Source organism: Plecotus auritus, assembly GCF_963455305.1.
Source record: "Plecotus auritus genome assembly, chromosome: 1".
Taxonomy (NCBI): domain Eukaryota; kingdom Metazoa; phylum Chordata; class Mammalia; order Chiroptera; family Vespertilionidae; genus Plecotus; species Plecotus auritus.
In genome coordinates, this window is record NC_137770.1 from 126,539,385 (window position 1) to 126,683,563 (window position 144,179).

The window sequence follows — 144,179 nt, forward strand, 5'->3', positions numbered from 1 at the left end:
ATATGCATTTATATTGTAGTTAAACTCATGTTCTTGGGGTATCATTTGTATTAAAATATTTCACAAAGAGGCCTTGAGGTACTAAAAATGTGTTAGCTTCAGATTCTGCATTATCAATGTTGGCTGCTAATTTTTGTGACTTATTTTTACACATTATCTTTGAACCTATTTTGAATATGAGTGGAGAGAATAGGAAAAAGGAAGACAAGTTCAGGATAACCCTAAAGGTTAATAAAATCATATGTTATCTGTTCTTTCGAGGGAAACAGGAATATCAAATGATAAAGGGCTTGTTTTGGGAGTGTTCTTTATTGTTCAGTAATCTGATTTTGATTGTTACTGAACTTTAGTTTGCTCCTTTGACCTCCACTTACTTTTCTTGCTATTAATTTTTACATATGCAATATTTTTGACTTTAGCTATCTGTGTTTCTAGTTATGTCCCTTCAGGAAATAAAATTCTAAAGGTCAGAAGAAAGGTATGTTTTGCTCATTCTAACTTCTTAGATCCACTCCATAGAAGATACTTAATACACATTTAATAAATCATTTTTAAAATTTCCTACTTAAACCAGGCTCTTTCTGTAAAAGGCAAGATATGAGCCTCTTCAAGAGAACTTTGTTTTCCAAAAACTTAGATATTAATGCTAATTAAATTTATTAATAGGCTGGATACCTTTTCATATACTAGTAATAACCTTCCACTTGAAGAGCAAGAAATTTCATTATGAAGTTGCCCGTTGTCCAACAGAGTATTTAGAAGGATACATACTGCAGAAAATATTTTTTATCATCTTTACCATCTCAGAACTCTTCTCACTTACTTTCATAGAGGAAAGTTCTCTCTATTAGATTTTGGTAATATAGTGGGAAATTTATTATCCTTACATCTGGCACCAGTATTCCTCTTGAGGAGAGACTTGTTTTCGTTTGAAAGCATGGTTCCTAAAGAAGCTTGGGGCAGAAAGTCACACTTTGAAGTCATGAGTGTCAGCAGGAGGCCATGGCAATGTGCCAGGTGATGAGGGAATAATCAATTGCTGGTTCCAAAGAGCAGAATCAAACAGTATGATATTGGCATAAAAAGACACATAAATTAATGCAATAGAATAGAGAGCCCAGAAATAACCCCCACATATATGGACATTTAATTGTGGAGAAAGGCACTGAGAGAACATAATGGAGAAACAATAGTCTCCTCAATAAATGGTGTTGGGAAAACTGGATAGGCATGTGAAAAAATAAAATAAAATGGGCCCCTATCTTGCACCATATACAAAAGTCAACTCAAAATGGATTAATGACTTGAAAGTAAGATCTGACACTGTGAAACTCCTAATAGAAAAATAGAGATAAGCTCCTTGACATTGATCTTGGTAATTATTTTTTTTAAGTTTTGACATCAAAAGAAAAAATAAATAAGTGGTACTATATCAAACTAAAAATCTTCTGCATAACAAATAAAATCAACAACAAAATGAAAAAGTAACCTATGGAATGGGAGACATATTTGAAAATTATTTATTTTATAAAGAATTATTATCCAAAATATATAAGAAATGCTTATAACTCAATAGCAAAAAAAGGCAAATAACTCAATTTGAAAATGGGTTAACCACGTCCAGCATAGTCAGTGGTGAACCTGAGGGGGGCAGTGAAGGATTAAAGAAAACAGACAAGAGAATATAGCTGGGGACAGGTGGGACACTGTTCTCAGATGGAGAGACAGTGACACAGCCTATAAGTCAAGTCTTTATTTTATAATCAGATCCCACGAGGGAAAGCAAGGGCATGGTCAAGATGTTTACAATGTTCTCTCGAGTTTTGAATCTACTTGATTACATGGACCTGAGAACTCTATCAAGTTTTGTTTTGGCAGCACATGCTGCACCTCCTGCAGCCCACATCACTCAGCCACCTGGGACCATAGGTTCAGACCATAAGGTCAAGTTCACAACCATAGCCTTTGGCTATAATTGTGCTGGGAGGTCTTTGCCATCCAAGCTGGGACATGCATGTGGCTTGCCATGAGATGACCGTGCCCTCCTATTAGTCTGAGGCTTGAACCTGTCCAAATGCTGTAGCCACTCTCCAAATACCGCCCCCCCCTTTTTTGGTTTTCAATCACTTCTATTTACATTTTTCATCACAATCACTTGGATTTATAAGGATTATTTCAAAGTTAGGAATTGTTCAAAACTTTAAGCTACTACAATAAACATAAAAGTAAAAACTGGTTCCTGTTTACTTGGCATCAAAAGCTTTAGGCAAATTATGCAGCATAACCAAAACATCAAGAACAAAACTCTGGTTATTAACAAAACAACAACAAAATAATGTTAATGCAACACAGCAACAAGAGAGAAACCAAACTACAGATATGTTAACACCATTTTCACAAAATGAAAGTTTCCTTTGCTTCTGATGTATATCTACTCGGAGTCCTCAGATTTGGCTGTGCAAGACTTTACAAAATACTGGTGGCTCACCAATGCTAGCATAGCCAGAAACATGGCTGAAGAAGTAGCTTCCAACTCCTTGCTTTTCTACCATCTGTTGGGCCTCAGTTGTTAACTTCTTCAGCTGACCCCATGTTGGCACCTTAGCCCCTTGCATAGCCTTTGTTATCTTTCTTCTTCTGCATCACTATCATCAGGGCAACTCAGTCTTTTGAACGGAGGGACAAGGAGCTTCTCTGGGTAAAGATACAAACATAACTTCTGTCCCACATCATTACTGGATCTGGTCTAAACCACTGTCCAAAAAAAAAAAAAATTTCTTTTAGGGAGAGTATAGATCTTTGTGTCATCTCAGGGTCCTTGAGATGTCACAAAGCTCTCTCTCAGTTAAATTCTTAAAATATTACATTTGGAAAAGCTGTCAAATATATCCAATTTAAAGTTTTTTCCTTCCCGTCCCACTTTGCATCATGTGGGGAAGATAATGGTTGTTAATTATAGGCAGGCTTGGCTGGCCTTTGTTTAAACTTCCCAGGGTTGCAAATTTTATAAATTTTACATTTAACTGAGCCTGCAAAGCCCCATGAGGTCCAGTGCCCATGAACTCATAAATTATTAAAAATTTAATTTCCTCCTTGTTTTTGTTCCTGTACTATCTTCTACTTCTACTTTTCTACTTTATCTGTATCTTATTTTCTATCTTCTACTTTCTACTTAATCTGTATCTTATTTTCTATTTTCTACTTTTCTACTTAATCTGTATCTTATTTTGTATCTACTACTTTTTTAATCTGTATCTTATTTTCTATCTTCTAGTTTTCTACTAAACTTGTTATCTTCTCATTTTCTATCTTCTAGTTTCTAATTTTTCTCCAAAATTTTATCCTACAACTTCTAAATTAACAATTGCCCATCTTGAGCTAATAATGCCATTAAGAGTAATTTGGCTTCAAATGATGCAATTTTTCCTGTGCCATGTATTTGAAGGCCTCCTCTAAATCACCTTCAATTTTCTCTTTTAAATATGGTATTTAATATATAGTTTAACTATCTCTAATTTTCTTTAAATGACAATTATGTTCTACTTATGTCACCTACGGTTTCCTTTTTATAAAGGTTAAAATTTTAATGCTCAGCAATATCTCAGTACCTTTGCTATTTACATTTCAGTCTTTTTGACTTCCATTTTTTGCTTTACAGTCCTTAGCAAAACTTAAGAAATTAAGAATTTGACTACACTTCTTTGAGCATTGTTTTAGAGATCCCTTTCCTGAGAGCCTAAATTTCCCATGTTTTATACCCAGCTGCTACCAAACCTCGCTCCCTACCTTACTTTTGCTTTCTGCACATGCTTCATTGGAGCATCCTTTCACCTTACAATGATAATTCCTTTGTACTCAGGCCCCACATTGGGTGCCATATGAACTGTGTCCAGCACTGCCAGTGGTTAACTTGAGGGGGGCAGTAAAGGATTAAAGAAAACACACAATAGAATATAGCTGGGGCCAGATCAGACACTGTTCTCAGATGGAGAGACAGTGACACAGCCTATAAGGCAAGTCTTTATTTTATAATCAGATCCCAAGATGCAAAGCAAGGGCATGGTCAAGATATTCACAATGTTCTCACGAGTTTCGAATCTACTTGATTACATGGACCTGAGAACTCTATCAAGCTTTGTTTTGGCAGCACTTGCTGCACTTCCCGCAGCCCACATCACTCAGCAACCTGGGACCACAGGTTCAGACCATAAGGTCAAGCTTACACTATAGCCTTTGGCTATAATTGTGCTGGGAGGGCTGTGCCCTCCAAGCTGGGACCTGCACATGGCTTTGCCATGAGAAGACCATGCCCTCTCATTAGTCTGAGGCTTGAACCTGTCCAAATGCTGTAGCCACTCTCCATAGCTTCATACCTGAATAGACATTTTTTTCCAAAGATATATGAATAGCTAACAGATACATGAAAAGGTACCCAATATCACTAATATCAAGGAAATGCAAATCAAAGACACAATGAGATATCAACTCTTACATGTCTGTATGTCTATTATCACAATGACAAAAGATAACAAATGCTGGTGAAGATGTAGAGAAATTGGAACCCTTGTACACTGTTGGGGGGAATATAAATTGGTATGACCATTATGGATAACAGTATGTGGCTCCTCAGAAATTAAAAATAGAACTACAATGGGTTCCAGCAATCCTACCTCAGAATATATATCCAAAGGAAATGAACATAGGATATTGAAGAGATATCTTACTCCCTTATTTATTGCAACATTATTCTTAAGAACCAAGATATAAAAACAACTGAAGTGTTCATCAGTGAATAAATACATATCAGAAGATATTGTGTATGTACTATTAAGTATTATCCAGCCTTGAGAAAGAAGGAAATGATGCCATTTGAGACATGGATGAACCTTGATGGTATTATGCTAAGTGAAATAAGCCAGCCAAAGAGACAAATACTCCATGGAATAAAAAAAAAAAAAAAAAAAAAAAAAAAAGAACTCATAGAAACAGAGCAGAATGATAGTTGCCAGAGGCCAGGGCATGGGAGAAATGAGGAGATATTGGTAAAAGGATACAACATTTTTATTATATAACTAGAGGCCTGGTGCACGAATTTGTGCATGGGTGGGGTCCAGCTGGCCCACCCCGATGGGGGCCAATTGGGGCTGGGCTGGCGGTGGGGAGGGGATGCAGAAGGGAGGGGTAGAGGTCTGGAGATCTGGCTGGCCGGCCCCACCCCTGATCGAGGTGGTGGCACTGATTGGGGCCGGGTCGGTTGAGGAAGGGTGCCGCGGGAGGTCGACCAGCTCTGCTCCTGATGGGGGGGTCATTGGGGGTGGGGCCAGCAGGGGGGGGCATGGGAGGTTGAGGGGGGGCTGATCAGGGCCCCCATCAGGCTGGTTGGCTGCCGCCGTGTGCATCATAGCAACCGGTCGTTCCACCATTCAGGTTGCTTGGCTTTTATATATATAGATGAATAAGGTATGAGGATCTAATGTGTAGCATGGTAAGTATAGTTGATAATACCATATTGCATCATTGAAATTTGCTGAGAGAGTAGGTCCCAAGTATTCTCACTCCCCTCCCCAAAAAGGTTCACTATGTGAGGTGATAAATATGATAATTAATTAGATGGTTAAAAAAAAACTTTCACATTGTATACTTTAAATATATTACAATTTTATTTGTCAATTATATGTTAATAAAGCAGGTGGAAACTTTAAAAAAAAAATTAGAACTGTTGCAGAGTTAGCTGCCCTGTTCTCTGATTGGTCTAGGCCAGGGGTCCTCAAACTTTTTAAACAGGGGGCCAATTCACTGTCCCTCAGACCGTTGGAGGGCTGGACTATAGTTAAAAAAAAAAACTATGAAGAAATTCCTATGTGCACTGCGGGCCCAGGACGAGTCGGCTGCTAAGCAGGACAGGCAGTGGCACCTGGCGGGCCAGATAAATGTCCTCGGAGGGCCGCATGTGGCCCGCGGGCTGTAGTTTGAGGACCCCTGGCAGGCTCTTTGTTCTGTGTTGAGGGCAGTTGGTGGGGAAAGAAAAAAATATTTATACCTTTTAGGTAATTCCTGATGAAGCAAATTTAGATTATATAATGCGTTGAAACCCAAATAGTCAAATCCAACTTCATAAAGCCCCAAATTATTGTAATTTTCTCCCAGATCATGATATGACAGTGTAAATTTCTGTTTCTGACATTGCAGTACTTATTTTAATCTTTTTTGATAAAATTCTGTAGTATTTGGAGAGAAAATGGGAATGACTGATATGGAGATTGGGAATTCCAAACTTGATCCCAAAATTGCATTAGTCTATTTAAATAAAACAGAGAAAAGGGAAAATATCATTCAAAAGGTATCTACCCAAATATAAATAGTGTGGCCTTATGGCTGAGTGATTAAGATTTTTTCTTCCCTATTTATTATGTTTTATTTCCTGGAAATTGAGATGTTAGCATGGGTCTTCTGTTATAATCTAGGTAAGATTGCTTAGAGCCTCCCATTACATACAATGTGTTTTTCCAGAGATCTCTTGAGGGTTTTATATTCTGTGCTCATGTCTGACTGTATACTCCTAGTTCCTCAGAATTCACTTAATTGGGGATTAAATTCCTCCCCCCGCCCCCGCACCTTTGCTTGCTGCCTTTATGCTACTATGTGGAATCCCATATATGAACGTTGAGCCCTTACCCAAATTCCATTAAAAACTATTCTTACAGGACAGATATAATGACTATGCTGGCAACCTGGGGGAGGGATGTGAACAGCTTAATAATGCTGCAATGCAATTTCAAATTATCTTCGAATGTTTTTGTTTGTTTGTTTCTTAATCCTCTATAACCTGAGATATTTCATCAGTGGCCTCCCCTCTCAGATTCCAGCCATATACCATCTTGACTTCTCTTTTTCGCCTTTCCATCTCTTCTTTTAACCACCTTTTGTCCCTAAAACAGGTAACTCCAAACTCTTCTTATTCTTTTTTTGTAAAACAATGTACTGTTTCTCTGTTCCTAGATCTACTGAGTTCTTGTTATTTAATCACAAAACCTATTTGGATGTTCAGAACCAAAGAATACCTTTGGAAAAAACTCCCAGAAATTGTGGTCCAAAACTGTACTTTTCTACATTATACTTCCTTAATAACAACAAAGAGTAATGACAAAGATAGTTTTATTCTTTTTTACTAGGTTTTTATTTTCAATTTTTTAAAGCAATCTGAGGACAATAATTTTTAGAAATGTAGGGCATATGGGAACAGTTTGCATGAGGGCATATGGGTCAGAAAGCTTTGGTGGCCACACTTGGAAGGGCAACATTCATTTTTGGTTGAAAATGTAGAAAATTCATGGGCAAAAGAAAATTTTTGCTTTTCCTTTTGTTCTGCTAGTTGAGATTTTAGGCATTTTTATAAGGTTGAATTTCCTTTAGAATTAATGAAGGAAATCTTGGATTTCTGCCAGGTCTGGACAACACACACATCAGAACTTTGCAAGTGCAAACACATTTTAACCTGTTCTTTCTATTTAATCATCTCTGGAAGTACCACCTGGAATAAGCTCAGAGATGGATTATGTGAGTAAGAGCACAAGTACTCCATATTGTAATTTATTTTAAAATTTGTTTGGTTATAGGTGAGATTTTTTACTACAAGTTGACCTTGATTTGAGATAGTGGCTGTGATTTTTCCCCAAAAAAACTATTTTAATGTAATTTGCTGTCCACAGTGTGACCTACTAATGTGGTGGCAGAATTTATATGACTGATAATTATGTGCTTTTGCTCACTACTATTAGGTATTGGCCGTGGGGAGCACTCTGAGCTCCTGACCTAAGCATTTGGGATTTTATGTTCTTTCTGGACTATCACTGTTATATTTTCCAACATGCATTTCCCTATATATTGCTCAGAAGTAAGTAGGGAAGTACTCTGTAACCCATTATTTTTCTCTTTTCATAGTATAATATTTCCCACACTTTGATGGTAGGATGTTATTAAAAATTCACTTTTCTGTGCCCCTTTCTAGACCTACTGAGTCTGACTCAATAGGGAGAAAGCCCTGTCACTATGTAAGTGATATTTAATTTTCATATCTATCCACAGTTCCCAAAAACCAAGAGTCCTAATGATCAAAAATTGCTCAGATATGGCCATTTCTTCACCAGAACCCTCCTTACTCATCTACCTTTCTCTGCCCAACATGATGTGAGGTGGAGCTAGGGAGAGAGGACAAGTAAGGATAGTGGAGCTCTTGCTTGGTACAATTTCGATCTGGTTTTGAAATTCTGTTGGTGGCAAGTATTCAAATTCTGGATCTATTTTTGAGGAGCACAAGGCAGAGGTCTGCATTTTGCTCAGTGCTTCATCTGAGTTTTTGGCAAAGGTTCTGGGGGAAAGAGAAGCTCATATTTCTGCAGCTCAGAAAATAACCAGCTTGGGGTGGACAGTTAATCACTTCTGATAATACCCATACTTTCTGAAGTCCTCCCATACTTATTTGGATTGAGTTTGGAGGGTACAAAGGGCATACCATTCTTTATTTTCAGATGTAGACTTTAGCAACAGCTATGAAACTGCAGCAAAGTTCTACCTAAGAGCTAGCAAAGTAGCTCTTTTCTCCCTGGTTTCAAAGAGTTACTTTTATATATAGACTAGAGGCCCTGTGTATGAAAATTCATGCACTGGAGGGGGGGTCCCTCAGCCTGGCCTGCCCCCTCTCACAGTCTGGGAGCCCTCAGGGGCAGGAGGCAACCTGGTGATCAGGGGAAGGTGATGCCCCCATCATACCTCTGCTGCTGCCACTGCCGGCAGCAGAAGCCTCGGCTGGCCCTGGTTACCTGAGCTTCAGGTGGCCCTGGGCGGTTGGGCAGCTGCCATCTGAGGCTTGCCTGCACCTCGGGCATCAGCTGGGCAGCCACCATCCAAGGCTTGCCTGCGCCTCGGGTTGGCCCTGGGGGGCTGGGGGGTTGAGGGCAGGTTCGGCCGCGCCGTGTGCCTGCTGCCCCCCCCCCCCCCCCCTCAGCTGGGCTGAAAGGACTGTGGGACTCTGGTGGGGCTGAGGGGACTGGGCGCTGCCATCTTTGTGATGGTGTGATGGTCAATTTGCATATCTCCTCTTTATTAGATAGTATTTCGTACCAAACTTTTCAAATAATTTTTCAGAACCTATTGAAATGATCACTGTTTTTTAATTTGAACAATTATTCACTGTAGGTCAGTTTCTAATAATTTCTAAATTAAGCCACATTTGTGATCTCTTCTCTTCTGTTTCATAATATTATAAGGTACTGATTTTCCTGGTTTGTGTGTTATTTTTTTAACATGTTAAGATAAGTTTGCAAACATTTTAATAGTATATTTCATCTATATCCAATAAAGGAGATGGGCCTAGTGTTCTTTATTTTTTCTTAAACCATGTTTTGATGTTTTATATCATGGTTATGCTAGTTTCATAAACAACATTTATTGGATTTATATGTTCTATCCTCTTGAAAAGTTCACAATATCCTGGAATTTTCTGTCCCAATTCTATTTATGATTGTAGTGTATCACAGCAGGATTTTGAGACCCAGGGAAATAGGAAGATGAGTCTAGTTGAGGTTGGGTCCGAAAGTGAACTTGGTATCCATGGTACCCTGAATATTCCACTCTTTTTAGTCTTTACCTGATGTGCCTTCATTCTTGCAACTACAAGTCATTAGAAGAGAGTCATAAAGAAGTAGGTACTCCTTTTGGATGAACATTTTCTATTCCAGGAAGAAGGATGAAAGAGCTCAAACTTTCTTTTGACACATGGTGTTGAAAAAGTTTAAAAGATCATTTTATCCTTGCCATGTCACTATGGTAACCTGGCCTTCTGTAGATAATTGTGTGCTTGCTTTTTTCTTTCTTTCCAAGTAGAATGAGTTGTGCCCATGCTCACCATTTATAACAACAAAGTAAGATAGTCAAAAATAAAGACTGATCATCCTGTATTTATGGAAATTTGCATTTAAGAATAATTATTAACTATATGTGGGGAAGAGGAACTGTGAATTTGAGAGTCCTCAAAGTAAAATGGAACATATTCTTTTTATCTGTATTGATGTTTTTTGCTCTGCTGTGGCAATTAGCTTTTGGTTTAAAAGATGAGGGCAGCATTATACTAGTAAGTTTTGTTCCTTTTTGAAGGCATTCAGCCAAGAAGTGAAGCCATGGGAGTATATACTTGCAAGAAATTGTGGAGTAAGCAGTGAGAAATCTGTACTATTCAATGGCAATTGAGCATTCCTGTGGTAAGGCATGAGTGTAAATTAAGATGGGGCTATATTTTAAAATAATGAGTAATTCATGCCCTACTTTCAATGGCTCTGTCATAAATAAGCCCTCTTTTGTTCTCATATAATTTTGTTTTTAAAAACCCTTGTAGCATAAAAGTGATGGATATAAATATTTTATTTTCTTATGAGAATGAAACCTTTTTCTAACTTTGATAAAAACAGGAAGAGAAAAGAAACAAAGAAAAATACTATCTACAAGTAGGTCTGCACATGCTTTCAGAAGGGCATTATGAAACTATTCCATCAGTAAGTTGTCATTAGTCACCATGGAATCACATTAGCAAAGATCTATAGCATCAAGCACTCAGCTACTAGGACCTACCATAGCTAACATTGAATACACCTCAAATTCAAATTAGAATGGTTTATATCAGTTCTCTGAACATAGATGGCCTTATTTTATTTACTTTAAAACCAGAGTAATGAACAAGTCTTGGGTAATAATATAAATGTGAAATTCAGAGAAGCAAGTGATAATGACATAATCATCCTTATAGGTAGATTAGCTAGAGATTCATGACTATTCACAGGCAAGAGGTAGTTACATTGTTTCATATTACAAACTGGATAAATCAACTATAGTGACTTATCCAGTCTGTTAACCTCTAAAGTGTGTGGGTGCCTTTCAGGACTGATGAAGTATAATTGATTCTGGAAAGAATGTTTATAAAAAAAGAGCTTGATGCTCATTTTATTATTTTAAGTCTTGAACTTTAAGAGAAATACAACTAAGGACAGTGGAAGCCACAAGGGGGAATAGTTCCAGGCCTCTCTGTGATCTTTTCCACCCTCTCGCTGGTTCTTCCCTAAGATGAGAAATAGTGATCTGTGTTGTCAACATAGTTCAGTTCACTGATTTAGTTCAATTTCTAGCAGAGGGGCTTTCAAAGAGGTTAGAAGTGTGGCATATGTGGGCATGGTTTACACATTTCCTCTTCTCTTCTTTCTAAGCCCTTAAGTAGAAGATGGCCTAAGTGTTTCACAGCTAATTAATAAAGTAGGACTTTATCTACATTTATTTATTACTAGAGGTCCCATGCACGAAATGCGTTCACTGGGGTGGGGGCTGTCCCTCAGCCTGGCCTGTGCCCTCTCGCAATCCGGAACCCCTTGGGGGATGTCCGAGCCCACAGGGATTGGGCCTAAACCGGCAGTCCAACATCTCCCGAGGGATGTAGCAGTGCACCAAGCAGCAGGTGGCCAGGGAGGAGCAGAACCGGGGCTGGGTGCCACGCCGCTTGAGCTCATCCTGGCCCACTATGCCTGCTGCTGCTGCTAGGTAGTGCTGCCGTGAGGTCAGGAGAGGCTCCTGCCACTGCAGCTGAGCTCACCAGCCATGAGCCCAGCTTTTGGCTGAGTGGCACTCCCCCTGTGGGAGCACACTGACCACCAGGGGGCAGCTTCTCCTGCATTTAGCATCTGCCCTCTGGTGGTCACTGTGCATCAGAGCAACTGGTCGACTGGTCATTCCAGTCATTCTGGTCATTCCACCATAATGGTCACTTAGGAATTTAACTAAGTTAAACTAGGGGTAGATTGCTTAAGAGATTTTAATTTGCTCAACTTCAGTTAATGAAACACTAGTCCAAAATAAGGAGTCAAACCTGAATTAGCATGAGCCCTTATTGGCTCTATGATCTTGTATAATTTATTTAACTACCTCGTGACTCAGTTTCCTTATTTGTAAGATGCATAAACCAATCTTATCTATTTCATAGGATGGTTGGGAAGATTAGAAGAGTCAACTGAAAAAAAAAATGCTCAGAGCAGAACCTGGTACATAGTAAGCCTTACATACATGCTTGCTATTGTTAAGAACAAAATTTAGTGCTCACATCCTACTCCCCCTTAGCTTTTCCCCTCCCTCAGGGAAGTCTTCTGTGTTCTTCCTCAGACTCACCTACAGCAGAACAAGTCCCTTCTGGTAAACTCTGATTACTCCACTTCTAATTCATATATCTCAAAGCCAGTTAGTGATTGAAAAAACAGTCTTAAATCCAAAAGTAATTCCAATTTGTGAACTTTACTTGCTTTTCCTGAATTGCATGCTAGGAAACACATAACCACAGAATTACTTATTAAGTCTCCATTTTCTCCCCAGTTCACTTTCCTCACATTCCCCAGTCTGCTTCTCTGACACATTTTCCCCAGCCTGAGCCTGATTGATTCACTTTTTTTCTTTCCTCATTTTCTTTTTGTTCCATCAAAGCCCAAAGGCCTGTTCTGCCAAGACAGAGCCTTATCAGAGGAGGGAAAGGATAAGAACCCCAGTGGTAAAATTAAAAAGCACTTAATAAGTATTTGTTAAATATTCCAATGGGCTTCTACATTTCACTTATTATTAGGAATGTTGGCATTTATGTTAAAAGTGTTGAATAATTTTTGTTGGTTAGAGTAGGACCTATCAAAATAATATACTTCATTTAATTAACTTATTGAAGGGAAAATAAAAAATTTCAAGTAATATATAAACCCAAGTGAAGTATGTTAGTACCTTCAGGGTCAACTTGGAAGATTACTTTTTAGTTGAAGAGCACTAACACTTTTTCAGGTGTATTATGTGCCTGAATTGTTACATAAATTTAACGTATTTCCTGTGTCTGCAGTGAAAGTAAACATTGTTATTCCCATGATACCTTTGGGAACTGAGCCTCAGGAAGGCTTAGTTATTAGTTAAAGGTCATGAGATGCTAAGTGATAGAGCAGGGGTCAGAACCTAGGTTCAAGAATCTAAAGCTTAAGGATCTTTATATTCTACCACCTCTGGGGAAGTATGCATGTCCCAAGGAAACTTTGCTTCATCTTGGTAAGCTCTTAGTTTGAAAATATTCTTTGTATACTAGTCTACTATTACTGTGTAAATTGCTTATTGGGTTAATTGGAGGAAAGGTGAAGTCTTAAAGAACTGTGCAGGTTTGTGTTTTTTTTTTTTTTTTTTTTTTTTTTTCAGCACTGACTGTATTACATTTCTCATGTTTTCTAGGTAACATATAAAACTGTTTTAAAATTTCTATATTGTAAGACTCCCTGTTCATATAAAGTTATTCAAATTCAGCACATTTCTTTCTAAATAGTTTTTTTTTTATGTAGACATTGTAGAAAACTCATGTTTAGTGAAAAATCTAGTGAATATTGATAACATTCTTGGTTTTAAATATAGGTACGGAATATTATTATGTACATTTAATGGGAATTTTATTTTTTATGCTTACAAGAACACATTTATAAAGGTATTCCAGGTGTACACTCATGTTAAAGAAGAATATCCCGATGAATGGAAAAAAAGAACACTGTATCTTATTTTTTTGTTTGTATTGTTAAATATTATCAATGCCCAATGAATTTAAATAGGCTAGAGAATCTTTTCATTTAGGGACTAAAGTTTATAACATTTTATTGAAACAAGTTTTAACTGTAAGAAACAAATATAACCATCTAATTGAACCTAAAACTAAACTAAGGTAATTTGTTCCAGAGGCTGAGCACAATATAGACAATAATTGGAAATGTATTGTAGCACAATTAAGTACTGAGAGCTTTTTTCCTTTGATGGAGAGGAGGGCAGGAGAAGGAATTGCTGAGAAGTGAGTGAGGGCACTCTTAATTGGAAGTCTCAGAGTGTGGTTATAGTGACAGACTGAACTCAAATGGTATTCAGAGGAGGAGGGTGTAACAAAGCATAATTCTTAAAAATGGAATGAGGAAGAGAGTTACACTAGAGAATATCAATAACATTTATTACAGAATATAATTTTTAAAAAAATTAAGCAGTATGCACTAGAAACTTAAGCTTATATAAACTTATTACAGAAAACTATAGATTTTGAAAATTATGAACTGTAGATTTTGAAATTTTAGAATGAACAACTAAAAAATAATTTTATTGGCTTCTAGGAAACAATTTCAAAACATTAGATTTTATAGATTTTTCTATTTTTCTTTCCAAGCTCTTAGCAGTACATTTGAACTATGACACTAAAACTGATTGGAGAGTTTTATTGGTAAAATAACAGGAGAAGAATGCATTACAATGTTAAATTTCACTCTATTGAGCTATATATCTTTAGTTTCTTGAAAAGAGAAGAAATATTGAAGGTATTACCCAACTAAAAATTACAGGTATCTTTAATAACTTTTGATTCCTCCAAAACTTAAGTACTAATAACATAAACAGTAGATTTTTGATACATATTTTGTATATGTATAGTATATTGTACTTTTACAATAAAGTAAATTTTATTTAAAAATCATAAGGAAGAAAAAGTTAATTTATAGTACTGTATGTATTTATTGATAAGTGAACACACATAGTTCACACTCATGTTGTTTAAGAATCAACTGTATCTTAATTTGCACTATTACCTGAGATTTTAGATTCTCTTAGAGTTGCTTCCCTCTCTCTCTCTCTCTCTCTCTCTCTCTCTCTCTCTCTCTCTTTCTCAAGATTTATAGATGTGATACATTTATAATTCAATTCATTTTCTCCTTGCATAGCAACCATGATCAATAAGAGGGATATGGTAAAAAATTTTTTAAAAAAGAACAACAAAAACAACACAACACAACAAAACAAAATAGAATCTGATCTCCCTATTGTAGAAAATAATTTTAATATTCTAAATGGGATAAGTTGAGAGGTCATTAAATATTTCTACATACTCTATTTTCCTAGGTGAATTCTTAAAATTTAAGGAAAGTGTTAACATCTTAAATTCACAGGTTGTTGGATGTTGAGTAAACAAGTAGGTGTGTACACACTGAGCTTGTTATGGAAGACCAGTGTATCATTGAGTTATTATTTAAAAGTTAAAAGAAAAATTGATAACATTGTCTTATGTGGTGCTCAATGTATGTAGTGGTAATACTTAGGACAATTGTATGAAAGGGGAGAGAACAAATGGATTTATATGGTGGTTAAGTACCTGCATTCCACTTGAAAAGGTAAATGTTGGTACTAGTGGACTGTGATAAACTGCATATGTATAGTGCAATCCCTAGAGTAACCACTGAAAATACTGTACAAAGAGATACACTAAAAAAATGGAGATAAATAAAAATGGAATACAAAGAATGTCCAAGACACCTACTTGAAGACAGATTAGAGAAAACGGGAAAAATGGAAAACAATACAAACAGACCTACATCATAACATAAAACAAACAAACAGACAAATAAATAATAAATAAATAAATAAATAAAGTAAAATAAATTTTAAATGCAGTATACCTTTGAGAACTTTTGATATAGACAGCCCAGAGAAATTCAGTTGTGGATTTAAATGACTGTGCCATGCAATGTGGATTTGTTTTCAGTAGGCCTTATTTCCCATAAACCTTAAAGAATCCACACTAGTGGAATGTCAAGTCATTTCAAAGAGTCAGTATGGCTTGTGTGATGGACAAAAATTGGTAAATCAGAAATATTTAGAAAGAGAAATCAAGGTAATAAGAAATTTATTAGAGTTGAAAGCAAGGAAGGTGTCAAGAATTATTCTAATTTCAAATTTACATAGTTGGATGATTGTTGATAACATTTGCAGTTTTAAAGAGCACTACAATGATAAGGGGATAAGGACTGGATATGAGAAAAAGCACAAATTTAGTTTTGGACATGCTACATTTTTAGTGCTGGTTAGTGGTTAGTCATTGGAATAGATCTGTTAAATATTCCCTAATCCTACATGTACTGTGATGGTCACTGGAAATAAAATATAAAGAAGCTCATATGATATATATTTTTAAAATATTAGCAGTGTTTTTACCAATGTATAAACTATAATTTATGTGTTATATGCCTCTAAACCTGATAGAGTATAGTATTTTTAAAAAACCCTCAGTTATTTTCAACTTATTTTGCTTTCTTTTATTCATCAATTGGCCTGAAACTTTGGTCAGTGTGAAAACAACAGCTGAAGGGTTATCTTTATTTGTGAAGCTTCCCATTGAGAAAAGTGAGATTTTGCTTTTTGGAGCATGAGTTATTTGAGGATGATGAACAGCTATTTCATATGACAGATATAGGTAAGATTCAACGATGTTGTTATCAATTGCTGTTGGCTAGGAGTTATGTAAATAGAAGACAGGATCATTTTGATCCATGTTTTTTTAAGAATTTATATACTTTCCTATTATTACTAAATATAATGAATATTATTCATACTTCCTAAGAATTTGATATTCATATCTATATAATGAATAATGTTTATACTACCTTGTTAGAATTAGAAAATTGTTAGGATGCAATATTTTAAACATATTTTTTAGGAAATATTGCTACTTTAAGGTGATTTAAAAACATGAATTGGAGGAAATACAAAATCATTTACTTTGGAATGTAAATAAAATAATATTAGGTAAAAAATACATTTGTATAAAGTTTTTTGTATATATATATATATATATATATACACACAAAATATATGTATATATAAGTGTGTGTTTTAGAAGCAACATTTTATTTAAATCTTCTCTATGACAACTAGGTAAGAAAAGTAGTTCATATTTTGTTAAGTTCCTTTTTTAGATTAAGACACTGTGGCTCAAAGTTACTTCCTATAACTATAATGGTGGAGTCAGGATGAATGAGTCATCTCTAAACACTCAGTTCAGTTTTGTTCCACTATTCCAACTGCAAAAACTGTAGGGTAGGGGGAATTGTTTGATGAAGAAATGTAATAATGGATTTGACAAGTTTAATGGAACAGTAATACATTAGGTTAGTTAGATCTTCTACTTGGAATTTATAAACCCCAAAACTTATAAGTGAAATTGCTGTAATTGTGAAGGAACAATAAAATTAGATGAAATAAATCATTTAATAGTTGTAGTATGCCCTCAAGCTTGGAAACAAACATATGTGCTAAAGTTCTTGACTCTGAAATATTATAATAAAGTATATTATGAAAATTATTAGGGAGAGTGACATCAATAAGATGATGGAGTAAGGAGCCCTAGACTCTCGTTCCCTCAACAAACACACGGATTCAGCAACAATTCATGGACAAATTATCTTTTTGAGAAATCCAGAAAGTAATTGAAAGACAGCTACACTCCAGACAAATGCAAGATTAAACCCAAGTCAGTATGAAGTTTTGGGATACACTCTCATTAGAATTCCTGTGCCTGACACATCACCACACAATCAACTCCCCAGTTTCTCCCACGGGAGGAAAGAGTTACTTCACATGTTCAGCACCCCAGTTTTTCTTAGGGACCTCCAAAAGAACTGGTTTCAATTTTCCCTGTCTTGGCATACAACCCAAACAGTGCTTATTTATGGCATTGAATGCATACATAAGACAAGAAAGATATAAACTCAATAATCTTAGTCTTCAGTTTTCACCTTAGAAAACCAGAATAAAATGAGCAAATGAAATCCTGAAATCCAAAGAGGCAGAAGAGAAGAAGGAAAAATTAGAATAGAAGTCAATAAAATTAAAAACAGAAAATCAATAATGAAAAGGTGGTTCTTTGATAAGATCAATAAAATTGATAAATCTTTAGCTGGCTAACTGAGAAAAAGAGAGAAGACACAAGTTACTAATATCAGAAATTAAAGAGGGGTGCAACACTACAGACCCTATGGACATTACATTGATAATAAAGTGCCGGAAGCCACCGCATACCAGCACTATCATGAATGTGCACCAAAGAACTCAGAAGGCTGATGGACCTTGAGCATTAGCAGGGCTTATGCCAGGCACCGATGGTTTGTGTTGAGATTGCAGTGGCTCAAAGCACTTTTCTGACCTGATAGCCTCCAAGTAAATGTTTACTGGATCTTACTGATCTTTACTGACCTTTGAGACTGTCTGTCTGCTACATACCTGCCATGCTTTACTGAGGGCAAGATATGTATCTAAATTTGAATAAAAGCAGACAAGGCCAGGACTCAGTGTGCCTCTTCAAGGAAGAGACTCCACCTGGCCCCCACCCCTTAACAATTCATATTTTTTCTAGCATTTTCATTTGTTCATTGGCCCCTCCTGCAGATCCTGAACCCCACCGTGCAGGTCATGGCAATAAAGGAATATTATGGACAACTCTATGCCCATATATTTGGTAACCTGCATGAAATGGGCCAATTTACTGAAAGACACAATTTGCCAAAATTCACACAAGAAGAAATAGACAATCTGAATATGACTATATCTATTACAAAATTGAATAAATAATTAATAACCTTTCAAAATAAAGGCTCAGATACATTCACTGGTAAATTATACTAAACATTAAGGAAGAAATTATACCAATTGTCTAAAATCTCTTGCATAGCATTGAAGCAGACAGAATACTTCCAAACTCATTCAATGAGAATGGAATTACCAAAGCCAGACAAGACATTACAATAAGATAAAACTACAATCAATATCCCTCATGAACATAGATGCAAAACACTCAACAAAATTTTAGTAAATTGAGTCCAAAAATATATAAAAAGAATTATACATCATAATCAAATGGGATTTGCTCAGGAGCAAAGCTAGTTCATTGAAAATTAATTAATGTAATCCATCACATCTACAAGCTAAAAAAAATCACATTATTATATCTATAGATGCAGGAAAAGCATTTGGTAAAATCTAACATGCATTCATTATAAAAACTCAAAGTATGAATAGAGAGGAAATTCCTCAACTTGATAAAAAATAGCTAGAGAAAACCTACAGCTAACATCATGCTTACTGGTGAGAAACTTGAAGCAAACCCCTCCAACCTCTCCACCCCCCACCCCCCACCATGATCAGGTACAAAGCAAGGATATTTCCTTATCACTTCTTTTGACATCATACTGTAAGTTCTGATAAATGCAATAAGATAAGAAAAGGAAATAAAATGTATATAGATTGTAGAGTTAGCCATAAAACTGCCTTTTTTATTTTTATTTTTCCAGAGATGGCATGTAGAAAATCTGAAAGAATTAGAAAAAATTTTCCTGGAAATAATAAACAATTATAGCAATTTTGCAGGATACAAAATTAATGTAGAAAATTCAAATTCAATTGCTTTCCTCTCTATCAACAATGAACAAGTAAAATTTGAAATAAAGATATGATAGTATGTATATTATCAACCCCAAAATAAAATAAGTAAGTATAAATCATAAATCTAATAAAATATGTAATATATATATATATATATATATATATATATATATGAAGAAAGCTATAAAACTCTATTAAAAATAAAAAGGACCTCCCTGACCGGTTTGGCTCAGCGGATAGAGCGTCGGCCTGCGGACTGAAAGGTCCCAGGTTCGATTCTGGTCAAGGGCATGTACCTTGGTTGCAGGCCCATCCCCAGTAGGGGTGTGCAGGAGGCAGCTGATCGATGTTTCTCTCTCATCGATGTTTCTAACTCTCTATCCCTCTCCCTTCCTCTCTGTAAAACATCAATAAAATATATTTTAAAAAAAATAAAATAAATAAAAAGGACTTAATAAATGGAGAGATATTCCATGTTCTTGGATAAGAAGACAATATTGTAAAGATGTCAGGTCTTCCAAACTTGATCTATAGATTCAATGCATTGCTAATCAAAATCCCAGTACATTATTTTATATATATAAATAAAATGTTTTTAAAGTTTATATCAAGAAACACTGGCAACAAATGCTGGCAAAGATGGGTAGCAATGGAACTCTCATTCATTATTGGTGGAAATACAAAATGATACAGCAACTTTGGAAGACAAGTTTTGTGTAAAACTAAACATAATCTTATCATACAATCCAGCAATAGCACTCTTTGGTATCTAAGCCACACAAAAACTTGCACATGGATATCATGGCAGCTTTATTCATAACTACCTATGATTGGAAGCAGCTAAGATGTCCTTTAGTAGACAAATGGAGAAATACAGGTTAGGGAAAAGTAAGTTTACAGTTGTTCATATGGAAAAATACATGCAGATTACAATATTTCAATAGCTTTATTAACTCTGTGCTTTCCATACTCAAAACTGTAAACCACTTTGCCCACCCCTATGAACTGTGTAATACAGACATTGGAATATTATTCATCCCTAAAAAGAAATGAGCTATCAAGCCATTAAAATACAGGAAGGCAACTTAAATACGTATCTATATACACTGAGTGGCCAGATTATTATGGTCTCTGAATGCATAATAATCTGGCCACTCAGTGTATATAAAAACCTAAGCGACCATGACAACCGGATGACCGGCCAGTAACTATGATATGCACTGACCACCAGGGGGAAGATGCTCGATGCAGGAGCTGCCCCCTGGTGGTCAGTATGCTTTCAAAGCCAACCTACCACAGCCGGCCAACCTTCCATGGTCCCTCCCCCCGGCAGGCCCCTATCGGCCTTAATTGCTGGCCAGGCCAAGGGACCCCACCTATGTACAAATTCGTGCACCAGTCCTCTAGTCCTATATAACAAAAGAGTAATATGCAAATTAACCATCACTCCGCTACACCCACCAGCCATGCCCACCAGCCAATCAGGAGCGAATATGCAAATAAACCCAACCAAGATGGCTACAGCCACAGAGAGCAGGAGGGAGGCTTGGGTTTCCCTGGCAATGGAGGAAGCCAAGCTTTCTGCCTGCCCTTGCCCACCTAGGCTTCCACTCAAGGCTACAAAGTTTCAATGATAGAAGATACATAAATCCCCCCAAAAATGGCTGCTGCCACGGAGCAAGCAGAAGGCTTGGCTCTGCTCCAGGCTACAAAGTTTCAATTGTAAAAGATAAATAAACCCCAGATACCAGGGTCTCCGCATGGGTCACTGGGGGGCGTGGCCAGCCTGCAAACCACCACAGGCCCCTCACCCAGGCCACCCCACACCCCAAGGGAACCCCCACCCTGATCCGAGACACCCTTCAGGGCAAACCAGCTGGCACCCACCCGTGCACCAGGCCTCTATCCTATCTAATAAAAGAGTAATATGCAGAATTGACCATCACTCCAACACACAAGATGGCTGCCCCCATGTGGTCAAAGATCCTGCCCCCATGTGGACACATGATGGCCACCACAAGATGGCCAGCAGGGGAGGGCAGTTAGGGGTGACCAAGCCGGCAGAGGAGGGAAGTTGGGGGCGACCAGGCCTGCAGGGAAAGGCAGTTGGGAGGGACCCAGGCCTGCAGGGGAGGGCAGTTAGGGGTGACCAGGCCTGCAGGGGAGGGCAGTTATGCGTGACCAGGCTGGCAGGGGATCAGTTAGGCATCAATCAGGCTGTCAGGAGAGTGGTTAGGACTCGAGGGCCACAATGGGTTCTTAAACTGGACCGGAGGGCCAGAACAAAAGCATGGATGGAGTGTTTGTGTGAACTAATATAAATTCAAAGTAAAGGAGCAGAGGGGAGACCAAGAGAACCAGATAGAACAGCCGGATCCGGCCCGCGGGCCGTAGTTTGCCCACGGCTGGGTTAGGGGGTGATCAGGCTGGCAGGCAGAAGTGGTTAGGGGCAATCAGGAAGGTATGCAGGCGAGCAGTTGGGAGCCAGCAGTCCTGGATTGTGAGAGGGATGTCCGACTGCCCGTTTAGGCCCAATGCTACTGGGATCAGGCCTAAACGGGCAGTCGGACATCCCTCGAAGGGTCCCAGATTGGAGAGGGTGCAGGCCGGGCTGAGGGACCCTGCCCCCCGGTACATGAATTTTGTATACTGAGCCTCTATTTACTAAATTAAAAAAGCTAATCTGATAAGGCTACATATTGTATAAATCCAATTGTATGACATTCTGGAAAAGGCAAAACTATGGAGACAGTTAAAAGATCAGTGATTTCTAGGGATGTGAGGCTAAAGATGAATAGGTTGCACACAGAAAATTTTTAGGGTAGGGAAAACACTGTATAATACCTTAATAATGAATATATGTCATTATTCATTTGTCTAAATCTGTAGACTGTTCAACACCAATAATGAATCATAATGTAAAATTTGGACTTTGCGTGATCAAAAGTGTCAATGTAGGTTCATTAATCGTAGGAAATGTATCACTCTGGTGGGGGATGTGGATAATGGGAGCGGCTATGTGTATGTGCAGGCAGGAGGTATATGGGAAATCTTTGTACCTTCCTCTCAATTTTGTTGTGAATCTGAAAGAGCTCTAAAAAAAATAAAGATTTACTAAAAACAAAACTAACCCAGAATGTAGGAAATGTCAGATTTTGGGGTGCCTAGTAAAACTGTTTTAAGTAATACACTTATATTTTTATGTTGTCATTATATATATTAAAATTTTAAATAGGTGAAAACAGTTACTTTTCCATTAAGGATTTATATGTGGCAGATAGGGAATCAAATCAACTAACCTATTTTTATTTTTTGATAAAATGGTCTAATTTTGAATATTACAAAATGCTTGGGGTATGTGCTTACAAGAATAACGATGCAGAATACAGCTGTCATACAAAATACTACTTAATCATTTTAGTTTGATAGATAAGAGAATTATGTCTCTGAACTGTGAATTACAAAATCTCTTGGGAATAAACAATTTGACATAAATGTGACATTTGAGAATGAAATTGCATCAGTAATGTGGTGAGTCCTCCAGGTTTCATTGGAATCGTCAATAATGATTTGGAAAAGAGCTGGGACAGGCTGTGCACCCGCTTCAGTAGCTGTGCTGCTCCTTATCAGGCACAGTGTCAGATAAACTCCATGAAGATTTAAAGCCTTAGGGATAAGTGAGCAATTGAAAATGAATTCTCCTTATGCATTTAAGCAATGTGATCCTACCTGTTCTCTAAACGGAATTTTAAACAGCTGTAACTATTGGAAACTAATTTTCTGGGTTAATGCTAATTTTCCTGGATTATTCTTAGTACACTTCATTGTAGTATTACATTTTAAAATATAAATTTGGAATTATTTTAGGTGATTTTATAGTTGTGGATTTTTAGTAAGAAACTACAAAGTGATCTCTATGCCACAAGCTTATTAAAACCAGCCTATGTTGCTTTTTTTTTTCTTACCCACAAGAATCATTGCCTAGCAACACTTACAAGTATGAAAACACATGATTCTAATTGGCATGCCTATGAATGATGGCTTAGGAGCAGAGAGGAGAGGATTCATAAACAATCATCTGCTATGTGTGCTGGAATGATTTAACACATATTTCAAAATACATTGTTTACCTTAAAAACAACAACAACAACAACACAGAGATAATCTGCATCATGTCTCATTGACCCAAAACTCTTTTTATAATGATGTTAAAGGAATAATTTGGTTGAGCAGTCTGTTCAGCAGACTGGTGAGTCCTAGCTTGTCACTTATTAACTATTCGGTTTGGGCAAGTTCCTTAATCTCCCCAGATCCTAGTTTATTCATCTGTAATCGGCTATATATATATATATATATATATATATATATATATATATAATCTCAATCACAGACTTGTTCTGTGATTATTTAAAAAATGACAGCATACATGTGAAACTGCTTTTACAAACTATGAAGTCTTATACAGGAGTTGGCTTATGACCGTTTTTGTTTTTGGGTGTTTTTTTTTTTTTTTTTTGGGGGGGGGGTGCGGGTGGCAACGGAGTATGTGGATCTTTCTTGCACCTCCTCCCTGAACCAAACTAGAAATAAAACGAAATTGGGGAACATTCACCCTGAATTATCAACCGAAGACTGTGAAGAGGAGACTTTTAACAGGAAGGACATAAACCAAGTAGAGAGTGGTAGGAAGGGCAGGATTGTGACAGGGGATGGCCCAGCCTCCATGGGCAGAGGCCTAAGGTGAGGAGGGATATCTCAGCTGCAGAGTGTGTGTGCACGCTGGAGAGGTTTCCCTAAGAGGAGCTAGCACCAGACTCCACGCTGGGCTGTAGCATCAGAACCAAGAACAGTGGCCCACATAACATCCAACCATGAAAGGCGACAGGGCTTCTAACCTCCAGAGAGAGATTGAACTTGTTGGAGATAAAGCCACTCTTTCTTTAAAAAATAAAAACAAAAACCCACATAAATACTAGAGCACACGATTTTCGTTTGCAGCCACTCACCTGAGGTTTTGGTGGAGAGAGGGTGGTGTGGACTGAGAAGGGCTGGGGTGGGAGGCATTGGGAAAAGATGGGTAAAACCTGAGCTCAGTTGCCACTTCCCCCTCCCTGCTCCATACCCCCCATACCACAGCAGCCATGCAGGCCATTTTTTCCTGAGAGGCGCAAGCTCTGCCTAGCAACAACAGCCTGGGGAAAGACAAATACCCCACCCTTGGGGATACAGTTTGCCCCACCCTACATGTTGATCCCTGCTGAGGAGGTAGCAGCAGAGACCAAGGCTATGAGTCTGGACAGTGTCAGGGGACATCAGTGACTGGCTTTGGGATGAGTTCATTCCTTCTACTGTCCCAGGATCCTGGCTGGTACTTCCCCCAAGGGGAGAGCAGATAGAAATGCCCCAGCTTCCAGCAGACCCCTCCAGGCTGCACAGGAGGGCCTCTGCCCTGCCGAGGTCAGAGAAATATTCTGGGACAGATTCAGACATGTGGCTCTGGGATGGGGAACACACCTACACACCTACCGTCTTCCCTGAAATCTTAATGGTACCTTCCCCTCACAGGAGGAGACCCAAGAGTCTCAGACTCCTGATTCCACCAAAAACCCTTTCAAAGAGCCTTTTCAGTGACTAAGCTAGGCAGCTGTCTGGCAGGTGGAGGGAGGCAGATCCTGAGGTATCCTGGAATGTTTGCTAACCTCACCCTGGGCCCCATGCTGCTAAAAAGCTGGCCCTAGAGCACAGTTGGCCCCTCCCATGCACAGCCAAGCGCTGTGGAGGTAGCCACAAACTGTGAATCTGTTGAAGTTCTGAACAGGTTGCCAAGAGCCAAATGTGGACATCTTCTGATAGTGGCTAGCAGTAGAGTATACCAAGGATTCCCAGAAATGGCATGCAGAACAGTCAGCCTATGTCAACATAAGAGCAGGATCCAAACGGAGTTCCCAGGAGGCACTAAATTCTGCTGGGAAAAACTCAGGAGACATTTTTTATTGTAGGAACTTGAGGGTGGAGATGGGGGGCAGGAAATGTGCTGGTGGAATCTAGTGGGTAGAGGCCTGAGATGCTGCTAAACATTTTACAATGTGCAGTATAGCCACTCATAAGAAAAATTTCCTGGACTCAAATATCAGTAACACTGCTGTTGGGAAACCCCAGGTTAAAATTTAAAGACCTCAAACATTTATGTAGCTCTAAGAAGCTTATTATCCTAGTTTTTAAACTATATTTTACTGGCTATAAATGTGATGCTATTATTTAATTTATAATTTAATTCAAAATATGTTTTAAAAATATTAGTACTCCCTACCACATTACACTGACTATCCTTAAATTTTGATAATATCACATGTATTCACTTTTTGCTAAGCTTCCTACAACAAAGTATAATTGTAATTTATGAATGTCCTCCTGAGTCAATTTCTAGGATTTCTAAATTCATAGATATTTTGGTCATTAAAAAAAAATTCCAAAAGTTTCTTATACTAGCTTTCAAAGGTCCATAATCCATTATTTGAAAATATCATACCAAATGTGTTTCAGAATGTTTTGGACTTCAGACAGGAAAGGTAGTGCCAATTTTATATAATATATGTATTATGTAATAAGAGCCCATCATGGTCTGGGGTAATGTGCTGTATTCAATATTTATTCAGTAAAATGTGTGAATATTCACACTAAGTGAGTTAAATGAGCTCATATCAGTTCTGATCACATTTTACCATTATAAGAATTCAGGTCAGGCTAGCTTTTGTTGCCAAATGAATTATAAAACAAGGCTTCCAGTTTTCAGAGCCTTGGTGAGTTTTGGAATTATAAATAAATTACTAAAGATCTATTTATATCCCTTTACTAGGCGTAATGCCCCATGTCTGTGAAGTCAAGTTACAGCACCAAAATAACAACAGAGTATATACATTTTATTATACCAAACAGATATGCACCCCTCAATCAATTCAGCAATTATCGGGAAGGGCACGCATATTTGAAACATACACTGCCTTAATTAATGTTACAAGTTATGCCAGACTATATAAATAAGTGTGCCAGTTAATAAGCAGTTACAACTAATTTTCACAGTTACAAGGAAAATGTATTCTGCAAAATGAAAACACTCATAGAGAGGATACAATTTACAACACAAGATATTTACAAAACTATAATTGGATATGTCCAATCTGAGAATGAAAGTATCATTAGTATATATTTTTAATTCACAGTGAGTATGTATGTTCCGAACTTGACACAGCTTCAGAATAATGTCATCACAACCATGTGTAATGATGCATCTAATTCTCACTGTATCTCCTTATGAATGCTTAAAATTAAGGGCTTGTTTAGAGAAAGGGATGATGGGGAAAATACTTGAAAAGCTTAGTATATGACATAATGAATTGGAGATACAAGAAAATGCTTCCTAAAGACAATGCCTTCTGCATAAGGACTACGGACTGGAATGTGTAGTATTCTTTTTTTTTTTTTTTTTTTTTTTTTTTTTTGAGCTCTTTCAACATCTTTTTTTTTTTTTAATTTAAATTCGGTATTATTTAAAATATTACATAAGTCTCCTTTTCCCCCCATTGACCTCTTCCCGGGCACCCCCACCCCCAGCTCATGCCCTCACACTCCACCCCCCATCTGTGTCCGTGGGTTTTGCTCATGTGCTTGCATACAAATCCTTTGGTTGATCTCTTAACCACCCACCCCCGCCTTCCCTCATAGGTTGGACAGTCTGTTCGATGCTTCTATGACTCGGGTTCTATTTTGGTTTCTCAGTTTATGTTGTTCATTATATTCCACAAGTGAGTGAGATCATGTGATATTTATCTTTCTCTGACTGGCTTATTTTGCTTAGCATAATGCTCTCCAGTTCCATCCATTCTGTTGCAAATGGTAAGAATTCCTTCCTTTTCATACAGCAGCGTAGAATTCCACTGTGTAAATGTACCACCGTTTTCTAATCCACTCATCTGCTGATGGGCATTTAGGCTGTTTCTAAATCTTAGCTATGGTAAATTGTGCTGCTATGAACATAGGGGTGCATATATCCCTTCTGACTGGTGTTCCTGCTTTCTTGGGGTATATTCCTAGAAGTGGTATTACTGAGTCAAATGGAAGTTCCATTTTTAATTTTTTGAGGAAACACCATACTATTTTCCACAGTGGCTGCACCAGTCTTCATTCCCACCAGCAGTGCACCAGGGTTCCTTTTTTCCAAATTCTCTCCAGCACTTGTCATTTGTTGATTTGTTGATGATAGTCATTCTTACAGGTGTGAGATGGTACCTCATTGTTGTTTTGATTTGCATCTCTTGGATGATTTAGTGACTTTGAACATGTTTTCATATGTCTCAGGCTTCTGTATGTCTTCTTTCAAAAAGTGTCTATTTAGGTCCTTTGCCCATTTTTTTATTGGATTGTTTATCTTCCTTTTGTTAAGTTGTATGAGTTCCCTATAAATTTTGGGAGATTAAACCCTTATCAGAGATAACATTGGCAAATATGTTCTTCCATGAAGTGAGCTTTTGTTGATGATTTCTTTCGCTGTGCTGAAGCTTTTAATTTTGATGTAGTCCCATTTATTTATTTTCTCCTTAGTTTCCATTGCCCCAGGAGTTGTATCAGTAAAGATATTGCTATGACAAATGTCTGCTATTTTGCTGCCTATCGGTTCTTCTAGGATTTTTATGGTTTCCTGTCTTACATTTAAGTCCTTTATACATTTTAGTTTATTTTTGTGTATGGTGTAAGTTGTTGGTCTAGTTTCATTTTTTTTTGCATGTATCTGTCCAATTTTCCCATCACCTTTTATTGATGAGACTATCTTGACTCCATTGAATGCTCTTGCCTCATTGTAAAATATTTATTGAGCATAATGGCTTGGGTTGAACTCTGGGTTCTCTATTCTGTTCCATTAGTCTATGTGTCTGTTTTTGTGCCAGTACCAGGCAGTTTTGAGAACAGTGGCTTTGTAATATAGCTTGAAATCTGGTATTGTGATCCCTCCAACTTTGTTCTTCCTTCTCAAGATTGCTGCAGCTATTCGGGGTCTTTTTTTATTCCAGATGAATTTTTGGAGAATTTTTTCTAGATCTTTGAAGTATGCTATTGGTATTTTAATGGGGATTGCATTGAATCTATAGATTGATTTGAGTAGTATGAAGATTTTGATGATGTTGATTCTACCAATCCATGAACATGGTATATTCTTTCACTTGTTTATGTCTTCCTGAATCTCTTTTTTCAGTGTCCTGTAATTTTCTGAGTACAGGTCCTATACCTCCTTGTTTAAATTTATTCCTAGGTATCTTAATTTTTTTTTTTTCTGTAATGGTAAAAGGGATTATTTTTTTAGTTTATTTTTCTGTGAGTTCATTATTTGTGTATAAAAAAGCCATAGATTTCTGGGTGTTAATTTTGTATCCTGCTAAATTGCCCAATTCATTTATTAGCTCTAGTAGTTTTTTTGATGGAGTCTTTAGGGTTTTCTATGTACAATATCATGTCATCTGAAAATAATGACCGTTTTACATCTTCTTTTCCAATTTGGATGCCTTTTATTTCTTCTTGTTTGATCGCTTTGGCTAGCAATTCCATTACTCTGTAGATCAGGGGTGGTGACAGTGGGCATCCCTAACTTGTTCTTATTCTTAAGGGAAATGGTTTTAGTTTTTGCCCATTGAGTATGATGTTGGCTGTAGGTTTGTAATATAAGGCTTTTATTATGTTGAGGTATGATCCCTCTATTCCCACTTTGCTTAGAGTTTTAATCAGGAAAGGGTATTGGATTTTGTCAAATGCCTTTTCTGCATCAATTGATATGATTATGTGATTTTTGTCTCTCAATTTGTTTATGTGCTGTATCAGGTTTATTGATTTGCAGATATTATACCAGCCTTGCATCCCTGAAGTAAATTTCACTTGGTCATGGTATATGATCTTTCTAATGTAATGCTGGATCCAATTTGCTAGAATTGTGTTGAGGATTTTAGAATTTATATTCATCAGGGATATTGGTCTGTAATTCTCTTTCTTTGTGTTTGCTTTATCTGGTTTTGGGATTAGGGTAATGCTGGCTTCATAGAAGTAGCTTGGAAGTGTGCCTTCCTTTTGAATTTTTTTGGAATAGTCAGAGAAGGATAGGTTTTAGGTCTTCTTTGAATGTTTGGTAAAACTCCCTTGTGAAGCTTCCTGGCCTGGGCTTTTGTTTGCTAGAAGCTATTTGATGACTGCTTCAATTTCCTCCTTAGTTATCAGCTATTGAGATTTTTTTGATTCTTCTTGATTGAGTTTTGGAAGGTCATATTTTTCTAGGAATATGTCCATTTCCTTTAGGTTTTTTAGTTTGTTTGAGCAGATTTGTTCATAGTATTTTTTAACAGTCTTTTATATTTCTGTGGGGTCTGTTGTTATTTTGCCTCTTTCATTTCTGATTTTGTTTATTTGGGTCCTCTCTCTTTGCTTCTTGGCGAGCCTGGCTAGAGGTTCATCAATCTTGTTTATCCTTTCAAAGAACCAGCTCTTGGTTCCATTGATCTTTTGTATGTTTTTTTTTTTTTTTTTTTGTCTCTATGTCATCTATTTCTGTTCTGATCTTTATTATCTCCTTCCTTCTGCTCACTCTGTGGTTTTCTTGTTGTTGCTCTCTTTCTAATTCTTTAAGTTGTAGAATTAGATGCTTTATTACCATTTTTTTCTTGTGTTTTGAGGTAGGCCTGTTATGCTATGAACTTACCTCTTAGTACTGATTTCACCAAGTCTCATATGTTTTGGATTGTTGTGTTTTCATTGTCATTCGTTTCCAGGATGTTTTTAATTTCTTCTTTGATCTCTTTGGTAAACCAATCATTGTTTAATAGCATGCTATTCAGCTTCCAATTGTTCGAATTATTTTATTGTAGTTGATTTCTAATATTATGCCATTGTGGTCTGAGAAGAAGCTTGATATGATTTAAATCCTCTTGAATTCGGAGAGACTTTGCCTGTGTCCCAATATGTGGTCTACCTTTGAAAATGTCCCATGTGCACTTGAGAAGAATTTATAGTCTGTAGCTTTGAGGAGAAATGTTCTGAAGATGTCAGTTAAGTCCATCTGATCTTGCTGTATTTGTGTGTGTGTGTGTGTGTGTGTGTGTGTGTGTGTGTGTGTTTTTTTTTTTTTTTTTTGTCTAGAGGATATATCCAGTGATGTCAGTGGGGTATTAAAGTCCTCTACTATAATCATATTACTGTCGATCTCTCCCTTGATATATTCCAGCAGTTTTTTTTAAATGTATTTGGGTGCTCCTGAATTGGGTGCACATATGTTTATCAGAGTTATATCCTCTTGTTATATCGATCCCTTTACTATTATGAAGTGGCGTTCCTTATCTCTTGTTAAGGCCTTCACTCTGAGGTCTATTTTGTCAGATATAAGTATTGCTACCCCAGCTTTTTCTTTCATTTCCATTTGCCTGAAAGATATTTTTCCATATCTTCACTTTCAGTCTGTGTGAATTTCCAGTTTTGAGGTGGGTCTTTTGTAGATAGCATATATATGGGTCATGTTTTCTTATCCATTCGGCCACTTGATGTCTTTTGATTGAAGCACTTAGGATATTGACCTTTAAAGTTATTATTGATAGGTAGTTGTTTGTAGCCATTTTTATTTTTTGTGCCTGTGTTTCTTTTTTTTTACAACAATCCCTTTATCATTTCTTGCATTGCTGGCTTAGTTGTTTTTGTTGTTGTTTTGTCTGTGAAGCTCCTTATTTCCCCTCCAATTTTGAATGATAGAATTGCTGGATAGAGTGTTCTTGGATTCAGTCCCTTGCTTTGCATTACTTTGTATACTTCCTTCCATTCCTTTGTGGCCTTATGTGTTTCTGTTGAGAAATCATTTGATAATCTAATTGGAGATCTCTTGTAGGTAAGTTTCTGTCTCTCTCTTGCAGCCTTTAAGATTCTCTCTTTGTCGTTAATGTTTGCCATTGTAATTAGGACATGTGTTGGTGTGGGTCTTTTGGGGTTCATCTTGTTTGGGACTCTGCTTGTGAGACTTTTTTCTTCCCCACATCAGGGAAGTTTTCTGACATTATTTCTTCAAATATGTTTTCTAACTCTTGCTCCTCTTCTTGTCGTTCTGGCACCCCTATTACTCATTTGTTGCTTCATTTCATGTTATCTCAAAGCTCCTGTAGACTCTCCTCCTGTCTTTTGTTTTTTTTTTTTCTCCAATTGCATTTCAGATTGGGTTTGTTTTGCTTCTCTGTCTTCTAATTCACTAATTCAGTCCTCTGCTTCTCCTAGTCTGCTGTTGAAAGCTTCCATATTGTTTTTTATTGTAGCTATGTCACTCTTTATTTCCTCCTGATTCTTACATAGGTTCTTGATTTTCTCATCTATGTGATTATTAACTGTATGACCCTTAGGCCGAATTATTTTCCTCATATATTGCATGCCTCCATTTCATTTAGTTACTTTTCTGTCGATTCCTCCTTTTCTTCCTTTGGGAGTTGTTCTTCTGTCTTCCCATTTTTGCTCTCACCAAAGGATCTAAGTGTTGAGTTGCATGGGGCCTGTGGGTGCAGTAGTGGGCTTGGTGGTGGGTCTCATAGTCATGGGCGGCAGCTACTTCTCAGGTGATCTTGGGCAGCCTCTTCTGGGGAGGTCATGAGTGGTGGCTGCTCCTCAGGTAGTCATGGTGTAGCCACTCCTCATGCAGTAGAGGGCTGGCGCCTTCCTTCAGGGTGGCCACTCCTCGCGTGGTCGCAGTGCGGCGGCTGCTCATGAAGAGACTGCTACTCACATGGTTGTGGGGCTCCTGCTCCTTATGTGGTCAGTCAGCTGCTATTCCTCATGTGGTCATGAGGCTGCTACTCCTCATCCAGTTGTGGGCAGTGGTTGCTCCTCAGGGGTTTGCGGGGCACCTGCTCCTCGTCTGGTCATGGGCAGCAGCTGCTCCTTGTGTTGTTGAGAGCAGTGGCTACTCCTCAGGGGGTCACGGGGTGGCTGCTCCTCTTGCGGTCACGAGTGGCGGCTGCACCTGAGTGCTTGGCGGGTGGCTGCTCCTCCTGCAGTCATGGGTGGCACTGCTTGCATGGCTGCTGGAGCAGTTGTGGAGCCCTGGGCTGCTGCGTAAGGCTCAGCTGTTTGTGTGCATGTAGTTGTAGAGCCCCAGGCTACTGGGTAAGTCTTGGCTGTTCATGCATGGGGTCGCGGTGCCTAGGGCTAAAGCCTCTGGCTGAGGGGAGGGGTACCTTCTCCAGAACTCACAGGAGCCCTCAGCTGTGGGGGCTGAAGTCCCAATGTACACGAGTCAGCAGCTGAGGCAGTAGCTCTCTGGCCAAGTCTGCTCCTCAGGTGGTTGTAGGTGGCGTCTGCTCCTTGGGCAGTTACCTCTCCTCACGTGGTTGTGGGTGGTGGCTGCTCCTTGGGGGGTTCCAGGGAGGCTGCTCCTCATGCGGTAGCAGGCGGTAGCTGCTCACGGGGTGGTCGCAGGTGGCAGTTGCACCTCGCACAGTCACGGAACTGCTGCTCCTCACGTATTCTTGGGGTGGCTGTTCCTCACGCGGTCACAGGTGGCAGCTTCAGCCTTGAAGGAGCCCCTCAGGGGGTGGTCATGTGTTGTCTGCTCCTCGTGTGGTCGTGGGCAGTGGCTGGTCCTCTGGTGGTCATGGGCAGTGGCTGGTTGCATGGCTACTGGAGCAGTCATGGTGCCCAGGGCTGCTGCTTAAGGCTTGCTGTTTGCTCACTTGGTTGCAGAGCCCAGGGCTGCTGTGTAAGGCTCCACTGTTCGCAAGTATGAGCATGGTCATAGTGCCCGGGGCTAAGGTGTCTGGCTAGGGGGTGGGGAGTGCCCTCTGAAACTCACAGGAGACCTCAGCTGGGGAGGCTGGAGTCCTGGTGTCCGTGGGTCAGCAGCCAAGGCATCAGGTTCCTGGCTGCAGTGGCTGTAGGATCCCAGGAGGTATCTGAGAGCACCCTGGGTGGAAATGAAGCTGGGATCCTAGTCACAGCCCCTCTCCTCTTCAAGATGTCACAGCCTCTGTGGGAGAGCCAATGCTCTGGGAGATATTACAGCAGTAGCAGAGGCTGCCCAACTATGCAAGCCTGGTCTGCCAGCCCCTGAAGGTCCTGTGAGATCTAGCTGTCCCTTCCTCAGACACACACACACACCACATGTCCACGTACTCCCCTTTTGCTCCCTCACTCACTCACACTCTCTTCCTCATTGCTGTCCTGTCAGCAGCTGTCTTGGAATCCCTATAGTATTCTTATGAGATTTGTAAACAAGTAGCTTTTTTCCAGGTCAGTTCTTCAAGGCTCCTTCAGGCTGAAGCACAAGATACTGAAGTGTTTCAAGGCTATGTCTCTGGACTCTCCTATATGCTATAGGAGCCTTGGCCCTGCCTCTTCCTCCTTGCTCAAGTCAAACACCTTTGATGTAAATATCCTTAAAATGTACTCTATGTTTAATGCCTTTCAAAAGGACTTTGGTTTCCAGGAATGTGGTAGTAGACAACATGAAAATACCTCCACCATACAATATTTATAAATGTATAAAATATAAATATATTTATTTAATTCCATAAATGGGAACCTGAAAATGTAAGAACACTTTCAGCTCCCTAAAGTAAAGAGGGATGCTAATTCAGGAAGCATAGATCTGAAACCAGAGTAAATGAGGATTCTAGAATTTTAGATTTATATGACAAGAGAAGGCAAGGCTTTGGATGTAGAGGGTGAGTTGGAACTGATTTCTAATAAAAAACCAATACCCTCAAAGAGCTCTACTTTCATAAAATGATGGAATAGGAATAAATGCTCATTGGATAAACAATATGACTGATAAGCTGGCCAAGATTTTTTGACATTGGGTAGAACATAAAAAACAAAATCTGTTTCAGAAAAATTTGTAGTTAGGACTCTCTTTGTATGGATTGGCTTTATAGTTATGCAATATGAATAGTTTTAGAACCTCATAAAAATTTTGGGGGGAGCATTAATTGGCAGAAGAGATGCCAAAATCTATGAAAATGGATACATAAAGCCCTGCTCAATGTAAACTAATGATTCAAAATTACCAAATTTACAAGGAAAAAAGTCAATCAAGAATGCACAGCTGATGTGGTTCAATTGGTTGAGCATCTTCCCATGCACCAAGAGGTCACTGATCAATTCCCAGTCAGGTCACATGCCTGGGTTGTGTGCTTCATCCCTAGTAGGGTGTGCTCCCTCACTAATGTTTCTATCTTTCTCCCTTCCTCTTTAAAATCAATAAAAACGTTTAAAAATAGAATGAATTACAAAACATAGAAAATATATTTTATGAGCCTAAAAATTTAGAAATATCAGTCAGAAACCATAAATATTTATAATTATCAAAGTAATAAGAGAAGATTAGATGTATAAAGACAAGATAAAAATTAACAGGAAAAATTTAATAAATGCCATAATTGGTTGCTAAAAATTAAGTATTTTTCAGTGGATGCACTTAAAGTTACACGTAGCTTAAGAGGAATTTCATAATTTAGAAGGCATATTTGGTGTAATTATCTAGATGCAGTGTGGACAAACAAAATATGGCTAAAATATGGATTGCTAATATTAAAATTGAAACTATACATCTAAATTAGTTCTAAAAGGTTAAAATTGAAAAAATATGGGGAGACATTATTGAAACAGAAAATAGAATTTCCTAGAATCTCTCAGATTTTCAGACATGACTTCTTATATTTAGGAATTACACTAAATCCCAGAACAAGATAAATTAAAATAAATTCACATTGGGAACATTATAAGGAAATAGAAGAACACTAAATACAGGGAAATTTTAAAATAAACAGAGAGTAAAGGCTTATTACATACAAAGAGATGATAGACTGTCAGTTAATTTATCAACAGCAATAATAGAAACCATAAAACAGTAGGATGATCTTTCAAGTTATTATTTTAGCATTTTATACCTAGGTAAACTATGATTTAAGAGTAAAGGCACAATAGCACATATTCAGACAAACCCTGAGAGAATTTATTACTAATGGACACTAATAAATCTACTAAAGAATATACTATAGGGGAAAAAATGTCTTATCCAGAAAGGAGGAATGAGCAATAAAATGGAATGGTAATGCCTACAAATTATTAAACATATAATAAACCAAAATACACATTATAGTTATATAAATAGTGGTTATAAAAAACAAAACTGCTCCTTTGGAGTTATAAAATCAGTATGGAAATAGAATACTAATGAATAAGGCCTACAGGAGCCCATTCATTCATTTAATAAGTATTCATGGAAAAGGAAAATACTTTAGGTACAAGAGATATAGCAAAACAGCAAGAACAGCAAAAGTCACTGCCCTCATGCAAATTTCATTATAGAGGGGAGAGACAGACAACTATCAAAGTAAAGTTATATACAATTTCAGGTGATGATACATGTTAAGGAAAATATAAAAAAAGAAAAAAATAGGGAATTTTAAGTTGAATGATTATAATTTCAAAAAGAGGGTCAGAGTGGGCTTTATTCAGAGGATGACATTTGAGCAATAGTCCGAAGGAAGTAAGGGCAAATATTCTAGACAGAGGAAAGAGTAGATGCAAAAGTCTCAAGGGAGGAATTTGCCAGGCATGTTTGAGGAAGAGTGAGTCAGAGTAAGCTAGGAGAATAGTGGGAAATGAACTGGGGGTTAGATGATGTAGGGATTTATAGAGTGCTGGGCTTTGATTAGAAGACTAGTGGCACAGTGCATGAAATTCGTGCACCTGTGGGGGTGTCCCTCAGCCCAGCCTGCACTCTCTCCAATCTGGAACCCTTCAGGGGATATCCAACTGCCAGTTTATGCCCAATCCCTCTCACTATCCAGGACCGCTGGCTCCTAACAGCTTGCCTGCCTGCCTGATTGCCCCTAAACGCTTCTGCCTGCTAGCCTGATCGCCCCCTAACCACTCCCCTGCCAGCCTGACTGACACCTAACTGCTCTCCTGCAGGCCTGATTGCCCCCAACTGCCCTCCCCTGCTGGCCTGATTGCCCCCAAGGCTTTTATTAGTATAGATATGACCCTTCACAAAAAATTTCACTAACCCTGCTTTATAATAAGGGCTTGACGATTGAAACATTGGGGCCAGACACCAAGATTTCCTTTCTTTGAATAGTGGAGGAAATAATTATCTTGTCTTTAAGTTGCCCTAAACATGAAATGAGATAATGACTTAGAAAAGTATAAAAACACCATATAAAGACAACTGTCTTTTTTATGTACTGAAAAGACAATAAAGTGGTAAAATGAAAAACACTATTTTTATTCTCCACCTTCCTTCCTTTACAGCCTTTATTTAAACTTTTAAATTTATAAAAATTTCACTTTTATTTTCATTTCTTTACATTCAATATTACTTTGTATTAGTTTCAGGTTTTATATTAGTTACAGAATAGTGGTTAGACAATCATATACTTTACAAAGTGTTCCCTGATATTTCCAGTACCCACCTGGCATCATACCATCATTACAACACTGTTGACTATATTCCTTATTTAAGTGACAATAGGCTTACAAGTTCCTTCCAATCTTTCTTTTGTGTTGCTCGTCCTTCCTTTTCTTCCTCATTTTCTTTATATAGTATTTCAATTGGCCCTCAAAGCTCAGTGAAGGCACTGGGACACGCTTAATCCATTTTACAGACCAGGAAACTGAGGCCAATTCCAGTTGGCTGTGGAACTGGACTCAGCACACAAGGAGCCCTCACAACTGTGCTCTCTGCCTTTCCTATGGGACAGCCGTGAGGCAAACAGAACAAACCTCCCCTTGAGGCTTCTGAGCCTCGTCCTCAAGTACCTCTTCATTGTGGATGCTCCACATTCTTTCCTCTCCCTGGTCCCCTGTCCCCATTCTTTACTGCCCCCCTTCTGGGAAGCACATGGTAGGCTTCGCATTCACCTTGCAGGTGCATGCCACTGTGGGGCAGTGTGGGAACTGGGGGCAGGGTGGGGTAGGAACTGGGGGCAGGGCGTGGCAGGAACTGGGGGCAGGGCAGGTGCCGGCTTGCTTTTGGGCCAAGGCAAGAGCAGGAGTCACTGCCTCTCAAGTGCGCAGGTCATGGCGAGGCCCAGTTAGCGCCAGGAGCTTCGCTGAACTGTTGCAGTGGGGTACCTGGCAGTGCGGCACCCCTCCACTGAGGTGGCGCTGCCCCTCAACCCCCGCCTCAGGGCTACGGGTCCGTGCTCCTTCACCTGGGTGTCCTTCCACGCCTGCAGTCATCACCTCTTGTGTCCTGCGTCTTGGGGCCACTGCAGAACCTCGCTCTCTGTGGACGGGGCAGATACCTGCCAGCCGGCCCCCTGCCCCAGCCAGAGCCCCATCTGGTGCAACCCACCTCGGCGCCGCTCTCCGCCCCTTGGGCAGCCCGCCTCCTGGCTGGCTGCTTCACCAAAGCTGCGGCGCTCGCCCGGGAGCCACCCCTCAGGTGGAGGCCTGTCCGCATGCCTGCGGACCCCCTGGCCGCGGCTCCTAGCTGGCTGCTTCATCAAAGCTTCCTCTTTCTTCAGGTGCTCTTCTCAGACCCCCTGGAGCTTGGCTTTGGTGGCCCTGCTCCTCCATGGCTCCCTGCAGCCCCTGCTCCACTCGGCTCTCCTGGGCCACCCACCTGTCAGGATGCTGCCGGGGCACCCTGCTGTGGGAAGTGCAGTCCTGGAACAGGGAGTGGAAGTGTGGGGAGCAGCTCCAGTAAAGTTTAGTAAACCCCAGGTTGGCATTGGGATTTGGCTGTGGGCTGTGGGGGAGTCTGCCTGGGCGGGATGAAATAGTGCTTAGACCCAGAGTGCTGCCCTGCGGCCCTGCAGCCATGCCCACCCTGCGAAAGGTCATGACGTGATGGCATCCCAGACAAATTTGTATATTCCTCCATTATATATATAGAGTAGAGGCCCGGTGCACAAAAATGTCATACATTCGGAGGGTTCCTCAGCCTGGCCTACGCCCTCTCACAGTCCGGGAGCCCTCAGGGGATGTCCTACTGATGGATTAGGCCCGCTCCTTAAGCCACAGTCTCACCTCCCTCTGCAGGAGGCGACCATGCAGACCAATCAGGAAATGGTGCCTCCCTCATCACCCAACCTCGGCTGCCACCATCGGCCTCCCTCTGTGGGAGGCAATGGGGTGGGCCGATCAGGGGAAGGTGCCACCATCATCACCCCGCTGCTGCTGGCCTCCCTCTGTGGGAGGCAACAGGGCAGGCTGATCAGGGGACGGCGCCACCACCACCTCCCCAATTGCCCCTCCACCACCTCTGGTTGCTGCCACACCTCCCCCCCATCGCCGTCCCCTCCCTCTGCCTGCTGGCACATGCCTTAGCTGTCCTGGCACCGTCTACTTGCCGGGCTCACCTCCCCCGACCCCCCCCTGCTGACTGGTCATCTGCCATTCATTCAATTTGCATATTATGCTTTTATTATATAGGACTAGAGCCCTGGTGCATGGACTCGTGCATCAGTGGGGCCCCTTGGCGTGGCCTACGGGTATCAGGCCAAAACCTGCAGTCCAACACTACCCGCTGTTCCTGCTCATCCTGACACCACTGTACCTGCCACTGCTTGGTAGGCTCACTGCTGCTCCGCTGTGGTCTCTGGGCTGCAGCGGCCAGCCGTGAGCCCCGTGTAAAGCACCCTTCAGAGAGCAGAGCAGCACTCCCTCTGTGGGAGCACGCTGACCACCAGGGGGCAACTCCTGCATTGAACGTTTGCCCCCTGGTGGTCAGTGCATGTCATAGTGACCAGTCAATCAGTCGACCAGTTGCTTAGGCTATTATATATATAGATGAGAAGCTATTAAAGGGTTTGGAGCAGAAGAGTGACAGGACAATAATTACATTTTATAAAGATTAGTCTGGATCCTATGTTGGCAATTAGCTGTTGAAAAGATGAAAGGTAGAAAGAGTTAGGACAGTATTGCAATAATCCAGGAAAGAGAGGTTAGATGTGAAGTGTCCCAAGGTCCTCATATTGTTCAAAGAAGGTAGAGAGTTTGACTAATTTTAGATGTTAAGTGAAGTGTGTATATTAACCCTGTTAAGTTTGATAACTAAATCATGTTACCATTTTTGTAAGTAAAACATGGTCAAATAACCCAGTCAGTGTGGCCCAGTGGTTGAGTGTCAACCAGGAGGTCACGGCTTGATTCCCAGTCAGAGTATATGCCCAGGGTGCAGGCTCAATACTCAGTAGGGGGTGTGCAGGAGGCAGCCGATCAATGATCCTCTCTCATCATTAATGTTTCTATCTCTTTCTCTCTCTTCCTTCCTCTATGAAATCAATAAATATTTATTAAAAATGGTCAAATATTAGCAATTTTATATGGTTCAATATAACAGAATCCATAATTTCTAATAAAGTTAATTTAAAAGATCCTCAAGAAGTTTAATGAAAATTAGGAAAGGAAAAGTAAAGAATCAGAAAAAAACAGTAAATAAAAAAGCACAGAACATGATGGTAAAAACAACTCTAAGTGTATCAACATCAAGATATATCCAAATGGACTAAACTCAAAGTAAAAAGACAGAGATTATCAGTTTTGAAAAAATAAAATTGTTATAAGTTCTTAAGAGATTTTTTTTTTTAAACATATTTTATTGATATTTTACAGAGAGGAAGGGAGAGGGATAGAGAGCTAGAAACATCGATGAGAGAGAAACATCGATCAGCTGCCTCCTGCACACCCCCCACTGGGGATGTGCCCGCAACCCAGGTACATGCCCTTGACCGGAATCGAACCCGGGACCCCTCAGTCCGCAGGCCGACACTCTATCCACTGAGCCAAACCGGTTTTGGCCTTAAGAGATTCTTGAAACATGATACAGAAAGAGGGAAAATAAAAGTATGATAACATTATAACAGACAAATGTTAACTAAAAGAAGATCAATTAAACTATATTATCTTTACAAAAATACACTATAAGGTTAAAGAGGTTGATATATAATAATAAAAATAAAAATTCTCAGGAAGATATAAAGTGATACCTCCTGCTTCTAATATTATAAGCTCAAAATATTAAAAAAATGATGAAAGTATGTGGAAAGGCTAAGAAGTCAAGGATCATGGAGGGAGAGTTGAACAATTATTAAATGAAGCAGACCAAATATTTGGGTAGTGCATAAAGGATTTGTATAACATGATTAACAAAATTTATCTATAGACAAGTATAGAACTGTGTATAAAACAAATAGAAAGTAAATTATTCGTGTCAAAAATATAAGATTTATAAATTTTTCTTTTTTTGCTGTAAACCATATCTCAAAAACACCAAAAAAGCAGGTGTCATATAGGCCATTAGTTCCTTACAGTACAACTAATAACAGTAGAAAAAGTAACTAAGAAGCACAGATGTCTGGAAATTAACATATCTTAAATAACTTATGGGGTGACATTTATTTTTAATAAGTGGTAGAAAATAATAGATATTAGAAAATATTTGATATTCAGTTGATATCAGATAATGAAAGTATTGCAAATCAAATTTATGGGATAAAACAAAAACAGGGTTTAATTAAAATGTATAAATTCTTAGGAAGAATCAAGGCTGAAGTTAGTCAGCTAAGCATCTATCTCTAGAAATGATATAGTAGAAGAAAAGCCTTAATAAATACAATAGTAGAAATTCTTAGATTAGAAAGTTCCTCCCTCCTCCAAAAAAAAAAAAGTAAAAGAGATGGTATTCTGAATAAAATAGTCAAATTATTGACATGTTTAATTAAGTCTAAAGAAGGCACAAATGAACAACATTGAAAATTATAAAAAACACCATGATTGTGGCTAAAGTATAGAAGAAATGTTAAAATTTTATGAAAAATGTTATGTCAATAAATTTGAAAACTTAAATGGAATAGTCTATTTCTTAGTGAAACACACTCAACTGTCTCAAGAAGAAAGGGAAAACCTGACTAGTCATATTAAAAATAAAAATCTACTTTCCCTCTCTAAACCCAAACACCACTAGGCTCACATGATTGTACTGATCAGTTCTGGTAAACATTCAGGAAACATGCTCTCAGTTTAATGGTATGGAAAATGGTAATTGTTAATTTCATATTTTTAAAAATGGGTACCATAGTACATATGCATTTCTAGTTAATTTTAGCATATTTAGGCTCTGAAATTCTGGGTACATTCTTGAGACTCCTTACTGGCCTCATTAGCAATTGGTAGAAAAATGATTTTCAGACAAATAAGAAGCACATGGAGATAGAATTCTTACTTTATAGGCATTTTATTTAAAGGGAAAGAGACTATTAGATAAAAATAAAAGGTAAGATCACACACAAATATATGTATTTGCTACTTGTTTTGAAGAGAACCATGTATAAGAATTTGTATGTGTAGCCATCCTGCTCTTTTTTTGTCCCCAGTTCTGTTCTTATCTTACAACCATTTAAGGGTTCTTATGTCCTTATCTGTAGAAAGTTCTTTGTGAAGCATTCTGTTTTCAAAGGTGTAATGTTATCTTTTGAACAATGTAACTTTAATCTTAAATCCTTGCAAACCAATTGTTTCTCATAGAGGATGACAGTCTGGGGTATCTAACTCTATTTTCTGCACATAGGAAATTTTTGTCTGACTTTCTCACTCTGGATATAAGTGTAAGTTAATAAATTAATAACTTTAGTAGATTTTTAACTTAAAATGTGTAAAAGTGATCCCCCCCATATAATATCATAAGTAGACCAGGATGAAACAAAAACGCAATTTATGAGCAAAACTCTACTTACTAATCTAAATGCAAAATTCCTAAATTAAAAATTCGGCAATTTAATTTTAGTAGAATCCTATATAATAAAAGAATAATATGCAAATTGTCCCCTCCACCGGAGTTCCACTGGGAGTTCAACTGCTCAACCAGTCACTATAACGTGCACTGACCACCAGGGGGCAGACTCTCCAACCGATAGGTTAGCTTGCTGCGGGCACTGGTGGACTGGACTGGAAAGTGAGGTGTGAGGTGAAAGCTGTCAGGAAGCTCCCAGGGTTTGGCCCGAGCCCTGGGCCAAGGTGGGCAGGGGTGGGAGCCAGGAGGGACTGGGTAGTGTGAGAGGCTGCTACATGTGATCTGAGAGCCATGGTCTCTGCAGCCCTCCATAGCCTGTGGTGTTCTCAGTGCACAATTTATAATCTTCATAGCTGCTACTTTTTATTTGTTAAGTTTCACTAACTACTCCAGGAGGGTGGGTAGCACCATTATGGGGGATGGGCCATGCGCACCTCCCTGAGGCCAAGGGGCGGCCTCGGACTCCCGGGTATGCAGCAGAGAGGGGCTGGGGCTGAGTCAGAGAAACCTAGCCCAAAACCTGAAAGGAAGCGGAGGCAGTGAGGGGTGTAGGACGACAGCTTCACAGGGGCCTAGAAAAGCTGCTGGGTGGGGGCAGCTGAGAATCCTGCTCCCCTACCAGCCTGATTGCCTCTAACTGCCCTCCCCTGCAGGCCTGGTCATCACTAACTGCCCTGCCCAGCAGGCCTGGTCCTCCCCAACTGCTTTCCCCTGCAGGCCTGGGTCTCCCCAACTGCCCTTCCCTGCAGGCCTGGTCACCCCTAACTGCCCTCCCTGCAGGCTTGATTGCCCTCAACTGCCCTCCCTTGCAGGCCTGGTCCCTCCCAACTGCCCTCCCCTGCTGGCCATCTTGTGGTGGCCATCTTGTGTCCACATGGGGGAAGGATCTTTGAGCACATGGGGGCAGCCATCTTGTGTGTTGGAGTGATGATCAATCTGCATATTACTCTTTTATTAGATAGGATAGAGGCCTGGTGCACAGGTGGGGACGGCTGGTTTGCCCTGAAGGGTGTCCCGGATCAGGCTGGGGGTTCCCTTGGGGTGTGGGGCGGCCTGGGCGAGGGTCCTGTGGTGGTTTGCAGGCTGGCTACGCCCTCTGGCGACCCAAGAGGAGTCCCTGGTATCTGGGATGATTTTATCTTCTATAATTGAAACTTTGTAGCCTTCAGCGGAGCCAAGCTTCCTGCTTGCTCCGTGGCTGCAGCCATCTTGGTTGGGTTAATTTGCATACTTGCTCCTGATTGGCTGGTGTGCATGGCTTGTGGGTGTAGCTGAGGTACGGTCAATATGCATAATACTCTTTTATTATATAGGATAATATGTTCTTGCCCTGGTAACTGTCCTTTGGTAAGCATCATGGAACTTCACTCTACCTATGTGTAGCCATGTATTTGACCAAAGTCTCAAATGGATCCAATTTGAGCCACCAAAGAGTTCATTTCTGAACTCTTACTCTATCCCCTCAACTCTGTAAAACTGCTCAGCTGAGAATTTCCCTCCTTGCACTGTAGAACAATAAGTGGATCTAGTAAAAAGCCATCATGATGATAGAGCACATTTTGTTTGTTTTCATTCTTCAGGAGCCATAGTCCTCCACTATTTGTTGTCCAATCCAGTTTTCTCATTGAGAGGGCAATTCTGGTTAAATTGTTAGTTGTTAGGAAGGTAAGTTTGGTACTAATTATTTCATCATAGCTGGGTGGGTGCAGAAATAGAAATTATTAATTTTTAAAATTTATTTTTAAGTCAAAGTTTTCTTACTCTAAATGATAAATACCATACTTATAAACAGAAATATAAATTAGATGCATTTCAAGTGTTTAAAAAGAGTTCAGATATAAATTACCATAATATATAGTTTAGACAGTAAATTGCCTGGTAAACACATTGGGTTGATTAACTAAAAATTAATGAATTTTCTGAATTTCACAATTTTCACTCATTTTCCAAAGTTATATATAGAAACAACCATGGAAATGGTCATCAAATTTTAAGTTTTACTGCATAGGAACTGTGTCATCTTCTACTCTTGATTTGGTTTATGATATTAAATGCTCTGCATAAAACTTAGTATTTGCCTTGCTTGCCAGGGCTTACTTTAAACATAAAACAAGCCTTTAGTTTGTTAAGCTTTGTATAAAATTTTATCAAATGTAAATTAACATATCAGCAAAGGAGTGAGATATAATAAACATTCTTTCATGAAGTTAGTGAGAGTATGTAGTCTCCAAACCTAAGAAATGTAGTATATTGTAAGGCATATTTTAAAAAATGAATAAAAGTTTAAATTTAATGATAATTATTTGAAAGCAGTAAGTAGACAAGAAGACTGGAGAATTCAACATTAAAAAAAAAGATAATTCAATCATACTTAATGTAGGTACATCTATAGAGCCAAGGAAAATAAAGGGCTTATCTTACCTGAAGTAGAAAAAAAAACTTATCAGGAAGTTAGTATGCCATCATCATGCTGTTCTGATTACTATAGCCTTGTAGTATAGTTTGCTATCAGGTAGTGTGATTCCTCCATCTTCTTCTCTTTCAAGATTACTATGGCTATTCAGTGTCTTTTGTGGTTCCATATAAATTTGTGAATATTTGTTCTAGTTATGTGAAACATGCCATTGGTATCATGGTAGGAATTGTAGATTGCTCTGGGTAGTATGGATTTCTGGATATTTATTTTGTATCCTGCTACATTACTGAATTCATTTATCAGATGTAGTAGGTTTTTGGTGAAATCTTTAGAGTGCTCTATATACAGTATCATTCCACCTGCAAATAATGACAATTTTACTTCTTCCTTTCCAATTTGGATGCCTTTTATTTTTTCTTTTTGTCTGATTGCTGTAAGTAGAACTTCCAGTACTATTATCTATCTATCTATCTATCTATCTATCTATCTATCTATCTATCTATATAAAGAGCCAGGGTCCATAACGCCCAAAATGAATGAATGATGACCGAACACTGGAAGTCAGTCCTGCAGTGATCCAGCACTGACTGCCGCTGCTGTGGCACACACCACTGACTGCAGAAGGGGCTGCAAATCAGGCCTTGGAGAGAGGCCTAGAGAGAGAAGCAGGGTCTGATCTATAGCCTCCATGGCAACTGTTGACCAGCCCTTGCCTCTCTTTCTGTACAGGCCTCGCCAACAGCTGTGGAGGCTGCTGATAAGCCTGGCCTCTCTGAGCAGGCCTGGAGATAGGCCTGGAGACACTGACTGGCATAGAAATAGACCAATCAGAACCAAATCTGGGTGAACTGCGAGGAGCCAATGGCTGCCTAGGAGGCAGAGATTTTGACATTGACTGGCATAGAAACCTACCAATCAGAACCAAATCTGGGTGAACTGCGAGAAGCTAATGGCTGCCTCAGGGGCAGAGCTTTTGATGCTGACTGGCATAGAAACTGACCAATCAGAACCTAATTTGGGTGAACTGCGAAGGCAGAACCTAAGGTGGGGGCTGAGGAGGGGTTTTAAGGACAACAGCTGTTTGGTGTAAGGTGTAAGAAAGTGGTTCAATTTTTTAATGACCGTTTTGGCAGTATAGTGCACATGGCTGGCTAGAAGTCCAGATATAAGGATTATGTATTTTTGTCTGCCAAGAGAATCTCCTCCTGCTAAAAAAGGCTCCCCCCTCCCCCATTTAAGCAATCCTATCCTATATAATCTATCTATACTAATAAAAGAGTAATGTGCTAATTAGACCAGGTTGACCGGCCATCTTCTGGATGTCTGACTTCCTTCTGTACAAAGCCATGGTGGTGGGGACCAGTGCAGAGGCAATTAGGGGCTATCAGGCTGGCAGGGGAGGGCAGTTGGGGGTGAGATCAGGCTGGCAGGGGAGGGCTGTTGGGGCCGAGATCATGCTGACAGCGGAGGGCAGTTGGGGGAGACCAGGCCAGCAGGGGAGGGCAGTAGGGGAAAGATCAGGCTGACAGAAGAGAGCAGTTAGGGGCGATCAGGCAGGCAGAGGCAGTTAGGGGCAATCAGGCCAGCAGGAGAGAGCAGTTAAGGATGAGATCTGGCCGGCAGGGGAGGGCAGTAAGGGGCGATCAGGCAGGTATGCAGAGTGGTTAGGGGAAATCAGGCAGGCAGAGGCAGTTGGGGGCGATCAGGCAGGCAGGCAGGTGAGCGGTTAGGAGCCAGTGGTTCCAGATTGCGAGAGGGATGTCCCTGATTGAAGAGGGTGCAGGCTGGGCTGAGGGACTCTCCCCCACCCCCCCATGCACAAATTTCATGCACCAGGCCACTAGGGTTGAATAAGAGTGGCAAAAGTGGACATCTCTTTCTTGTTCCTAATCTTAAGGGAAATGCTTTAAGTTTTTGTCCATTGAGTATGATCTTGGCTGTGGGTTTGTCAAATATGGACTTTATTATATTGAGGCATGTTCTCTATATTCCTACTTTGTTGAGAGTTTTTATCATAAATGGGTGCTAGATTTTATCAAATGCTTTTTCTGAACCTATTGATAGGATCATGTAGTTTTTATTGTTCATTTTGTTTATGTGGTATATCACATTTATATATCAATGGAAGAGACTAGAGAGCCCAGAAATAAACCCACAAGTTTATGGTCAATTGATATTCTACAAAGGAGGCAAGAACAATGTGGTAAAGATAATATATTCAATAAATGTTGGTGATAAAATTGGACAGATATATGCAACAAAATGAAATAAGCCCACTTTCTTACACCATACACAAGAAAAAATATCTCAAAATGAGCTAAAGACTTAAATGTAAGACTTGAAATCTTAGAAGTTCCAGAGGAAAACATAGTAGTCTTATATATTTACTCTCTCTTTATTGTTTAAGGTATTACATATGTATCCTCATCCCCCCATTGCCCTCCAACCCCCCACTCATGCCCTCACCCCCCTGGTGTCTGTGTCCATTGGCTAGGCTTATGCATGCATACAAGTCCTTTGGTTGATCTCGCCCCCTACCCTCACCCTCCCCTACCTTCCCTCTGAGGTTTGACTGTCTGATCGCTGCTTCTCTGTCTCTGGATCTGTTTTTGTTCATCAGTTTATGTTGTTCATTATATTCCACAAATGAGTACGATCATGTGATAATTATCTTTCTCTGCCTGGCTTATTTCGCTTAGCATATTGTTCTCCAGTTCCATCCATGCTGTTGCAAATGGTAAGAATTCCTTCTTTTTTACTGCAGCATAGTATTCCATTGTGTAGATGTACCACAGTTTTTTAATCCACTCATCTGCTGATGGGCACTTAGGCTGTTTCCAAATCTTAGCTATTATAAATTGTGCTGCTATGAACATAGGGGTGCATATATCCTTGGTGATTGGTGTTTCTGGTTTCACAGGATATATTCCTAGAAGTAGAATCACTGGGTCAAATGGGAGTTCCATTTTTAGGTTTTTGAGGAAACGCCTTACTGTTCTCCACAGTGGCTGCACCAGTCTGCATTCCCACCAGCAGTGCAACAGGGTTCCTTTTTCTCTGCATCCTTGCTAGCACTTGTCATTTGTTCTTTTGTTCATGATGGCCATTCTGACAGGTGTGAGATGGTACCTCATTGTCGTTTTGATTTGCATCTCTCGGATAATTAGTGACTTTGAGCATGTTTTCGTATGTCTCTTGGCCTTCCTTACGTCCTCTTTCAAAAAGTATCTATTTAGGTCCATTGCCCATTTTTTGATTGGATTGTTTATCTTCCTTTTCTTAAGTTGTATGAGTTCCCTGTAGATGTTGGAGATTAAACCCTTATCGGTGATAACATTGGCAAATATGTTCTCCCACGCATTGGGCTTTCTTGTTTTGTTGATGGTTTCTCTTGCTGTACAGAGCTTTTTATTTTGATGTAGTCCCATTTGTTTATTTTCTCTTTAGTTTCCATTGCTCTAGGAGTTGTACTGGTGAAGATATTGCTTCAGCATATATCTGAGATTTTGCTGCCTATGAATTCCTCCAATATTTTTATGGTTTCCCATCTTATGTTTGTCTTTTATCCATTTTGAGTTATTTTTGTGTATGATGTAAGTTGGTGGTCTAGTTTCATTTATTTCCATATATCTGTCCAATTTTTCCCACACCATTTATTGAAGAGACTGTCTTGACTCCTTTGAATGTTCTTGCTTCCTTTGTCAAATATTAATTGAGCATAGTGGTTTGGGTACATTTTTGTGTTTTCTATTCTATTTCTTTGTTTTATATGTCTGTTGTTGTGCCAGTACCAGGCTGTTCTGAGAACAGTGGCTTTGTAATACAGCTTGATATCTGGTATTGAGATCCCTTCTACTTTGTTCTTCTTTCTCAGGATTGCTGTGGCTATTTGGGGTCTTTTTTTATTCCAGATGACTTTTTGGATAGTTTGTTCTAGGTCTGTGAAATATGCCATTGGTATTTTAATGGGAAGTGCATTGAATCTATAGATTGCTTTGGGTAGTATGGACATTTTAATGATGTTGATTCTACCAATCCATGAACATGGTATGTTCTTCCATCTGTTTATGTCTTCCTCTATCTCTTTTTTCAGTGTCCTGTAGTTTTCTGAGTACAGGTCTTTTACCTCCTTAGTTAAGTTTATTCCTAGTTATCTTAATTTTTTTTGTGTGAAGGTAAATGGGATTTTAAAAAAATCTCTCTAAATTCACTATTGGTGTATAAAAATGGCACAGATTTCTTGGCATTAATTTTGTATCCTGCTACATTGCTGAATTAATTTATTAAGCCTAATTATTTTTTGATGGAGTCTTTAGGGTTTTCTATGTACAGTATCATGTCATCTGTGAATAATGACAGTTTTACATCTTATTTTCCAATTAGGATACCTTTTATTTCTCCTATTTGTCTAATTGCTATGGCTAACACTTCCAGTACAATGTCAAACACGAGTGGTGAAAGTGGGCATCCCTGTCTCATTCCTGTTCTTAAGTGAAATTGTTTTAGTTTTTGCCCATTGAGTATGATGTTGACTGTTGGTTTGTCATATAAGGCTTTTATTATGTTGAGGTATGATCCCTCTATTCCCATTTTGCTTAGGGTTTTTATCAAGAAAGGGTGTTGGATTTTGTCAAATGCTTTTCCTGCATTAATTGATATGACTATGTGATTTTTATTTCTCAAATTTTTTTTATGTGATGTATCACATTTATTGATTTGTGGATATTGTATCATCCTTGCATCCCTGGAATAAATTCAACTTGGTCATGGTGTATGATCTTTCTGATATAATGCTTGATCTGATTTGCTAGAATTTTGTTGAGGATTTTGGCATCCATATTCATGAGGGATATTGGCCTATATTCTCTTCCATTTTGTTGTCTTTATCTGGTTTTGGTATTACGGTAATGCTGGCTTCATAGAATGAGCTTGGAAGTGTTTCTTCCTCTTGAATTTTTTGGAATAGTCTGAGGATAATAGGTTTTAGTTCTTCTTTGAATGTTTGGTAAAACTCCCCTGTGAAGCTGTCTGGCCTGGGCTTTTGTTTGTTGGAAGCTATTTGATAACTGCTTCAATTTCTTCCATACTTATAGGCCTATTAATATTTTTAGGTTCTTCCTGATTGAGTTTTGGAAAGTTGTATTTTTCTAGGAATATGTCCATTTCATCTAGGTTGTCTAGTTTGTTGGAATAGAGTTTTTCATAGTATTTTTTAACAATCCTTTGTATTTCTGTGGGGTCTATTGTTATTTCGCCCCTTTCATTTCTGATTTTGTTTATTTGGGTCCTCTTTCTTTGCTTCTTGGTGAGCCTGGGTAGAGGTTCATCAATCTTGTTTATCCTTTCAAAGAACTAGCTCCTGGTTTCATTGATATTTGTATTTTGTTTGTTTGTTTGTTTGTTTGTCTCTATTTTATTTATTTCTGCTCTGATCTTTATTATCTCCTTCCTTCTGCTCACTCTGTGCTTTTCTTGTTGCTTCCTTTCCTATTCTTTAAGTTGTAGAGTTTTGTAGAGTTAGATGATTTATTACCATTTGTTTTTTTTGTTTGTTTGTTTTTTTTTTTGTTTTTTTTTGTTTTTTTTTGTTTTTGAGGTAGGCCTGTAGAGATATGAACTTCCCTCTCAGGACTGCTCACACTGTGTCCCATAGATATTGGATTGTTGTGTTTTCATTGTCATTCATTTCCAGGATGTTTTTAATTTCTTCTCTGATCTCTTTGGTAACCAACCCAATATCTGTTTAATAGCATGCTATTCAGCTTCCAAGTGTTTGAATTTTTTGGTTGTTTTTATTGTATTTTATTTCTAATATTATGCCACTGTGGTCTGATAAAATGCTTGATATGATGTCAACCTTTTTGAATTTGGAGAGACTTTGCCTGTGTCCCAATATGTGGTCTATCTTTGAAAATGTCCCATGTGTACTTGAGAAGAATGTATATTTCATGGCTTTTGGGTGGAATGTTCTGAAGTTGTCAATTAAGTCTATCTGATCTAGTGAGTAATTTAGGATTGCTGTTTCTTTGCTGATTTTTTTTGTCTAGAGGATTTATGCAGTGATGTCAGTGGGGTATTAAAGTCCCCTAATATGATTGTATTGTTGTTGATCTCTCCCTTGCTATCTTCCAGGAATTTTTTTTTTTATGTATTTGGGTGCTCCAGCATTGGGTGCATATGTGTTTACCAGGGTTATATCCTATTGTTGCATCAATCCCTTTAGTGTTATGAAGTGGCCTTCCTTATCTCTTCTTATGGCCTTAACTTTATGGTCTATTTTGTCAGATATAAGTATTGCTACCCCAGCTTTTTCTTTCATTTCCATTTGCCTGAAAGATATTTTTACATCCCTTCACTTTCAGTCTTTGTGAGGCCCTTGTTCTGTGGTGGGTCTCTTGTAGACAGCATATATATGCATCATTTTTTTAAAAATCCATTCAGCCACTCTATGTCTTTTGATTGGAGCAGTTAGTCCATTTATTTTTAAAGTTATTAGTGATAGGTACTTGTTTGTAGCCATTTTTATTTTTTGTGCCTGTGTTCCTTCTTCCCTTTTTATTTCTTCTTTTTACACCAGTCCCTTTAGCATTTCTTGCATTGCAGTCTTGGTAGTCATAAACTCCCTTAGCCTTTTTTTTTTTTTTTTTGTCTGTGAAGCTCCTTATTTCCCCTTCAATTTTGAATGATAGCCTTACTGGACAGAATATTCTTGGATTCAGTCCCTTGCTTTGCATCACTTTGTAAGTTTCCTTCCATTCCTTGTGGCCTGATGTGTTTCTGTTGAGAATTCATTGATATTCTTAAGGGAGATCCCTTGTATATAACTTTCTGTCTCTCTCTTGCAGCCTTTAAGATGCTCTCTTTGTCCTGAACATTTGCCATAATAGTTACAATATGTCTTGGTCTGGGTCTTTTCGGGTTCATCTTGTTTGGGACTCTGTGATTGTGTGACTTTTTTCTTCCCCATATCAGGGAAGTTTTCTGACATTATTTCTTCAAATAGATTTTCTAAACCTTATTCCTCTTCCTGTCATCTGGTTCCCCCATTATTCATTTGTTGCTTCATTTCATGTTATCTGAAAGCTCCTGTAGGCTGTTCTCCTGTCTTTTAATTGTTTTCTCCAATTGCATTTCAGATTGGGTTTGTTTTGCTTCCCTGTCTTCTAATTCACTAATTCGGTCCTCTGCTTCTCCTAGTCTACTGTTGAAACTTTCCATGGTGTTTTTTAATGCAGCTATATCACTCTCTATTTCTTCTTGATTCTTACATAAGTTGTTGATTTTTTCCTCCATCTGGCTTATGAACTGTATGACCCTTATTCTGAATTATTTTTCTGACATATTGCATGCCTCTGTTTCACTTAGCTGATTTGCTGGTGACTCCACCTTTTCTTTCCTTTGGTTCTTTCTTTATCTACCTATTTTTGCTTTCACCAAAGGATCTAGGTGTTGAGTTGTGCGGGGGCTGCTCCTCGGGTGGCATCTGCTCCTCAGGCAGTCACGGCAGCGGCTGCTCCTCAGTTGTTGGCAGCTCCTTTGGTGGGCACTGCTCTCAGCAGTCATGGCTTTTATGGCTGCCAGGGGCAGGCTGCTCACACAGCTGCTGCTCCTCGGACGGGGTCAGGCCATGTGAGGATGCTGCTCCTCAGACTGGGGCGGGCCGCTCATGGGGCTGCTGCTCCTTGGATGGGGAAAGACACATGAGGCTGCTTCTCTTTGGACTGGGGCAGTCTGCTCACAGGGCTGCTGCTCCTCGGATGTGGGCAGGCTGCTCATGTGGCTGCTGCTCACATGGTCATGGTTCCCTGGGCTAAAGCGTTGGGCCGGCCAAAGGGGAGGATGCTTCAGAACTCACAGGAGCCCGTGCCTGGGGTGGCTGGAGTCTTGGTGACTGTGGGACCGCAGCCGAGGCAGGAGGTCCTGGAGGGGGTGGCTGTAGAGTCCCAGGTGTTTTCTGAGGGCACTCTGGGTGGAGGTGAGGCTGGGCTCCCAGTCCACAGCAGCTCTTTCCTTCAAAAAGGCACAGCCTCTGTGGAAGAGCCGGCCACTCTGGGACTGTTTGCTATGGTAGTAGAGGCTGCCTCATTAGGCAAGCCTGGTCAGCCTGCCCCCAGTGGTCCTGCAGGATCTAACTGTGCCACACACACACACACACACACACACACACACACCCCATGTCTACACACTCCTCTTTTGCTTCCTCACTCACTCACGCTCTCTCCCTCACTGCCCCCTTCTTCCTGCCTCTGTAGTTGGGTCTGGAGTGTTATTGACCTGTTCATGGATGGAGTCTCCTCTCCGAGTGTGTGGTTATGTGGTTCACTCTGTACCACATTGGCCAAACAGGATAAAATTCACCTCGACAAAACACGACACAAAGGGAACAAAACACAAATGTACTCACGACACTGATAACCCCAATATAAGTGACCACCAGAGAAAAGAGAATTAAGGGAGAGAAAAGAGAGCACAAATGATATCTAAGAGAGAAACAATGGTATGGGAGAAAAGATAAAGAAGAAAAAGGAAAAAAAAACATATATGGAGAAAACACCAGGGAACAAACAGATAAACCAAAACATACAAATACCAAATGTCTAGTAAAGAGGGTGGGGGCAGAATCTTATATACATAAAGTAAGATTAAGGAGTTAGATGAATATGGGGAGGACCTCAGTTCAGTATAGAGGAAGTGGGAAGAGGATGAGTGGATAAGAAGAAAGAGAAAGAGAAGAAAAAAATAATGATAATAAAAAATAAAAAAAAATTATTAAAAAATAGGATAAAATTTAAAAAATTAGAATGATGAAATAATAATGTGAAAAGAAATAGAAAATAAAGTAATAAATGAAAAAGGAAAAAGATAAAATAATAATAAAATAAAAATGAAAAAGTGAAGTGTCATTCCTTCCCGCCATGTTTTAATTCCTTTTTGAGGGCTGATTTAAGATCCCACTCTTCTGTACTGTCTGCTGCCTCTCAGTTTCCTATTGCTGGGACTGAAGGCCTCTCTTTACGCCAGAGGCCTCAGGGACTTTTCAGATTTTTTTTTTGCATACTTTGTAACACTCAGGGAGTAGTCTGGATGTGGCTATATTGGTTGCCTGGAGACTGCAGGGAGGGACTATCTCTTTGGGAGAAAATGGCTGCCTAGGTCCCGCACATCAGGTATAACTCAGCGCCAGACTCACAACCACCTCTCTCGGACCCTCTACTCTCCCCCGCCTCTCCCCAGACTCCACAAGTCCGCACCTCCACTTGCACCTCAGCCATGGGTGTGTGTCTGTATTTGAAAGGTCCTATGAACTCGGTTCAGTGAACAAAATCAAAGACCAAAAAGAGAGGAAAGAGCTGCACCATTGTGAGCTCTTCTCCTCCCAGCACAGCATGGCTTGGGCAGCCGTCTGGGCTGCCCACTCTGGGCTCAGTCTCTCGTGACTCTGGACCCAGATCTAGAATCACCTGCCACTAGCAGTCTTGCAGACCTCCTTTCCACAGCCAGATGCTGTGCCTGCCTCAGTGCTGTGCGGTTTCCTTCAGACCCTCTGGGCTTGGAAGTTTCACAGTTCTCTCCAGCCCAGATCCCTGATTTTACCTTTCTCCAGGTGTCTTCTGCCCTTCCTGGCTGCAAATTGTCTCACCAGCTGTGTCTACTTTGCCAATTCGGGGTGAATGTTATTCTATTTAGTTACTCATTCTATCTGCTCCAGGACAAGGCTCAGGACACATCCATCTATTCCACTGCCATTTTGTCTATATATATATTGATATGTCTCCTCAGGTATGGGGAAATAAAGAAAAAATAAACAAATGGGACTACATCAAACTAAAAAGATTTTGCACAGCAAAGAAAATCATCACCAAAATGGAAAGACAACCCACTGAATGGTAAAACATATTTACCAATGATACATATGAAAAGGGGTTATATCCAAAATTTATAAATCACTTATATAACTCAACACAAAAAACACACACAAAAACCCCCAATCCAATTAAAATATGGCCAAAGGACCTGGATAGCTACTTCTCCAAAAAGAACATACAGATGGGCAATAGACATATGAAAAGATGCTCAATATTACTAATCATCAGAGAAATAAAAATTAAAACCACAATAAGATATCATTTCATACCTATCAGAATTACTATCATCAATAAATCAACAAACAACAAGTGCAGGCAGGGATGTGGAGAAAAGAGAACCCTGGTGCACTGTGGGTGGGAATGCATATTAATGCAGCCACTGTGAAAAACAGTATGTAGTTTCCTTAAAAAATTAAAAATGGAACTGCCATTTGACGCAGTGATCCCACTTCTGGAAATATATCCTAAGGATCCTAAAACACCAATCAGAAAGAATATATGTACCCCTATGTTCTTAGCAGCATTTATTTATAATAGCCAAGATTTGGAAATAGCCTAGTGTCCATTAGTAGATGAGTAGATAAAAAAGCTGTGGTACATTTATCCAATAGAATACTACTTGGTCATAAAAAAGGAAATCTTACTTTTTGCGACAGCATAGATGGGCTGAAGAGTATTATGCTAAGTGAAATAAGTCAGTAAGAGAAAGACAAATGCTACATGACTTTACTTATATGTGGAATCTAATGAACAAAATTAACAAAAAAACGAACAAAATAGAAACAGACTCATAAATACAGAAAACAGACTGATAGTTGTTCTAGGGGAGAGGTGTTGGAAGGATGGGTGAAAAAGTTGAAGGAATTAATCAAAAAACCACCACCACCACAACAAACAAATTCATAGACACAGACAATAGCATGGTGATTACCAGAGGTAAAGAGGGGATAAGGGAAGGTAGAAAAGGATAAAGGGGGGATACCTGGTGATGGAAGAAACTTGACTTTGAAAGGTGAACACACAATACAATACATAAGTTATGTATTATAGAATTGTATACCTGAAAACTATATAATTTTATTAACCATTGTCACCGCAATAAATTTAATAAAAATTAAAAAAAGAAGAAGTCAGTATGTATTTGCACTAAGAAAAAAAAAATATCCTGATGGTGTGTGGAAATATTTTCTCTTGTGGAGTGGATAATGCTCACAAAAAGAATACTTTGGATTTCAAGATTCAGCTGGTTCAGTATCTCGCCTAACTGAAAACAGCACAATTGTTTTGATTAATTTGGGAAGTCCTTGACATTATTTTTTTTCTATTGTAAACAATATGTTTAGGTGGTTTTCTTTTATTTTTTTAGATTATTGAATTATTATTTTTTAAAATATATTTTATTGACTTCAGAGAAGAAGGGAGACGGGGAGAGAGAAACATCAATGATGAGAAAGAATCATTGATTAGCTGCCTCCTGCACACCCCCCACTGGAGATGGAGCTTGCAACCCAGCCATATGCTCCTGATTGGAATTGAACCTGGGACCCTTCAGTCTGCAGGCCAATGCTCTATCCACTGAGCCAAACCAACTAGGGCAGGTGGTTTTCTTATTGTAGGATCATTTTCTGATCTGCAGCTCTCTTCACTATGAATGCTCTGGATGTGTCAGCCTTCTTGGCTAATTCTGAATTCATTGGAGCTATTATACAAATCAATCTGTAATGAAGCCTTCCCATAAGTCTTGCATATCTCTCTTCTTGGGACACATTTAAAAAATAATTTAGTATCAGTTGCAATTCAGCATCTGTACAGAAACTGTTTATGTAACTTAGAGTACTCTGTTATAAGACAAATGCTATTTATGAGGTTAATTAATTTCCATGCGGTAGCTGACAGTGTTGTTTACAGACTCACAAGGACTCACATGACAAATGGAAATATTTGCTATGAAATATACTAAGTTTACTCTATACAAATAATGCTTCCCCATATTTAATTTATTTATGCTAGCTATCCTTTGAAGTTTCTAAAATCTACCTTAGAATGCAAACATCTATGTGGAATATTAGTTTCTTTAAATTTTACTAATTATTTTTATCCTTGTGATTTATAGAGTCATTAATTTTAAAGTGATAAAAAGCAAATATTTATTACTAGAGGCCCAGTGCATGAATTCATGCACTGGTGGGGTCCCTCTGCCTGGCCGAGGATTGAGGCTGTCTCGCCCAGTCCCAATAGGGGAGGGACCGTGGGAGGTTGGCTGGCTGGGGGAGGGACCGCGGGAGGTTGGCCAACTGCAGGAGGTTGGCTGTGGGAGGGCACTGACCACTGGGGGCTGCTCCTGCATTGAGTGTCTGCCCCCTGGTGGTCAGTGCACATCATAGTGACCGGTTGACCAGTCATTCGGTTGACCAGTTGTAAGGGTCTCTTAGGCTTTTATATATATAGATAATTATCCATTCTGAAACATTATTTAGAAAATTCTCTCATTTTTCAGTCATAAGTCCTATTTGACATCATCCCCCTAGTTCCTAAAGCACAGAAAAGTTTTAAAATTCTTCTGATGTATTAGTTAGAGAAGTAAAAATTGTGGATAATGCTGTATTGAAATGTAATATTTGCCCCTCATAACTGTTCCTTGTTCTCTGAAGTGATTCTTCATATAAAAGACCATTTTCATTTATAGATACTAAAGCCATTATTCAGACTAATGACAATGGATCCTAAAGACTCAGAGATGGTTATGAATACACTGGCTACTCTGAATGGGCACTCTTGCTGGTCTCATTAGTACAGCAGTCACATTCAGAGGACCACTGAAGTTACTCTTCCTGCAAAGATGTTGAAAATGGATGACACGGAGCCCTTTTTGAGGGCATTTGCTATAACAAAATCTCATAAGTTTTGTCATCTTTACAGCATAGTGCAATAATAATGATGGCTGATCTCTATTACTTCAGAAAGTTCAACCAATTTTAGCTGTAATACTAACAGGATATTTCTGAGTGCCACTGTTTTTGACTACATAAATATGTTAAACACTCCTGTCCTTAAATGATAAAGAACTAGGGGCTGGATTATCAAGGACGAGTGCCCCAAGGGAAATATGAGTGAGTATTTCAAAACCTCTAGGATTACAAAACTAACACTTATACTTGGAAAGCTCCCAGTAGGAAGCAGGATGGTTTGCTTTGTTCTCAGATTCTCATGTTCCTGTTGTGGTGCTTGATCTTCTGTGTTTGAAACGCAGGATGAAGTAGACCTTCATCTTCTTTTGAAAGGCCTGACATTCAGTTTCCTGTGATCCTTTGGTTAAAAAAAAATCAGAGGACCTTTTTTCCACAGTAAGATTGTCTAATAGGCATTGACAACCTTTTCAATTCCTCTGTCAAGCAGGTGGGCATGCTGGAGTAAGATATGTCTCTGCTAAGTAACCTTTACCTGTGACCTGACATTTTAAGTGTCTCTTGTTCCATCCTCTCCCCAGAGGTAGAATCCCTATTACCATCTCTATTTTCAGAGTAAAGATAGAATCTGATAGAACACTATAAAGAGCAATCATGGATGGGAAGAGGTACTAAAAGTTCATGGGTCAAATGGTGGCTGATGCCAGACCAGGGAGCCTTCCTTTTATCTGCTATATTTTCCCTGGATTTGACCAACCTAGGTAGAGAGTTTGGGGTTCTTGATTATTATTTGCATTGTTTTTGTTTTTCTTAACCTATTTTGTGGCAGTATAAATATCCTAGTTTATTTTCCTGATAAAAATGTGGTGGTTCTAGCCCTAACCAGTTTGGCTCAGTGGATAGAGTGTCAGCCTGCGGACTGAAAGGTCCCAGGTTTGATTCCGGTTAAGGGCATGTACATTGGATGCGGGCACATCCCCAGTAGGAGGTGTGCAGGAGGCAGCTGATCGATGTTTCTCTCTCATCGATATTTCTAACTCTCTATCCCTCTCCCTTCCTCTCTGTAAAATATCAATAAAATATATTTAAAAAATGTGATGGTTCTATATCACCAATTTTACTTCTGAAACACATATTTTTTTGTCATTTCATTGGTTAAAAACATTCAATGTTTTCTACTGCTTACCCTAGATAATTAGTTCGAGTTCTTTTGGTCCCTAATTTGAGACCTTTTATTATCAGGCCTTAACTTACCTTCTTAACCTCCTTCCTGTCTCATCTTCCAACACACTCTCTGCTCCATTCACAATGATACTAGAGTTGAGTTTTGTGATAAATAAGTCAGAGCCAAATTTCCTTTCCAACACCACATGCTGAAAGATAACTCTTATTCTTATACTTAGTTCAAATCTTTTTACCTCCATGCCAGATTGTTGTCATTTCTTTCATTAATAATTTTACAATTGTTGGCCAATTGTTTTAGTTCTCAGTGATGTTTCCTCTGTGCTTCATATTAATTGGTGTTTTTTTTGGTCCATTTCCTTAATCATTTCCTTCAAGGCTTCAGTCTAGCATTTCAATAACTGTGCCATCTTCTTCATTTATTTTTTTAAAATATATTTTTTATTGATTTCAGAGAGGAAGAGAGAAGGAGATACAGAAACATCAATGATGAGAGAGAATCATTGATGGTCTGCCTCCTTTTCATCCCCCACTGTGGATCAAGCTCTACATGTGCCCTGACCAGAAATCGAACTGTGACCTCCTGGTTCATAGGTCGAGGGTCAACCACTGAACCATACCAGCTGGGCAACTTCCTTTAATTTTTAGGGGCAGGTACAGCAATATCATCTCTTGGAAGTCATGATGGGTCAAAACTGTTAATTAGAATACAGAAATAATTACAGAAAGAGAGGTTACAGGAAATAAACAATTTATTTGCAGACACAAGAGCCCAGGATTATTCAATAGAGAGCACATTGGCTGAGAGTTGTTACATTATGGTAAGTTGACCCTCACTGAGAGTGTAAACACAATTTGGTGGGTAGCTCTCACTGGGAGAGAATGTTGGAGAGTGCTCTAAGAATGTGAAAAAATATAGCAAGAGCATGTAGGTGTATATATTTATGTAGGCATATGCCATTCTCCTCTTTTAATAGAGAATACCCAGGGACAAATAGTTTTTTAAAAATCAATACTTGGAGGACCATAACTGAACAGGATATTTGTGTACTTGATAATCCCCCATATGGTTTTTTCCTTTCATATCTGCATGCTTTTCCCCCAAGTTGTTTACTTCATTTGGAATACATCTTGTAAAAATTCTTCCAGCTATCAAGATGATGAAAATTTCTCATGATCCTCAAATATGATGACTAGAGGCTTAAAACTACTCTTTCTTTTTGTGACAAATTTGCACTCAATATGTTATTTTACATATTGATCTTTTCTTTTGGTCCACACAATGTTTCTAACTTTGGGTAGGTACTAATACCTGGGACTATTTCAAGTAGATTCATTTATAAATTGGTCCTGCCGGAAGATAATTGTAGTAGATGACATTTGATTAGATGATTTTATCACAGTAGTGTTTTTCTTGGGTTGCAGTCTATATGAGGAGAAAAATGCATGTCTATGAAGGATAGATAACCAAAGTCACAAATGGGTGCTTTTAAGGATAGATAAGATTCATTTGTTAGTGTACGTGGATGAAACAATCACAAACATATTCCCATTTCAAGTCTATTTTTTATGAAGGGAAGTAGAATGGAACTGATATCTGATGTGTGTTGCTATGAGTCAGTCTCCCAAAAATTTTTAATCCTGTATTCCATGTAATCCTCCTGACAACACTCTACTTTGTCAGATGAGGAAGTTGAGGTTCAGAGATATTAGGTAATCTATTTACAGTCACACAGCTTCTAAAGGGCCCATATTTTGAAACCAGAACTGTCACCTTCCAAAATGCTAAATCACATGCGCTTTCAATAAGATTAACAACAAAACATTTTTAAAAATAATATTTTACTTTTGATAGTGACTCACTTCTGATAGTCTCAAAGATACAACATGTTCCTGTAAATAATTATATAAGTTAGAATAATAAACACAAATAGTTGTAACAGAAAAGTCTAAAAAAATGTTAGACTCATTTAAAAATACCTGCACTCTGTTATTCTGGCTCATTTTCCAAATGCAAGAGGCACTGAATACTTGAAAGTGGTTAAGTTTTGGATGCTTATCTAAAGCAAACTTCCACAACCTATAAATGAGGTTTTCCTATCACGAGGTGTCTGTGCACAAAGATACATCTCATTTGGCCTATAGTGCTTTGTAAGTAACTTTCTTCATCAGAAAATGTGTTTCAGAAAAATTACAGTCCTGAATGCTATATTTCAAGAGGAGACAATTCAAAATTTTAAGAGTCAAAAAGTCCTGCCTTTTTTTTTTTTTTTTTTTTTTTTCCGGTGTTTGGTGAAATTTAACCTTTAACAGAATAATATACCAGCTCTAAATGCCCTGACACTCAGATTTACACTAAAATACCAATTTTCATCTTAATCTTTAAAATGTTTATTGAGGTAGATTAAACAAGTGCTTAAGGAAGCAAGTGCATCTGACACCATCTATTCTGCCTTATATTAATATTTTTTCTATAGATATTTGTCATTTAGCAGGAGATCTGCAGATGCCTCTGATTGAAGGACAATTTTTCTGCAAAAATACCCTGAAAGATAAGATCATAACTTTTCTAAAGTGGCAATATTTTAGCCACATCTTCAAATGCATACCCAGAATCATGGTCCCTCTGAAATGTACATTGCTTTTTGTAAATCCTATTGTATAATGTATTTATATAAAATATATAGTCATTTGTTCATATTTCTATGAAGTTTCTCTGTGAAAAAAATTAAAAGTGAATGTAACTGTTTTAGGTGCTAAAATATTTAACATTGTCAAGAGAATTTATGGTCCTAGAGGTTTTCTTCCCCGCCCCCCCTGAATGCCATATATTTATTAAGTGCTTCCTGTGGAGCTAAGCATTATTCTTAAAGATTACAGGAATAAACTCATTAAATTCTCTCTGCAATCTTATGAGGTACATATTACAATTGTCTTCATTTTGCAATTGGGAAAATTGAGGTACAGTTTAGATAATTTGCCCAATGTTACACTGCTTGTGTGTGAGGAGCTGGCATTTGAACCCCTGCAGTCTCCCTAGGCAGTGCCACCTCCCATTGACAACTGCTAGCACTCTTTTTTTCGGACTTTGTTCTGTGATGTGGTGCTGAGGTGATCACAGCTGCTTGTGATGAGGGGTCACTCCAAACTAGACCTGCCATTGCTTATTCTGCCAAGTTATAGAGTGGAATCTTGTATAAATTTGGGTGGGATGGTTTAGGGGGAAGGAGGAAAAGATAAAGGAATGGAGGCTAATTCATAAGATACCAGGCATCTACAAAATACAAAGATATAGCCCAAAGTTAAAAGCCTGTTTTGTTAATAAGCAAAGAGAATCTGCTAAGCATAGAATAAGGTTAGGTTCATCCGGAGAAAATGGAATGAAGAATATAAAGAGAGGATGTGCATTTCTTTAAGGTGATGGAAGAGGTGAAACAAACTTTCTTCAAAAGTTCAAGATCACTTTGTGCATCAAAACTAACAAACAGATTCAGTGATAAAACTTTAAATGACTTCCAATGAAGTCTTACTCTTACTATTAGCATGGCTAGCTCCCATACTAGACACAAGAAAGAATAATCTTCTGATTGGCTAAACTTGAAATGTTCCTGACTTCTTTATTAGCTGCTAAAAAACACAGTTATTTGTTTTAATATGGATGATTGACTTTTATGTTATCATGTAATACCTCATAAATATAGCGATGTTTCAATAAATCCTAGCAGTCAGTTATTGAGGTTTTCTTGGGTTGATCGACTAAATGAGATTGGCCTATCAGTTTGGGTTGACTTAGGGAAGCACATACCACTCCAGGGAACTGCATGCTTTACAGCTTGATATCCCAAGGGAGGAGCTAAAACTAAGGCAGGCACTGCCAAGCCAGAGCTGATCTCAGGAAATGGAGTTATGGATAAGTGGCCATTTCAGGAGAGACTTCTAAGGTAGAAAGAGAGAGAGAGAGAGATACCCACCTTTCCCACTTTTCAGTCTAGCACAAAGTCAGTGACAAGGGAGTCTAAGAATGGAATTAATAGGAAAAAGGCTGGAACATATCTGAGAGCAGACAGACAATGATATTTGCACATTATAAAAATGTGTTTTAGAGAATAAGGCAATCTTTTGAGTAGGAAATGGTGTGTAGGCATTTGTGAGGTTAAGCTCCCATCTCTCTGCAGCCCAGACTTAGCTGGGGACAAAACTGTGGTAATACCTATGGTCTCTCTAGCACAGACCCTGTGGTTAATATTATGGGTATCCCAGTCCTAATTCTAGTTCTTCTAAGAAAGTGGGGTGTTTTATGTGCTTGAAACATAATCTTCTTATATAAAAGTTTGCATCCTTTCCTTCTGCCTCTGCTGTCACTGACCAAGTGGCACTAAGACTAGGCACTTACACTTCCAACAATGAACTCATTGACCCCTGAATCTGTTTTTCCCACTATAAATTAGGCCTGAGCTGTGTTCTTAAGTTACTCATATTGACCACATGAACCCTTTCAGATTGCTGCTACCACTGCTTATAACTTCTCACCAGAGGCTATAAAAACCATAAAACAGAATGGAGGAACTTAGAGAATATTATGCTAAGTGAAATAAGCCAGCCAAAGACAAGTATCAGATGATCTCACTCATGTATAATCTAATGCACAAAATAAACCAATGAACAAAATAGATCTAGAGACATAGAAGCATGGAACAGACTGTCGAATCTCAGAGGGAAGGTGGGGGTGGGTGGGATGAGATCAAACAAAGAAATTGTATGCACATATGCATAATGCATAGACACAGACAATAGGGTGGTGAAGGCCTGGGGTGGGGAGCAGGGGCTAGCTAGACTGGGTCAATGGGGAAGAAAAGAGACATATGTAATACTTTCAACAATAAAGATTTAAAAAATATTTTTATTATTTAAGTGATACATGAGCATAGAGAATAAATTAGAAAAGAAAGAGAAGCCAAACTAATAACTCTTATTAAGTCCTCTAATGCCACCATTCTTAATATATTGATATATCTTGTCATGTCAATCAATGTACTTACATTATATCTTTCCTTTTTGTTGAATTTATTGGGGTGACACTGGTCAACAAAATTATACAGGTTTCAGGTGCACAATTCTATAATACATCATCTGTACCCTGTATTGTGTGTTCACCACCCCAAGTCAAGTCTTCAATATTTATTTTCCCTTTACCTTCCTCCACCTCTTTCCAACTCCTCACCCCCCAATCACCATACTGTTATCCATGCCCATTATTTTTTCTCTTTTAAATTTTATTTTTACTCAATCTAACATATCTTTTAAATTACCATATACTAATCTACACTAATAAAAGAGAAATATGCAAATTGATCATGCCTCCACAACGCCCACCAGCCAATCAGGAGTGAGCATGCAAATTAACCAAACAACGATGGTGGGTTAATTTGAATATGCATGTGCGGAGTGGTGGGGCAGGACACCTGCTGTGAGGGGGAGGGTGGAGGGTGGAGGGAGCTACAGGAGCGGTGTTCCAGTCGGAGCGTAGAAGACTGAAGGCTCTGGCCGGAGCAAACACTGAAGACTCTGGCTGGCTGGAGCAAAGACTCCGGCCAGAGTGAAGATGGAAGGCGGCGGCCAAAGCAAAGGCCTGGGTCCCGGGTGCCAGAGGAAAACCGGTGCCAGCAGCCAAGGGAAGGAAGGCCTACTGCACGAATTTTCGTGCAACGGGCCTCTAGTTGTAAATAAGGCTACTATGAACATAGGGGTGCATATATTCTTTCTGATTGGTGTTTCAGGATCCTTAGGATATATTCCCAGAAGTGGGATCACTGCATCAAATGGCAGTTTCATATTTAATTTTTTGAGGAAACTCCATATTCCTCAGAAGCTGCCCCAGGCTCCATTCCCATCTGCAGTGTACTAGGGTTCCCTTTTCTCCACATCATCGCTAGCACTTGTTGTTTGTTGATTTATTGATGGTAGCCATTCTGGCAGGTGTGAGGTGATACCTCATTGTAGTTTTATTTGCCTCTTTCTGATGAATAGAGACATTGAGCATTCTTTTAAAATATGACTATTGGCCATCTGTATGTCCTCTTTGGAGAAGTTTCTATTCAGGTCCTTTGCCCATTTTTAAAAATTGGATTATTTGTCTTCCTTTTGTTGAGTTGTATGAGTTCTTTATATATTTTGGAAATTAACCCCTTATCAGATGTATCTTTGGGGAATATGTTTTCCCATACAGAGGGTTCCCTTTTCATCTTGAGGATGTTATCTTTTGCTGTGCAGAAGCTTTTTAATTTAATGTAGTCCAATGCTTTTCTTTATAATTAAAGTCATTATGGATACCCATGTAGATATTTATTATATAAAAATACCATTTCACATTTCCTGTTATATTGAGGATTTGGGGTGGAAAGGGGTAGTCTGAGGGCATTGAAAGTCAAGAACCATCAATATGGATTAAATGATGATATAGTCAATAAACCCTCTATTCGGATGAGGACCCTTTTTTGGAAAAACTTGTACAATACCTCTTTCAATAAATTATTTCCAATGAAGTCTTTCTCTTTGCCAGTCTTCCTATTAGACCAGGCCTCTGATGTCAAGACAGGATTAAACGTGATAAATTCATTAGAGAAAACACCTGTGAGAGAAAATGAGCAGGAAGCTAGTTGAGCTTAAGAGAGCTGCCAGACAGCAATGCAGGTCTGACCCAGTGAGGTTGAGGGATAATGAAGGAGCAATTAGTGTGTGTGTATTAGACTGCAGAGCAAGCCTAATAGAGCTTAAGCCTAAGGAGAGTTAAACAAGGCCACTGGGGAGTCATCAAGCCTCACCTCATAAGAATGGGCCTGCTTTAATATCCCTGCCATGTTCAGCCACTGGCTGGGAGAAACCTGAGGGAAGAGTGGCCCAGGTGCAAACATGGTGATGGGTTTCAGAGCCCAGCAGCTGGGGCCTTGCTCAATTATATTTCCAGCACTCAGAACATAAGTGGCTCATATTCCTTACCTCCAACATCTCACCCTGCCCCTATCATATTCCTCGTCTGGGTTAGGTAGTTCTTTACTCAACTCCTTCCTCTGATCTACATTTAACAAAGTATTATCACCAGGTCCATGGCTAAAATTTGAGGAGCCTGGCACAGATGGTGGCCCACATATCATATTAGTAGCTGATAAATGCATGCTTATAATTACCTGATAAGCTGGTTGGAATTTGAATTCCTGGACTTCTCTGAGTTTTCCAGCTGGAACATGGTGGCACAGGGAGAGCGCTATCTTTTGTCAGCTTCATTTCTTTTGTCATCCCCTCACCCTAAGGGATCTCCTAGGCGTGTGTGTGAACACTGCAGTCCCTACATCTAAGTCCGTTCATAGCATCCTCCCCTCTGCCTGGAGCTAAACGTGTAGGTGCTCCTCATCACAACATGATGAGATCAAATCTATCTGACTGTATCCCTCACTAGATTGGAAAGCCTATGGGACCAGTGCTTGGACCTATGACCTATGGCAACTGTGAGATAATACATGTGTGTTATTTTAAGCTGCTAAGTGTGTGGTAATATTTTCTTGTATCAATGGATAGTTCACACAGGAAGGGACAGTGTTAATTTGTTCATCTAGCACTTACTAAACAAATAAATATTTCCTAAATAGATGAAAAAATTCCTCAAATGTTTATTATGTATTCATTAAGCATGAATAATTATTGTGAGAGTCTCCCACACAAGCAAAAGGCCAGAGAGAAAAATCCTCTTAAACTGAGAAGTACAGGACATTGATTGTGAAGCTGCTGCTGGAAGTGTGTAGCAAAATGTGGATGCTACATTATCCAGGGGGTAGAAAGATTAAGTTGATTAGGTATTTATTGTAAAACAGGAGTAAGTTTGGATGTTTCACTTGCTATTGCAACACATTCCTTCTATTAGCAAGTGAGAAAAACAAAAAGAAACCCAGCTAGATAGAGATCTCCAGTCTGTGAGCTGGCACTGGATGCCTTTAGTTGTAGAAAGTAGGAAGAGGAAACCTCCTTACATGTGTGGGATTTCATGAGGGCTGTGGAATTGCTTTCGTATGATTGATCCTTGGTACCTATTCCCCAGGACCATCTTTGCTACTGATATTAGAGAAGAATTGAGCAGCCCAATGATGAGAGACCTCAGCCTTCAAGTTAGAAATTTGTTTCCCTCAAAGGGTCAGAATTTTGGATGAAGATAATTGCTGTGTAATATATTTTGATGACTTAGAATTTCTTGAGGATTAACCTTATATTTTTATCTTTGACTTAGTTTCTAACCTAAGATATTTTCAAGCAATTAAAGAAAATGTCTTGGTTTTATAGCCCAATTTCTGTACTAACCTTTAACAATTTAAGGTTTCAAATTAAAATCTTCACAGTGGCTGCTGGATCAAAAGTCTGAACTCTGACTAACTGAAGTCAGTGTTCTCATGGGAAAGAGAAATGGGACTACACTTTAGTCTATGAAAACAGAGAGAAAGAAAAACCCATTGCTCCCTAATGGTTGCCTTTTGTAGAGATGTCTGAAAATAACCTATTCGGTTTTGACTTCCATTTTAAGTTCAAACTTGATGCTCATGATATAAATTATAAGGCCTTTATTATGTCATTTTTATGAAGGAGAATGATAGATACTATGCTTTAAATTATAGTAATGACCCACTTATTCAGAGGTGGAATTTCTGACAACCTCTACCCTTGAGAACTCAGCCAAAACTTAGAAGTAGGAAAAGGCAGGCTTGAAGGCTGATGGTGGTTACAAGGACATGCAATTAACTCCTAGGGTCAGGGCCTTATTGACTTACCTTTAACACAGAATTTTTAACAAGCTTGTTTATCCCAGCTCATGGCCTACAAGAAACTACAAACTGGGAAAGAGGCAGAGAAGAAACGGTTGAAGGTGGCCATCAAAATAGCAGGGACAACTCAGTGTTGCAGGAGAGGCAGTAACTGTGAAACCCAAAGGCAGATAGGGAAGAGAATTGCCACCCTGGTCAATAAAGAACCAGCATTATCCAGAAAGTGCACAATTATGTTCAGCATTCCCTGTTTAAGAAGTAGAGAAGTTATGTGTAGCAGTGTAATACTTTGATATTAAACTGTGTTTTGCAATTACTTCTACCTCTTCACTTCTCCTTGTCATTGAAACAGTATGGGACTTATCTATATTGCTGTGCAGGGTTAGAGAGAGTACAGAAAGTCAAATTCTTGGCTTCTCAGCTCTTGTGCATGCTTTTATATACCTACTCGAGGCCCGGTGCACGAAATTTGTGCATGGGGGGTTGTCCCTCAGCCCAGCCTGCACCCTCTCCAATCGGGGACCCCTCGAGGGATGTCTGACTGCCTGCTGGCCATCTTGTGGTGGCCATCTTGTGTCCACATGGGGGCAGTCACCCCAACTGCCCTCCCATGCAGGCCTGGTACCCCCAACTGCTCTCCCCTGCAGGCCTGGGTCCCCTCCAACTGCCCTTTCCTAAAGGTCCGGTCACCCCCATCTTCCCTCCTCTGCCAGCCTGGTCACCCCTAACTGCCCTCCCCTGCAGGCTTGATCGCCCCCAACTGCTCTCCCTTGCAGGCCTTGTCCCTTCCAATTGCCCTCCCCTGTTGGCCATCTTGTGGTGGCCATCTTGTGTCCACATGGGGCCAGGATCTTTGACCACATGGGGGCAGCCATCTTGTGTGTTGGGGTGATGGTCAATCTGCATATTACTCTTTTATTAGATAGGATAGAGGCCTGGTGCATGGGTGGGGGCCAGCTGGTTTGCCATGAAGGGTGTCCCGGATCAGGGTGGGGGTTCCCTTGGGGCATGGGGTGGCCTGGGCGAAGGTCCTGTGGTGGTTTGCAGGCTGGCCACGCCCCCTGGTGACCCAAGCGGAGGCCCTGGTGTCTGGGGTTTATTTATCTTCTACAATTGAAACTTTGTAGCCTGGAGCGGAGCCAAGCCTTCTGCTAGCTACGTGGCTGCAGCCATTTCTGTTGGGATTTATTTATCTTCTATAATTGAAACTTTGTAGCCTGGAGTGGAGGCCTGGGCCGGCAAGGGCAGGCGGAAAGCTTGGCTTCCTCCATTGCCGGGGAAACCCAAGCCTCCCTCCTGCTCTCTGTGGCTGCAGCCATCTTGGTTGGGTTTATTTGTATATTCACTCCTGATTGGCTGGTGGGCGTGGCTGATGGGCGTGGCTTGTGGGTGTAGTGGAGGTACGGTCAATTTGCATATTACTCTTTTATTAGATGGAACTAGAGGCCCGGTGCATGAATGTGTGCACCAGTGGGGTCCCTCAGCCTGGCCTGCACCCTCTCACAATCCGGGACCCCTTGGGGGATGTCAAACTGCTGGTTTCAGCCTGATCCCCACAGGCCAAATGGCCTGCGGGGATTTGAGCTGAAACTGGCACTCTGATGCTGCCTGCAGCTCCTGCCTGCCACTCATCCCAGCCCCGCTGCACCTGCTGTGGGCTTGTGCCCAGTCAGTCCCAATGGGGAAAGTCTCATGCCACCGCAGTAGTGTTTGCCAGCCATGAGCCCTGTGTCTGGCACCCATAGGTCAGCTGAGAGGCGCACCCACTGTGGGAGTGCACTGACCACTAGAGGGCAGCTCTTACATTAAGCGTCTGCCCTCTGGTGGTCAGTGTGCATCATAGCGACTGGTTGACCGGTTGCCTTAGGCTTTTATATATATATACTAGAGGCCCGGTGCACGAAATTCGTGCATGGGGAGGGGGTGTCCCTCCACCTGGCCTGCAACCTCTCTAATCTGGGACCCCTTGGGGGATGTCCGATTGCAGGTTTAGGCCTGGTCCTGCAGTGATCCCTCTCGCAATCCGGGACCACTGGCTCCTAACCACTTGCCTGCCTGATTGCCCCTAATCACTTCTGCCTGCCAGCATGATCACCTCCTAACTACTCCCCTGCTGGCCTGATTGATATCTAACTACTCCCCTGCCGGCCCAATCACCCCCAACTGCCCGCCCCCCCCGCTGGCCTGATCACCCCCAACTGCCTTCCACTGCTGGCCCGATCACTCCCAACTGTCCTCCCCTGCTGGCCTGATGGCCCCCAACTGCCCTCCCCTGCCAGCCTGATGGCCCCCAATTGCCCTCCCCTGCCAGCCTGATCACCACCAAATGCCCTCCCCTGCCGACCTGATGGCCCCCAACTGCCCTTCCCTGCCAGCCTGGTTGCCCACAACTACCCTCCACTGCTGGCCCAATCGCCCCTGACTGCCCTCCCCTGCTGGCCCTATTGCCCCCAACTGCCCTCCCATGCAGGTCTGGTTGCCCCTAACTGCCCTCCCTGCCAGCCCAATTGTCCCCAACTGCCCTCCCCTGCTGGCCTGATCGCCCACAACTGCCCTCCCCTGCTGGTCATCTTGTGGTGGCCATCTTGTGGCAAACATCTTATGGAGGTCATCTTGTGGTGGCCATCTTGTGATGACGTGGGGGTGGCCATCTTGTGGTGGCTATCTTGTGGCAGCCATCTTGTGACGATGTGGAGGTGGCCATCTTGTGATGACATGAGGGCAAGTGCAAGGGAGAGACCTCACCTAGGCTTTTTTTTAAAAACAAATTTTATTGATTTTTTTTTACAGAGAGGAAGGAAGAGGGATAGAGAGTTAGAAACATTGATGAGAGAGAAACATCAATCAGCCGCCTCCTGCACCCCTCCTACTGGGGATGTGCCTGCAACCAAGGTACATGCCCTTGACCAGAATCGAACCTGGGACCTTTCAGTCCACAGGCCGACACTCTATCCACTGAGCCAAACCAGTTAGGGTGCCATCTAGGCTTTTATTAGTATAGTTATATCAGAGATGAAGGTCAGAAAAATAAATTTCATTAATTCCAAAAACTTGACTTGATTTTTTATTTATTTTTTAAATATGTTTTTATTGATTTCAGAGAGGAAGAGAGAGGGAGAGAGAGATAGAAACATCAATGATGAGAATCATTGATCAGCTGCCTCCTGCATGCCCCTTCCTGGGGATTGAGCCCACAACTTGGGCATGTGCCCTAACAGGGAATCTAACTTTGACCTCCTGGTTCATGGGTCCATGCTCAACCACTGAGCCATACTGGCCAGTCCCAAAATTTGGCTTTAAAATAGTAAGGCCTATAGCCTGGGAGATCCAGTGTAAAGAATTTGGACCATAGGCCATAAGAGTGGGAATCATGCCTGACGAGGTAAACACCAATTTCCTGTCCAGAAAGGATAAAATAATCAAAGGAGGATGTGAGAAGAGCATAGACCTTCCCCAGAACCTGAGAAGAGCCACTGCTCACTGCTGCTTTGGTGAATCTTGAGGAAAAGCATAGTGATTAAATCTCATGTACACTTAGGGAGTCTGAGAGTAGGGTCATGACCTCTGTTAGGTAAGCCACGTTTCCAATATGACACCAGGATTATAAAACAGCAATATATTGGTTGATTTCCCAGGACATAATCTTTCAGGGACTACATCAAAAAAGTTTCTGTGGCCCTCCCCACCCCTCTGGAGTGCTGAGAGAAGCTGACATGCACTGTGTTTCCTGATGTGAGGAGGCCATGTGTGTGGACTTGGCTGCCAGAGCCATGAGGATGACTCAAGAAAGGACAGAAAATGCACGTGATGTACAGGACACAGCTCCTCCCCTGCACCTGCCTCTGTGTCCTGAGCCCAAAGGACACTCAGAGAGAAGGAAGGAACGTGAAGGGAGAGAGTCCTGAGTGGACTGAGTAGTTGCTCAGAAGAGACTGAATTCCAAACTGGAGAGATTGAGTTACCTTTACTTTGGGAAAGGGAAGAAGCAGTGTCTCAGGAGGTAAGGTAGATTTAGTTACTGAGAAGTAAAGAACATTATAATTTTGGCCCATCCAAGCATGCAGCCTCAAATTTTTAAAATGCTTTTCATTTAAAATGTTTAATATGAAAAAAGGGTTTTACTATTTAAAAGAGACTAAACATCATTTATAAGGATGTGCTTTTATAGACCATCTTATCTCCCCACAATGCCACTGAAAATAAGCAAAAAATCTTCCAGGCCACCAGCAGTTAAATGTGCCTGAAATACCATAATGTATGTGATGCGAGTAGGAAGACGAGTGATCATGTCCTAGAAAGAAGTCGTCACCCATTTTCATCTGGAATCACAAGGATATGCATCTCAGGCCCCTACGCATGCATATTAGAGCAAGGGAATGCATTTCTTTAGTTACTCAATCTACCAATCCTCTTCCGCACAGCAGCAGTTTTCATACGTGATTAACACTCAGCATTTTCCACATTAACCTTGTGATGCCTGATAGTGATGACAGAGATAGATACTGCTGTGCTGAAATGTGTACACATAATCCATAATGAATAACGGCAGCTCCTCCGTGACCATGTCGGGGCATCACAAGCAAAGAGAAGACCAGGCTGAGGAAGGTGCTGAGTCCACAAGAGCAATATTTCACTGTTTGGCTAAGCATGCAATTTAAAATACCAGCAATATTCCTCCACATTTAGCAGATTGCAGGCCCCTGATTCTGTACCAAGGAGATGCAGCCACAGCTGTTTTCAATATCCCTTTCCCATGGGGCTTTGGTTTAAGTTAAGCTGAAGGGCATCTTCAGAGAGTTCCTTTCCCCAGGTGTCTCTCATCTGGCATATAGAGCCTGCTCAGATATTTGTGACTTTCTATATTCCAAGTGTCCCAACAGAGCTGTGGAGGCAACAGGTTTGGGACCAAGCTTCTACAGCATCCATTGGGGGTCAAAGTGAATGAGTTCAAGGGGCTTTCAGGGCTGCTGGTGTCTCCCAGGTGTTGTAACATTAATCAGCAATGAAAACCTAATCTGAATGGACACATCTTTATTTTCTGTTTTCTTAATAGACTGAAATCAACTTTTGAATTAGTTTGAGATTTTCCCATTAATATACAGTGCCTCATAAACTTTGATGTTCTCATCCTTTATTGCCAATGATGTTTTCCTGATGTAAAACTTAAGGCTCATAAGTGAGTAATAGCATTACCTTTGCTGACTCATGTGTGTTCTTTCAAGCGTTTTGAACACTAATAGGGAGACCTTCATGCATTCCTGAGTGTTGAGAGTTGAAGACTTCACTGACAAATTGCTTTGTGGTTGAGTAAACACCTAATAAATCACTGAGTTTTCTACCGGTAGTTCTTTGCTATGTTCAGAGTGGAATTAAATATGAATCAAAGCAGGCATTGAATATCTTGTTATGTTATTAGCATATGTTTAGATTAGTTATCCTGATTAATATTTCATTAAGGATGGGCCAATCATCAGTCATATACATTATTCATTATGGTGCATTGTGATACTTTATAAAAGATGAGGTAAGATGTTTTTCAGACTTTATTGTATGAGTCATATTAAAATGTAGACTCTTAATCATTAGGTCTTGAGTAAGGCCTGAGGGTCAACATTTCCAGCACTGCCCCAGGACAGGGATGGTGACACTGATGGTCTTACTGGGTACACTTGTGTAGCAAAACTCCAGCAGGCATTGTGTTGGGAGAAGGATTGAGGCTATTATAAGTGTTCCAAGTGCTTTATTTTCAGTAGTCCTGCCTTACCTGTGGCCAGCTGTAGTCTTTTTTCCTCCCAGATTCTCCCAGCTGTACTCTAGTTCATGGTTCATATGTACAGAAATGACCCTAATTTCAGTTCTTACTAATGCTGTAATAGTATACCAGGCTCCACATAAACTCTTTAGATTTGTATAGAAATATTTGCCTAGAAAAGTCTCCTTTCCTTAGGGTCTTTGTTCTAATTCTTGTTTCTTCAACTGATATGCATATTGATGCTTAGGCTACTAAATTTTTTGTTTAGATTAATATAGATTTATAAGTGAAACTTGTAATTCCACAAGAGCATAACAGAGACATGAGTGAGCACATGGAGTTCATGAAGCACTTATTGACTGCCTTCTATGTACCAAACCCCAAAAGTACTCAGGCTGAAAAGATAAATGAAATATGGGAAATATGGCCATATTTATTAACTCTATAAATACATATAATTTATATTGATAAATGATGCATAAATTTACCAAACTCACTAAATGTTATATCTGGCAACAATGTTTATCTGGTATCGTGTTTAACAATAACTATAGAAATATCTAAATAAAAAATTGTTTTTAGTCCTCGGCCCCATAATGTGTGTTTCCTCCATCGATAGCTTATTGGTCATTGGACTTCAGATAGAAAAACTTGAGTCAGTACATGTTAACACAGTCTTTCACCTTCTTTAAATCTAGACTTAATAAGGTTCTTGCTACTTAATTATTGAGTGTGTGCACATGTATTGGGGTATATGTTGATATGTACTTTGGGGGACTAGAATAAAACCACAGGCAGACATGGGCAAATTAACCATTATAGTAAGAGAATGAGGGATATGAAGAGTTGAACAAAGTTTGAAAAAAAAAACTTCCTTTGTTTTCTATACATTAATCTTTTGTGAGATATTTGGTAATCTTGTCAATATTTTCTAATGTCTACAGTGTTGATGGCCACTTTGAAGAAAAACTTACGTTCGTATAATAACTAACATTTTCTTTCCAAAGAAAGCTTTTTGAATTCAATTTAAATAACTTTTATAGTTATATCTCTGCTAGATGCTTCGCTACAAAAGAGAAGAAATGGATTCTCTTTCCCCAAACTGCAAAATTCACTGACAAAATTATTTTAAGTCAAAATTGAATAAATAAGAGAATTTATAATGTATTATGGGATTCTACAGAAATGCAGACAAGGCAGCACTGGGATTAGAATGTGTGATCTTATAAATTGTACAGAATTCTTATGGGGAGGTTAGGTAAAGGGAAGTAATAATGATAGGGCCTTGAGTTAGCAAGAAAAAGAAAGGTAAGAAAAGGGAAACAAACTGCAGAAGAAGAATCAACGAAGCTTGAGAACTTACTGAATGTGAGGACAGGAGAGGATGTGTTCCCAAGATTTTATGCAGGAATGCTTGGATGGATTTTGTTGTCATCAACAGACCAAGGAAATCAAGGAAGAATTAATTATTGAACAATGTAGAAAATGAATTTATTTCATCTATGTGGATTCTAAGTTTTGTGGGACAGCATGCAGTAGTTATCAAGCAGGTAGATTTTGTAACTCAGGAAAGCAAGACCTGCAATGCCACAACTGTAGATGTTGAGTGTTGTCTGCATTTAAGTTGTGGCTAAAGCTGAGGCAGTGTTTGATATCTAGCGCGGGTGGAGGGCGGGGGAGCGGGGAGGGAGCGTGGGGAGGGAGGGACGGGAGGAAACAAGAGAATTCTGAGCAGACATTTGGATGCAAGCTATTAAAAAAGAGGAGTTTTGTTCAGAAGCCATAGGTTAATTTCAAAAAGGAAATGTAAAGTAGTGTCAAATTTCAGGATATGAATGTATTTTGCTTACTTTGCTGATTTATCATGGGGTAAAGTGTTGAACTTTGCCTTAATATAAGACTAAGTGTTAGCTTTTTTGTTACACAAAAAGCAAACCTACCTAATACAAAGGTCAAAAAATGTATGCTTGATTTAAATTGTTTAATGAGAGGATTATTTGTCTTCCCTTTCTTGTTAGGTTTTTTGTTTCATTTTGTTCTTGGCCTTTCTGGGTTGCTATCTCTAGTTCTGGAGTTTGGAGCTTCTAACTGTACAGATGATAGGTGTAGTCTGTCTCTCACTCCCTTTTCCATCTGCAACAATAAAAATCAAATTCTTCTTTGGACACCACTGCTGCTCATATCAGAAAAAAGAAAAATTCCGCTGTTTTGAATATAGTGCAGTGAGTTGCTTTCTTCTTTATTTTTTTCCTTATTGTGGCAAAGCATACATAACCTAAGAATACCCTCTTAACCATTTTAAGTGTACATACAGTAAACTCTATGGCACATTTTTGCATGACAGATCTCTATAAACTTTTCATATTGCAAAACTGAAATCTATTAAACAACTCCCCTCCTTCCGTCCCCCAGCACTTGGCAACCACAATTCTTTTTGTTTCTAAGAATTTGACTACTTTAGATACCTCATCTGAGTAGAATCATGCAGTATTTGTCTTTTTGTGACTGGCTTATTTAATTTAGCATACTGTCCTCAAAGTTCATCTGTTGTCCAAAATTCATGCAGGTGACACAATTTACTTCTTTTATATGGCTGGACAATGTTCTGTTGTATATATAACATTTTGTTTATCCATTCATCTATCATTTGACACCTAGGTTGCTTCTACTTATTGGCTGTTATGAATAACTAGAGGCCCAATGCATGAAATTCATGCAAGAGTAGGCCTTCCTTCCCCCCACTGCTGGCACTGGCTTCCCTCTGGCACCCAGGACCTGGGCTTCCCTCCCACAGGCACCTGGGACCCTGGCTTCCCTCTGGCAGGTGCCTGAGACCCGGGCTTCCCTCACAGCCCCAGCTTCGTCTGGAAGGTTGTCCAGTCTAATTAGTATATTATACTTTTATTATTATAGACTAGTGGCCCGGTGCATGAAATTCATGCATGTTGGGGGGTGTCCCTCAGCCCGGCCTGCCCCCTCTCTAATCTGGGACCCCTCAGGGGATGTCTGACTGCTGGTTTAGGCCCGATCTCTGTGGGCCTAAACCGGCAGTTGGACATTCCTCTCACAATCTGGGACCACTGGCTCCTAACTGCTCACCTGCCTGCCTGCCTGATCACCCCTAACCACTCTGCCTGCTGGCCTGCTCGCACCCAACTTCCCCCCCCCCCGCAGGCTTTCTCACCCCCAACTGCCCCCCTTGCTGGCCTGATTGTCCCCAACTGCCACCCCCCGCCAGCCTGCTCACCCCCAACTGTCCCCCCTGCCTGCCTGCCCACCCTGCCAGGGCTCTGTGATCAGTGATGCACAGAGGGAGGCCCTGCCTACCCTGCTGGGGCTCTGGGATCAATGGCAGAGCAGAGGCAGGCATTTTCCACCAGGCCTGAGCTCCAACATTAATCCCTGCTCACAGGGAGACCCTGCCCACCAGGCCTGGGCTCTGGGATCAATGGCAGAGCAGAGGGAGACCCTTCCCACCAGGCCTAGGCTCACCATTGATCCCTGCCCACACAGAGGCCCTGCCCACCCTGCTGGGGCTCTGGGATCAATGGCAGAGCAGAGGCAGGTGTTTCCCACCGGGCCTGTGCTCCGCCATTAATCCCTGGACAGTTGTCTGAAAGGTCTCCCAGTCTAATTAGCATATTACCCTTTTATTAGTATAGACTAGGGGCCCGGTGCACAAAATTCGTACACTAGGGAGGGGTGCCACAGCCCAGCCTGCCCCCTCTCACATACTGGGAGCCCTCAGGGGATGTCCTACGATGGCTTAGGCCTGCTCCCCATTGGGAGTGGACCTAAACCCCAGTCTGGCCTCCCTTTGCAGGAGGCAACCAGGCTGATCAGGGGAAGGCGCCAGCCCCATCACCCTGCTGCTGCAGCCACTGCCAGTCACCACAGCCACCAAGGTATTTTCATCAACACAGACTCCAGTCCCTTCACCATGAAATATGACAACTTTCTTTAAACATTTTCAAGATGTGTCTTTCATAGGATATGACATTTCTTTCTTTCTTTCTTTTTTTTTATCCTCACCTGAGGATATGTTTCCATTTATTTTTTCCCCTTCCCTCCGATCCCAGGCTTGGCCCCTTCCCAAGCCTAAAGCCTCTGCCCCAGGATTTAGGCTTGTAAAGGGGACACCCCACCCCTCCCATCGCAGGCTCGGCCCCTTACCAAGCCTAAAGCCTCCGCCCCAGGCTTTAGGCTTGGGAAAGGGCCCCCCACACCGCTCCAATGGCTGGCTGGGAGTGACCTGCCAATGAGGTTCCTGGGACCCAGGTACGTATGCAAATTAACCACCATCTTTGTTGTGTTAATTTCCATACTCACTGATTGGCTGTGGGTGTAGTGGAGGTATGGTCAATTTACATGTTTCTCTATTATTAGGTAAGATGCTTCAATGAACATGAATGTGCAAATATCTCTTTGGGATCCTGCTTTCAATTCTTTTGCATGTATACCTACAAGTAGAATTGATCATATGGTAATTGTGTTTTTCATAGCAGTACACCATTTTGCATTCTCATCATGAATAGTATACATGGGTTCCAATTTCTTCACATTCTCACCAACACTTGTTATTTTCTGTTGCTTTTTTATAGTGGCATCCTAACTTTTCTGAGATTTTGATTTGCATTTCCCTGATGATTATTGATGTTGCGCATCTTTTCAGATACTTGTTGTTCATTTGTATATCTTTTTTTTTTTGGAGAAATGTCTATTAAAGTCCTTTGCTCATTTTTAAATTGAATTATTTGATTAATTTTGTTTTTGTTATGTTGTAAGAGTTCTTTATATATTCTGTATATTAACTCCTTATCAGATACATAAGTTATGAATATTTTTTCCATTCCTTAGGTTGCTTTTCACTCTGTTGATGTTTCCTTTGCTGAGCAGAGGTTTTAAAGTTTGATGTAGTCCCATTTTTCTATTTTTGCTCTTATTGCCTGTGGCATTCTATCTTCTCATAAGGTGGGAAAGTGCTATTTGTGACTCTAAGGTGATATTTAGACATTGACCAAAAAACAAACACTAATGTTAAACTTCCCATACCCATGAGCCCTGATATTTTCTCACCATTTTGGCATTGTGTACTTAATTTTCCTTCATGAGAATTAGTTGACCAGAAGTAAATTATTCTGCCAGATCTGTGGAAGATAATTTTTTTTTCTTATTGTCAACTTGAGACATTTCTGCTGAGAGTATCATTGTAGGGTAGAGATTAGGTCAGAAGACTGTAGCTAATGTTTCTCTCACCTGTAACACCTTTATCTTACTTTCTATACACAGCAACAAAGTTCAATGAAGGGAATAACTTCTTCCAAAGTCTATTAATCAGAAAGATAAATAGTCCAGAAATCACAGAGGAGTTGCATGTTGTCCCTCTATTGACTTGAGCTGGAAACAAAGCTGCTTAATGCCATTTAAGAAGTTATTGCAAGTGAAGTTTTGCTCAGTTTACTAAATATATTGACTGTAGGATAGAAATAAATCCCTTGCAAACAGATTGAAGTGCATTGCAATTACCAAAACAGCCATCCATTTTCTCTCTCTCTAATTTCAGAAAGAGAGAATAGCAGCTGTTACTGCCATTTACCTCAAAGGAAAAAACACACATAGCAACACCTCTGGTTTCCTATTTTTGGCAGTGTTCCTTCCACTTACCACCTGATGGATGTGAAGAGCAAGGATTATTATCTCCCATCAATCACCATTTCCCTATAAAAATAACTAAAAGTTTCCATGATAAAATAAATATCTCAAATTAACATTACACATGATTAAAGCAAGTCCAACAGCTTGGTCAGTCATCCTGCTGCGTGACAAGTACACAGCAAGATGAGTCTATATAAGCAGATCATACCCAACCATCAATAAGTGGGAGATTCTAACTAAAGCAGTGATATTGCCCCTTTCAATTATATCAAGACCAGGGACTTTACTATTCTTTTAAAGGCAGTCATTAAAAATACTGGTCCTATACTTCTGACATACTTTAAGAAAGTGTATCTTTAATTGAGCTCTGCTCTTCCACATCTAAAAGATTCTCATTCTGGTTCACAAAGATCTATTGCCCCATAATTCTTCCTTCTATTTCTCTGGTTGTTTTAGTCTGTTTGGGCTGCTATATTGAAGTAACACAAACTGAGTGGCTTATAAACAAAGAAATTTATTTCTCATAGTTCTGGAGGTTGGGAAGTCCAAAATCAAGGCTCCATTGATTTGATGTCTGATGAGGGACCACTTCCTGGTTAATAGGTTGATGTCTTTTTGCTATGTCCTCACATGGAAGAAAGTGAAAAGGAGCTCTCTGGATTCTCTTTTTTTAAGGCTACTAATCCATTCATGAGGGCCCTACCTTCAGGACCTAATCACCTCCAAAAGGTCCTACCTTTTAATATCATCATTTTGGTTCCACCATCTGTAGGATCCTGAGCATATTGAAATTATATAGGAGAGTAATGCCCAGAGCATATTGAAATTATATAGGAGAGTAATCATGCTCCAGCATATTCAAAGATGTTATGCTGAAATGCCCTATTTAATAAAAAGAGTAAGTAATGATTTTATGAAAAAATTACCTAGAAATTTGAAGATACCATGTAAAGACAAAGAGATTACATTTTCTATTCCAACTTTAGAGCATATTAGATTGGCTATTGTGATACAAAAGAAATTATCATTTTACCAGGAAGATAAAGAAATATGATCAAGAAAATACGATTTGAGGAAATACTACCTGTTATAAAATCATTTTTCTGATAACAAAACACTTTATAAAAAACAAATGAAAGAAAATAAGTGCTACAGTGAAATAAGAACAGAGTCAAATCTGTACTGAAACTCTATTAACAAGATGAAGAAAGGCTGACCCAGGTGCCTAATAGCTGGCAACAGTGCCATTTTTCCTAGCTCTTGGGATGCTATTTGAATGCTCGTGAAACTGGAAACCCTTTAAAGGAAGTTCGTACCATTGTAGTGTATGGAAATTAACCCTGTAGGTAACACAATTAATAGCCCTTAAACCAAGGGATTGGACACTCTATTTATGTTAATCTCATTTTAAATTTTAGTTAGGAAAAGTGTGTCTTGGAGATATTTCTAAACTTTTTATTTTGAAATAATTATGATTCACAGGAGTTTTCAAATATACAGGGAAGTGTCATACATTCTTCCCCTAGCTTCCCCATATATTAACATCTTGCACAACTATAGGACAATATCAAAGCTAAGAAACTGTCATTGGTACAAATTATAGAGCTTGTTCAGATCTTATCTGTTAGACATGTATGGAGATTTTCTTAGAAAGTTTTATTTTAATTATTTTTTAAAGAATGAAAAAACTCTAATATATATTAGAATGTAACTTGCGTTTTCTCTGCTACTTCTTCCTGAAGTAACAATAGTATATAAAAGTTACAGAACAAAGGAAACCAAGTAAAATCTGATAGTTGAATAAGCAACAATAATTCTTACCTATTGTTCTCAATCTTAATAACCATTAGCTTTTAGCTATTGTTAAAAAATACTGAAAATAGATAAAGGCACCAGCTGTCGTGAAGAGATTTTGTTTATACTTCTTGTTTTATTTTATTTATTTCACCCCATTCTGTCTCCCCTTTCTTTTCCCCTTCCCACATTTCTGGGAGGAAATATAATATGATGGTTAAGGATAATAGCTAGAGTATGGGCAAGTAAACTAACCATATTAAGGTACAATTTCTTCTTCCGTAAATGGGGATCATGCAGTTTCCCTCTTGATAGTTTCAGGATTAAAGGTAAAGTGCTTAGCACAGTGACCAAGACATAGTAAGTGCTAAAAGAAACACTGTAAGTATTAAATTATTAAATAAATATTTAAAAATGAATGACTTATGCATTGCCTTTAAGGAGCTCAAAAGTTAGTGGAGGGAACACCTACCTGTTTACCTTTATATACATCCATCTATCTACATTGTTTTAAAAAGCATTTGAAATACATTAGAAGCATAAATTAAGTAATATTAGAGACAGAGGAAAAATGTGATTTTGCCTAAGGAGAAAATAAATAGAGCAGGCAAAGAAAGTGACATTTACACCAGACCTTGCAAGATAATTAAGTTTTTTTGTGGAGAAATACAAAGGTGAGAGAGGCCATTGTGTATAAAAAGAGATAAATATAATATACTAGAAGCTTGGTGCATGAATTCATGCGCAGGTGGGGTCCGACCGGCCTGCCCTGATCTGGCCAATTGGGCCAGGCCGGCCAGGAGGAGGGGCTGTGGGCATTTGGCCAGCCATCCCCGCCCCCGATTGGGGTGGGGGGGCGATGGGGGTGGGACCAGCTGAGGGAGGGGCTGCAGGCAGTTGGCTAGCTGGCCCAGGCCCCTGGTTGAACTCCTGGTCGAACTCCTGGTCGAGGGGACAATTTACATATTAGCCATATTAGCCTTTTATTACTAGTATATAGAATAGTACTGGCTGAAGACACTGGCATACTTTTAGACTGGGAGCAAGGGCTCAACATAGTGGTACAGGGGTAACATCCAAAGAAGTTAGGAATGTATGTATGAAATTGAGAATATGGGAAAAGGATTGTTCCTGGTAAAAAGGGTCTTTCTCTGAGTTGCTAGAAAAGGAGGTAATTAAACAAAGAGTTAAATTTAGAGGTAGAAGGAAATTGGGTGTTTGTTGTCATGTTAAATATTTCTTACTGTTTTAAGTAGTATAAAATGGCTGGGAGGTGGTCCTGTGAGGGCTTGAAGAAAGTAATAAATATTAAGAAAAGCCATTTGGAAAGTCAACTCAGAATAACTGAAGAGTACAGCAATGACAACTTACTTGAGGTTATAAATCTCTCCCAGGTAAGAATATTTCTTAAACTGATAGATTTCTCCATTTAGTTTTTACATCTTTCAAAAGACCACTGTTTGATGCAGTCATTCTTTTTAACAAATAGTTATTCAGCACTTCCTATATGCTAGGCACTAAAATAATAATAGCTGAGATTAATTGTGTGCTTACTATATGCTAAGCAGTTTATATGTGTTTTTTAATCTTAAAAACCTTTGAGGTAAGTACTGTATTTTTTTCATAGTTCACATAAGTCAGACAAGTCAAGTTCAGGGAGTTATGAATTAGCAAAGCATAATTTGAATATAGGCAGTTCAGCTCCAGGGCTTATGCCCTTAAATGAATTTATGCTGTATGTCCCTGCCCAATGCACAGTGAACACAACTGATATGATCTCTACTTAAAACATGAAGGGGGAAAATGTACATAAGAAAAATAATTACGAATTGTGGTAAATGCTATAGAAGAGAAACGTGGTTAGCTAGAGATAATGGGGCACGATGGGAGAGAGGTGAGGACAGGGAATATGCTTTAAAGAGGGTTGTCAGGGAAGTACCTCCAAAGAGCATAATTTAAGGTGAAACTTGAGGGTTGAGGAGAAGCCAGCCAAAAGAAAAGGTGGGGACGGAATTTTCTAGGCAGGAGAAAGAATACCTGAAACATGGGGAAGTTCACATTTTCTGCCCTGGCTAATGTTGTTCAGCTGGCTGGAATGTTACCCTGTGCACTGGAAGGTGGAAGGTTTGGTTCCCCATCAGGGCACCAGGTTGTGGTTAGATCCCCATTCGGAGTGCATATAGGAGGCAGCTGATGGATGTGATGATCAATGCATCTCTCTCACATTGATGTTTCCCTTTCTCTCTCTCTCTCTCTCTCTCTCTCTCTCTCGCTCTCTCTCTCTCTCTCTTCTTGCTTCCTCCCTTCCTCCCTATATAAAAGAAATTAAAAAAAAAGGTTGGTGTTTTTTTAAGAACTGAAAGAAGATTGGAGCACGATGACAGAAGAAATGAAAAGCAAGAGATAAAGATGGAAAGATAGGTAGACTTTATATCAACTGAGGTCATGAGGGCCATGGTAAGAAGTTAATATTCTAAGTGACTGTGAGAAGCCATTAAAGGAATTTCTGCAGGGAAATGACAAAGTCAGATTTATATTTCAAGTCCATATCCATGATTCAATGTCTTTGGGTCCTTTTTATTCATCAGTTTATTTCATTCATTAGATTCCACATATAAGTGAGACCATGTGATACTTATCTTTCTCTGACTGGCTCATTTTACTCCTTTTTTCTCTCTCTTGGGGACATGGAGCAAATAATTTCTTTTTTATTATCTGAAAGTATTCCATATATCTCCTCTGGTTCTTCTTTTTTAAATGTTTTGGTTAATAAAATTATATAGGTTTCAAGTGAACAATTTTATAATACATCATCTGTATATTGCATTGTGTGTTTACCACCCGAAGTCAAATATCCTATCACCATATATTTGACACCCCCCATTACCCTTTACTACCTCCCTATCACCACTCTTTCCCTCTGGTAACCACCTATTGTTGTTTGTGTCTGTGGGTGTTTGTTTGTCTTGTTTGTTCATTTGTTGCTCTTGACCAAACATCCTCATTTCCTCAACATTCCTCATATGATATGTTGTTATTCCTTTTAACCATTTTTGTTGACCTCCATGACAACATGTCTATAACCATTACAATAATCTATGTGTGGTTTCATCATCCTATCTAATAAAAGAGTAATATGCAAATTGACTGTACCTCCGCTACACCCACAAGCCCTGCCCACCAGCCAATCAGGAGCGAGTATGCAAATTAACCCAACCAAGATGGCTGCAGCCACAGAGAGAGCAGGAGACTTGGGTTTTCCCAGCAATGGAGGAAGCCAAGCTTTCCGCACACCCTGGCAGGCCCAGGCGTCCACTCAAGGCTACAAAGTTTTAATTATAGAAGATAAATAAATCCCAACAAAAATGGTTGTGGCCATGGAGCTCGAGAGAGCAGGGGCTTCAGTTGCCCCCGGCGATGGAGGAAGCCAACCTTCCTGGCTAACCTAGGCCTGAACTCATGGCTACAAAATTTCAATTATAGAAGATAAATAAATCCCAACAAAAATGGCTGCGGCCATGGAGTGGGCAGGAGGCTTGGCTCTGCTCCAGGCTACAAAGTTTCAATTATAGAACATAAATAAATCCCAGATACCAGGGCCTCCACTTGGGTTGCTGGGGGGCATGGCCAGCCTGCAAACCACTACAGACCCCTCACCCAGGCCACCCCACACCCCAAGGGAACCCCCACCCTGATCTGGGACACCCTTCAGGCCAAACCAGCTGTTCTCCCCCCCCCCCCGTGCACCAGGCCTCTATCCTATCTAATCGTATATAATAAAAGAATAATATGCAAATTGACCATCACTCCAACACACAAGATGGCCAACCCATGTGATCAAAGATGACTGTCCCCATGTGGACACAAGATGGCCATCACAAGATGGCCAGAAGGGGAGGGCAATGGGGAGGGACCAGGTCTATAAGGGAGGGCAGTTGTGGGCAATCAGACCAGCAGGGAAGGGCAGTAGGGGTGACCAGGCTGGCAGAGGAGTGAAGTTGGGGGTGACCGGGCCTGCAGGGAAGGGCAGTTGGGGATGACCAGGCCTGCAGGGGAGGGCAGTTAGGGGTGACCATACCTGCAGGGGAGGGCAGTTAGGGGTAAACAGGCTGGCAGGGGAGCATTAGGCATCAATCGGGCTGGCAGGGGAGTGGTTAGGGGGTGATCAGGCTGGCAGGCAGAAGTGGTTAGGGGCAATCAGGAAGACAGGCAGGTGAGCAGTTGGGAGCCAGCAGTCCTGGATTGTAAGAGGGATGTCCGACTGCCCGTTTAGGCCTGATCCAGGTAGGATCGGGCCTAAACGGGCAGTCGGACATCCCTCAAGGGGTCCCAGATTGGAGAGGGTGTAGGCTGGGCTGAGAGACACACCCCCCCATGCACAAATTTTGTGCACTGGGCCTCTAGTCCTATCTAATAAAAGAGTAATATGCAAATTAACCATCACTCTGCTACACCCACAAGCCACGCCCACAAGCCACACCCACCAGCCAATCAGGAGGGAATATGCAAATAAACCCAACCAAGATGGCTGCAGCCACAGAGAGCAGGAGGGAGGCTTGGGTTTCCCTGGCAATGGAGGAAGCCAAGCTTTCCGCCTGCCCTTGCCGGCCTAGGCCTCCACTCAGGCTACAAAGTTTCAGTGATAGAAAATACATAAATCCAAACAGAAATGGCGGCAGCCACGGAGCTGGAAAGAGCAGGAGGCTAGGATTGCCCCCGGCGATGGAGGAAGCCAAGCTTTCCGCACACCCTGGCTGGCCCAGGCCTCCACTTAAGGCTACAAAGTTTCAATTATAGAAGATAAATAAGTCCCAACAGAAATGGCTGCTGCCACAGAGCAAGCAGAAAGCTTGGCTCTGCTCCAGGCTACAAAGTTTCAATTGTAGAAGATAAATAAACCCCAGATACCAGGGCCTCTGCTTGGGTCGCCAGGGGGTGTGGCCAGCCTGCAAACCACCACAGGCCCCTCGCCCAGGCCGCCTCACGCCCCAAGGGAACCCCCATCCTGATCCGGGACACCCTTCATGGCAAACCAGCTGGCCCCCACCCATGCACCAGACCTCTATCCTATCTAATAAAACAGTAATATGCAAATTGACCATCACTCCAACACACAAGATGGCTTCCCCCATGTGGTCAAATTTCCTGCTCCCATGTGGACACAAGATGGCCACCACAAGTTGGCCAGCAAGGGAGGGCAGTTGGGAGGGACCAGGCCTGCAAGGGAGGGCAGTTGAGGGCAATCAAGCCTGCAGGGGAGGGCAGTTAGGGGTGACCAAGCTGGCAGAGGAGGGAAGTTGGGGGGGACCACGCCTGCAGGGGACAGCAGTTAGGGGCAAACAGGCTGGCAGGGGAGCAGTTAGGCATCAATCAGGCTGGCAGGGGAGTGGTTAGGGGGTGATCAGGCTGGCAGGCAGAAGCGGTTAGGGGAAATCAGGAAGGCAGGCAGGTGAGCAGTTGGGAGCCAGCAGTCCTGGATTGTGAGAGGGATGTCCGACTGCCCATTTACAATGGGCAGTTGGACATCCCTTGCGGGGTTCCAGATTGGAGAGGGTGCAGGCTGGGCTGAGGGACACCCCCCCCCTTCACGAATTTCGTGTACCGGTCCTCTAGTATAAAATAAATTGGAATTATTACTTCCTATAGATATTCCATTTCTATTATTTTATTCTAAAACTATATTAATTTATTTGACAGACACATTGTTGATTTACTTAAACTTTATTTTATTTATTTTTTTAATAAAGTTTATTGATTTTTTACAGAGAGAAAGGGAGAGGGATAGAGAGATGAAAACATCGATGAGAGAGAAGCATCAATCAGCTGACTCCTGCACGGCCCCTACTGGGGATGTGCCCGCAACCAAGGTACATGCCCTTGACCAGAATCGAACCCGGGACCCTTCAGTCCCCAGGCCGACGCTCTAGCCACTGAGCAAAACCGGCTAGGGTGATTTACTTAAACTTTAAAAGCAATGATAAAAATAACAATAATAGTGACAACAACAAATAATTGGTTCAATGTTGGTTATATGCCAGTCAAATTATCTAAAAATCAGTTTATATAGAAATTTAAATTTATAGTTGACCAAACCCAATGTCTTTTGCATGTTGCTATAAGCTACATCTCCAAATCTATACTTAAATACATAGATTTTGGACTCAAGAGAAGGATTTTACACTTTTCCTTTTAAATTTAATTTTATTATATTTGGCACAACCTTTAAATCTAAAGTCCAACTTAAATTCCTTTTATTTAAAGATTTAACAAGTATTTATCTGTACTTCTATTAGTAAAAAAATAAAAATGAGTAAGGCAAGGTCAAAAGTATTGTCATTTACCAAATCATTAAAAACTTTTTAATAGCCCTGGCGGGTTTGGCTCAGTGGATAGAGCGTCGGCTTGCAGACTGAAGGGTCCAAGGTTCGATTCTGGTCAAGGGCACATGCCTGGATTGCGGGCCCGGTCCCCAGTAGGGGGTGTGCAGGAGGCAGCGGCTCAATGAGTCTCTCTCATCATTGATGTTTCTATCTCTCTCTTCCTTTCCCTTCCTCTCTGAAATCAATAAAAAAATATAAAAAACAAACAAAAACTTTTTAATAGGGTGGTATTAATTCCCAATAAGAACCATCTTTAATAATAAAAGTAGAATATGCTAATTAGACTGGACTGTCGAACAACCTTCCGGACGACCTTTCGGACCAAGCCGGGGCTGCGAGGGCCAAGGCAAGCCTCCATGGCTGCGAAGGCTGAGCCCCTTGCATGAATTTCATGCATCAGCCTCTAGTTTAAGAATAATCATTTAACTCTAGATTTGTCCCATGTCCACCCACATACCATGGAATTTGTTCCTTCCCCATTCTTCTTTTATCTTTATAAATAGATTTATTATTCTACTTAGCTCTTCAAGCAATCTTTAATTTCTTCTTTATATTTTCCATATCTGATCTATCAACAAATCCTTCAAAACATGTTGTGAATAGATTCACTTCTGTTCCTCTCCATAACTATTGCCCTAGTCTAGGCTGCCATCACTTCTCTCTCTCTAGCTTTGCTTCTCCTGCCCACCTGTACCTATTTGCTCTATTGCAACCAGTGTATCTGATTATGCTACTGTCCTGCTTAATGTCCACAAATAGCTTCCTTTATCACTTAGAATGAAATCCTAAGTCCTTACCATGTCTTAAGGCCCTATATTATTTGGCCTTTACTTATCTCATTTACCTTACCATTTTCTTTCATCCTCTCTTCTTGAATAAACCAAGTTTGTTCTATTTCACGTCTTCACATCTTCTTTTCTTTCTGTTTGGAATGCTCTTTTTTCTGTTCTTTGCATAACTGTCTATTCCTAAGCTTTTAATTGCAGATCAAGTATTACCCTATCAGGGAGACTTTTCTAGATTATCTAAAATATCCCCTCTTCTCACCTACCTCAATGTTTAGCTCATCACTTTGCTTAATTTCGTCATACCTTTTACTTTCTGAAATGATTATTATTATTTTTGCTGTTTGAATTCTCCACTAGGTTACAATTTCCTCAAATATCGGGACCTAATGCCTATAATAAATGACATATAATAGATATTTAGTAAATATTTGTTTAAGAAATAGCAATTTTACTAACATCCTACACTTCTTATGTCATCTTGCCCACAGGAATTTAACTAGTTTATCAAAATGTCTTATTTAAATCTAAAATGTCTTATTTAAATCTATCAAAATGTCTTATTTAAATCTAACTACTCTTTTCATAGATTAGTTAGAAACCTTGCTAGGGAAGGAATAATTTTAATTGAACATGATCTTTTTGTAAATATGTTTTTTAATTGATTTTAGAGAGAGAGGGAGGGAGAGAAAGAGGGAGAGAGAAACATCAATGTGGGAAATATCGATCATCTGCCTCCTGCATACCCCCTACTGCGGATAGAGCCCAGGAAATCAAACCTGATACCTTTTGGTGCATGGGACAATGGTCAACCAACTGTGCTATACTGGCCAAGGCTGAACACGACATTAATGAACTTATTAGTTAAGTAATAAATGAAATTAAGGGGATTTATAAACTTTCTAAAACTATATGCAGAATTTTGTTTGTATGCATCTATTTATTTTTGGAGGATAGATATCCATCTTTTATTTCAGTTATACATCACCAACCTCTGAGCTAGTGGTGCTCACACACTCTTCTTTCATAATTGGGTCCTGCCTGAAATTTAAGTTTGTAATAAATATACCTTATTCCTTTTGAAAATTAAAATCACATTTACTGTCTCTGGTCGTCTTGCAACTTCAACTTTTCCACAGTTCTATAAAGATTACCTATGGTGGTTTTTCAATTTCAAGTAAAAGTCTGTTCAGTAACCTAAAATATAATTATCAGGTCAAGAGATTTAGACTTACTTACAGCCTATAGATGTTCTCTTCTCTCATTTTGAGTTTCAATTCCCAGGTAACCAATGTCTGTTCTACTAATTTTAGCCCAATATCTTTTCCTTTGACAATGAGTACAAAAGCAAAATGAGTTGAGGAGTCCAGTTTTCTTTTTGTCATCTATTAACAATACACCATCAACTTCAAACAGCAGGTGCACTCCGTTCTGGATGGGTTGCTTCTTTGGGGAAATTTATATTTGTAGATAGCACAATCAGAAGTACATGAGTGAAAATGTGAAAACATCTTGGGGTAAATGAGCGAGGGGTATGTTGATGTATTCTTAATATAGATCATAGACACAGGACAGAGGAACTAAAATATGGCAGTGTGAGGGGGCCTTCAGCTATTCAAATAAAATCACATTCACATGGCTGTTATCAGCAAATCACCATCAATTATTACTACCTCTCTGATTGGAAATTACCTAGCAATCTAGGAAGAAAACCTCCAATAGTTTGAGAGAACTGTTTGCCTTTTTCCATTCAAGCCTCTTCTGATTCTTAAGGGGTTACATTTTGTGTTTTCTAGGTGGTATAATTGTTTTCAATAACATAATCTTGCATCAGGGGAAAAATATATTCATTTGATTACTTTCCTTTAGGCCTTAGAGGAGAAAGTAACCCTGGGGTGAAGGGTAAGGTCTAGTGAGAAGGATGGAAAATTTTCAAACTGGGAAGATGGGCAATGGAGGGATTGCAACCAAAAGTGTGAGCTCATGATCAGTGAAACATGGCAAAAACTGTTGACTTGAGAAATTTATTCATATATCAAAGGCTTTGTGTCTACCTTCCCATTTTGTTTTAGAATAATTAGTAATCTTAGCTACCCTTAGCAATGAAAAAACTTCTGATTCCCATGAGAAGAACTTGAGTCCACACATTTACCCTATGTCCCTCCAAACCAGGGCCATAACGTGCCAGGAGCATAATAGTGCAGTTCAGAAATGGCCCTTCAACCTATGCTCCTGAGATGGAGCCACTTAACCAACCAAATAAACCAACCAACAAGCAAAATAAAGTGGGGGAAAGATAAATAAATTAGAGAAAAACATACAAAAAAATCATTTCACCATGATTGATTTTATGATGGAGGGTTTGTATGACTAGAGGTTATTTGGAACACAATTAAAAAGAGAATTGTTTGGAAATCTTGTTGCTTAGGAGCAGATGAGGCCATGGCAATAACATATATAAATGTAAGAAAAATTAATGCTACAGTAGTTTGTGAAAGTTTGTTGGGTGAATTGCATATATGACCTTTTGGAAGGCAAGGAACATAGAAAGGGCTATTTTGGGATTTTGTTTGTTAATTCTCTCTCTCTCTCTCTCTCTCTCTCTCTCTCTCTCTCTCTCTCTCTCTCTCTCTCTCCTCTCCCCACTATTTCCCCTTTGGAGGATCTATGATTTTCATAAGCACATTTTTTTCTCCATAGATCTTGAAATTAATTTTATGAGTTTGCAGTGAAAAACATTAACACACTTCAAAATACCATTGAATTTGGCATGTGTAATACATTTCCAATGTCATTCTCTGAGCCTGATAGATCTTGCTAGAATTTTAATAGCTTCTCCACATACCTGGAAATACAGTTAAAGTGTCTGTCACCTTTAGAAAATAATCATTCTGATGTGCTTTATTCACTTACAACCAATTTGACACATTTTTCAGTTACATTTAAATGTGAGCTTCATTTAGTCCCTCATTTCACATAGCAAAGGTTAGGTATTCATTACATAAGCTGTTTCCAGAGATAGAAAGACCCAGATCAACAGAATTAGAACATAACAGGAACATAGTATTCTCGTTAAATCTTCTGTGTTCAAAATATATTTGCACTTAATTATAAATATCTGTAATGAAATTTCAGGTATATCAATATTGACTGTATCACTACTCACCTTTTCTTTTTAAAGTCATTTCTTTTGCTTATTAGGGAATATTTTGTACTTGCAGTTTCTAAAAAAAGGAGAGAACTAACTCATTATTCAGATCTTGAATTTGAAATCTTCAATTTGAAGTATTTGCTTTTCATTTCAATTGGAGAAGGCATGGAAAGATTTCATGTTGGAGGCATTAGGTGGTTCATTTCAGAGCTAGAATGATTTGGCAATCTATTGAGGACACAGGTGGACCAGGAACTCAACTTTCTCCTTTTTATTGAAAGGGAATTGGGCCTGAGGGGAACTAGAGAGAATTAAAAACTCAAGAATTGGTTAGCTTTTCACTTAGTGGTTAGTTTATCATTGTCAAACTCTTGGAGACTAAAAATGCTTCATGCCACCAGACCCTTGATGCATATCCTGGCAGACTCTTTGAATGATGTAAGCCTGATGTCTACTTGGTAGGTAGCTCTGTGGCTGGGATTGTGGCTGACATTCAACTTACAATATGGAGGTGGAAGCAAAGGATGATTTCAGCTTCCTCCAGATAGAGCATGGTGTGCTGAAGGGGGCTCAAAATGGGATCTTGTTCATTCTCAAGTGCAGGCAGCCAGGATGTTTGCTAAATAGGTGTTCAAATTGTTAAATTAATTTAACAAGGAGACCATTAGACTGAGGTGCTTGTAATAACTCAGCCTACATAAGCAAACCAAATAGTAAGCCTGTAAATTCCTCAAGTTTAAGAAATCAAAACCTAAGGATAAGCGCTAAGCTATAGTCAATCAAATAACTTTAAGTCTTTCCCCTAGCTCCCTTTTGTGGAATACTCCCAATCATCTCCAGTTTGGCGCTGCCCTACTTGATATTTGCTCAAATGAACTTAACATTTTTAATATGCCTCAGTTTATTTTGTAACAAAACATATAATTTCCCCATGGCTTCATACAGCCCTTTGCAGAAAAGGGAAGTGGGAGGGGAAAAGAGGAAGACATGGGTTTGGAAGATACCTGATCATATATAACTGCTCTGCAGAGAATGCCAATCAGAGCATATGAAGCCTCAGCATGATATGGAAATGTTCTCTAGATTGAATGTCTATATAATGAAAAGTTCTCCACAAAGTAAGGGAATGATTCTTCCTCCTGGGCACAGTGTAGAAAGAAAGCTTAAAGGAAGATTGTTCATTATAAAGTGGTGCTTGTTAAATTACACTTGTACTGACCTTTGAATTTTCAAAGTGCCTTAATTTTTCATAATTCTTTTGTCTAAAACAACCCTGTAAAGTAGTTCAGGCAGGCATTTTTCTCAGAGAAATGAGAACCGTGAAACACCAAAGGAGGCCTTCTGAAGCTTGTTTACTACACTGCTTCCCTGGAGCATCTGTGCAAAGAGGAAGATAAAGCATCCTCACTGTGAACACAGTAGGGTCACATCATTTATTTATTTAATCAAATACTGATTTTAGTTTCTTACTTCTACTACCACTCTCCCCATCACCTCACTCTTCCACTCTAACAGACACACTTAAAACAACATGGAATGTGAAACAATTGGGCATCCATATGCAAAAACAAAACAAAACACAAGACTCCAAAATCTAGCCACACAAAATTTAACCAAAATGGATAATAGAGCTAAATATAACAAGCTATCAAACTTCCAGAAGAAAATGTAGGAGAAAGATTTATGTGACCTTGGGTTTGGGAATAAGTTTTTAGATATAACATTAAAAACTTGCTCATGAAAGAAGAAGAATAAATTAGACTGGTAAGAGAATAAAAAGACAAGTTGCTGACTAGAAAATATTTATAAATCACATATTGAATAAAATACTTATATCCAAATATACAAAACTCCTAAAATTTAACAATATAAAACAAAAAATGCAATAAAATTGGCACCTCACCAAAGAAGATATAGATGACAAATAAATATGTAAAAAGATTATTTTTGGATTAAATGAATAATGATATACCACTACACATATATTAGAATGGTTAAAATCCAAAAAAAACTGATGATATCAGTTGTTGTCAAAGATGCAGAGCAACAAGAGCTCTCATCCATTGCTGGTGAGATAACAAAATTTTGTAGCCACTTTGGAATATGGTTTTAGATTTTCTTGCAAAGTCAAACATAGTCTTACCATGCAACCCAGTAATTGCACTCCTAGGTATTTATCCAATTGATTTAAAAATTTATATCTATATAAAAACTTGCATGTAAGTGTTTTTAGAAGCTTTATTAATAGTCACCAAAAAGCAGGAGCAACCAGCATGTTTTTCAATAGATGCCTGGATAAAGAAACTGTGGTACATTCATAATCTGAAATAGTAATTGGCAATAAAAAGAAATCACTATCAAGATGCAAAAAATGTGGATGAATTTTAACTGTATATTGCTAGGTGAAAGAAGCCAGTCTAAAAAGACTTTATAATGTATGATTACATTTCTATGATATTGTGGAAAGGCAAAACTTTTGGAGTCAGTAGGCGGATTAATGGTTGTAAGGAATTTGGGAAGAGGAGACTTTAAATAGGTGAAGTACAAGGAGTTATTTAGGATGACTTAACTATTCTGTATGATATTGTAATGATGGATACATGACACTATAAATTTCTCAAGACCCATAGACTTTATAGCACAAAGAGTGAGCTTTACTGTATGCAAATTAAAAAATTATTTAAGAGGTTGGGGAATCCAAGGATGGAATGCCGAGTGTGATGAAGAATCTAATTGTGTTAAAAATGTATGAAATAACCTTACTGGTGCAGGTGGGAGGAAAAGCTGCTGACCTAAGTAACTTTGGAAATGGGTGGAGACTGTAAACTAACAGCAAATGGAAATGTACATAAGCTCTGTACTCTAGTTGATAAAGTTGTTTCCCTATTTTCTTGGTCTATTCTTTGGGATACCAGAGGTGAGACTGAGCTTTTTAATAGCAAATGTTATGTAATGTCCTCCTTATTTCCCTTAAACAAAATTATAGATAATAACACCTATGTACACTTAATTTTTTTTTTTAAAAAAACTAACTTGTAATTTAAGGGAAATATAAAAGAGAAAGGTAAGTATCACATGATTTCACTTATAAGTAGAATCTAATGAACAAAATCCAGAGACATTGAAGCAAGCAAAAAACTGATGAATTTCAGAGGGAAGGGCAGGGGGTGGCCAGGAAGAGATTAACCAAAGAACCTATATGCATATATGCATAACCCATGGGCACAGACACTAATGTGGGGAAGGCCTGGGGGTGGATGGAGCAGGGTGGAGGGGGTCAATAGGGGGAAAAGAGAGGACTTCTGTAATGCTTTCAACAACAAAGGTAAATTTAAAAGGAAAAAAATATGTATTTCAGTATATAATACACAGATATAAAAAATTTCAAAAGAATTTAAAGAAAATCCTACAAATTTCCAAAATGGTCCTATGGTAGGGCAGTAATACCTCATCAAGGACACTGAGACACCCTGTGGCCAGGGGAACTGTAAATGTAGGCATTTTTTAAATGTCTTGATGATTTGGCGCCCCTTCTGTTGCTTCCTAGAATGTGTAGACACTGGAGAAATCTTGATGGATGTCATATTATTCTGCTTGTTTATTCCACAAAGTCCAAGATTGGTCTTATTTATCTTAGTATACAAAGCCCCAGTTTAGCCCTAGGCGAAATTTATAAATGACATGTTCTTTTGTCCTTTCCTTTATTAACTGGTGCCCATCCAGCCCTGTTCTGTGGAGCCAAATGAATCTTTCTCTCTGGTTTTCTGAAGCTTTCCCATTTCCACCAGAGTTAGCAGTCCTTTGCAACATGTGAATGCTGTGCTGGGTATCTGTCTAGCCTATCTCCATCTTATTGGATGTCAGAGCTCAAAAGGACACTCTTATTCATTCATAAGCAATTATTTTTAGATCCTACTTTCAGGTGTTATGCCAGGTGTTGGTGCTACAAAGATGAATAAAAGATGGTTTCTTACATGAAAGGCATTTACTATCATGGATCACATCACAGCATGAGAAAGGCTTGGTATGGGTGAGCATGAAAGGCTTCTTATGGAAGATAATGCTTGAGCTAAATTTTGAAAGTAAGTGGGATTAGGAAATTAAAAAATAAGCCAAAATGTCATCATATGTATTCACTTTATTCCCTTGCCCACAAGGAATATAGTCTTGAATGGGAGAACCTACAGTACCCCCAAATTCACACTTGTACTGTTTTCTTAAGACATTTACCTGATCATAACAATTTCAGAAAGAATCCTACACTCAGGCAGGGTTTTCCTAAAGGATTCTGATTTGTATCATGCCCTATACTCTGAGAAATGCTGATGCTTGAGTACATGGGCTCTAAGCCCAGCAGCAGCCCTAGGCTGACTCCATCCTTCAGGCTAAAAATAGTCCTAATGTTGCTGCTGCTTGTTCCACTGCAGGCATTTCCTCACAGCTGTTATTATGGTCTGCTTCTCCAGAGACAGGGGTGCACTATGAAGATCAGTGATGTTTTAGGATAAACCCTTTGAAAGTCTAGAATGAGGCAGTTCACTGAGGTTAATTACAATTCCTGGTGAGTACCTTTGTGGGTCTTCCTGGCTGCTGTGAGTAGCCAGAATCCTGAGTCTTCCTTTTCATTTTTGAAATGGGAATTTTCTATACTATTTAGTGCCAAAGCTTTTACCAGGTTACCCAGTTCATACTTCTGAAAGTGTGTTTCATGGGGTTTCAAAATAGAGCTGCCCATTTAATATATGGCCAACAATCACACACACAAGTAACCCAAAGGAAGTAGCAAACCTATATTTTAAAAGCAAAACCATCATATGTATCTAAACTATTCAGTCATTCTGATCTGAAATGAGATGTTCTAGATGAAAGTATTGTCATCTTTTGAATAATATAGGTATTTGGTGGGGAGTCAGGAAAATGGCCATTAGCTGAAAGGACTGAAACAAGATTGTAAAGTTTATGAAATATATGTGAAAATTGAATTTTTTTGATGACTTAGGATTGCTTCTGTTTCACATACATTGCAATTTTTGAATGCTTGTGGGGTAAAATGACTTGGTTGATTATAATGATAATGACAAATGAGTCAAATTATGAGTTTAACTATAATTGCCATCTTTATACAGAGTTCATTAATCATAAAAGGGTACATTATATAATCTTCCTGTTTAATGAAATTCATTATAAAGCCTCCCAAAGGCCTAAATATAGTTTTAAACAAGTTAAACTTGTGACAGGGGTTAAGGCTATTAATGCAAATGTGGTCTGGATTAGTCACTAAAAAAGACTGAATAAGACATTAAGCCCCCAAAGTGTTAAAGCATCAGACTCTGATGACATATCCTTTTCCCCTAGAAAGCAGAACACATAATTTAGTGGCTTTCTGAGTAGTCTTGAAATTTAGCAATAAAGCTGAGACTGTATAACTAGCATACAAGTGCTAGATATAAATGGCTGTATTCAACACCTTTCTGCATAAAGAGCTATGTTTTAAAGTGCTGAAGTCATTTACACGTATTGAAGAGGAATCTATCAAGGATATAATCTTTGCACCACTGACTAGCAAATCCTCACATTCAGAGCAGCAATAAATGAGAGTAATGCACATAGTACTAACGGTATTGTGACAGAAAATATTTGGAGAACAAAAGAAAGAGAAGATATAGATTTATATTCCTGGCAGAACTAAGCCCTGTTAATCTGTGCACATAGGAAATTCTGCATTTTTTGAAATTTTTAATCAGGATTTGTGCTTTTATATTCCTTGATATAGCTGAACAAATTATTCTAGCCCCAGGATTGAAATGAAATGAGTCACAGCTGAGAGAAATCAGGCCATGGGTGATGCAGGAGCATCATGGGTAGACCCACAGAGACCGTTGGAACCTGACTGTTCAGAAACATATGTCAAAGTTGTGAAATCTCCACCCAGCACATCAAACCTTTCTTTCCTAGTTAGATCCCTGGGTAGATCCTTACCTAGTGTTGTATTTTTGGAGAGTTTCATTAATAAATTTGCTTATATGTATGATTTTATATATTATTCTATATTTTTTTACATTTAAAAATATTTTATGATTTGGATAGAAATTCTTTACATGTTTTATAGTGAGTTTATGGGCCTGCTGTTATTAAAAATTTCATAGTAATCTTTATTTTAAGTATAAAAATAATTCACTCTAGAAAAATAAAAAAATTAAAATTATTAAAACTAAATTAAAATATTAATAAAACATGTAATAGTAAGAGCTAACATCTATATATTGCCAACTATGAAGCCAGGTGCTATTTTTAAGGCTATACATATTCTAGTCATTTATTCTATGAAGTTCAAAATAGTTTTTAAAGACCTTTAATCTAGTTACTCATTTTTTGTGGGGAAGGCACAAAAGAGAAGCTGAACAAATTTTAGTGACTGCTGTTCAAATAGGATCAACATTTTAGGACAGTTAGTATCTTTGCTTCCAGGCTTTTTTTAAAAAAAAAATAAATCTTTATTGTTCAGATTATTACAATTGTTCCTCTTTTTTCCACCCATAGCTCCCATCCACCCGGTTCCCACCCCACCCTCTGCCCTTACCCGCCCCCCGTCCCACTGTCTTCATCCATAGGTGTATGATTTTTGTCCAGCCTCTTCCCACACCCCCCACACCGCTTTCCCCCCAAGAATTGTCAGTCCAATCCCTTTCTATGCCCCTGATTCTATTATATTCACAAGTTTATTCTGTTCATCAGATTTTTTATTCACTTGATTTTTAGATTCACTTATTGATAGATATGTATTTGTTGTTCGTAATTTTTATCTTTATCTTTTTCTTCTTCTTCATCTTCTTAAAGAATACCTTTCAGCATTTCATATAATACTGATTTGGTGGTGATGAACTCCTTTAGCTTTTTCTTACCTGTGAAGCTCTTTATCTACCCTTCAATTCTGAATGATAGCTTTGCTGGGTAGAGTAATCTTGGTTGTAGGTTCTTGCTATTCTTTGAATATTTCTTGCCACTCCTGTCTGGCTGCATAATTTCTATTGAGAAATCAGTTCATAATCATATGGGTGATCCCTTGTAAGTAACTAACTGTTTTTCTCTTGCAGCTTTTAATATTCTCTCTTTGTCTTTTGCTCTTGGCATTTTAATTATAATGTGTCTTTGTGTGGTCCTCTTTGGATTCCTTTTGTTTGGGGTTCTCTGCGCTTCCTGGACTTGTAAGTCTATTTCTTTCACCAGGTAGGGGAAATTTTCTGTCATTATTTCTTCAAGTAGGTTTTCAGTATCTTGCTCTCTCTTCTTCTGGCACCCCCATAATTCGGATGTTGGTAAGCTTGAAGTTGTCCCAGAGGCTCCTTACACTATCTTCATATTTTTGGATTCTTTTTTCTTTTTGCTTTTCCAGTTGAATGTTTTTTGCTCCTTTGTTTTTCAAATCTTTGACTTGATTCTTGCGATCCTCTAGTCTGCTGTTGGATCTCTGTATATTATTTTTTATTTCAGTCAGTGTATGCTTAATTTCTAGATGGTCCTTTTTCATATCCTCGAGGGTCTCACTAAATTTATCGGCCTTTTCTAGAAAATTGAAAAATCTTATAACCGTGGTTTTAAACTCTACATCCAGTTGTTTGCTTTCCTCCATTTCTTTCATTTGTGACCTGTTTCTTTGTCTCCACATTTTGGATGCTTCCCTGAGTTGATAGAGTGGCTTTGTGTGCTAGGTGTCCTATAGGGCCCAGTGGCTCAGCATCCCCAGTTACCTGAGGTGGACACTCTTGGTGTACCCCTTTGTGGGCTGTGTGCACAGTCTTGTTGTAGTTAAGCCTTGATTGTTGGTATCACTGGGAGGAATTGACCTCCAGGCCAATTGGCTGTGAGGATCAGCTGTGTCTACGATGGGAGAACTTCTATGCTGGAGACACCCTTATGAGGCAAGACTTGCTTCAGTGGGGCTTTGGTGCTCACTGAGTCTGCACCCTGAGTGTGTCCCTTATGGATCTGAGGAGTTGTAAACTGGATGGTCCCACTCTGACCCCTGAGTGCACTGGCTCTTGGATCTCCAAGGAGGTGCTAATTTAGCCTCTTCCTGAGGCCACCCAGCAGGAGCTATGGAGAGATCTGCAGATTCCTCTTCTTTGTTTGGGTTTTTCAGGTGCCCAGATGAGGCCCAGCTGTGAAGCAATGCAAGCTGCTGCAGGGCCTTGGGCCTTCTTTTGGATGTTCTGTGTCTCACTGACTCAGCTGCAGTTTGTTAGGTAAGTTTAGAATTCAAAGGACCAGGCCATTCATAGGCAAAAGCCTCTGCGCTCAGCTTGGATGGGATAGAGTCTCAGGGTGGAGCAAATAGCAATGGCTTCCCGTCAGCCCTGTGCTAAGAGGCCCCTGGGTCTCAGTGTCCCGTGATAATCATTGCAAGCACCTGTGAGAGAAAGCCGCCCTCGAGTTTTGCCCGCTGCCAGACAGTCCAGTTTCTCCCCGTATGAGTCTGGGTCCCCAGAGTCTCAGCCGGAACTGGAGTTCAGAGCAGTCAGGAGCTTTTGTCTCGCTCCCGATTGAGAAAGCCAGCTGCGTACTCAGTTGCCAGCCCTCTTTGCGCTCGCGCCTCTGTACCTCTGCCTTATGCAGCTCCTGTGAGTCTCAGTGTGCTTTTCTCTTTCCTTCTGGTTGTAGAATTTCCACTCAGCCAGCCTTCCTGTGGTTCTGGATGATGTTCGTTTTGTCTTTTAGTTGTAGTTTTGAAATTGTTGTGTGAGGCAGCAGTTCAGGTGTTTACCTATGCCGCCATCTTGGTTTCTCCTGTTGCTCATTTTTTTATTGGATCATTTATCTTCCTTTTATTAAGTTGTATAAGTTCCCTGTAGATGTTGAAGATTAAACCTTTATCAGTGATAACATTTGCGAATATGTTCTCCCATACAGTTGGCTTTCTTGTTGTTTTGTTGATGGTTTCTTTTGCTGTGCAAAAGCTTTTTATTTTGATGTAGTCCCATTTGTTTATTTTCTCTTTAGTTTCCATTGCCCTAGGAGTGGTATCAGTGAAGAAATTGCTTCAGCATATGTCTGAGATTTCTCTGCCTGTGGATTCCTCTCGTATTTTTATGGTTTCCCATCTTATGTTTAAGTCCTTTATCCATTTTGAGTTTATTTTTGTGTATGGTGTAAATTGGTGATCTAGTTTCATTTTTTGGCATGTATCTGTTCAATTTTCCCAACAGCATTTATTGAAGAGACAGTCTTTACTCCATAGTATGTTCATGCCTCCTTTGTCAAATATTAATTGAGCATAGTGGTTTGGGTCGATATCTGGGTTCTCTCTTCTATTCCATTGGTCTATATGTCTGTTCTTGTGCCAGTACCAGGCTGTTTTGAGAACAGTGGCCTTGTAATACAGCTTGAAATCTGGTATTGAGATCCCACCTACTTTTTCTTCTTTCTCAGGATTGCTGCAGCTATTCGGGGTCTTTTTATTCCAGATAAATTTTTGGAGAGTTCTTTCTAGGTCTGTGAAATATGCCATTGGTATTTTAATGGCAATTACATTGAATTTATAGATTGCTTTGGGTAGTATGGACATTTTAATGATGTTGATTTTACCAATCCATGAACATGGTATGTTCTTCCATCTGTTTATGTCTTCCTCTATCTCTTTTTTCAGTGTCCTGTAGTTTTCCACGTATAGGTCTTTTACCTCCTTAGTTAAGTTTATTCCTAGTTATCTTAATTTTTTTGGTGCGATGGTAAATGACATTGCTTTTTTAGTCTCTCTTTCTGTACATTCACTATTGGTATATAGAAATGCCAATAGATTTCTTGGTGTTAATTTTGTATCCTGATACATTGCCGAATTCATTAATTAAGTCTATTAGTTTTTTGATGGAGTCTTTCGGGTTTTTTATGTACAATATCATGTCATCTGCAAATAAGGACAGCTTTACTTCTTTTCCAATTTGGATGCCTTTTATTTCTTCTTCTTGTCTAATTGCAATGGCTAGTACTTCCAGTACTGTCGAACAGGAGTGGTGAGAGTGGGCATCCTTGTCTTGTTCCTGTTCTTAGCGGAAATGGTTTTAGTTTTTGCCCATTGAGTATGATGTTAGCTGTGGCTTTATCATATATGGCTTTTATTATGTGGAGGTATAATCCTTCTATTCCCACCTTACTGAGAGTTTTTATCAAGAAACAGTGTTGGATTTTGTCAAATGCTTTTTCTGCATCAATTGATATAACTATGTGATTTTTATCTCTCAATTTGTTTATGTGATGTATCACGTTTATTGATTTGAGGATATTGTACCATCCTTGCATCCCCGGGATAAATCCTACTTGGTCATCATCTTTCTGTTGTACTGCTGGATCCGATTTGCTAGAAGTTTGTTGAGGATTTTGGCATCTATGTTCATGAGGGATATTGGCCTGTAATTCTCTTTCATTTTGTTGTCTTTATCTGGTTTTGGTATTAGGGTGATGCTGACTTCATAGAATGAGCTTGGAAGCGTTCCTTCCTCTTGAATTTTTTGAAATAGTCTGAGGCGGACAAGTTTTAGTTCTTCTTTGAATGTTTGGCAAAACTCCCCTGTGAAGCCATCTAGCCCCGGGCTTTTGTTTGCTGGAAGCTTTTTGATGACTGCTTCAATTTCTGCCATAGTTATTGGCCTATTGAGATGTTTAGATTCTTCCTGACTGAGTTGTGGAAGGTTGTATTTTTCTGGGAATATGTCCATTTCCTCCAGGTTGTCTAGTTTGTTGGAAAAGGGTTGTTCATAGTATTTTTTAACAATCCTTTGTATTTCGGCAGGGTCTGTTGTTATTTCTCCTCTTTCATTTTTGATTTTGTTTATTTGGGTCCTCTCTCTTCGCTTCTTGGTGAGCCTGGCTAGAGGTTAATCAATCTTATTTATCCTTTCAAAGAACCAGCTCTTGGTTTTGTTGATCTTTTGTATTGTTTTTTTGGTCTCTATGTCATTTATCTCCACTGTGATTTTTATTATTTCCTTCCTTCTGCTTACACTGGGCTTTTCTTGTTGCTCTTTTTCTAACTCTTTGATTTGTAAGGTTAGGTAATTTATTAGCATTGTTTGTTGTTTTTTGCAGTAGGCTTGTAGAGCTATGAACTTCCCTCTCAAGACTGCTTTCAATGTGTCCCATAGATTTTGGATTGTTGTGTTTTCATTGTCGTTTGTTGCCAGGATGTTTTTTATTTCTAATTTGATCTCTCTGGTAACCCAGTCATTTTTTAATAGCATGCTATTTAGTCTCCATGTGTTTGATTTTTTTGGATTGTTTTTATTGTTATTGATTTCCAGTTTTATGCCACTGTGATCTGAGAAGATGCTTGATATGATTTCTATATTCTTGAATTTGAAGAGACTTTGTCTGTGACCCAATATATGGTCTATCTTTGAAAATGATCCATGTGCACCTGAGAAGAATGTATATTCTGTGGCTTGGGGTGAAATGTTCTGAAGATGTCAATTAATTCCGTCTGGTATAGTGAGTCTTTAGGACTGATGTTTCTTTGCTGATTTTTTATTTAGACTATTTGTCCAATGGTGATAGTGGGGTATTAAAGTCTCCTACTATGATTGTATTGCTGTCAATCTCTCCCTTGATATCTTCCAGGAGTTTTTTTTAATGTATTTGGGGGCTCCTATATTGGGTGCGTATATGTTTACCAGAGTTATTTCTTCTTGTTGGATTGCTCTCTTTAGTATTATGAAGTGGACTTCCTTATCTCTTGTTATGTCCTTCACTTTGAGATCTAATTTGTCAGATATAAGTATTGCTACCCTCACTTTTTTTTTCATTTCCATTCGTCTGAAAAACCTTTTTTCTATTCCTTCACCCTCAGTCTGTGTGTGTCTTTTTTTTCTGAGGTGGGTTTCTTGTAGACAGCAGATATATGGGTCATGTTTTCTTATCCAATCCTTACCCTATGTCTTTTGATTGGGGCATTTAATACATTTACATTTAAAGTTATTATTGATAGGTACTTGTTTGTCACCATTTTCATTGTTTTTCCCTGTGTTCCTTCTTCGCTTCCTATTTATTTTTATTTATTTATTTATTTATTTTACAGCAGACCCTTTAGCCTTTCTTGCATTGCTGGTTTGGTGGTAATAAACTCCCTTAGTCCTTTTTTGTCTGTGAAGCTCCTGATTTCATCTTCAATTTTGATTGATAGCCTTGCTGGGTACAGTATTCTTGGATTCAGACCCTTCCTTTTTATGACTTTGTATATTTTATTCCATTCCCTTCTGGCCTGATGTGTGTCTGTTGAGAAATCAGTCGCTAGTCTGATGAGGGGTCCTTTGTAGGTAACTTTTTGTCTCTCTCTGGCTGCTTTTAAGATTTTTACTTTGTCATTGGTGTTTGCCAATTTAATTATAATGTGCCTTGGAGTCGGTCTTTTGGGGTTCATTTTGCTTGGGACTCTGTGAGCTTCTTGGATTTGTGTGGGTTTTTTCTTCCCTATATCAGGAAAGTTCTCTGTCATTATTTCTTCAAACAGGTTTTCTATTCCTTGCTCAGTTTCCTCTTCTTCTGGCACTCCTATTATGTAGATGTTGTTTTGTTTTGTGTTGTCCCAAAGTTCCCTTAGACTCTCCTCCTGCTTTTTAATTTTTTTTTTTGTAGAAGCTTCTCTACTTGGGTATTTTTTCCTACCTTGTCTTCTAGCTCACTGAAGCAGTCCTCTGCTTCTTCTAGTCTATTCTCAATGCTTTCTATTGAGTTCTTTACAGCAGTGATGTCATTTTTCATTTCTTCTTGATTCTTCTTCATTTCCTCTTGGTTCTTACCATATTGTCGAATTTGTCTTCCATTCTTTTCATCCACCTTATGACCATTTCTCTGAATTCTTTTTCTGACAAGTTGCTTGCCTCCATTTCATTTACTTCCTTTTCTGGTGATGCCTGCTTTTCTTGCAGATGCGAGCTGTTTCTTTGTCTCCCCATGTTCTTTCTTCTTTGTGTGTCTGGTTATGTAGTTCTCTCTCTCCTCCGTGGTGGAGTGCAGAGCTCCTCTGAATCTGTGTGCTTGTGCCAATTGGGGACCGATGTTCTTGGCTTCACAGCTGTTCAGTGGGTGCCATAGCTGTAGATTCCCTGGGCTTTTCAGGCTCCTGATATCATCCACTTTTCCTTCAAGATGGCGTGATCTCTGCGTCTGAACTGGTCGCTCTGGGAGAGAATACAGCAGCAGTGGGGGCTGCCTGGTCAGGGGATCCCCGTTTGTTCGATAGTCCCCTACAGTCTCCTGGAGTATAGCTGTCCCTCAGCTCACCAACAAACACTCCCCGTGCAACCACACACTCTCCCTTTGTTTTCTCACTCACACAGTATCTTGTAGTCTGCCTTCCCATCGGCAGCCATCTTCATTTCTCCTCGCTTCCAGGCTTTTATTACAAAAATGGGATCATTCTGGAAGAGAGAGAAATGGGGAGTTATTACTTAATGAATAAAAAGTTTATTTTTAGGACTGGACTATACAGAGTATTTGGAAACTAATTTATTCTAACACACTGATGTTTTTAAACTATTTCAAGGTCAATAAATGGATGTGACAGATGAGTATATATAGTGACTATTCTCATTTTTTGACTCATTTAATATACTTGAGGATTTTGAGGCATTTTGTAAAGCACTTCCTTTAAGTAATGACTCTTATATGGTCAGAAGAAGGTAAATGGCATAGTTAGAGCTACAATTATTCTGATATACTAAGAGAGAGGACCCTCTTAACTGAGAATCACTTAATTATGATATTACACAATATATGAACACACATTATTTTGATGATTGTCATGTTCTAAATTTGGACTTTTCCTGGACTTTGGGGAAAACATACAATTTAAAGTGTCTATTTTTGCTCTAGAGCTGAGGGTTCACTATTCCATATAAAAGATATTTAATGTTATTTGGCTGGTGCTGTATACCATGAAATGCCAGGAAAATGTAAGCAAAACCACCAGGACAGAACTTTGAACGTTTTTCTCATAAAAAGATGTACAAAGATTTAGAGAAAATAACTTAGGATTCTTGTTCTATCTATTCTGATATCACCTTGACTCTTATTTTACCTAGTCCACTGCCTAAATGTTTGTATTCCCCAAAAGTTTATGCTGAAATGCTAACCTCCAAGGTGATGGTGTTAGAAGGTGGGACCTTTGGGAAGTGTTTATGTCATGAAGGTGGAGTCCTCCTGAAATGGAATTAGTGCCCTTATAAAATAGGCCTGACAGAGCTTCCCAGCCCCTTTCCCCATGTGAAGATACAGCAAAAAGGTGAATCACCATCTATGAACAAGGAAAAAGGCTCTCACCAAATACTCAACCTGCTGATACCATGATCTTGGACTTCCCAGCTTACAAAGCTATGAGAAATAGATGTTTATTGTTCATAAGTCACCCAGTTTATGGTATTTTGTTATAGCAGCCTGAATGAACTGAGACATCCACATACCTAGAGCATGGATTGCTGAGTCTCCCTGATTGTTGGAAATGCAGATTTAAGAGTCATAGGTTGTCATGGTGATGGGCTAGATAATGAAAGGAATGGTAATTTAGGCAGGGTTTGGAGCTACTTACGTTTCTATGATGGCTAGATATGACAAGTCTTTACCTAAATTGGTAATCCTGGTAAGAGATAGGAGATTAAGCATCCTAAGATTCTGCCAGCCAGAATTAGGGAGTAAAAGTATAGATTTTAATAAAATTCTTAAATTGTACTGTTTTAGAATTTACTAAGTGGGTCACCTTCTGTATTAGTTTCTTATAACAAAACAGCACAAAGTGAGTGGCTTAGAAAAATAGACATTTATTGTCTCACAGTTCTAGATGCTAGAAGTCCAAAATCAAGGAGTCAGCAGGGCCAGACTCCCTCTGTGAAACCTCTAGGGAGACTCCTTTGCCTCTTCTAGCTTCTGGAGTTTGCTGACAATCCCTGGCATTCCTTGGTTTTGGTGCATCACTCCAATCTCTGCCTCCACCCTCTGACTGTCTTCTCCCTGTGTGTCTGTCTCTCAGTCTCTTCTCTTTATATAAGGCCACCAATCATATTGGGTTAAGGGCTTACCCTACTCAGTCTGATCTAATCTTAACTAATTACATTTGGGGTTAAGATTTCATTTTTTTGGCGGGGAGGGGGAATACAAGCAACTCATAACACATACTAATTTGGTTCTCAAATACAAGGTTACATAAATGTTTTTAGTTATATCAACTTAATAGAAGTAATCTAACTTTTATGAAGGATAAATTGAGACAACTAAAGCAGATAGCCAAGGCCTATCTTACAGGCAGATTACGATGATATTCAGAGATAGTTGCATTTTTCCTCGGGACACAGTGTGTGTTGATATCAATTGAATTCTGGGAAATGGGAGACTCTACCTGAAAACTGCTGTGTATAAATAAGTTGGTATGTGTAAGCATCTACATATGTATGTTAGTGTAAGTGAGAGTGTATGAGTAAATGTTTGTTGATGGTGAATGTGTATACCCATTCATTACATCTATCTGACAAGATGACTTACAGATGAGAATATTCTCTTTTCTCCTATATCAGACTGGATGGCAGTGTGATTCAGTGGGAAGCAGTGGTTAGGAGTAAGGACCCATGAGTGATATATTTTGCTATGCTATTAATTTGATGAATTATATAGGCAAATTGATCATAAAGTTCATCAAACAAACTGAGACATTTGAAAGTGACAGACATTGCCATTAATAATTATGCCATCAGGACAACAGGAGTAAACCAGGACTGTCCAGGCAAACTGGGATGTGTGGTCACCCTTGATGTAAGAAACATTAACTGACCTTCCTGGGCTTTAGTTTTCTCTTATAAAATAAGACTTTCATCTCTAAAATTAGAATTAATTCAGACTTCAATTAAGACTTATATCTTGATGGCAAGTTTCAGTGAGCCAAAGTTCAGAGTTTGAAAATTGAACTAAAGTGGTTTTTGTGGTTGTAGTAGTAATAAGCTTTGTTGACGTATAATTTAAATGTAATAAAATTAAGCAATTTTTAATTAGCTTTAACTGAACTATGTAGTTGTCCAACTACCAAAACAATCGAGAGCATTTCTGTCACCCCACAGGTTTCTCTGTGTACCTTTATAGTTAATGTCCAACCCCACTGCTGGCCTATGCAGCCCCTGATTTGTTTTCTATAACTATAAGTTTGCCTTTTCTAGAATTTAATTTAAAGGGAATAAAAAGTAAGATAACCATTTCTGTCCGGCTTCTTTTACTTAACATAATGTTTAAAAATTAATCTATATTGTTACATATATCAGAAGTTTATTCCTTTTTTTACTGAATGGTGTTGCATCAGATAGATGTAACACAATTTATTTATCGTGTCATCAAGCAATAGACATTTGTGTAGTTTCTAGCATTTTGCCTAATATGAGTAACTTCTTTGTATATCCAAGTAGAAGTTTGTGTGGACAAGTATATTATTTCTCTTGGGTAAGTACCTTGGAGTGGCATGATAAGACACTGCCAAACTGCATTCCAAAGTTGCTGTACCATTTGCATTCCTCCATAAATATATGAGCATTACAGTTGCTTTATGATTTTACCAACACTTGATTAGTGCCAGTCTTTTTCATTTTAAATTGATATTTACTGGGATTTTAGTGAAATCTCACTAAGGTTTTAATTTGCATTTCCCTAAGATGTTGAGGGTTTTTTTTTTATATTTATTGATCATTTGTCTGTATTCTATGATAAAGTATCAAAATCTTTTTTTATATAAAAAAAACTGGGTTCTTTAAAATTTACATTCTGGCTAGAAATCCTTTATCTAATATTTATTTTATAAATATATTCTTACAGGCATAGCTTGCTTTTTATTTTTAAGTTTCTGAAGAATGTCTTTTGAAGAGCAAAAGTTTTAAATTTTGATGAAGTCCAATATATTGATTTTTTTTCTTTGACAATTTATGTTTTCAGTGTTCTGAAATTTAGTTTGTATGATATAAATATAGCAACTTGAGCTTTTAAAGAAATACAGTTTACATGGAATAGTTTCTTCATCTTTTTATTTTTAAATTATCTGTGTCTTTATATTTCTTATTGGGAGCATATATTAAGGTCTTGCTTTTAATCCAAATTTTCAATCTGTCTTTAATTGGAGTGTGTAAATCATTTATATTTAATACAAATATCCATAAATGTGGGTTTAATTTACTATCTTGATTTTTTTTCATTAGTCCTAATATTTTTTCTTTTTCCTGATTTTTGGATTTCTTTTTTATTATTTCATTTTCATTTCTACTCTTGGCTTAAAATCTACAATATTTTATTTTATTTGTTTCCTATATTTTACATTATAAATCTTTAGGTTATTACAGTCTTCAAATAATGAGCCACTTAACCAAGAATATAAGAACCTTAAAACTACATAGCTCTATTTCTTTTCATGTCCTTTGTGCTATTGTTGGCATAAATTTTATTTTTACTTATGAAATAGATGTACAAATATGTTGTTCTTTCTGTTTTGAAAAATTATCATTTAAACTTTTATAATGAGAAATACATGCCTTTTATGCCTGGTGCCATGTTCACTCTTCAAATTTCCAATGGATGTCATTTTCCTTCTGCCTTAAAGACTTATTTTACTACTAGAGGCCTAGAGCATGAAAATCGTGTGCGGGTAGGGTCCCTAGGCATAGCCTGCGATCAGGGCCATCTTCTGCCCGCTCACCAGTCCCCAGTCCCACCCCGCCGCCACCCCCCAGTTTGCTGTGGTTCCCTGATTGCAACATGGCTCTGGTTTCCCAGAGCCTTCAGGCCAGGGGAGGGACCAAGAGGTTGGCAGTTCTGCCCGCTTGCCAGTCCCACCCCACCGCCACTCACTTCATTTTGCCCTGGTTCCCCATTCACCATGTTGAGATCAGAGCCTCCAGGCTGTGGGGGGAGGGACCGAGAGGTGGTCAATGCACCTCATGACAACTGGTTGAGCGGTCGCTGGCCTTTTATTACATAGAATAGGATTTATTTTAGTCTTGGTCTGCTGGTAGTAATTAAAAAAATAAGTTAAGCATTTATTTAAGTAAAAGAGTCTTTATGTTTGAAAGGTATGTTGCTTGGTAAAAAAAAAAAATCCAAATTGACATTTTTTTTCTGTAACTACTTTAAACTAGTGGTGCTTTTGTCCACTTGCTTGCACAGATTCTAAAAAGAAGTCTACTACCATTCTTATATTTGTCCATCTGTAAGCAGTGGTGTGCTGGGTCCAGCTTGTACCACCTTGTGAGAGCTGACTTTGTGCCTCTTCTCCAAACTCAGCATTCAGGGACATCAGATTGATAGGTTGAAATAGGCTAAGGAGGAGTTTTTATACCACTGGAATCAGAAAATACCCCAAGTCATGATTTTTACACAGAGAGTATGTTGTGAAACATTTGGCAGCATCCCATTAACTCCATAATTTATCTCTTTCTTAGGCAGCTTTTAATATTTTTCTCTTACTGCTGATATTCAGCAATTTTATTATGATGAGGCCATGTTTTCTTTTTTTAATTTCTTTTACTTAGGTTTGCTGATATTTTTCTATTTTAGGCTTTATAAAATATAATTTAGAGGATTTTTTCCCCAATATATTTCTTCAAATTTTTTTTTTTCCTGTTCCTTTACAAGTATGTTAGATTATTTGATATTATCTCACAGGTTATTGACACTTTGTTTACTTTTTCCTTAGTATTTGTTCTCTCTATGCTTTATTTTGAATAATTTCTGTTGTTGTCTTTCAGTTTACTAATTTTTTTAAAGTATTTATTCTGATGCCATTTCCTGAATAGAACACTAGATGAGATTTTGTCTCTACAAGTTCAATATGCATTTTATATATTGCTCATTTCTCTCCACATCATTTTCAGATTTTTCTCTACCTTTTGAACTATGGAGAGTATTTATAAAAGCCATTTAAATATACTTTAATGCTAATTATATCATCTCTGTTATTTCTGTGGCTGGTCCTAGTCATAAGTTATATGCTTTGTTTTCTCCACATACCTAGTAAAGTTTTCATTGGATGATAGTTGTTGTGAAATATATGTTCTTGGTTGCTGTATTTTATTTTATTTTTAAAATTCTGTTGGACTTTATTCTAGCATAAAGTTATCTTATATCAATTGGATTATTTGAACCTTTATTTTAAACTTTGTTATGGTGGGTCCAGAGCAACTTTTAATCAAGGGCTAATTTAGTCCCACTACTAAGGAGATATTTCTCAGAATTTTATCTAATGCCCTTTGTGTTATGAAGTGCTTTCACTCTGCCTAGTAAAATATGAACAGTTTCTAGCCTTGTGTCAACTCTGCCTACCACTTTTCAGTGGCCATTCTCTGGTCTTGGGTAGTTTCCTCTCATCCCTGACCAGATCAGAAGCTATTCAAAGATTTTCCAGAGGCCTCTCTTTGCAGTTCCCTCCTCTCTGGTTTCAGAGTTGGCAAATTCTAGCTGCTGTGGCCTCCTCACACTCCAATCTTTTTCTTAAACTTAATGGAATTCTGAACTCTAGTTGTGTTCTCCTTCCTTGCATTGTGGCCTCGAAACTGACTCCAGACAGTAAACTGGTACCATCAAGGGCTCACGTTGCTTTTCTCTTTTGTTTCAGGGGTTAGAGCCTTGTACTGCCTGTTGTCCAGTTTTGTGGTTGTAAATACCATCCCTTTTATATCATAAAAACTGGAATAATAAGCTAAAGATTGCCATTAACTTAGTTAGAAATGCTATGAAGCAAATTATCTTTAATATATGTTTATACTTATGTAGGCTGTAAACAGTCTTAATTGTTGGTCCCTGTTGAAAACAATAAATAATGCAGTGTTTGGTTATTAGTTACTTATTCTTCAGTGCTTACCTTCATCCCTTAATTATTTAATGAATATTATTCAGTACCTGCAGTATGCCCAGTGAAATTTCCAATAGGTTTGAGCAGCATAGTATTTATTCGTAAGTTTTCTAAGGGATATTGTGAACACTTTTTATAAAGCAGACTTGAAGCTGAGATTTCTTTTTCTGTACAAATTCTAAACTTTCATATTGCCATCTTACTCATCCTTGTTCCATGCACAAGAACCATCCCTGCTTTCCTTTGAAGGGGAAAAAAGCAGATCTGTTCACTGAGCATAGGTTTCTATCTTTGGAAAAGGGGACATAACCTCTGAAGAAATCTATTTCCACTTACGGTTGTAAATATTGGAAGGCAATAGAAAAGATATATTCTCAAACAGACACATTCTGATATTTTACTTTGGAATAAACAGAAACATCCATCCCAAGTCATACAAAGGAAGGAAAGAGCACCGGTGTGACTAGTCACAACAGGGAAATCTATCAAATCTTTGGAAATAATAATTTATTTTTGTAGGCAGTAACTCAAGGATTCTATCCTGGTCCCACGTTATAGTAGGTGAAAGTAGGTAATGTAAAAGATACCTGTCTTCTATAATATTCTTTCACACTGTTCCTTATTATCCTAACAAATCTACCCTTTTGCTTTTTAGCCATCTCATTATCTTCCACCTTTGGGACTTATTTTTTCCCCCGCTTCTCTGATAAAGTTTATCTACCTTACTTCAAAGTTAGTGTTAAGACCATATTTCTTCTAGAAGCCTTCCTAGGGAGATACACTTGGCTCCTTTTCCCTTGACTTAAATCTCTTGTTAAGAATGATTGATAAAAATAATTGTACATATAGTTGAAGCAACTAAAGTAATCATAGCTGACTGCACACATAGGCATGGGATCTCAAAAAGTGGGCTTATGATAGGCAGTATTTCTTTGATAAAATAAATAACAATGAAGAATATATGAGTTGTATTCCTAGGAGTGGAGAATAAATAAGAACCATTAAATTCTTAACGTGACATTCATGGTGTCCAGGATTTGATGTCAACTCTTTTCAGGCTATTCTTTAAGCACCTCCTTTACTAGCATTATCGCTAAAGTGTACTTTGTGTTTTCCCAACTCTGAGCTTTTGCTTCTTTTCCTTTGAAGAACATTTCCACTTACATTTATCTTTTAAGAAGCAGCTCCAAAACAACCTTATTCTTAAAGCCTTCCTATTACCTCTCCCAAAATTTCTCAAAATTATGGGCAGCAAATTCAAGTTACAACTGGGATGTCTTTCCATATCCTGGGATAAAATTTTTTAAGCCTCAGAAATTATTTTCATTGGAATCATGTAGGTTTTCAGTATCTTTCAGTGAGTTTTACTTTATTGAAGATTATTTTCTTGAGGAAGAGAGGAACAAACTAAGGGTTTCTTTGTTCGTTGTGTTTTAAGCCTTCAGCCTAGACTGACACACTTAAAAATCTACCATCAACTTCAACCATGAGCTCATAGAGCAGTCATATTTTTTCTTGTTAAGAATATATTTATAGATTCTGACTTGATTTCTGCAAGATAAAATTGTAGTAAGGCAAAGAAAGAATATACCATACACTTATTTTTTGCAGTTTTATGACCAGCTCTGTGGACAGTAGTTAGGTCTGCAGGTTTATTGCCACTTTCTATATTTCACCTGTGTTGATTAAATAAATATGTATTAAGTCATATCTCATTAAACAAAAGAAGTAATGTACATAAACATTTAATATTTTTTTTCATTTTTGTTAATACATTAACTTCATAGTCTGCCCGATGCATTCATCTACCCACAAAAGTTTAAAATGATAAAAGGCTTAATTGCCAGCTTCTGACAGGCAGAAAGGATTTTATAGTATAGTAACTGCCTGAAATTTAAACATTTGTGTGAGAGAAAGGGTTTTCTAAATTCTTTTTTCTCATCTTCTAGGGTCATATATGGTTTGTATGCTGAATTCAGTGCCAGGTTATCTGCCATGGGGTCTGCTGTGATTGGGGAAGAAGAGGCATATAGGGATGTTTCTCTGTCTCTGGATCTGTTTTTGTTCATCAGTTTATGTTGTTCATTATATTTCATAAATGAGTGAGATCATGTGATATTTATCTTTCTCTGACTAGCTTATTTCGCTTAGCATAATGCTCTCCAGTTCAAAACATTTTTAAGAAAATTAAAAAATAAGTCAAAAAGAAAAAGAGGCATATAGGGAGCCAAATGCAGACAGTAGCTAGGTCGATGTGGCAGAGGTTCAGAGGGACCATCTGGAGCACCCAGAGTTGAGAAAAGCCAGGGAGCATTATGAAATCCTGACCAAGACCAGAGGGGTCAGGTTATGAGATCTGCCAGCTTCTGACTTTAGGACCAGCAGATGTGAGGACCAGTATGCCAAGCAGCAATCCATGAGGCAGGAACCATCACCCCAGACACCCGAGGAGCCAGAAAACCCCACCCCCTGTATCTCTTTTGCCTCAGATTACATAAGCCATGCCTATATCCTGAAGCCATTTTAAAAACGACCAGGACAAGGGAACAGACATGTGAAACTTAGAAGTTTTGCCTTAACAGTCAGAGAGTTAACTAAAGGAGAATCTTTGAGCATCATATCAGATTGAGTTGAACAAAGTGGACATTTAGTAATTTATTTATTTATTTGCTTTTCTATATATTTTTCTTTGTGGGGAATAGTGAGGAAAATAAGGTTAGTTAGAGCTAAAATTAAGGAGCTGGATTTTTAAAATATATATATTGAAAGGAAGTATCGACAATTTTGTGACTGTGTCACTTACTATGTACCAGGCCTTCTGCTAACTCAGACCACAGTAGGGAAAGGGTGTATGATTGCCCTCATGGAGTATACAGACTAATGGGTTAGTAAGACAACAAACAAGATAAACAATTATATGATTGTGAATTGTGATGCACTTTATATAGAGGTAATGATATGGGTGAGGGGTGGAATCAGGGAAATCTATTCTGAAAAGTAGAACTTTAGCTGATACCTGAAGAATGAGTAGAAAAATGGGATTTACAGGAAGAATAATGGGACTTACATCCCTGGGAAAAGAATAGCCTGTGCTAAGACCAAATCCTTCTGTGCAAAGACTAGGAGGACACAAGTGTCTTAAGAGAGGTGTGAGATGTGATTGGAGCAGTAAACAGGTGTCAGATCAGGGCAAGCTGTGAGGCCATGGGAGGGGTTTTGGATTTCAGTCCAAAGGCAATGAGAAGATTTTATGCAGATGACTGAAGAGAGGAGATGGTTACCATTTTAAGAAGATGACTGGGTGGATTGAGGGTTGGAGCCGGGGAAGGCATGGATGTTAAATTTTTTGGGAGGCTTTGTCAGTAGGTTAGACCAAGGATGACAGTTTCTGGGCCCAGGGTGATGACAGTGGGGAAGAAGAGTAGCAGACACATTCATTTTGCTCTATTCTTGAAACCCTGATTGCTGTTTTACTTTTTCTGTCAACTTTGCTCTTTCCCCACGGTTTTGCTCTGTAAACATATGGTACCCTTTTTCTTCTTTTCTGGAGTCTAATAAAAAGGGAAAGGATTACTGTAGTTTTAAATTGAATATAGACATCACAATTCTCAAAGAACTTTGGTTATTGGTCATGAGGGCTCCTGGGCTAGTGTCCTTGCCCAGAGGCTGCACTCTGCTGACATTTGGGGGCTCTTCTTTGTCTTAACCGCTCTCATCCTAGACCAGGTTTGATGACTACCTCTGATGAATGAAAAAGTGACCCATAACTGAACTTTCTTAAATTAAATCTCTATCTATTGAAGAGATGAATGTCAGGGATCACCTAATACACAGAAACAAGCTATTGCAACAATTTAAAAGTATGTCCTGACTAATGTTACATTAGGTGGGAACAGGTAACACCTGTCTAATGGAATTGTTAGGATTAAAGGTTATGTGAGTAACAGTTGCTTGAGAAGGAGGGAAATGAAAATGGGGCCACCACATCTGTGATACTAAGGAATGGCAGCATTCTGGGATTGCAGGACCAGGGGAGGCTCAGACTTGTCTTGCACAGTGGTCTCCATTTGGTAGAGAAGCCTTTGTATTTGCAAGAACCCCACAAGTGGCCACATGGAGTTGTCTCGAACTGGAATGAAAAAACAAAACAAACAGTGTTCTACTATTCCTCCTGCTAAGAACCCCCAACCAATTTACCCATCAAGGCAGGGCACTGTGACAGGATACACAGCTCATTCTATTCTGATGCTTTAACGACAATATATTCTCTTGCTGTGAAGCCAGTGAACTATTTATAATACTTGGAAAGCATTATGCCTTTTTATTATATTTTGACTTTGCTTATCTATTTCTCTTGTCTAGAATGCCCTTCCCTTGTATAACAGACACCAGTGTTTCTGCTTAACTCATCTCAGCTCAAGTACTGCCAACTCTTTCCTGACTCTCCACTTCCCATCTTATTGGCTGAAGTGCATATGGAGCCATTCCTCCTATACTCTGTGTGTTCCATTATAGAACTTGTCACTTTATGCTGTAATGCCTGATAAATTATAACACTCTGAAGGCAGTCTCTCCACTTTTGAATCTCCAGCCTTTCACATAATGCTTGGCACTCAAAAATTATTGAATGAATAAAGGAAATAAATATGCAGTTGTAACTGGAATTCCTACAGAATGTTTGACTATGACAGGCTAAGTTCATAAGGTTTTTATTAACAATGCCCTAGATAAACTGGTGTTTCCTCTCTGCTTCCTCTTCTGCCTTTCCTTTCTAATTCCTTTTGGTCACTCTGCTCAGCCACACTCTCTTCCTTGCTGTTCCTCAAGCACACCTGACATGTTCCTGCCTTAGGGCTTTGCAGTGGCTGTCCTTTCTGCCAGGAATGCACTCTCCTCACCTCTGAATGACTTCTTCGCACCTCCTTCCAGTCTTCAGTCATAGGTCACTTTCCCAATCATTGCAATCCTTTCCCCATCCCTGCACTACTTATCCTGTACCATTTTATTTTCTCTTTTTCCATAGCACTAATTGCCTTTTAATAGATGAATATACTTCTATCTGTTGTTGTATCTCTCTTCTTGCTAGAATGGAAACTTTTATGAAACTGCAATCATTGTCTGCTTTTTTCACTGACGTTTCACTGATGTATCTATAACAGTATAGAATAGAACAGTGTTTAGAGCATTGGAGATACTCAATGAATATTTTTTGAATTATGAATGCATTAATATTCAAATATGTTTTAGGGAATTCCTTATTAAGCTATAGTCTTATGTTAACAGTGTCCTAGTCTGCTTAGTCTTTATAACAAAATGCCATATGCTGGGTGGGTTATAAAACAACAGACATTTATCCCCCACAGTTCTGGAGGCAGGAGAATCTAAGATCATGGAGCTGGCAGATTCAGCATTTAGTGAGAGTCCACTTTCTAGATGGCACCTTTCCGTCCTCACATTTTCACTTCTGAAGACCCTGAGTGGCCCATGGCTAGATGTAAAACATGGCAAGAGGGAAGCAGAACAGAAGAGGTTGTGCTAAGAACAGAGTTCTAGCATTTATAAAAACAAATCCAGGCTTTTTTACAAGCTTGCTTAGGGTAAATCCCACCTAAATACCTTTTCTCATCATAACATTTTTCTGAATAGATCAGCTGCATTTTTGGTGTTGGTATGTTGGACAGCATACTAATAACAGCACAAAATTGAAAAACCCTATTTACTAGCATGATGAACTTAGAGTGCTGTACAATTTTTATTCCAGAGCAAATGAACTTCACATATATAGTAAAGAGGGCCTTAGGTAACACAAAAATAGAACTCAGTGTTTTTGATCCAACTCTATTTAAGTTGTACAAAGTTGAGATTAAATAATGTATAATACATAACACATATTTTATTAAAAAGTAAACACCTATTTTATGTTTATGTGTGTGTCTGTGTACTGTTTCCTATTATACTGACACAGAGAATTAAAACTACTTCAATATATCAACATTTTCCTTTGTTCTTGAGTTCATTTTTGTCATTCCTTACATTTTTACAAATTGAGCAAAGATTTAGTTTTTAACATTCAGGAGTCTTTTCTTATCATCTATAGCATTTTAAGCATATGACACCAAAAACCAGTTAAGGTATGAAATTAACTAGAATTTCTATCCCAAATAAATGGGAAGAAAAATATATCAAAATATATTTCAATAAACTGCACCATGTGTTGATCTATGATGTTTTGACTCTCCCCCCAAAAAAATATATCTTTATCCTATAGGGTTGAGACCTGTATTAATACTGCAGGTTTCAGTATATCTCCCCTGGATTAACTTGGCTAATATGTCTTAACCAAGACTAACAACATTAATGCCATCACCATTGCAGAGGTGAAGATTACTATGATAATATTAAAGAAGAAACCATTGTATCTTGGAATGCTGAAAGTGCCTATTTATTTTCTCTTGTTAATAAAAAGAAGCACATTGGAGAAATTTATCTTTATAGCTCGGGTCATAAACTGATGACATAATAAAAACATGAAGAAACATTTTCCTCTGAGGTGTAGTGATAAACATTTAGACAGGTACATCAACAATGTTTTCTTTTTCTCTTCTTAAATATTGATTGTAGAGACCCCATTTGTAAGGTGCATACAGAATCAGTAAGAAAATAAATATAGAACCAGTTTTTCATTCTATGGAAGACATAATCCAGAGTTTGGGAGTTATTTTACTCACAGAGTTTATACTTATGTTACATGGTGTCTGTTACAATGTCTATATTCTTTTTATACTACTTCAGTAAGCAGTCTGAAGTAAGTGTGCATTAGTTGACTTTAATGACCACCATAGCCAGTCAGTTGCCCTAATCTAGTACTCACACTCCAGGGGTGGCCAACTAGGATGTAATAGGCAAGGCTACTCTCCAGCAGCACCATTACAGTGCTTTAGCTTTCTGTATCCCTACATCAAAGATGAGTAATCAGCACATTAACAATGAGTTTTCATTTGCAGAAGTAATGGCTTGTTAATTAGCATAACAGAGTCATAAATTAGTAATGGGGTCAGAATAGTGGTTTAAAAATATTAGATTAACAAAAATATTTTAGAGGCACTTCTCACCTTTCCTAAACGGAAGATAAAATTGTAGTAAGTTCTTTGTCCTTCATCTTGAGGGCTGTCACCTGAGGCTTACAGCTGAAATGGCCTGGTGTGCTGTCATGACTGGACGATCTGATTGCCTGAAGCCTATTATCAGGCTAACTGAATTCTGCCTCTAGATTCTGGTTCATACCTGTCCCCTCTTTCCAAGGCTGATGGAGTTTTTATTCAATGTTTAGTTAAAACACTTAAAAGTTAGAGAGCTTGGAGTTTATTAAACTTACAATGCAAGTTTTATTATTATTTTATGCCTACTTACTAATAAATGTGTGAATATCTATGTATGGAAGTATTTGCTTTCTTTAATATCTGGTTGTGAGTGCAAAAACAATGTCCAAGTCACCCATTCATCCATTTACAAATTTACCTGTTCAAATATTTATTCATTTAATCAATACTTCAACAGACAATTATTAAACCTCTACAATGTACCAGGCATTGTGCTTTCTGTTTAGGGATATAAAAATGGAAAAGATGAAACCCTGTTGAGGAGTTCCTGTTTAGTGAGAAATACACAAACACACTCATGCTATGGGTGGGTGGAGACTGTAACCTGTAGAGCATGATAAAGGCTGCCTTACCCAATTACAGGAAATCAGGGGCTCTTGGGGAAACTGATTGTTCTGGACAGGTTGAATTTGGTTTATTGAGGGAATGAGAGTAAAGTAGGTAGAAAGAAAACATGAGCCAAAGATTGGAGAGGAGAGACAGCATGGTATGTACATGGCAACATTTTGACAGATGAGGCCATGGAGATGGGGCAGGACCTGTGTGCTGTCCAGTGAGCCCACTTTTTATTTTTTGGCCATAGGGAGTATCTGACAAGCTTTAAGCTATGGAATCACATGTTCAGTTTACATCTTAGATACCTGACAGCTGTGTGAAGGGATAATATAATGACTGAAGCAAGAAATTATAGTAGGGATTATCAGGACAGGATGAATTTGAGAAACATTCAATAGGTAATATTTGTGATATCTGAGTAGTAAAGGAATGAGAAGAGTTGTTGAGGATATATACCAGGTGGTAACTGAAACCATGAGATTGTCAAGATTTCCCAGTCAGAAGTATTGAATAAAATGACCAATGGGTAAAATAATATTATCAACGTCCTCTGCATTGCAGATGTAATAGGAAAGCAAGGGAAAAGGGAGAGTGTAGAGTGACCAATTGGGCCTTAACATTGCCCCTAGCTTGGCTAAATTATAGATAAGTTTCTTTCTGATTATAAGCTCATGGCCTTCTTTTTCTTCCAGTTATAACACTTGTAGTTGTATATATTTTCTTTGTCCCTTCTACAGATTTACAACCCAGGTATGTTTTTATTAAGGACCTGGGAACCATTTCTTTGAAATGTAATTATAAAGAAATGCTCCTCTCTCCCAGTCTCTGTGGGAGGATAGGAGCTTAACTTCCAATTAGCAAACACAGATGATCCAATCATGTTGACCAATCCCTGCACTCAAGTCCTCCAGTACATTTCCACTAGCTCACATAAATATACAAAAATTTTCCTGCCTTTTGTTTCGGTGGAATTGAGTTAAATCTCTCTCCCTTGTTGCAGTAATCTTAATAAAGTCTTCCTTGCCTGTTTAACTCCAACCAGTGCAATTATTTTTTGAAAGGAGAGCAACAACAATAACAACAACAAAATTGGATGGATGTCCACAAAGACACAGTGGAGTGGAGATTGAGGAAATGATCAACACTGTCAAAAACACAGAGAAAGTCCAGAAAGAGAGAGGGTGAGATATTTTAATGGATTTGATAATGAAGAGTTCCTGGGTGATTATGGATGGGTTAACAGCCAGGGACTTAGGGAGCATGGGATAAATTTTGTTGAGTTAATATTGAGTTAGTGAATGAGAGGTAAGGAAGTGGAAACACAATGTACAGATTTTTTTTCTTTTGAGAAGGTTGGATAAGACATGGAAAAAATATTTGGGCAGTATCTAGGTATCTGAATAAAAGGCTTGAGAAAAAGTTTCTTTGACAAAAACTTGTTTGTTTTCAGCTGAAGGGAAAGCCGTAGAGAGAGAGAAGAAAAGAAGTTGCATATAAAGAAGTCTGAATGATGATAAAGAGAGCAAAATATTGAAGCAGGAGGAGAAAGAACAATATTTAGGTATAAAACTTGGTCTTGAGCAGGAAGGGTACTATTTAATCCTCTGAGAAGAGAATAAAAGAAGCAAGAATGACTATGGGTATTAATAAGGAAGGTTCCTGTTGAGTGTGATCTTGTGTGGTGCCTCAATTTTCTTACCTAAAAAAAAAAGGTTGACTGCTGTGGGAGGAGATGTAGCCTTAGAAGTCCATTGTTTCTTTACGTCTTCCTCTTTCTCTTTTTTCAGCATCGTGCAGTTTTCCACGTATAGGTCTTTTACCTCCTTGGTTAAGTTCATTCCTAGTTATCTTAATTTTTTTTGGTGCAATGGTAAATGGGATTGCTTTTTTAGTCTCTCTTTCTGTAAGTTCACTATTGGTGTATAGAAATGCCATAGATTTCTTGGCGTTAATTTTGTATCCTGCTACATTGCCGAATTCATTTATTAAGTCTGTTAGTTTTTTGATGGAGTCTTTCGGGTTTTTTATGTACAATATCATGTCATCTGCAAATAAGGACAGCTTCACTTCTTCTTTTCCAATTTGGACGCCTTTTATTTCTTCTTCTTGTCTAATTGCAATGGCTAATACTTTCAGTACTATGTCAAACAGGAGTGGTGAGAGTGGGCATCCCTGTCTTGTTCCTGTTCTTAGGGGAAATGGTTTTAGTTTTTGCCCATTGAGTATGATGTTAGCTGTGGGTTTATCATATATAGCTTTTATTATGTTGAGGTATGATCCTTCTATTCCCACCTTGTTGAGAGTTTTTATCAAGAAAGGGTGTTGGATTTTGTCAAATGCTTTTTCTGCATCAATTGATATGACTATGTGATTTTTATCTCTCAATTTGTTTATGTGATGTATCACGTTAATTGATTTGTGGATATTGTACCATCCTTGCATTACTGGGATAAATCCTACTTGGTCATGGTGTATGATCTTTCTGACGTACTGCTGGATCCGATTTGCTAGAATTTTGTTGAGGATTTTGGCATCTACGTCCATGTTTCTTAAAGGGGGTAATTTTTGGTGATCACAAGATCCTTGGTGTAATCTTGAGAGGAAGTGGCCAATGTAACCTAAAGCGAGAATCATTGGAGTAAAGATAGCTCAAATATTGTGAGATGAGGTTGTTGGAGGTTTCATAGAGTCAAATTTTTCTAGGATTATAATAAATATAGGGTAGAAAATTTTATTGTTAGATGTTAAATTTAGTTTAACTTTAATGATAAATGAATTTCAGGGAAGTTAAATTTTCCTGAGATTATAATAAATATTTTGTAGGAAATAAAATCTTTTAAAAAATCTAAAGAACTCAATGAATGAGGAGGACAAGTCTATATATAACAGATGAATAAATCTCAGAGCTGAATAAATGATTTCATAATATGAGTAGCTAAGAGTAGAGTGTGCCATACAATGCTCTTAAGTGCTTAATATCTGTTAACTCAATCATTTATAACCCTATAAAGGAGACACATTATTATTTCCATTTATTCAGATGAGGAAACCAAATCCTAGAGAAGTTATAAAAATTAAGGTTAGACAGGTAGTATATGGTGAAGCTGGGATTTGACCCAAGATTTGTAGTCTTGCTCCAAATCCTAGTCTCCTATCACTTTGTCATTTCACCTTTATGAGAATGGAGGAGTAATGGTCTGGAAGTGGAAGTGGGAGACTACCATTGGCACTCTGGAATTTATGCAGCCCCTCCTAGAGAGTTAATCCAAACAGCGGGCACTATTCTTTGTAAAGGAAGAGTAAGGAATTCTGGAAAAGCTAGGGAAGAAAGAGTGGGCTTTCAACTGTGAAACATTGGTTATAATCTAAATGTCTTCCAGCAAGACATTGGCTGTATGACCTATTGTATAATCCTATGATAAAATATTATTCATTCATAAAAGTATAAAATATTCAATGACATAGAAATGCTCAGGACATATTCACTGAAAAAGTTGGTCACAAAACAAAATACTATGGTATCGTTTTATAACTAAGACATTTATATGCATAACTCTGGTTGTGCATATAACACAGTACCAATGACAGAATAAAAACTCACTTAATAAAGGGTGGGGTGAGGAATTGTTGTAAAGAGCAGTGGTGCACATTCAGGAATTGCATTATTGCCATATCTCATGGGAACCATAGCCGAAGAGCCACTGGGAGTTGATGTCCTAATCTTTCTGCCTGTCTATGGTCTTTACTTTTGCTGGTTTCTGTGCTCCTTTCTGTCTCCTCCACCCCTATTTACCTGCTTATATAAAACATAAATATTAGTGGTAAATATTCTTATGACCATAAGTCTCCCTGAATCTTAACTCAAATTTTTGAGACAGTGTATAAAGATATTGGAATTGATTTTTGGCCAGTCAATAATTGGCTCCCTAATCTAATCAGTCAGGCCATGGAACATGGGTTCTTGTGTTAAAGCAAGGTTTCTGATTCTGCCTCATGGCCTAGGCCTGTGGGCAGGGGAAGTTTTTAGAAGATAGGATTCTAGATGAGTCAGGCAATGAATGTTCCATATGTGTAATCTGTATATAGTTGGAGGTTGGTATTCCTGTGGATGACTTTTGCTTTATTCATTCTGCCTTTAAAATGCTTTCTAAGTTGTCTGCAATAAATACATATTATTTTTCATAATAAAATTCTATTAAAGAAAAATAGTGCAAGGATATGGGAGAGAGAAAGTACAGAGCAGGTAGGAAATGTGATCAAGAATGCTGAGGGTATAGAAGGGTTAGACATATTTGGCTCCAATTATGTTTGGCAAAATTTGTGAATAATAGATTGAGGATACCAGGTGCTGTCTGACTGAATCTCAGAAAGCTGATGAGTCTGTCTTGGGATTGCTAAAAAGTGACCAGGACTCTACTTAGGAGGAGGTTTTGTAAGACTTTGAAAGAGGGCACTCTCCTTACATTTTACCATTAAAGAGTGTTTCATGAAGATTGCTAAAGTTATAAAACTCATATTTGCATCCTGAGTATCAAGGATTGGCTCTTGTGACCTGGCTTTTGCTGGTCTTTCAGACCTCATCTGATGGCACCCTTGATTGATAGACCCTCTTTGTTTACCAGACAAAATATTGCTTATTATTTTTAATATTCACCAATATTTTGTGTCTTGTGTTTTTTTTGTTTTTTTTTGGTATAACTGTTTAGGAAGCCCTCCTTCCACTCAGTAGGAATAACTACTCTTCCCTTTATTGTTTCATATTTATATTCATCACAGCACTTAAAATACATCTTAGTGGGATCACTCAATCACTAATGCTTGAATGAATGATTCTAAAAAGCATCAAGTACCATATGCAATCCAGGAGTATGTATTTTTACCATGATTGCCCAGGGTTCAAATCCAGGCTCACAATGCTGATGATGTTAAGAATTTTAGTAGATTAGCACTTATTCCGAAAAGGGGATAATTGACATGACTCAGTGCTGCAGTCTAGATAAGGAGTGCAAAGGAAGTAGTCCAGGCTCACTATGTGATTTCAAACTGTGGGATTAATATTCACTGGGGCAGTTAACAGCAAGAAGGAAGGTAAGTAGGGAAATAACACAGCAAAGAGTGTGAGTAGATAATATTAAAAATTTCCATCCTGAATTAATTTTAATAAATGACTACACACAGTTCTTTTAAAATATTGAACAAAACTAACATGATTAACAAAATTTTGTGCTGAAATATTGGTCTTTCTGGTTCAGCGTTAGGTTTCAGTACTTTTCAGAAGGTGTAAGCTTTGTCTTCTTTCTGATTGGGAGCATCAAAGGACAAACTACTATAGTGGACTGTGTTTTATAAAGGTGATATGTTATGGATGATTACAAATTATGTTCCAGTTTTATATCAAGTACTGTTACACATATTATTGAAATTATATCTTTACTATATATAAGAAAGCTAGCAACAATTTAAATATACTCCAGAAATGTAATTAATAACTTAATGGACCTAATATTAGCATTAGCAGGAATATGTATTATTATTCCTTACTTTTGTAATGACATTAAAAGAGTAAATTAAAATTCACCTACATAGCAGAAGAATAAGAACAACGCAATTCTATTACTATTTAAATGTCTCTTAAGACAACTTTACTTAACATATGATTCAAATAACCCCATTTATCCAAACCAAGTCTTTAATGAAAGTCTTGTTACTAGATTCAAATATTCCAGGCCTGGTGCACATTAATCTGTAAAAATTATTACTTTTTCTTTTTTCAGGAAATGAAGACCATGACAAAGTCTAGGAAGCATGTAATGATTTTTTAGTTACATAGCAAAAGGGTACGAGTCATATCTGTGTCTTTGAGAACTCAGAAGGCTAATATAAGATAATAAAGTTAGCCCTAGGCATGGGAAAGTAGGAAGTCACCTATGGGATATGTTTTGAGGGGGAAAATAAAAGTCTACATGCCAACACATATCTTCTCCGTTAACCTAATTTGATGTTTAAAATTTCTCATGAACGTCACTTATTTTGAATTAAAATAACCGTCCAAGTAGACTCTTTTCTAAAATATAAACATTCTAACCCTGATAGTCAAAGTAAACATTCTACTTGATAATGAAATCCTATCCTATATAATAAAGAGCTAAAATGCTAATTAGACTGAACAGCAGAACGACCATCCAGACGACCTTCCGGACAAAGCCAGGGCTGCGAGGGGCTGTGAGGGCTGAGCTCCTTACATGAATTTCGTTCATTGGGCCTCTAGTTAATAAATAAGCATCAGGAATTCATAAGCACACATTACCTTATAAGTGAGAGTGGTGTCCTCTAGAATTTATTCCTTGTTCCTTCCCTCTTTCCACTCCAGTTCTTATGCTTGACCAGATCACCTACATCAGGATAACCTCTGGCATTTGCTAACATGCACACTGGGCATCTGCCAGGACTGCTGTATCAGAGACTCTAGGGGCAATGTTGTGGAATATGCATTGAAATATTTTTAGCTGTCCTAAACAATTACTGACCTATTTGTTAATTGATATCTTGGGGTCCTACCTCTTGCTCTTTATAAAAAATAAGATAAAATCTGCATATAAAAATTCTCAATTTTACAGTGTGTACAATTCAGTGGTTTATATTTACAAGGTTGTATAACTATTGCCGTTACCCAGAAAAGATTTGAGGCAAGTGCTATGGAGAATTCAGTTATGTGAGACAGTCAACAAGAGATAGATTAAAAAGATTAAACTAATTACTAAATATTATAGATGGTCATGTTATATATTGTGTGGCTTCATCACTTTCAATAGTAACATTCATTATCTTTCTGAAAAAATTGTACTGGGAGGGGCTGAGAGTGGAAGCAGAAAATAGTATTGTTCTGAATTTACAAGATGTGTCCTCAATGCAGTATCTTTGGTTTGTATGTGTGGCAATTACATAGAAAAACATATTAGAAAAGAACGATTTATCCCACATAATACATTTCTAATGGTAGTTTCTGTGGTTCTCAGGTGAAAAAGCTGCTTTGGATACTTTTCTTTCTGCAACCTTAATATAAACTAGGTAGAAGACTGCTTTCTATATCATCAAAAGTGAATATGGACCTTGCTAGGCTCAGTGTCTCAAGTGCTAACCACTTTCTCTGTAGATAGGCTAATGTCCTCACTAAATGGAACTGGACAACTTTCATCAATAAGAATTCTGAAAGCACAGCATGATGTTATTTTAAGTCACAAGCTTTAAAAATGAAATTCTCACCCTGCACCATCAATGATACTAGTTTATATATTTTTAATAGAGATTTAAGAGTAAAATTTTCATATGTATATTAGAGATTAGTTGCTTCTTAGCATCTGACAAATTTATGTCTTTTTTTTTTCCTTTCATAGAATTTCTCTTTTTAAAAGTTGGAACAGCCTGGCCAGTGTTGCCCAGTGGTTGTGTTGACCCATGATCTAGGAGGTCACAGTTCAATTCCTGGAACAAATGGGCCTGGTCAATATAATGGGTGAGTCACAGAGTGATGCCTTTTAGCCACAAAATATTTAGGATTTTGAAAAATGCAGTTGAAATTCTAATGGTTGTTGTTTTTTTAATCCTCTCCCAAGCATGTTTTTATTTAATTTAGAGAGAGAAGGGAAAGAGAGAGAGAGAGAAACATCCTGTTCATGCCCTGACCAGGGATCAAACATGAAACTTAGGTATGTGCCCTGACCTGAAATCAAACCCACCACCTTTCAGTGCATAGGATGAGGCTCTAACCAACTGAGCCACACCAACCAGGGCTCTTGTTTTTTTAATGGCACAAATTAAAATGAATATTTTGGTATGGTCTGAATTAGATTATTTTATGACTAGGTGAGTTGTGCTGGATAAAACTTGGTACTTAGAAACAGAGTTGCTTTTGTGCCATGTGTTCACAAACCAGTTAGAGATTTGTCAAATCTCTATTTCATAATTGAAAGCTACTGTCTGAGAGTGATGTTCTACAAAAGTGCTCACTTTGAAAAAGCAAGTTACAAATATATAAGTGATATTTTAATCAATTACTTGACTAACTTAAACAAATTTTTAAACCAACTTTTTTTGGATATAGACAGAATTCAAATAACAAGATATGCCCCATCTCATTGGTGAACAATAGACTTGCCCTTAGGTATCTTGATGAAGCCCTATAAGATTATTCACTTCTTTGAACTAGCATAACATTTGTTTACACTAAGATTGCAAAGGCTACCTTCCCCCAAACTTGTAAGTGTCTCAAGCGGGAGGATTTTAATAAAAGCACTTTCTCAGCCTTAGCCATTGCATCCAGCTAAACACTAGAATACTTGTTATTGGCAAGTTGACAAATTTTAAATCATGAAAGATTTACACAAATGATATGAGGTTTGAAATGTTTTATGGTCTGTTCATTCACACTAAATCAGTCTTTACCTTTAGACTCTTTTTTCAAGACACATGCAAATCCAAAATGACAGGAATGGATTTTCAACATCTGACAACTAGCAAACAATGACAGATGCATAAAGTACATGCTGCACTGTTTCTGAGGGTGAACACTTCCTGACATTGTAAACTGGAGCTGGCTGGAAGGAGAACAGATACACAGATTGAAGCTATTAATTTCATCTTTGTAATTAAAGCCACTGGGTTCCTTAGTTCCAGGTTGCCTTCGCATCCCCTCCATGGGCAGTGGGAAGTAATAGCATCCTGGTTATACATACCGCTCTGCTCAAATGTTTATATTCCATGTTCTCCTTATTGTATTGTATTGAACTAAGCATAAAAGAGTTTGCATATTATGCAAAGAGCTGAATAGTTGTGCAATGAATTTGACAAGTTCTCCAGAAACGTTGACTTTTCTCATAAGAGGGTAAAAAAACAATTTTGCTATGTACTTTTTAATCATTTAATAAATATGTGATTAATTGTCTCTTAATCAGTAGAGTTTGTTTATTGTTTCTCCTTTGTTTTCATTTCCTCCTATTAACTTCCTCTATCAATAGGATCAAGAGGAATGAAGGACACAACTGGTATTTAGTCATTCAATTATTTGACAATCTGGTGGAAAATATAGAAAAGTGAATAAGTAATTATAGTCAAACACTCTAAGTGCTATGGAACAGAATTACAGTTATGGTGGTTGTGGCAGATTGTATTTTCCAAAGATGGCAGCAACAATGTCCTCTATCCTACATGCTCTTCTGCACTGTGACTTTGGAGTCTCTCCTTCCTCTGATTCTGGCTACAGTGACACTGTTGTATCCAATAAATGAGACAGAAGCAATGCTGCAGAATTCCTGAGGTCAGAAGTGTGACAGCTTCTGCCTTGGACTTCTGGGTCCCTCACTTTCTGAATGCTCACTCCTGGTCCCTCTTTTTTTAAATCCTTACCTGAGGATATTTTTTCAATTGTTTTTCAGAGATAGTGGAAGGGAGTGAGAGAGAAAAAGAAAGGGAGAGAAACATTGATGTGGGAGAGACACATTGACTGGTTGCCTCCTGAACGTGCCCTGTCAGGGTAGGGAGTGAACCCACAACCCAGTTACATATTCTTGACTGGGAATCAAACCCAGGACCTTTTGGTAGGAAAGCCAATCCTCTAACCACTGAAATACCATCCAGGGAGGCCAGCACCCTTTGACCTGGGCAAGTGAGGTTGCTCTGAGCCCTGTGACTCAGGGTGTTGTTGCACTTTGGAATGCCTTTCTTGGAATTTTCTACTAGTAAGATCCCTGTGGTGCCTGGGACTGGTTGGGGTTGGCAAAGCTACCTAGATAGGATGCCTTAGGCTGGACTAAATCATTACGCTACGTGTGGGGTTGACTAGAAAACTGGAAGACTTCTGCCTATGGCGTTGTCCAGGAGCTCTGTGGCTTGGCCCATTTTCCAAGGGGGCAACTTGATGACCAATTAAATCCTCCTGGCCTATATTTATTTCTTAGGATCATGTGAGATTGTGCCATTAGAGTGATTCTGATTTGAGGTGACTCAACTTCATACTGGACACCATGGTTCTAGGGTTCAGGGCTAGTGATAGTCCAATAACTTCTGGACTGAGGTTGTCATCCACATTGCAAGTACAGTGCAGATTGTCAGCCAGCACTGTGAGTCTTAAGCTGGTCTGGATGAACAATGGGCATTTCTTATGCCAATGGAACTGCTTTTTAAACTCTGCCCACAGCACTTTACAGAAAATTATGAGAAATATGCACACTCTATGTGCATAAATGCACGCGCGCGCACACACACACAGACACACACGAAAAGGCAAATAAAAGCAACCCAAACCATTCATAGGTGATAAAGCAATCAGCAAAATAAGACTCAGAGGTCTCTATGAGATTGAATATTGAGTAAAGTGTAAGTAACTGAGTGGAAGAGCTGAGAGGACAACAAATTGAACATAGAAAATGTTTGTATTTATTATTTCATTGTCAAGGGTCAACAACATTTAGACTGTGGATATAGACACAAATGTCTGAAGCACAGTGAAGTGGAAGTCATGGGTTTCCAAGGAAGTGGAATGACTTTACATGTATGAAAAAAACATTTAAAATAGAAACTAAATTTAATCATGTAAAACTAAATATTTATATACAGTATGTCCTTAAATCCAGATGAAAGACATTTATCATGTATTGATCATAAAAAAAAAGTAAAGGAAATGCTACTAATAGTCAGAATCCTGAAATTCAGCAAGAAAAAAAGCTTTAAAAGGTTTTTGAGGATTAATACATACAAGTTATGTAAGTTATATTTTTTAAATTTATTTTTATTGTTGAAAATATTACAGATTAATGATTTAAATAACAGTTTGTTTGGAAAGAAATATAATATTAGAAATGATGTTTTACTCCAGATGTGATTTATACAATTTATGCCCTGAATATATAATTTTTGCAACAAAAAAGCTCCTTTCTGCTGGCCTAACTTCCACCTCAAGGTCAATGGAACATTTTAATTCATAAGCAAATCACTATCTGGCTTTAGAAACTTAATATATATTAAAGAAACCTTAGCATTTAAATCAGTTTTTGCAATGAATGCCCATTTTTTTGTTATACTACCATTTTTCATTTCTAATCAGCAACTTCATTTGGTAGCCAATAACAAATAAGAACAATTTGGGAATGAATAAAAATTTCTACCAACATCTAATTCCTCATTTTCATCTTGCTTAATGTGGTGATAACAGTTCCTTTATGTGTCACATAATTGAAAGAAACAACAATAAAAATAACATAATTTGGTTCTTTCATCTAGAAAGTACTCAGTTATGTACCTTATTCCATCTAGGGAGGCATAGTTTCTGTCTTTTATTACCTAATGGCTGATAATTCTATGACTAACAGCTCAAAGATGAGAATAATTGAAAGTGATCTCTATACATTAGAGGTATGATCCATTGAAACCAAGATACATTATCATAGAAAAATTCTGAGACAAAACAACTAAAAAGTAAAAAGACTTTCTGAGCCCAAGTATAATATAAAAATACTTGGGAATTGTAATTAGATACAAATTATACATGAGTAAGCAACAGAAGGTTGTATCAAGAAAAGCAAAAAGGATTCAATTAATTATGAAGAGAATGAAAATGCTTTAGCCTTACAAATGAACACATTGTACTTAACTGTTAAAAAGTCTAGATTTGGCCGAAACCGGTTTGGCTCAGTGGATAGAGCGTCGGCCTGCGGACTGAAGGGTCCCGGGTTCGATTCTGGTCAAGGGCACGTACCTTGGTTGCGGGCACATCCCCCATAGCGGGTGTGCAGGAGGCAGCTGATCGATGTTTCTCTCTCATCGATGTTTCTAGCTCTCTATCCCTCTCCCTTCCTCTCTGTAAAATATCAATAAAAATATATTTAAAATATATATATATATATATATATATATATATATATATATTTAAAAAAAAGTCTAGATTTGATTTCTGCATTTTAAAGATGATTAAAAAAACTGGTGGGCAGGACATAAAGTTAGAGTAGAAGGACTTACAATTTGTGAAGAGATTTAAATTTTAGGTGACCATACATCCCAGTTTATACTTGTCGTTCCACTATGACTGTTTGCGAATGAAAATTATATGGCCTCCCTACTTTATAATAATTTTCCAGTGGATGAAAATGTTTATGAAGAAGGTATTCAGCAGCTTTCCTCCACCCCCATCTAACCTAGTGTCTTAGAAGAAGCTGAGGAAAAATAAAATGTAATTTCTCTAGCTCTAGTCTTACTGTGCAACACTTATTTTAGTAAAACCCATTAAAGGCTTCATACTTAACCTTAGAATAATGTTCAAAATGTATAATATGGATTAAAAGATAATTCAAGCCATTCTTGACCTTGCCTCTGCTTATCTCCCCAGGCTCATCCCATCATACTTCTTCCCTCAATCTCAATCCCCTTTGTCATACTAAGCTTATTATTTTTTTTTTTTTTCAAATCTCACGCTCTCTTATCTACATGCATGGGCCAACAAACATGCCCTGCTGGAATATTCTCTCATTCCATGCATCTCACCTCACCCTTCACTTTATTAGCTCCTAGTTACCCTAGTGGCAGAAAGCAATTCTTAGACCATTAGCACCTGGGTTGGGCGTCATTCATCTAGGTACTTAACCTTTACTGCAATCATGACACTCATGTGAACATTCCACAAGGAAAGGACCAATTGTGTATTCGTGCTTGGCATGTAAGACGTTAATGGCATATGATGAATTGGTTTATTGAATTAAAACACTCTCTAGCAATAAGATTTTTTCCATTTACACAAACAGGTCAGAACAAAAATATTATATAACTCTGGGGTAATCAATCATAGAAGTTTCTAGGATTTGTCAAGTCTATCCCTGTGCTTCTAATATGAACTTTAACTGCCTCAGACAATGTTTGTCTTTAAACTTCTGGGGTTAGGCATACAACACTCCTTTAGCAATGTTATTGCATTGTTATAAGAATACTTGATAGTGAAGAATTTATAAGAACTAAATATTTAAAGATATAAGAACTTAATTAATTCCTCATGTATTCCAGATACTTTTTTTTCTTCAAGAAAGGGGTTTAAGTACAGCAATGCATTTGTTTTTATTAGAAAAAGTCTACTCTTGTACGGCAAATGAATATCACACTACTGAAGCATATGTATTGGTATATACATCCAACAATGTATTATTGTATGAAGAACTAACTCTAGCAAGCATAATTAAGTTTCTTCATATGAAACTGTTTCAAAAGAATTGAACTTCAAATTTTTAATATTAATATCTTTATATATTTATAGTTGTACTCTTACAAAATGAGCTTATATTTTCTAATTCATTTGGTTAAAGAATGATAATTCAGGTATTGAGGACTAATTTTATATAGAAAGCCTATTCTCACTATAGGTATTTTCTTTAATTATAAAGAACTAGAGGCCCAGTGCACGAAATTCATGCATGGTTGGGGGGGAGTGTTCCTCAGCCTGACCTGCACCCTGTCCAATCTGGGACCCCTTGGTGGATGTCTGACTACTGGTTTAGGCTCCATCCCCAAAGGGACATCCCTCTCACAACCGGGACTGCTGGCTCCTAACCACTCGCCTGCCTTCAGGCTTGATTGCCCCTAACTGCCTCTGCCTGCCTGCCTTATCGCCCCCTAACTACTCCCCTGCCAGCCTGATTGCTGCCTAACCACTCCCCTGCCAGCCTGGTTGCCCCCAACTTTCCTCCCCTGCCGGCCTAATCGCCCCTAACTGCCTCTGCCTTGGCCACTGCCACCGTGGCTTTGTCTGGAAGGACATCCTAAAGGATGTCTGGTCTAATAAGCATATTACCCTTTTATTAGTATAGATTGTAAATCTTATAAAGTCTTACTATGTGCTATAAGTTGCTGACTCACGGATTAACTGTGTGTTTTATGGATTAACTCATATAATTCTCAAAATAAACTGTGAAGTAAGCATATTGTTATACCTATTTTACAAATAAGGAAAATAAATCCCAGGGGGATTAGATAACTTATAATAAGTTAACATAGCTACCAATAGTTCTGGAATTTGTGTGCAGTAGACTAGCTTCAAAGTATGAATACTTAATGACTATGCTATTAATGTTATGAGGTTAAATATAAATATTTGTATTAATAGGCTAAGGAGAGGAATTTTTCACTTTGAAGTAGGACAAATCATATGAAAATGATAGACTAGCCTATGAAATAAAACATGGCAAACTTAGTATAAATAATTGATATCCCATGGGATGGTGAACCAGGTTTAACCTTTTTAAGAGGGAAACCTATACATGAAGCTGGTAGAAATTATAGATGGAATCAATGGACCATCTCCAAACACAAGTTCATTCATTCATTAACCAATTAATTTAATAAATATTCCTTAAACTCTTTATCAAATAATATCTATAAATATGATCCCTCTTTCATGATTACAGTGAAAAATGGCATTTAAATAAACAAAAGTGCTTTAAGGTATTGCTGAAACTTTGCCTTAAGATTGGGATGACAGACAAGGCTTAATAGGTCCCAAAAAGTACAGTATAGGGTAATCATGCCTCCTATGAGGTACTTACTAGAGTGAAATACAGCTTCCCAGGTGATTTTTAGGCTCACTAAAATTTGAGAACCATGAAAGAATTAATCTTGAACTTTTTTTGTTGTTATGTGTCATGTTATACAATAGAGTTTTTCATTTGTTGAGGGGAATCCAACCTCTTGGCTGTCAACTGCAGCCTATTATAAATATAATAGGCTGAAATATGACATATTATAGTGAATATTTTAAGTTGAATTGTGTTACCTCAAAATTTTTACTATGAAGTCCTAAATCCCACTACCTTAGAATGTGACCTTATTTGGAAATAAGGTTGCTTTAGTTGTCATTAGTTAAGATGAGGTCATACTCGAGTAGAATGGACTGTTATACATCACTAGGGGCCCGGTGCACAAAATTCATGCACTGGAGAGGGGTCCCTCAGCCCAGCCCTCCCCCTCTCACATACTGGGAGCCCTAGGGGATGTCCTACTGATGGCTTAGGCCCGCTCTCCGTTGGAGGCGGACTTAAGCCACAGTGTGGCCTCCCTTTGAGGGAGGTGACTAGGCTGATCAGGGGAAGGCGCCAGCCCCATCACCCCGCTGCTGCAGCCACTGCCAGTCACCGCAGCTGCCAAGGTATTTTCATCAACACGGACTCCAGTCCCTTCACCATGAAAAAATGACAACTTTCTTTAGGCATTTTCAAGATGTATCTTTCATAGGATATGACATTTCTTTCTTTATTTTTCTTTTTATCCTCACCTGAGGATATGTTTCAATTGATTTTTTCCCCTTCCCTCCGATCCCAAGCTTGGCCCTTTCCCAACCCTAAAGCCTCCGCCCCAGGCTTCAGGCTTGGGAAGCGGGCCCCTCCTGCCCCTCCAATCCCAGGCTCAGCCCCTTCCCAAGCCTAAAGCCTCCACCCCAGGCTTTAGGCTTGGGAAGTGGGCTCCCCCCCACCCTTCCAATCACAGGCTCGGCCTAAAGCCTCCACCTCAGGCTTTAGACTTGGGAAGGGCGCCCCCCCCCCACCCCTCCAATCACAGGCTCAGCCCCTTCCCAAGCCTAAAACCTCTGCTTGAGGCTTTAGGCTTGGGAAGGGCCCCCCACCCCCGCCCCTCTGATGGCCATCTGGGAGTGACCTGGGTGCCGAGGAGGTTCCCGGGACCCAGGTATGTGTGCAAAGTAACCACCATCTTTGTTGGGTTAATTTGCATACTTACTCTGATTGGCTGTGGGCGTAGCGGAGGTACGGTCAATTTACATGTTTCTCTATTATTAGGTAAGATGATTAGAGCCCTTATAAAAAAGGGACACAGAACATGATTGGAGTCCTTATAAGAAGGGAGAACACCCTGGGAAGTTTGGGGTCATATTGCCAATACTAGGGAACTACCTAGACAGGCCTGGAACAGTAGTTTTGGAGAGAACATGGCTCTGCTAACACTTTGACCTCAGACTTCTTATTTCAAGAACAGTGATACAAACTTCTGTTGTTTAAGCCACTCTGTTTGTGGTACTTTATAATGGTAGCCTCAGCAAACAAATACAGTGGGGAAGAGAGATAATCTTCCAAAATTATTGATTAGGCTTCTAGATTATTATTACATAGAGGTAACTAGAAGCCCAACGCATGAAATCACGTGGCACCACCCACCCATGCATGCGCGCACGCAGCCCTGCCCACCTGTGCGTGCCTTGCCATGCACACAACCTCCTGGTGACTGATCTTTGGTTGTTATGGCGTTAGGGCCACTGGGTTTTTATAATATAGATGGTTGCCCAAAAATTTTCTGGAAGTGGAGGGATAATTGGGAAGTAAGTTAATGCTTAGGAAAACAATATTATTTTATGGAAAATGGGCTTTGGCATGTGAAAGACCTGGGTCCAAAATCCATCCTTGTTGTGTCTTATACAACAAGCTAATCTTTGAGACTGGGTGTTCTCATCTATTGAACAGTAATGATAATAAGTGTCTACCTCATTGTGGGAACCACGCCAGAGATACCTAATAGTCAAGGCCAATTAAAGCACAGAGGCCTTGTTGTCAATATACCAAATGTCCAAGGCCACTCTGAGCCTAGGCTAAGATACCATAAGCAGGTGCAAGGCACCGCGATCTCACAGTACGCTTGTGCCCTTCTGTAGCCAAAATGATTGATGTCATTGTTGGCAACTAGCCTTCTTTGTCTAAGAAGTAATATACATGTTGTTAACCAGCCAATAGACTAGGGAAAAGGCTAGAGCGCTCAGACAGAGCTGAGAGATGGTACTGCCATGATGTAAGGCTAAGAGCTCATAGAGAGCTCAGATATAGCTACCATGATATCCAGCCAGTGTGCTGAGAGAGAAGCTCAGAGGTAGTTACTATGTGAGGCTACAGAGACCAGCCAGAGTGCTGGGCAGCTGAGACAGGAGAAGCTGCTGAGCCAGAGAGGCTGGAGAAGCTGCTGAGGCAGAGCTTCTGTGAGGCAGTGAGTCTAGGGGGCAATGTGTGGTTGCTCAGATAATAACTGTGGATACAGAAACTCCTACTATTGTGTGGGAAAGATAGGTATATACCAGCTAGTATGTGGCTGCCGGTATAGGGCTATTGTAAAGGACTGTTTTATCTGATGGCTATATTGCCACTGGCTTCTGCAATAAAGACTCATTCTTATACACCTACAACTTCTCATGGCTTCTCCGTCTCCCTAAGACCTGGCATCCTAGGAGGACCAGCCCCAGGCAGAGGGGCTTGGACCCGACACCTGTAACTAGTGAGCAGAAAATAAAGGAGGAACTTGGACTAATTTCCCAACAGTTAGTGTAGTGAGTAGGGTTTGAGAAGGAACCTACTCTGGCATAGTCAAAAAGAATTTTAAAAAAATATATGGATTCAGAACAATTCATAGCACCAGAGCTGTGCAGAGCTCTAGCTGTCTCTGACACTCATATAGTTGAGAAGACAAAAAGAGAAAACAAAACACCCTAGTGCTATGTATTATGGAAGAATTCAACAAATGAAAACTCGCATTAGTATCTTTTATTATTATTATCTTTCAATTAAAGTTAAGGCTATAATTCCCTGTGGAAAGAGAGCAAAACTAGTTTTATTATTGTTTTTCCTCCTTTCTACTAAACATGAGAATCTTGCAACTGCCTTGGCTTGAATGCTAGAAGAGAGCTATGGATGTATCATTCTGAGTCTCACTTGGCAATTTATTGGTAGATAGAATTTATAGCTTTGTAGCTAAAGTCATTTAGCATTTAAATAAATACTTTAGTTTATCTATAGTTCAATGAAGCACTGACTCATTCCAGAGAGCAGGTTCACCAAGTAAAGCATTTCCAGCCTAGAAAGGTCTACTCAAAAAAACTTTTGCTTTGTGTCCCAGGACATTTTATTTTGCAAACTAATAGAGTGGGACAAAAGTCAACTCAAACACATTATTTTTTTTATAATGAATGTAATGCTTTTTTATTTTAGAAATTTAGAAAATATAAAGAAAGTAAAAATCACTCTTTACGACTATACCCATAGTTTTTTTAAAAACATTACTAACTTCTTTTTTTTTATTGATTAAGGTATTAAAAATGTGTCCTTATCCCCCCATTGAACTAACTTCTTGATGTATATCCATATATGTGTGTGTTATATGTAGTATGTAACATATATAAGTATATGTATGTGTATGAATTAAAATTAATATTAAATATGGCTCAGTCTGCATTACTTGTTTTTATAATTTTTCTTTAAAAACTTTTATATTCTGTCTCCTTTGTCAAATATTAATTGATCTTAAAGGCTTGGACTTATTTCTGAGCTCTGTTCTGTTCTGTGATACCCCCAGCTTTGTTCTTCTTTCTTAACATTGCTGAGGCTATTCAGGATATTTTTTGGTTCCATATACATTTTTGGAATATTTGTTCTAGATCTGTGAAACATGCCATTGATATTTTAATAGAAATTGCATTGAATTTATGTACATTGCTTTATATAAATGTTTATATTGAACATTTTAATGATGTTAATTCTTCTAATTCATGAACACAGTATATGCTCCCACTTATTTGTATCTTCCTCAAGTTCTTTCTTCAATGTACTATAGTTTTCTTTTACCTACTTGGTTAAATTTATTCCAAAATAATTTCATTTTTTAAATGCAACAGTAAATGGGATTGTTTTCTTTGTTTCTCTTTCTGATACTTCATTATTGTATAACAATGGCATTGATTTCTCAATATTAATTTTGTATCCTACTACATTGTTGAATTCACTTATTAGATCTACTTGTTTTTTGGTGGAGTCTTTAGGGTTTTCCATGTACAATATCAAGTCATCTGCAAATAATGACAGTTTTACTTCTGCCTTTCCAATTTGGATGCCTTTTATTTATTCTTCTCAGCTATGGCTAGAACTTCCAGTACTATGTTGAATAAGAATGGTGAAAGCAAAAGTCCCTGTCTTATTCCTGAGTATACAACAAAGTAAAGGCAATCTCTTTAATAAGTGGTTTTGGAAAAATTGGACAGGTACATGCAAAAACAAATGAAACTAGACCACCAACATACACCATATGTAAGATTAAACTTATCTATACTAACTACTAATTAACTACTTAACTACTAATTAACTAATTAACTACTATGCTAATTAGACTGAACAACCTTCTGTTGGTCATTCTGGACATCCTTCTGGTGGCGGAGGCCAAGACAGAGGTGGTTAGGGTGATCAGACAGGCAGTGGAGCAGTTAGGGGCAATCAGGCCAGCAGGGGAGCAGTTAAGGGGTGATCAGGCTGGCAGGCAGAGGCAGTTAGGGAAGGCAGAGGCGGTTAGGGCTGATCAGGCAGACAGGCAGAAGGGTTAGGGGCAATCAGTTAGGCAGGAAGGCAGGCAGGCAAACGGAAGGACCCAGTGGTCCTGAATTGTGAGAGGGATGTCTCAGATTGGAAAGGGTGCAGGCCGGGCTGAGGGACCCGCCCCCCATGCATGAATTTTGTGCACGGGGCCTCTAGTAGTAGATAAAATACTTAAATGTCAATCACAAAATCATAAAAGTCTTAGAAGAAAACATAGACAATAAAATCTCAGTCATCTCTCACAGCAATATTTTTGCTGAAATATCTCCTAGGGCAAGGGAAACAAAGAAAAAATAAACAAATGGGACTATATCAAACTAAAAAGCTTTTGCACAGCAAAAGAAATCATCATCAACAAAATGAAAAGAGAGCCCACTCTATGGGAGAACATATTTGTCAATGATACAGCTGATAAAAGCTTAATTTCCAAACTATATAAAGAACTTATACAGCTTAACAAAAGAAAGACAAACAATCCAATTAAAAAATGGGCAAAGGACATGAATAGATACTTCTCCAAAGAGGACATACAGATGGCCAATAGACACATATGAAAAAATGCTCCTTACTTATCATAAAAAAGACGCAAATTAAAACTACAATGACAGATTACCTCACACCTTCCAGGATGCTACTATAAATAAATCAACAAACAACAAACGTTAGGGAGGATGTGGAGAAAAAGGAACCCTACCGTACTGTTGGTGGAAATACAGACTGGAGCAGCTACTGTGGAAAACAGTATGGAGTTTCCTCAAAAAATTAAAAATGGAACTGCCTTTTGCCCCAGCAATCCTACTTCTGGGAATATATCCTAAGAATTCCAGAATATTAATTTGAAAGGATATATGCACCCCTATGTTCATAGCAGTGTGATTTACTATAGCCAAGATCTGGAAACAGCCCAAGTGTGCATCAGTAGATTAGTGGGGAAAAATGTGGTGCATTTACAGAATGGAATACTATACAGCTATATAAAAGAAGGAAATCTTACCTTTCCAGGAAGCATGGATGGACTTGTAGATTATTATGCTAAGTGAAATAAGCTAGTCAAAGAAATACAAATACCACATGATCTCACTTATGTATGGAATCTAATGAACAAAATAAACTGATGACAAAAATAGAAACAGAGGCATGGATACATGGAACAGACTGATAGCTGTCAGACAGGAGGAATGGCACTGGATGAAAGAAGGTGAAAGGATTAGCCAAAGAATATGTAAGAATAACTCATAGACACAGACAACAGTATGGTGATGGTCAGAAGAAAGGGGGTTTGGGGGCTGGGTGGAGAAGGGCAAAGGGGAGAAAAATGAGGACACCCCTAAGAGTGTCAATGATAAAAGTAAAGTTAAAAAAGAGTAAAATGAAAATAAAAACCTTTTGTATTCTGAAGATAAATATGTTCATTATTTGTCAAGAGTATGACAATAACTTCAAATATGTCACCATATATTTGTGTGTTCCATAATATAGCAACCAATCTCATTTTATACAGTTATCTTGTTTAAAGCATTAAAAACCATAGTATGAATTGAATATCTTTGGATATAATTTTTGAATACACCTCTGATTATTTTTGTAGAGTAAATTCCTGAAATTTTGACTTACTTATAGAGCACAAGAACCTTATTTTTCAGGTGACTGATATGTAAGAAAAAAATCTGTCTTGGGATGCATTTTTACATAGAGAATACTTTGACTAAATTCAGTAAAAAATAAGATTGTAATTAAATAGCCAATATATTTATGACATATGAAAAGCAAATATCAGGCTTGTTATAGAGTTTCATCAACAATGCCTTTAGTTGCCTGGACTCCAACATGTGCAGAAAATACTATTGTCTCACTATTGTCATCATCATTATTACAATAGCTAACATTTGTGAAATGCTGCAAGAGGTACTTCTTGTATTATTTTAATAAATCCTTTCTGTAACACAATGGAGAATGTATTACCATGTCCATTTGGGATAGGTAAAACGCAGTCTAATAATATTAAGTAAGTTTCCAACATTTCACAATAAATGGCAGAACAAGTTGAAAGCCACACCTAGAGCTCCCTGATTTCAGAGCACAGGCTTTTATCCATTATTACCTAAGACCTCTCCAAACTTTTAGCCATTTCCAGGATTCTCAAACTTATTCACAGCTGAATCATCTGTAATCTCCCTTAATAAAGCACCTCTTACACCTTCCTTCATGTTTATCCCACCTCAAAATTTTGTTTTGACTTTGAGAATGGTGCTCACTTCCCATTACGTATCTGAGCCCTGGCAGTATGTTTCAGGGCATTGGAGAGTGTATACAGTGGAGAAGAGTAGACCATGGCAAACCTTGCCCATGCTTTAGGCTTCTGATGCTTCCTGGCAGATACTGTGTTCTGTACCATTTTATTCTGTAAGCTTTGGACTGATCCATAAATTAGGTAGTTAAACTTTATTTTAAAACATCATTGATGATGCCTGAGGTGGATAATATAGGGTTTTTTGTTTGTTTGGTTGATTTTGATTTACCATGAGGAACATATGTAATTGTTAAAACCTTGTAAACTTGATCTCCAACGTTGGTATAATTTCTAGAGAGTACTATCAAAAGGAAATATTAAAAATATCAGGGTGGAGGGGCAATGGGATGATAAGGACACATACGTAATACCTTAATCAATAAAGAAAAATAAAAAATGAGAAAAAATAAAAACATCAGACATGTTGTACAAAAATAATACATTTACCTTGAGTAGATGCAGACAAAGGAAAAATATAGATATCTGAAGAAAAATATTTATGTAATATTTTATTTTATTTTTATTTTATTATTTTTTTAATATATTTTATTGATATTTTACAGAGCGGAAGAGAGAGAGGAATAGAGAGTTAGAAACATCGATGAGAGAGAGACATCGATCAGCTGCCTCCTGCACACTTCCCACTGGGGATGTGCCCGCAACCAAGGTACATGCCCTTGACCGGAATCGAACCTGGGACCTTTCAGTCCGCAGGCCAACGCTCTAGCCCCTGAGCCAAACCAGTCAGGGCTATGTAATATTTTAAATGTCTAATAAATATCATGAGAGACATGGATAAATCTAAACAATGCTAAAACCAAAAATAAAGTTGTTAAATTTGATATAAAAATTAAGTAGAGTTTGAATAACTAGTTTTCCTTTCAAGTATTTATCTCAGTATTGTTAGAGAGATTTATCTAAGTTTATTTAATGAAAGATATATTTTATCCTAGACTTAGAAAATAGGCTAAAAGGAATAGAATGCAAAAAGTTAGCAATAGACTTCAACAATTAGAAGCTATCCCTATTTGTCAATCCATTAGGCTGATTTTCTAAATTTATTAGATTTAAACTGTAAGGTTTTAGCTGTGTTTAGGGGGGCTTGTATCTAAATCTCCAGAAAATAAAAACATGGATTTTTGACAGTTCCCATTGATGAACTTATCTATACTAATAAGAGAGGAATATGCTAATTGCCTGGGACACCATCACATAATGACCGTCAGGCTGTGCACACAGCCAGTTCGGGTGGGCAGGGACTTATGGCAGCGGAGATGGGGGTGGGGGCGGGGTGGGGAAGCTGAAGAGGGTGGCCTGTACTCCCCACATGGCTGTGAGTGCTCCCAATGGCCCGATGGCCTGCAGGCTCCACTTGGCACTGCTCACAGCTGCCGCCACATGTTGTGGTATAAAACACATGGTGTAAGTTAACAAAAGCACAGGCACCACCTCCATGACACACCCCCACTTCCGTCAGTCCCACTGGCCCTGAGGGGCCCTCCCCAAGCTGTTTCTGGTGAGGCATGTGGAAAGATCCCACCCTCAGAGCGTGTGCATGGCTCCGGAGAAGGTGGGTGGCACCGCAGGCAACATTTGGTGGCCATTATTCTGCCTACCACAGTATGAATCAGAAAGAATAAAGTGAAAAGGGACAACGGCAACAAACATTTAAATCTGGACGGTGGATGAATGTGGTCCGTGCCTTAGCATCCCAAGGACATTGCCCCTGAAGTGAACCCTAAGCCAGGAGTGAGAAAAGCGAAGGGGCACCAGCTGTTACCCCATAAAAGCCCCAAAGGCACCTGTGTTAATGAACTAAGTACCCCCTGGAAGTGGGAGCAAAGCTGGGGCCAAAAACAAGAGAATGGTCTACAAAGGGCTCTAATCCTCAGATTTCCTTCTCCTCTCTGCACAGCTGAGCAGCTGCCCCACCCCCGCCCCAACAAAGACAGAAGGTTCATTGTCCTGAGAGGATAAATCAGGGTCTCTGAACCCAGGACACAGCAGAACAACTGGGAGGGGGAAGCCCTGTGACCCACCAGCAGCTTATTTGACTGCTCCATCCTGAATGAGGAAAGCCTGCCTCCTGTCCCATCACCTGGGGCCCCTCCCCTCTGGCTCCCAGACAGTGAAGTCAGGGCTAAACTCTCCAGACAGGACACTCCAGAATTTATTCCCTTCAATCTCTGACTATATTAACAACAAGTATTTTGTTACTGTTGTTTCATTTCCTGTTTTCATTTTCATCTCCCTGCATACTGTTTTCTCCAAATTGTTGTTTTTTCCCTGTTTGTATTAGTTCTCTTTCAGAGTCTAACTCACCAAGAAAAGAATACCTAAACAGGTTGGCATCAGAGATTTCCCAATGAAACAGCCCAACCCCAACTCTCTGTATTGTGCTCCTGAGTCAACCAGCCCTCATACACCCTCCGCCCACCCCCCCCTCGCATAGGGCTGCTCAGCAGCTTGCTTTCATAAACATTTTTATATTCTTTAAGCAATTATAGGAAAATGCAAAGGTCTTAAGTGGTCAGTATAATGGCTCTTGACAATTATATACACCTGGGCAACCCACACCTCACTCAGGATAGAGCACATTTCCATCTCCCCAGGAAGTTTCCTTATGCCCCAGTCAACACCTCCCCCACCGCAGAGGCAACCGCTATGCTATTCAATCTCAGACATGAGCAGATAACCAGGGGTCATCAATATTTGAGAAAAACCTCTAATATAACAAAAACAGAATTTTGAGGAAACAATATGCGGGGGGGGGGGAGCTTAAAGACAAAACTATTATTACTATATTCAGACTTAGGAAAATATATGGCACATGTGAAATAAAAATTAGATGCTGTTTTGGGGGAAAACACTCTGAGAATGAACAAAACCAAACCAAAAAGTTCTTAGACTTATATAATATCCTAGCAGAAATGCAGTTACTTAAAAGGGGTAAGCAGCCCTAACTGGTGTGGCTCAGTTGGTTAGGCATTGTACCCTGCACCAGGAGGTTGCCAGATTCCCTGTCAGGGCTTATGCCCCGTTTGTGGGCCTATTGATGTTTCTCTCTCTCTCTCTCGCTCTCTCCCATTCCCTTTCTTTCTCTCTCTAAAAATCAACTATTCTATAAAATAAAATAAAATAAAATAAAATAAAATAAAATAAAATAAAATGGGTCAGCAAACTAGAGCCTGCAGGCCAAATCCAGCTCCACCTGCTTTTTAAATAAAGTTTTATTGGAACACAGCTACACCCATTTTTTGTTTATTTTTTTAAATCTTTATTGTTGAGAATATTACAATGTCTCCTTTTTTTCACTCCATTGCCCCCTCCACTCTGTTCCTGCCCTGCCCCAGGCCTTCACCACCCTATTGTCTGTGTCCATAAATAATATATCTTAATAATAAGAGGCTAATATGTAAATGGTCGTTATGGGCGATCAGCAGGAGGCTATGTCCCCTGCCCAAAGGGGCTTGACAGGGGTGGGGCTGGTCGGGTCTGGGTCTCACTCAATGGGGGTGGGGCTGGCCGGGTCTGGGTCTCATGCGATTTCGAGGCACATGTGGGTGGGGTGGGCGGGGATTTGACTCTGGGTCCTGCGGCACGCCGGAAACTCTGACAGGGAGATTTTCATATACATTTTGCTAATTTTCTTTCATCTATGACACTTTTATTATAGAGAAAGGGCAAATAGCAATATTTAAATATTTCCTCTAATTTATTCCCTTTTAATGTGCACAAATTCCATGCACTGGGCCACTAGTTATTATATAAAGGCTGGAGAGAGAGAAAGGAAAGAGAGAGAGAAAGAGAGGAGAGAGAGAGAGAGAGAGATAATAAATATGAATTCCATTTTTTCTTTTTTATCTCATTTGTGAGAATGTTTGTAAACCTGAAAGGTAATGTTTGTCCAAACTTTGGTTCTTCTTAATGTCTATTTAATAAAATTCAAATCTGCTTGAGTCAGAGGTTTTGTGTAATGGGCTAAGGGAATGATACTTTCTCTTTGCTAAATCTAAGGTTCTGCATAGCATCCAGGATTATATGTTGTGTTGTATTTATTTATTTATTTATTTATTTATTTATTTATTTATTTAAACTAGAGGCCTGTGGTGGGGTCCCTCAGCTTGGCCTGTGGGATTGGGCCAAAACTGGCTCTCTGACATC